This window comes from Barbus barbus (assembly GCF_936440315.1).
Source record: "Barbus barbus genome assembly, chromosome: 38".
Lineage (NCBI taxonomy): Eukaryota > Metazoa > Chordata > Actinopteri > Cypriniformes > Cyprinidae > Barbus > Barbus barbus.
This window is the reverse complement of record NC_136716.1, coordinates 27,462,201-27,584,700: the sequence shown is the minus strand read 5'-3', so window position 1 is coordinate 27,584,700 and position 122,500 is coordinate 27,462,201. Positions and strand designations below refer to the sequence as shown.

Sequence of the window (122,500 nt, the reverse complement as noted above, 5' to 3'; positions counted from 1 at the left end):
TCGCAGGAGGACAGATCACTCTGTTGTCTCGTTCAAGTAGAGCTTTTTGTAGAGTGTGAGGGATTTGGAAAGAGGGGAGCGTTTCACTTCTGCTTTCTAAATGAGCCGAGAGCATTCAGCCAAGACACGATCATTTCAAAAGGGAGGAGAGGCACATCGTTGCACACTCAAACAGAGAGCATTCAGAGAAGTGATCCGTCTGTCTGTCTGTGTGTGTGTGTGTGTGTGTCATTGCATAAAGTGCATTGTCAGTGCAGATATATGAGCGCTTAATGACACAATACAGAAAGCAGAACAAACAATTGGATGTATTTTAATCATCTGATAAATTTACTTTCTGCACTGATGCAACATGTGGGCAATTCAAAGAAATAAACCCGGAGTTCTCCATTCAAGAACAGCTTCATTCATGTCAATGGCAGCTGCTGGGCTGGAGCAGGAGCCGCCCCAGACAGCGAGCAGTGTTGGCTCAGATCCGGCCCACATCTGGCCCGCATGGATTTCACACGGGCCAGATGTGGGCCGGCTCTGGGCCAACACTGTGTTGCTGTCTGGGGCTGGAAACGCATTTTTGAGCCAATCACCTGAGGCGTAAATATCATGTGACCGCTTGCTCTACACTGTTTTAAAAGTTGTAAATAAAACTGATTTATTAGAGATTATTGGAGTAAAGAAAATACCATTTCATTTTTCAAGTTTAATTCGACGTTACTTGCAGTTTCTTTGTAATTATTTGTGGACATTTCTAAAAATATTTGAGTGAAAAATAGTTTTAATGTAAATCACTGTAAAAAAAAGATGGTAGCCTATAGAAACAATTCAATCAGAAATTGCTAGCAAATTTCACAAATAATATTTTGGCCTTTCTTTACAATTTCGTCTTTAATTCTATGTGTTACTTGCTATTTGTGATACAAATTTACACCATTTGACTTTTACACAAATTATTTTTCAGTAACAGCAAATTTCAGAAAATGAGGGTCCAGCTCATGAAATAGTATTTTACTATTTTACTTTATTTTTATATAAAATAGTTTGTCTTGCCTAAAGTCTTACAAAAATAAACAAATTTAAAAAAATGAAATTCCGACCTCTCCTCCTCGTCTTGGCCAGATTAAAACCTGCCTCATCCAAATATATGAATTTGTGATGGTCGTCATCAGCATCCAGCTCCATCACCCTCTAATAATACATTTTGGAAAGAGATTTAGAGATTACTGTACAATGTAGAATTTTCGGTTCTCATTGCGGAAAGTTCTGATTATTGAGGCCACGGTTGACCTTCTGAGGTTTGGTTGTGTAGCCGCCTCAGTCATTGTCATGCCATGATTTATGACATGGTCTACAACTATTGCCCGAATTTCATTGGACACTCTATGCTGTTGCTGCCGCTGTCTTGGTCCGTGGCCTTGTCCTCTACCACGTTCCCCCGCACCTCTCAAACGAGGCCCACGACCACCTCTCATTCCTTTGACCAACAGGTCTTCCTCGTCTTCCTCCCACCACTGCTTGCTTATTAGGCTACATCCATATAGTCTAATTGGTTCATGCTCCACGCTAATTGGTGACAATGAATCTCGTTACAGTATCTTGAAACTTTCATGATTTAAACATGGAAGATTGTCTGTTTCCATACAACTATGCATTAAGAGTATTGCAACAGTTACTTATCTTTTTGAGCAGTTGTATCAATTGATAGTTAGATCATTGTAAGGAAATGAATAGACACTCGTTTGAAATGTAATGTGTGAATTGCCTTTTGAAATAGTAGTACTTTGATGTTAAGTTGTGTCATATTGAACAGGGGATTTCTGTTGAATGAACAAATGATCTAAGTTTTATGTGTATTGTATCCAAGCAACTGAGAAAAAGGTTTTTTGAAAAATGTGCATTTTGATCATTGGTTGTGAGTTTTGTGTCTAGAGTTGTGAAAAATGACATCAAGGTTCTGAAAATAGTAGCAAAGTGATTGTAAAAAAACTGTAATTATCATGTTAATTACTGCGCCTTTACCCCCAACAGCAGGGGCGCTTTTTACCCCAAATACCACACTTTTACATATTCTTAACGTTATTTAAAAACTGTTGCTTTAATTATGTTAAACAAAACTGAAAATCATAAAGAAGACCTCTGTCTCAAAATACATGCATTAATTTTAGCGATTCTCATTTGCCACTTAAATCTAGAACATTTTAAAAACATCAAATATTAGACCAAGTAAACACAGGATCATCTTTGCGCTGCTGCGCGAGACTGAGTCAAAGATCAGACAAATATACACCTGCATCTTGAAAAGCGAGTGTTTTGGAAAGTGCTACGCCACGTTTTTATGCCATCTATAGTGCTGTAGATGAAAATAATATCAAAGGCACCTTTAGCCCTGTTATACCCTAAACATGTTCATCTATAATCTTTCTATGACAGAAATATCTGCAGGTGCTTATTTACATCCATGCATTCATTTCTATTTCATTTGATTTTTTTGTTTTGTTTGTTTGTTTGTTTTTTTGGTTGTGTTCAGTTCATGCATTGTCTGGGATTCAAACCCTTGCTGTTTCTAGCATGCATACTGTGTGTGTGCGCACTAGATGTGTGTTGTGATCCAGTTCAGAGTCAGACTCCAGGGAAGCATCTCAAGGTCGTCGCCAGATCTCCGCGGGTGAGCTCAAATTAGGGCACTAGGAGGTTTTTCTAACACGATAAGCTATTCTTTCACATGTATGCAGAGTTTCAAAGGTGAACTATTGATCGTGATGAGTAAACCAAGCCAACTTCATCACACCCACTAATCTAATCAGAGGATTGACAAAGAACACAGTTAACTCCAAAATAAACGCAGTGCAAACACAGCTTTCATACTTCAGCCGCTGATAGAGACACACAAGCGCCTGGAGACTCTTTAGTCTTTACATCAGCTCCGAATGAATCGATTCGAACATATTACAGCCTAGGCACCTTATCGGCCTCATGAATATTAATTAGGAGATTCGCGTTCTTATGAATATTAATGACATGAGCTGAAATATGTATAAATACCCTGAACCACAAAACTTGTCATAAGTGTCAATATTTTGAAATTGAGATGTATACACCATCTGAGAGCTGAATAAATAATATTTCCATTGATGTATGGTTTGTTATGAGAGGACAATATTTGTCTGAGATACAACTATTTGAAAATCTGGAATCTGAGGGAGCAAAAAAATCTAAATATTGAGAAAATCTCCTTTAAAGTTGTTCAAATGAAGTTCTTAGCAATGCATATTACTAATCAGAAATGAAGTTTTGATATATTTACGGTAGGAAATTGACAAAATATCTTCTTGGAACATGATCTTAATATCCTAATGATTTTTGTCATAAAAGAGAAATGTATAATTTTGATCCATACAATGTATTGTTGTCTATTGCTACAGATATACCTGTGTTACTCATGACTGCTTCTGTGCTGCAGGGACACATATCAACAGTCATAGAGCGACTGGTCAGTTGGTCACATGGAGACGGTGAGAGAGTTTAATGTTCAGACACAGGAAGCAGTAAAAGTCAGACAGGAAGTCAGACTGGAGAGAAGGACACATGGTGACCGTGACGGTCTGTGAGCACAACTCATGCACGTGTGTGTTTTTATTGGTTTTAAATCAACAAGTGCATACAGAACATACAATGTAGACCACAAAAAAATCCAGGAGGTAAACTCCATGTGTTCGTACATAGCCAAACATAACACAAGGCCAAACAAACAAGTAAATAAAAAAATAAAATAAAACACTTACATAATATACCCATCCTTTTAAAGAATGAATGAATGAATACATACTTACATTCATGCATATAATTATACATAAAACAAACAAAAGTAAATAGAGATGAAGAAATCAGATATAAAAATCATGTTGGTCTATATAAAATACCTGTTACACCTCTTAAAGTAGCCTATAAATATAAATAAATAACCACACAAACAAAAATAAAAAGACATGAAAAATGGTACCAAAAATCACTTTCCTAAAATACCCAACCTCTTAATAAATAAATAGAGATGAAGAAAATAGTTACAAATAAATCACTTAAAACACCCATCCTCTTAAAGTATAAATAAGTCAAATAAATAAATTATATATATATATAATACAAAAACACCAAAATTATAGCATTCAGCCTGAGATTCCTGCTACATAAAGATGATGAAATATTAATGTAGATCCTAAAATCTCTTTGACAGTGAGAAAAACAATACATTTATTACATTAATCTGGAAATCTTTTTATTTGAAATCTATGATAAACTGACAAATTTACCATAAAAATACCATAGAAGCAGCTTTATGAACGTGAGGCCACAGTGGTCTTCTTTGCAATATGTTGTGAATATCATTGTTGATTTATAATATAATTATTATCGTATAAATCAGAGTATCAGTAAACAACAACAAAAACCATATGTGTAATATTACCGTATTTTCTGAATGACCTTAGAGTAGCATGTCAACATCATGGTATGTAAATATGGACATGACCATTCAATTAAACCATCTGACGTGCCAGTTCTCTCTCTGTGTGTGTGTGTCTGAGTGTGTGTGTGTGTGTGTGAGTGTGTGTGTGTGTGTGTGTGTGTGTGTCTGAGTGTGTGTGTGTGTGTGTGTGTGTGTGAGATCATTGACCTCAGAGCCGAGAGTCAGCAGAAACACACAATACAGCTCGGCCTGCTGCTGTTCCTGCTCTTCACACACATATCCGTTACAGATGTGAGGCATCGTGACCCGCCGCCGTGAGGAAACACTATTGTTCACACAAGAGTCTGATGAACAGCATCAGATGAGCGGGAAATCACAGCAGCAGAAGCCCAGAACAATGTCTCTGCACTTACTGAGACGTTCATGACCAACACTCTATTGTTCTGACAGCTCGATTGTTTCTGTGGACGCACAACCTTTAAACTGCATTTACCAGGAATTAAATCATAGATCTGATAAACAGTTAGAGAGCTATACCTAGATGTTCTCTTACTGAAGTTCATACAGATACTAATGGGATTGTAGTGAAGGAGCGCTGATGGCTTTGGCGACACCGAATGATGAAAGCAACTTCCAAAATCAAGAGATTCTCTTTAGGTTCCACCAATAACTTTATATTTCTTTAGTTCTTTAGAAAATGTAAATAACCCAGAAATCAATGTCCAAAGATACATGATATACAGTGGCTAAATCTATTAAAATAACCAAAGACCACTAAAAAATTTTTTTTGTTTTTATGTGAATTTTGTTGGTTTTAATATTGCATTAACAGTGACAAAATCTAAAATAATTTGTCTGGGGTTTATTTTTAAAATTAAAAAAATTATATTAAAAAAATATATATATATATATCATCTCAAAATCCTGCAATTTTAACAGGAGTTTGTAGTTTTTATAGCCATTGTACAACACTAAAATTTGAAAATAGTTCTTGATAAGAAGGTATCACTTTGATGGTGTGAATAAAACTAAACAAATAAACATTTTTTATCACAAAACACACGTCCATGAAGAACAGACACTTCAAGACTTACACAACTGATCTTTTATAAAGCATCTTACAGTCAAAACACAGGAAAAGACCTGAGGACATCTGACATGAAACTGTGCAAATTGGTCTGATTTCAGCAAAACAGATGCAATACAAAATAGTTATTTGATAATAAAATCAGATATAAACACAGGCTGGGACACATCGTCACAAACAGGCATAAATACATACTCTCTCAAAATGCATTTCCTTAGTAATATCAATTAATAATATCAATTGAATGCAAATGTAATTCTGATTAATTCATTGTACAGCTAAACAGATAAATGCATATTTTCTTCATAGAGATTTGCAATATTTTTGAGCGTCTGTTGGTGCATAATATTCCCAGATCCTGAGATTCAAACGCAGCATAAGAAAACCCAGGATGTGAATGAGACAATCCTGCTGTCAGAGAAACACTCACTAACAATATGCATATTAAGCACTTTAGTCACATAAGACATTTGTTGTGTATAGTAACGTGTAACCAGCGGGTAAGGTTCAGCTGGTTAATTTCAGTAACTGGTAGATGTCAAAACAACACCATTCTGCGGCTAAAAAGCTTTTTTCTCCATTTACAGTTATTTTATAGTAGCTGTGTGTTCTGGAATCAATTGCAGGCAGCATATAAAATCACAAATAATTCATTATACTATAGTAGATCTTTTACCAGTACATGTTTTACTCTTAAATGGCCTACTTTTTGAATATTGTGTACATGCTTCTCATTAAGAAATGTGTCCCTGCAGCACAAAAGCAGTCATGAGTAACACAGGTATATTTGTAGCAATAGCCAACAATACATTGTATGGATCAAAATTATACATTTCTCTTTTATGACAAAAATCATTAGGATATTAAGATCATGTTCCATGAAGATATTTAGTAAATTTCTTACCATAAATATATCAAAACTTCATTTTTGATTAGTAATATGCATTGCTAAGAACTTCATTTGAACAACTTTAAAGGAGATTTTCTCAATATTTAGATTTTTTTGCTCCCTCAGATTCCAGATTTTCAAATAGTTGTATCTCAGACAAATATTGTCCTATCATAACAAACCATACATCAATGGAAAGATTATTTATTCAAATTGTCCCTTATCACTGGTCCAGGGTCACGAATACTACTTTTGACAGACTGTACAATAGGAAAGGAAGCATTGTTCGGAGTTACTGCAGCTGGTTTTACATCTGGTTCTTTAAAACATGTTATCTACTGGTTTTCATCTTAAAAATAAATCAAGCTGCAATGTAGTGCTTCAGTGTGATTGTGATGTTTTTCTGACAAACACTGAACAGGCGCAGGACAGCACCATCTGCTGATAGTGGCAGGAATGACTGCTGCTCTCTTCCTCTCTTCACTGTCCGCTTCTTCTCTTTGTCTCGTTTGTTTCTGGTTTTCTAGTTTCTAGCTGAAGCCGCAGCAGCTGGATGGCTCCGTCTCCGGCTGCATCACGTCATGAAGGTGAAATCTGGGCTCGACGGGCAGCTGGACCGAGCATCTCACCAGCTCCCTGTGCAGGACAGAGCATTACATCAGAAACTCAAACATCTTTTTCTTAAAATTTTAGATTCAGTTCTGCAAGCATGCTGGAAGAAACTCACTTTGCCACCGTCATAAAGGCCTCGTCGACGTTGAGTCCGGTTTTGGCACTGGTCTCGAGGAAAATGACTCCATATTCCTGCAAAAACCAAGTTCGAAGGGGTTCATGTGAATAAAGCTCTAACTATTTGGGTTCCCAAACCAATATTTGACCAATAAATGTGCATTTTTTAAAATTAGGTATTACTTGTCTTATAATTTGTGAACTGGTTCTGAAAGAATAATTAAAGCTTATACATACACATACAGTAATAATTCAATATATACACACAGTCGGTCAAAAGTTTGAAATATTTGTGATTTTGTGCTGTCTGTTCTGTTCAAAGCTGCATTTATTTGATCGAGAAACACAGTAAAAATTGTGAAATATTATTAGAATTTCAAACAGCTGTTTTCTATGTGAATGTGTGTTAAAATATAATTTATTTCTGTGATCAGATCTGTATTTTCAGCATCATTACTCCAGTCTTCAGTGTCATATGATCTTCAAAATCTCGAAAATATTGTGCAGCACAACTGTTTTCAACATTGATAATAATCAGAACTGTTCCTTGAGCAGTAAATCAGTATATTAGAATGATTTCTGAAGATCATACTACTACTTTCCATGCCAGGAAGCTCCCTGTTTTTTTCCATGACTGCAGCAACTAAACATACATGATCAGATCTGAAACACAGGAACAGAATAGATGAGCGATTGAGACTCACTCTGGCGAGTTTCTCTCCATCCTCTCGTCTGATCACTCTGGCGCTGGTCATGTCTGACTGTAGATATGACACATACAGTTACAGTTATAGCACAGTTATGACTTATATAACACCAGATCCAAGCTCAAAGTCTTCTTACCTTGTTGCCAAGCAACATGATGACCACATCATCCTGAGCATATTCATGGATCTCAGTAAGCCACGCCTACAACAAACATCCAGCCAATCAGAAGCCTCTAACATCCTCTGTCCAATAATGTTAAATATTTATTATGATAGATGTTAGATAAACAACATTCTAGCTGGCATCCACTCAAATAAAATAAAATAGTTTCAGTAACATTTTACTTGGTTAACTTGATGGACTAAAATAACTAAAACTAAAACTGAAATGAATTAAAATAAGTTATTAATAATGATTAAAACTATATATAGCTACTTATAAACATTAGTGCTGTCAAACGATGTGATTAATCGCAATTAATCGTTTGACAGCACTAATAAAAATAAAATTCATAAAAATTATATTTTATGAAATATAAAATAAAAACAAATTTCAAATATTAGCGAAAACTATAATATCTTAATGATAATAAAATAATGACACCGCTTGAAATTATGAAAACAGTTCTTTCAACAAACGCTCAGTGAAAAGACGTGTTTAACATCTTAATCAACCTCAGGACAAACTAGATATTGTTATATTTTTTTATATGTGTTCATGTGCATAAAATGAGTTGAAATGAAGTGTGCTGTCTGATAATCAGCGTTCGTACCCTTGTGTTGTCGAAGGAGGATTTGCTGGTGATATCATAGAGCAGAAGAAGAGCTGTGAGATCAACAATAAAGCGATCATCGATTAGAATAAAACACCGTGTCCCACACAACACTGACAGACAGTGAAGGGTTAATCATTTCTCACCCTGAGCATCTCTGTAATACGCATGTGTGACGCTCCGAAACCTCTCCTGTCCCGCCGTATCCCAGATCTGAGACAGGAGATCATTCACATTCATCTGGTATAATGATCTGCATCAGCTGATTCATGAACGCTTCACAATATCAGATTCACTCACCTGTAATCTCACCTTCAGCTCATCCACGGTGAGCACTTTATTCTGACAACAGAGAAGCAGTGAATGTGGCTCATACAGCAGATGCATCAGCTGAGCTGAAAAATCTCTTAATGCGTTTCTCTTTACACTGATATATAAGATACTCGACCGGTCAAAAGTTTTTGAACAGTAAGATTTCTCATCAAGCCTGCATTTATATGATAGCACGTACAGCAAAAACAGTACAATTCTGAAATATTTTTACTATTTAAAATAACTGTTTTCTATTTGAATATATTTTAAAATCTAATTTCTTTCTGTGATTTCAAAGCATCATTATTCCAGTCACACGATCCTTCAGAAATCATTCTCTTATTGTGATTTTCTGCTCAAAAAACATTTATTATTATTATTATTATTATTATTATGTTTAAAACAGCTGAGTAGATTTTTTTCAGGAATAGAAAGTTCAGAAGAACAGCATTTATCTGAAATAGACATCTTTTGTAACATTATAAAATGTCTTTATCAATTTAAAGCATCCTTGCTAAATAAAAGTATTAATTTCTATCATTTATTTTTATACTGACTCTAAGCTTTTGAATGGTATAGTGTGTATAATGTTACAAAAGCTTTTTATTTCAGATAAATGCTGATTTTTTAAAGAGACTTGTTTAAGAAACATAAAAAATCTTACTGTTCAAAAGCTTTTGACTGGTAGAGTAGATGTTATCGATTAACAGGCTGAATTACCGTGAATCCGATTCCCACCGTTGCAGAAAACGATCCAGGGATAAACTTCCCTTGGTCAAACTGAACCAGTAGAGACGTCTTTCCCACTCCGCTGTCTCCCACCAGGATGGTCTACAAGACGAGAGAAAGAGAGAGAAGATGACTCGGATCTGAATTATAAGAACATGTAGAATATATGAACAGAAATCACTGTTTTATCATCAGTACATCTCTATGTGAAGTCACAGCTAAGTGCTGGTGCTGATGGAGGTGTGTTGTTGCCATAACAACCGCTCACCCCCCCCCCCAACAGGAAGTAATTAGGCGGAAGAAACACAGATGCTGTGGATTTCATCTCTCATCAGGAACACGGGTGGATTCAGTTTTCATTCAGATATTTTAGCTGTACTATGAGTGTAAGGAAACAATCGATTCTTGGGATTTGAAATAAAGGATGAATGAAACACAAGAGTCCACCGTGACTCTGTTTCTTTATTTAGAGAGAAGACCTGCGTCAGTTTTATTCAGTTATGTAACGGCCACTTGAATACAGAGAATAACAAACCCATCCAGAGACCCAAGGCTAAAACACACTCAAATTAAACAGCCTCTAGTCTAATGTGTGTGTGTGTGTGTGTGTGTATTGTACAACCACTTCAGTGCTAAACACTCTATCTGAGAGCAACCTGACACTAATGAGAAAGAGAAATGCTGATCATCATCACATAACAACCTATAATCACCATCACATCATAACACACTATAATAGCTCCCATCAGATATCATAACACACCATAATAAAATCATTGCATCATGTCCCTGCAGCACAAAAGCAGTCATCAGTAACACAGGTATATTTGTAGCAATAGACAACAATACATTGTATGGATCAAAATTATACATTTCTCTTTTATGACAAAAATCATTAGGATATTCAGATCGTGTTTTATGAAGATATTTTGTTAATTTCCTACTGTAAATATATTAAAACTTCATTTTTGATTAGTAATATGCATTGCTAAGAACTTCATTTGAACAACTTTAAAGGAGATTTTCTCAATATTTAGATTTTTTTGCTCCCTCAGATTCCAGATTTTCAAATAGTTGTATCTCAGACAAATATTGTCCTATCCTAACAAACCATACATCAATGGAAAGATCATTTATTCAGCTTCAGATGATGCATACATCTCATTTTCGAAAAATTGACAATTATGACTGTTTTTGTGGTCCAGGGTTATATATAATCACCATCATTTCATACAATAATATACTGTATTATAATCATCACATAAAACAATATAATCAGATCGTAACACACTGTAATCACCATCAACACACACAATGACATGCTAAAATCACCATGATGACATACAATATAATCACATCACATCATAACACACTGTAACACACTATAATCATTAGACATCATAACACACCATAATCACCATCACCGAGTAACCTATAATCACCATCATCGCATGCTATAATAACACACTGTAATCACCATGATCAGATATCATAACACTGTAACCACCATCCGATACGACAACATTATATTATCTGACTCATTCAAGAGGGTCTTGGGAAATACTGTATCCATAATGTGTTGCATTAGGTCTACTCTGAAATTAATAATGCATGAACAAACACCAAGACGAATGAATCTCAGCATCAAATACATGAAAGAAAATACCACAAAAGCAAAGCACCTGAATGAATATCACATGATCAACCCATATGCGCATCAAACAGATGACAGAAATATCAGCATGTATTGGTTGATCAATGATTACCTTGTGTGTTAAATCCTGATTATAAGCGAGGCCCGCTGCGCTGATCTGATCCATCACTGAGCCAGAGACACCTGCGTCACTTACACGAGAAAACACCGACAGCACGGTTTAAAGCAATGCACAGACAAATACAGTATCTGCCAGCGTTATTATAAATCATATGACCGTTTGTACAAATATTCACGCTCTTTTGGCATTGCATAAAAACATTGTGAAAAAAGACAAAAATAGATCTCCTTCATATAAACACAAAGTGCACCAGAAATTATGAGTATTTATTATTATTATTATTATTATTATTACTACAAACAGTGACAAAACAAACACAATCACGAAATTATATAAAAACGTAAACAAATGAACAGATGAGTTTTAATAGTGACCACTAGATGGCAATACAGACTAAAAGACAACACCTGATTATAGAAAATCAGTATTCAAGTAATCATTCATCAAAATTGTATCATTTACTAATTTACTAACTCTGTCCTTCCAAATCCGTGTGAAAGAAAGAAAGAAAGAAAAGATGCAGAAAACACCAGTCACTCTTTCCATATAATGAAGATGAAAGGACATGCATGGTAACATGTGCAGAGATACCATCGAGCATCTTATAAATACATCCTATAAGAATATTTAGTGACACTTTACAGTACAGGTGCACAAATATGCATTAATTCAGTCTTAAGTAATGCACAGATAATCACATAAAACTCATCAAGAACTAAACCATTTATTAATGATTACTACATCAGCAACTAATGAACATTCTATGATTCATAGATTAAGAAATAAATTAATTGTTATTAGTTAAATGTGTCATAATGTATTAGTTCCCTAATAACATATTAGATTAACTAATGATGATCATATGTTAATTACCACAGTGGTCAAAGCTATGTACTTCTGCTTTAATTAATCACTAGCTAATGATTTGCAAAGATATCATTATATTATGACTTTACTTGTTGAGGCACATAACTATTAACAAATTAAGTAATATATCATTGTGATTATGTATTTTGAATTAGTTAGCTAGTCATGTGCCTCAACAAGTAAATTATATTTTGCAAATCGTTAGCTAACGATTAATTAAAGCAGACAACTGCATGGCTTCGACCCATTAATGCATGAATTTACACATTAGTTAATATAATATGTTATTAGGGAATTAATACATTGAGACATTCCACTAATAACAATATAGAATGTTCATTTGTTGCTGATGCAGTAATTATTAATAAATGCTTTAGTTCTTCATGCGTTATACATTAACTCATGAGTATCTGTGCATTAGTTAAGCATGAATTAATGCATATTAGTGCCACTGAATATTTCAGAACCATGTTTTACATGCATTTGACCAGCTCTTTTGGCAGTGCATTTCTACTTCACTATAGCTAGATTTGATGACTGCATGTTCTAGGACAGAAGCTGCAGTGTTTCAGAGGCCAGTAGGACACAATGTTCCACATCAGTTATGAGTGACAGCTTGCCTTCTGATGGCTTTCTCTAAACCCGGCCTGAACCCAGTTCTGTGTCACAGCAGGACCTTGGTGACCTGAAACAGAACCGGTGCTGTACTGGAGAGAGACATGATGTGCTTCACAAGCAGGTTAGGATCGGGCTCTGCTCTCTTTACTCTTCTGATTGAAGGTTGAATATATTGTCTTTAAGAGTAAAATACCATTATTTACACATAGAGTAGATTACTTACAAATTGCAATCTGTTACTGATTCCAAATTACATGACAAAAATTGTGGTTAGTAATGCAATCCATTACATATATAATCAAACTACTTTTAGATTACTTTTGGCCTATCTTGTTTTTAGCATTGATTTAAACAGGATAATCTTGTACCATATTGATATAAAAATACAAAAGTATTTTTTAAAAGAGTCAGAAAATAAATTCCATTTGTTGTTATCAACAACATTAAGTGCATTAAACATCACATCAAGGTTTCCCCAAAATGGGTTTGTGCAGGGTTTTGAGTTTAATGAAAAGCTAATAATTGATTAAATCATAAAAATGTTCAATTTAAACAAAATAAAACACTAATTGAAAAAATGAAATACAGTCAAACCAAAATGTATTCAGACTGTATTTTGTTTGTTTACCTGCATGTCATGTAACTGTAATGAATGTCAGTGAACGATGAACATGCAAATGAGATACTTCAGTATTAAAATGTTTATTTTAAAATCTCGGTATTTCAAATAAAAATATATTAGGTGAAAGAGAATCAGATGGCAAAAAAGATGATGAATTTGTGCATTTTAATGTGTTTGAAAGACAAACACCTTCCAAAGTAATGCATGGTAAAATAACCAATACTAACAAAAATGAATGTGTTCATCAGAAGTTGATGCAGTGTTGAAACACTTCTTAAACCTGAAATGATTTTTGTAAATCCAGTGGACAGATGCTGTGTAGCACCGGACTAATGGCTGATCTCTGTGTGAATGTCCACAAAACTGAAGACTTTCTGAGTGTATATAAGATGTAGGCTATTTTAGAAAGATGAAAAAGAGCAATTAGGGAGAATCAATAAATTATAAATAAATTGTGTAAATAATGTAATCCATAAAAAAGTAACTGTAGTCTGATTACAAGTATTTTAAAATGTAATTTAATCTAATCACAAGCACTTCATTTTTGGAATCTGATTAAGTAATAATCAGTTACGACCCAGCTCTGTTTATGCACACAATGACTTACCTGAGCACTATACCGCATGACCTAAAGTCACATCATCATCTCTCCCGGTCGGCCTCCTCAAGCAATCAAGACAGAACAGTGTATTTTCTACCATCTGACATTGTTCTCATAGTTTCCGAGCCGAGCAACAGTTCACGCAGACGTCTGTGGTCAGATCTGGAGGTAATTCTGAGCCTGAACTCACTGCAATCAGCTGAAACCTGATGTAGATGGAATGTGAAGACGGCAGACGTGGAAGCGGCACACAGATATATTAGATTTGCTTTGCTGTTTAAAAGCCCACGGGGTATTTACATGACACAAAACATTCATTTACGTATGTTAATATTTCTGGATTGCACACTGGAACATGTCCAAACAAATGAAAGAAACCTCTCTGAGCTCCTGTTTTGAATGTGATGATTGTTTCTCACTGAAATGCAAATCATCTCAGGTGAGTCTCATAAATCCACCACCGCAAATACTGACACGGGAAGAAAGATCAAGTCATTTGCTGAAGATAACCAGCACTGGTTTCTCTGTTTTAGCTGCAGGCTTGTGTTTCCCATCTACACAAACATCAAATGAGCTTTATTAGACCGTAACCGAGACTGACCTTAAATGAAGAAAGTGAATTAATGAGACATACGGGACAGGATTCACCTCAAACACGGCCGACTGTCTCCTGCTCACCGCTCTGTCATACACACACACATTTGGACTGTTTTTAGGTCAGATATTAACATTCATAGACTGGATTTCAAACAAGAGACAGCTTTTTCATTTGCAAATGTACTTTACACTGAAAAAAGTTTGAATATTAATGATTTAAAAACTACATTTATCCCTTAAAACCAAATAATAAGTTGAACACATTTTTTGGGCTTTTATTGTTTATTAGCTCTATGCATCTGCACTACTCTTTATCTACTTCAACGTGTTACTTGTCATTTCTTTGTAGTTATTTGTGACATTAACTAGCAAGTTCTGAGTAAAAATGGTTTCTACAACAATATTTCAGTGCATGATGATTTATTTATATTTTTTAATCCCTTTATTTTTATAACCAGCACACAAAGATGTATGTTTTGAGAATGTTTTTCTAACGTTCCCATTGAATTCCAAGTTACAAACATGTTTTTTGTTTGTTTGTTTGCTACAGGAATGTTGAGGGAACATTTTAACATTTTGCAAACATTATGGGAATATTACATTTGTATGTTCTGAAACAAGTAGTAACATTACTTACGAACATTCTAATAATTCTAATTTTGTTAAAGTTTAACACAACCGTAGTTGATCCAAAGTGCTTTACAAGAAAAATAAATCTAAATTTATTCAAGAGAAAAGGAAAAGAGAAAAAAAGGAACATAAAACAAGTATCAAAAACAATTAAAATGTAAATACATAAAACACAATTTAACACCAATTCAACTATTTAAAGTACATATACAGCATCACTCAAATGCTAGAAGTTAAAATAAGTCTGGATTTAAGTCTTTAAGCTCGATCACCTTTTGTTTTACAACGAGAACCGGGGACAGATAAAACTAACTGATCACATGATCTTAATTACCTAGAGACTGTATATGGCATATAAAATCACAAATATAATCCGGGGCAGAATTATGCAAATAGAAGGATCTTAAAGTAAAAAAAAAAAGATACGACCCCTTTTCTTAGGTCCTGTTAAGAGTCTGGCTGCTGCACTTTGAACCATCTGTAACCCAGACCGTGTAGATTGAGGTAAACCACTGTACAAAGAGTTACAGTAATCCAATCGAGAGGAAATCATGCATGAATTACAATTCCAAGGTCTTTACTAGAAAGAAAGTGCTTCACTTTTGCCAGTAATAGCATGGAACAAACATTGTAATAATGTTACTTAATACTAATAATGTTTGTTGATAACTTTCAGAGAACCTTGCCATGTTTAGAAGTTTCTCTGGGTACAAGCATGACAGATCACACACAACATGTTATATGTGTCCCTGCAGCACAAAAGCAGTCATCAGTAGCACAGGTATATTTGTAGCAATAGACAACAATACATTGTGAAAAAGTGTTGGCCCCCTTTCTGATTTATTTATTTTTTTGCATGTTTGTCACACTTTAATGTTTCAGATCATCAAACAAATTTAAATATTAATCAAAGATAACACAAGTAAACACAACATGCAGTTTTTAAATGAAGGTTTTTTTGTATGAAGGGAAAACAAAATCCAAACCCACATGGCCCTGTGTGAAAAAGTGTTAAAGTGGACTCCAGCGAACCACAGTGAGAGCCATTATCCACAAATGGAGAAAACATGGAACAGTGGTGAACCTTCCCAGGAGTGACCGGCCGACCCAAATTACCCCAAGAGCGCAGCGACGACTCGTCCAAGAGGTCACAAAAGACCCCACAACAACATCTAAAGAACTGCAGGCCTCACTTGCCTCAGTTAAGGTCAGTGTTCATGACTCCAGCATAAGAAAGAGACTGGGCTAAAATGGCCTGCATGGCAGAGTCCAAGACGAAAACCGCTGCTGAGCAAAAAGAACAAAGACTCGTCTCAGTTTAGCCAGAAAACATCTTGATGATCCCCAAGACTTTTGGGAAAATACTCTGTGGACTGACGAGACAAAAGTTGAACTTTTTGGAAGGTGTGTGTCCCATTACATCTGGCGTAAAAGTAACACAGCATTTCAGAAAAAGAACATCATAGCAACAGTAAAATATGGTGGTGGTAGTGTGATGGTCTGGGGCTGTTTTGCTGCTTCAGGAGCTGGAAGACTTGCTGTGATAAATGAACCCATGAATTCAGCTGTCTATCAAAACATCCTGAAGGACAATGTCCGGCCATCTGTTCGTGACCTCAAGCTGAAGAGAACTTGGGTTCTGCAGCAGGACAATGATCCAAAACACACCAGCAAATCCACCTCTGAATGGCTGAAGAAAAACAAAATGAAGACTTTGGAGTGGCCTAGTCAAAGTCCTGACCTGAATCCTATTGAGATGCTGTGGCATGACCTTAAAAAGGCAGTTCATGCTCAAACCCTCCAATGTGGCTGAATTACAACAATTCTGCCAAAACTCCTCCACAGCGCTGTAACAGACTCATTGCAAGTTATCTCAAACGCTTGATTGCAGATGTTGCAGCTAAGGGTGGCCCAACCAGTTATTAGGTTTAGGGGGCAAGCACTGTTTCACACAGGGCCATGTGGGTTTGGATTTAGTTTTCCCTTCATAATAAAAAACTTAATTCAAAAACTGCATGTTGTGTTTACTTGTGTTATCTTTGATTATCTGAAACATTAAAGTGTGACAAACATGCAAAAAAATAAAAAATCTGGAAGGGGGCCAACACTTTTTCACACCACTGTAGTTGTATATCGGCCAAATATTGTCCTATCCTAACAAACCATACATCAATGGAAAGCTTCTTTATTCAGCTTTCAGATTATGTAAAAATCTCAGTTTAAAAAAATTGACCCTTATGACTGGTTTTGTGCTCCAGGGTCACATATAGCCTATGTCCTAAATGGACAATACAGCTTACACTGTATTCACAGTCTGCTGATAGCTGATAAACACGAGCTGATGTCCGTAGGAACGGTGGGAGACTAATTGCGGAGGGAAGAACAATGAACAATAGCTCTGGTTTCCCACATCAGGACATTCCTGGACATTCCAGAGCATTCCATTGTCTGATCTCTCACAGTCTGTTAACCCGCACAAGACCGAAGCTCAAGACACAGCGGTGATGATGAAGAACCGGTCGTGCTTCTGTGTCTGCTCTGTTGCACGAGGGAATGTGGATCGTTTGTAAATGTGTGAGACCTTCCTGGCCCAGTTTCTCACAGAGATTTGCTCCAAGAACCAGAACATCCTGGAGGCTTCTAGAAGACTGCATGCTGCTCTAAAGAGGCCAGGCACGTCTGGAATCTGCCGGCTTGCTGCTCATCAGATTCTCATGAGCTCAAAGCTCTTGTTAAACCAGTTTTTCGAGTGTTTGAAGCATTTGAAGAGCTCCGGTCATGAATAACACAGACACTCATTTCCTGTGCGTGAAGGGATGGTCTGATATCAGATGTGAGAGAACAGGCTGAGGGAATGTTTAGGGTTTGACTGATGGGCTGGACGTGTCTCTTATATGATTCAGCAGTAATTAAATTAATCCGTGGCAGTTTCGCTCAGAAACCAAAGCACTTTCTGTACATCCTTCAGGATCAGAGCGTCTGCTAAATGGCTCAAATGTAAATTTTTTTTCCAGATAGCGTGGGAAACCTGGAAAAAAGATTTACATTTAGGTAAAAAAGGCCTGAGAAAGTCTTGGATTTCTATACGGAATATATAACGTCTGAATTCCATTGAACCTCATTCCAACCATTAAAATCCTTAAAAACAAAACAAAAAAATTAAAACAAATTAAATAAATAAATAACTTAGCGGTGCAGCCTTTATTTGGCTTTATCAAATCAAAGATTATATGCCAGTCAAAAGTTTTTGAACAGTAAGATTTTTATGAAATATCAAACTATCAGCAAATCAGACTTCAGTACTTTTAGTCACGTGTAACAACATATAGCAGTATGTCAGTGCTCAATGACTAAAAATTCCATATTCACACACTGAACAGAAGAAATTACGAATCCTAATATTGCGAAGGTACATCTTATGAATATTAATTACGTCGCGCTGACGTTTTCATAATGTCCTGAAGCGTCCAGTCACCAAACCTCATTAATATTCATTACGTCGACAGAGTCGGCTGCGTTCATTCGCGACCAGAGTAGCGCCCGCCCATCAGCGTCAGGCTTTTAGCCAATCGGTGAAGCGTGATTAATATTCATGAGTCTCGGACAGCAGAGGGGGAGGGGCATAAGAGGGAAGTTCAGTCAGAGCTGAAGCAGCGCAGAAAGTGCTCGATATTAAACCTGGACAGGAATAAACCCTACAGTATGGTGAGTACAGTAATCTGATACAGGGTGATGTACTTTATGAGCGTTTTATATCGAGTTATGAACTGTGACTGACAGACTCTCTTATTGACTCTGAAGCTGGTTTTTGTTTCGGGTTTGACTTTAAACTTCATCGGTTTACGAGAAAATATCCTTCATTCGGTTATTCCTCATCATTGGAATCGATTATCATGAGGTTTAAAGGTCTTATGATATTACTGACTGTTTACAATAAACAGCACAAACTTCCCTCTTCATTAGTTTAGCGCTTAACTAATCTTTAACTAGTCAGCGCTTAACTAATCTTTAACTAGTCAGCGCTTAACTAATCTTTAACTAGTCAGCGCTTAACTAATCATTAACTAGTCAGCGCTTAACTAATCTTTAACTAGTCTCTGTTGAAAAACAGTGGTTAACCCTAACTCTAACTGTTAGATTAACCCTTGCTGATCAACTAATCTAGAGATTAGAGACACAGATGAACTAGTATTTATTGGTTTAATGTATTTGTATATATTGGAGCCATGTCTGTAATTACTGTAAATATGTCTAATAATCTGATTAATGTTTAGGTTTAGTCTGGTGTTTATTAATGCCGTTTGCAAATTTGCATCTTAAATGATCATTTTTATCAGGCTGCTATGTTTAGGTTCAGTAATTTTACTCTGATGGCAATATAAAGGTCCTTTTCTATGCAATTAAAGTGAAATAACTAAATAAATATAGGGGCCTGATAAAAATGATCATTTCAGAAGAACATTTCAGACGCATTTAGAGGCGTTTGCATCTGATCTCTTCATATATATATATATTTATTAGATCAGGCTAAAGGTCCTTTATGTGCCTATAGTTGCACAAGTGCATTTTTCTTCCCCGTGTTGACATTTCCTATTGAAACAGGAAGTTTATGTTAACTGGTCAAGGTCTGGTTGGTTAGTTGGTTAGATGCTGTAAGTAATCCTAAATTAAATATGTTGTTATGTGTGAAATGGATATCTTCCTGGTCTGCTGCTCTTGTCATCATCATCATCATCATCAGTGATATTTAACAGGTGATTTGACTCAAATTGCTTTATCATCCCATGAGCACAGAAAGCAGATTTTAAACGGAGTATTTCCTGCACTATTTGAGCAGCTGCCATCAAGATGAGGAGAGAGAAACAGTCTGGTTCAGAAAGTTAACCATGGCTTTACTACACTAGTAACCATCGTTTAATCATGGTATTTGTAGTAAAACTGTGGTTATATGGTAGTCAATACACCAAAAAACCATGGTTACTACACTTTTACTACAGTAAAACCATGGTTATGTTTCATAAGGGATATTTCAACTTTATAACCATGTTTAACAGCGTAATTACTGGTGAAAAACGAGAGAAAATTCCCCATCAGTTTGAGAATGAAGTATCGAAGCTCGTTTACACTACAGCATAAAAAATTAAAAAGGTAATTGTGACTTTATGTGATCATTTGGACAGAACTGCAAGATATAAATGCACAATTGCAAGAAATAAAATTGCAATTCAGAGAGAAAATGTCAGAATCGTGAGAAATAAAGTTACATTTTTGAGATAAAATGTCACAATTATCTTCCTTTTTTTTACTATTATTAATTTATTCCATAGGAGAAGCTAAAGTGTGTCAAGCAGTCCTGAAAACAGGAACTAGGAAGATGTTCAGTATCGCTCAATATTCAAATAAAGGTGTGAGCGTTAGTTTATACGAGTTCAGAGCACAAGCGTGGGATTTCGTGAGGAATACTACATGCTGTTGAAGAGTAAAAACAGTAAATGAACCAGCACAGATTATTCCATGTGACTTGGATGGCATCCAGTTATTATTTTGGAAATAAACGATTGATTATAGCATTGATTTCAGTCGACATGCTGAAACACGCCAGGAGTTGAGTCAGACATTTACTGTGTCTGGATCCTTCCAGTGACCCAGTGACCTCCAATCAGCTGCGTTTCACTGGGACCAATCACTGAAGGAGCTTTGAGCCGTAATGAAGTCTGTTTGATTAGCCGTCTCATATTCACTGAAACATTGGGAGATAGTGCCGTTAGTGGATAAAGGTCTCTGTGTTAATTACTGGCTGTCATTAATTAAGAATAGATTGATGCATTTGCAACTCATTTGCATTTGTTTAGTTCCCAAACTGGGGTTTATGATTTTGAGTTATAAAAAAAATTTATACAAAAATAAATAAAGCTAAAATATTGTGGTTAAAGTCAATAAAACAAACAAATAAATAAATAAATAACTTTAAAAAATTAAAGAAAATCTATGAATAAATCAATAAGTTTTAAACAAGTTTAAATAAATTTAAACTAAAAACAATCAAAATAAAACACTTACTAAAAATAATGAAATATGTTATTTTTCCTGCGTGCCAAAAATTTGTGAATATGTTGCTAAATTATTGAAATATTAACTTATATCTCAAGGAGACGTCAAAAAATATTTTAGCTCAAAATATGACAAAAAATGTTGATTTTGTTTTTCAAACAAAACATTTTAACATTGCTCATCCTCCTTCAGTGTTTAAGGGAAGTCTATACAATAAATATATAAATTCGATAAAATAAATTAACTGCCATCTAAAAATCGTGAACATGTGAATGTGTTAAATTATTGAAATATTAAATTAAAATCTCAAGGTGAGTTCAAGAAAATATTTTAGCTCAAAGGGGTTCGAATGACAAAGAAAGTTTGGTAATCCTTGCTGTTTTTAGTAAATAACATTTTTTTTTCGATGAGGGTGAAGCTCATGATGGTCAAACCCACATCCGCTGTTCCTCCAGTCTATAAACAAACTCTCTCTCTCTCTCTCTCACACACACACACACACACTCATACACACACACACACACACACACACACACACACACACTCATACACACACACACACACACACACACACACACACACACACACACACACACATACACACACACACACACACACACACACACACACACACACACACACTCACACTCACACACACACACACACAACACACACACACACACACACGCTCAGATTGAAGTTTGATGACATCATTTCCTGTGCAGCCACTTGTTGTTGGTGTATTTGTCATTGCTCCTCTGGGAGCATCTCAAGGTTTCTCAGAGAAGAATCTGAGTGAGTGAGAGAGAGAGAAAAAAATAAATAAATAAATATTTTGCATGAGAAAATGTTTATATATTACAATTTTAGATACTGTTAGAGTTTTTATTAATATTTAAAATTTTGTTTTTATTTTTATGTTTTGTTTTCATTTTAGTTAAGCTTTAATTGGTTGTGTTTTGGCATTTTTAATTTTGTAAAAAATATGTCTATTTTATTAATTTTTATTTCAGATTTAGTTTTGATCAAATAACAGCTAAAAACCTTAATTTAGTAAACTAAATAAAAATGAAAAATGTTGCCTTGATATTCTTATATATATATATATATATATATATATATATATATATATATATATATATATATATATATATATATATATATATATATATATATTGTTTTTTTTTCTTCAGTTAACAACTTTTTTAAATTTAGTTTTATTTCACAACCCCGCTCTACAATATACTTAAGAGTTAACTAGTTTATTGCATATCATTACAGTAATTATTACATTATGGGAAAATGTTTAAATCTAAAACTAATATAAAGAAGAATGATTTCACAATGCAAAAGATCTTAATGGTCTTAAAGGCTTTATTTTCAGACGTGTTCTTGAAAGTCTTTGAGATTCACATCTACGCTGCTTTTATCGAGTTTGTTTTGTAATCTATTAATATAATTGCATTATATCTGAAATGCACATGAATCAGGTGTGGCTTCCTGTAACCCGTAGCTCTCTGAAAACACTATTAATATGCGCTCTATTTATAGAATAAGCCTTTTGTGTGTGTTAAAGGTCTCTGTTGTGATTGATTCTCATCAGATTTCAGCGGAGACAAAAGCAGAAGTCCAGCCGTTTATATAAACACTGAGAGAGATGCAGTAATTCAGCCGGACATGAAGATTGTGTCATGTCCGTGTGCTGTTGTTTTGTTAGTGGAACATTAAAGGAGTCTTCACATACACTGACCAAAGACTCACTCAGCCTCTAAACATGATGAAAAAGCACAATAAAAGTACCATCAAAGAGTCATGAAAGTGTCTCAGCAATGCTTAGAGTGAGGAACAGACTCGTGGAAAATTGTATTATTATTTTTCACATATACAAACACACTTGCACCTCAAGTATTGGGAGCCAAGCATATTGTGGAAACCAGAGTCCATATAACTAATCAAGAAAGGGGAAAAATGACCGAAAAACAAGTTTTAACTTTTAGATATTGTTTCCAAATACATTTTAATGTCATTTTTAATTTGTTCAGTCATAGCCATTTTACTTATGAATATAACAAACAAATGTAATAATTAAAAAAAGAAACTATATATTTAATATCCAATGAGAAACACTTTAGCATCAGCTTCTACAAAATATAATCTTAGCATCCTTTTGTTAATATTTTTTTAATTGTCTCCTCAAAATAAAGTGTGCTTTAGACACTAATAAATGGTTTCAGAGGGATTTTTAACATTAAATATCTCATGCACAGTCTTGTTATGATACTGTGATGCTACTTTTATGGTGCTTTTATCCATTTTTCTGTCCTTTTTGGAGTTTGACAGACATTACATTTCTTTAACTTTCTTTTTTTGTGTTCCACAGAATTAATAACATACAAAAGTTTGAACAACATAATCATGATCATAATAATAATTTCAGAGGAAAGTGACAGGAAAAGCATGCAGGAACGTCCTATTGTCTCAGTTCACGTCCCTCTGCTGCAGGATTCTCAGATTTTGTCGTGGGTTAATTGTCAGTGATTTCTGTTTTTTGGTCATCTGAAGTAGGTCTGTTGTAGGCAGTGTTCCCAGAGAACGCTTGGCAGCGCCGGGCACCGGGAGCGACCCGCAGCTGTCTGGATCTCTGTCCTCGTGTCCCAGCACAGGAACACAAGCACTCAAACTGGGCCGCGATGATCGCAGGCCAAACAGAAGAGCAGGAGAGTCAGAGCAGGGCTGTAATACCCATTCAGATAAATGATTCATTTACAATTTAGGCCTGTTAAGCAAAAAATAATAGACTCTTCAATGACTAAACTCAAACTCAACAACAGGACAAGTGCTGGGTTAGAATTGACCTACCCTGTAAGGTAAGCCCCTACCCTGCAGCTGTCATTGTAAGACAGTGAGCAACTCTGAGGGAGCAACAGTAACTAAGGGGGCGGGGCTTACCGATAGATCAATTGAAAGAAGTAATCAATAAAAATCTATTCACTCGATAAAGATTATTGGAGTATGTTTTACAAGAAAATACTATTTCTGTTGCCATTTTTCCTTAGAAATACATTTCATTAATACATTTTATCCAAAGCAGCATGCATTACATTCAAGACATTGGATCAGGTCATGCGTTCCCTGGAAATCGAACCCGTGATCATGCTGTTGCAAGCACCAATTCAATTGTTTGAGCAACAGAAACACCTGTATACACTGAAATACCTTTCATTACTGCCAAAGTGTCATCTACACTGAAAAAAATGGTTTAGGATTTACTTTGAAACTATTTTGACTCAAAAATTGTAAGTAAATTTTACAAATAATTATTAAGCAATAGACACTTTTCCTCCAAAGCAACTTTGCGTTCATGCATTACATTCATACTAAATGTTTTTTTCCAGTTCATGCAGTTGAACCCATGCATGGCTTTCATTTACAGTCCTGCGTTTGGCAGACGCTTTAATCCAAAGCCACTTGCATTGCATTGAAGCCATACATTGGACCAGTTCATGCTTTCCCTGGGAACCCAACCAGTGACATTGGCGCTGCAAGAACTATGTTCAATTCTAGAAATTGCAAGTAAATTTCACAAATAAATTACAACAAAACTGCAAGTAGCACATCAAATTAAACATGAAATTTAGAAGTAGAAATGCTGAAATAGTATTTTCTTGTAAAACACACTCCAATACCTACAAAAACACTAGCATTTTTTATGATTGATTTTTGATCAATTCTTAACACAAATACTCATCTGCTTGTCGAGTCTGAGTTTAGTCATAATGGAGTCTTTTTCTCAAGACATCAGCCCTTGACCCAGAATATCTTGTGCTTGTATCAGAATATATTTTTAATGGCCTCATTCTGTGAAATCTGATCATAAATATGTTGCTGATCAAACGTAGGAGCATCTTTTCATCTCCTCCCAGTATCACCCATCAGCGCTTATATAACAGCAGCTCCTGCAGGATTTAACGTCCTACTGGATCTGCTGACCCGAGGACTGATGGGATGATTTATGCAATTAATAACTGCTTAATAACATTGTATACTTCAGTTTAAATGAATAGTTCACCCCAAAAAACGAAAGCTCACCATGTTGTTCCATCCAAACCTGCATGGCTTTCCTCTGTCAAACACAAAAGATGATATTTTGAAAGTCAGTGGGGTCCAACCAGTGTATTTTGTGGATGACATGATTGTATATTTGCTGTAAGTCAAAGCTTGTTAATAAAACATCACATTATGTGCAGATGCATCATATGCATGAAGAGGAAAGATGTCCTTATAGAGAGAGTGTGTGTGTGTGTGTGTGTGTGTGGACGCATGTTGACTGAAGGTGTGTGTGTTTTGGAGCTGATCCTGATTATATTTGATCATCTCGTGTTGTTCTGTTCTCTTCGCTGGAACTTGGACCTCTTTGCTTTGTTCTGCCTGTAGAACCAATTTAACCAAGTCCAGTGTGACCCATTTACAGGACCTGAGAGAGACACGCACGGCACGCTGTAGCCTACTTACACTAGCCTATATATGCCAGCACAGCACACTCATTCAAAACTTTGCTCTGGAAGTGTGTGTGAAGAGAGATGATGATGTGTTTAATGTGTTTGCATTCATCTTGAGCCATTCTGAGTGTTTAGAATGAATATTTGCTCAAGCGTCACTGTTAGTATTTGAATGCAAATGATATGCACATATAGTCAACTAACTGTCTTAATTGGCTGGTTTGGGTTCGTCTGACCTGTTTCTTAGGGTACAATGTGTTCCTGCGTTCATATAGTAGATGTCTAGACCTCATGCTGTGATGAACTCAGATTTTCCACATCGAGCTATTTGTGATGCTTGTATGTCCCCGAGGCTCGATCGCACAGATCTGTGGCCCAGAATACTTTACGAGAAAGTAAAATTAGTAGTAGCTCGTCTAAAAACTGAATCAAATGAAGCCGATGAGACTCCTGTTTACACCTGCTTTATCATCCGTCTCAGCTGATCTGATCGCAAGTGAACAGCATTAGATACCCAGATAACAGGGAACGTTCTCAGAACGTTGTGGCAGGTTACGAACAAATGTTCTTCCCGCTACATTAATGGAAGATCTATTATTCATGGAATGTTTTTCCTGAAACGTTTCAGTTAAACATTCAACTAACATTTTTAAATGTTGCAACATTTGAAGCTTTTTGAGTTCCTAAGTTACACGTTTGAAACATTTAAAAGTAACAGTCTCATAATTGCAAAATGATACAATGGAATGTTCTAAAACAAAAAAACTGGCCTTTTCTTTTTGTACTTCAACTAATATTAACATAGCTTTGCATAATACAGATTATTTGAACAGCTTCACAGAAATAAACAGAAAAATATTCATCAGCAAATTAGACAATAGTGTCATTATTCAGGTCAATTCATTTCAAATTTCATTTTCATTCAACAGTGTCAGTGCAGTTACATTGATAATTTTACTGAATATTAATTGTATTTTTAATTTAAAAAAATATTTAATTGCATTTATTAATTGTAAAAACATTTAATAAAAATGTAATCATTTATTATAATAGTAACAGATATTTAAAAAAAAAAAAAAAAAGTATTTTACATACAATTTCCAATCAATAAAATATTGTATGCCTTGGCATTTCTAGAAATGTATATCTGTTATGAAAATGCTGTATTATATTAAATATAAAAATGATTTAAAAATATAAAAAAATTATTTTACTCACAATCTCCACACAATAATATATTTCTCATCTTGGCATATCTAGAAAAATGTGTATCCGTGTGTATCCGTTCAAAAAATGTCCATGGTGTTTTAACATTTGATTAATTTCCGTGAATTTTTCCAATTTACCGTGAGAATCTTGATTTTGAGCTACTTTAGAGCTTGGTTTTGTCTTGTTTTCATCATTTTTAGTCGTCTTGAGGCCCTCTAGTGGACGTCAGAGCCCTAGTTGAGAATCACTGAATCATTACAGTGTGTATGTGACCAAAAAGAGATGAAACTGCGTGAGTCGTGTTGTGTTTAATAGTTCTGTATGGTCTAGTGTTGTCAGTATTTGAGGAATATTCAGAGAAAAGGGAAGACACTGAAGGACAGGGAAGGAGGCACAGACAGAGGGATTCGAGAACAAGCGCTGATCTCTCCGGGATGGAGACTGAGCTACATTTTACATGCGAAGAGAAATGAGTTTCCCTCAGGGATGCGCACACACACACACACACACACACACACTCTCTCACACGCGTGCTGCGACAGAGCGAGACTGAAGCACTTCAGCTAGTGGAAGTGAAGCAACTGCCGGACACACATCTGCATCAGTGACACAGAACCCAACGACATGCAGGATTTAACATCAGGTATGTGACTAACAGAACCGTGTGTGTGTGTGTGTGTGTGTGTGTGTCACTGTTTGACAGGCATTAAGAGACCACGAGTACAATCTTAAAACCATTCTATGCCTAAAGAGACTTTCATTGCTCAGAGACTCAATGGAGTATCAACTTCTTCCTCAGTTTGTCCTAATATTCTCCAGGAGAACTAAAGCAGAGCTGAATGAGTCTATAGCTGTTGTACAGGAGCTGATCAGAAAAGTTTGACTTCGTCCTGGCTAACAGGGAACACTCTCACAATGTTTTTTAACAGTTATATAAATGTTAGGGCAAAATGTTTATGGAATGTTCTTCTAAATTTATTAATATATACATTCTCATCAAATTTCTTGGATGTTGGATGGCTCTTGATGTTATTAGCAATTTTGCACAAAAGAACAACATTCTCCAAATGTTCTTATGCTGTTATGTGTATTTGGACATTCTAAGAAATGTTTTTGTAACCTTTAAATAATAACAAGAAACCTGGACATTTTATCGTTCTTAGAATTAAAAAAATTAACATTCAGATAATATTATATGTTGGGTGAAAGTTAATAGAATGTTGTAAAAATGTTTTTGTAACCTTTAAATAATGTTCCAATCATGATGAGAAACATTTTAGAAACATTTCATAACCAGATTTGATTTCCTGAGATCTGGGACTTAATTGCAGACAAATCTTGGCAAACATGAGCACAGTGAGATTTAAACTCTAGAGAAGACAAATAAAATGACTATTTTCTTTATCAGGAGAAATATCTGAGAGACTTAAAGGGCAACATGAAACAACATTCACAACTCGTTTGACTTCCATAATGTGATGAACTTCCATGTAATTCTGGACAGAAACATCAACTGGAATTAAGGAAGTAAATGAGTTTGTTTTATGTCATGTGCCTTTAAGCAAAACCCTCACATTGTTCTTTGTTTAATCTCATTGTTGTCTTGGACAAAATGTCAGATTTGTCAGAGGGAAGTAGGAGGCAGTAAACGCTAAAAGGCTTTTTCACTGGAGTCACGCAGCTCTGAACACAGAGCTTTCAGTGTCTCTGAACAATGAAAACGACGCCGTCCTGCAGCATGATGTTTAGATGAAAACACTGAAGGAGATCACTGTAGTTATTCATCGTACACAATAACAAGAATAAACTAGATTAGGACACAAACTAGAGCAGAAGATTCATTTTTCACATTTAAATAGTTATTGTAGTAAATGTGTTTGTGGTTGTAGTTGGTTTGGTTCTCCTGTCTTCCGCTGTTGTTTTGAAGGTTATGATGGTCTTAGATGGTCATCTGGAGGTTGGAGTTCATTCTATCACAGAGGAACAGAGACGGTGAAGGGTCTGGAAAAGTACTTTATGCCTCATTGTGAATGAACACACACCTGTAAGAATGTTCTAGTTCTGAAAATCAAAGTCAGTCTTGAATTTGATGCTTGAAGTTTAGCTGTTGACATTTGAGTCATGTTCCTGGTTTTATTGTGAATGGTTCATTAGTCAGGGCTCAATATTAACGCTTGTCCGGGACAAGCAGCCTGATTAAAACATCAATAACAAAAATTTGCATAAATGTGACCCTGGAGCACAAAACCAGTCATAAGGGTAATTTTTTCAAAATTGAGATTTATACATAATCTGAAGGCTGAATAAATAAGCCTTCCACACCCCGAGCAGCCATTTATGCTGGGGCAGTTGGGGGTTCGGTGCCTTGCTCAAGGGCACCTCAGTCGTGGTATTGAGGGTGGAGAGAGCGCTGGACATTCACTCCCCCCACCTACAATCCCTGCCGGCCCGAGACTCGAACCCACAACCTTTGGATTACGAGTCCGACTCTCTAACCGTTCAGCCACGACTTCCCATATGATACCTCTTCATTCATTGCTACGAATTGATGGCGGTCAGATAAGTACGATTTGAGCCATGCTAATGCACTTCCACTAATGCCAACAAAGTGTTCTAGTCTATTTAAAAGAATGTTGTGGTCGATAGTGTCAAGCGCAGCGCTAAGATCCAGTAGCACTAATAAAGAGATACAACCACGATCAGATGATAAGAGCAGGTCGTTTGTAACTCTAATGAGAGCAGTCTCAGTATTATGATACGGTCTAAATCCTGACTGGAAATCCTCACAGATATAATTTTTCTCTAAGAAGGAATATAATTGTGAGGATACTACCTTTTCTAGTATCTTTGACAGAATTTGATATCGGTCTGAAATTAACTAGATCTTTGGGGTCAAGTTGTGTTTTTTTAATGAGATGCTTAATAACAGCCAATTTAAAGGTTTTGGAGACATATCCTAATGACAGTGAGGAGTTAATAATATTCAGAAGAGGATCTATTACTTCTGGAAGCAGCTCTTTTAGTAGTTTAGATGGAATAGGGTCTAACATACATGTTGTTGGTTTAGATGATTTAACAAGTTTATACAATTCTTCCTCTCCAATAGAAGAGAATGAGTGGAATTGTTCCTCAGGGGATCTATAGTATCTGATGCGAAACTGTAGCTGACGGCTGCATGGTTACAATTTGATCTCTAATAGTTTCGATCTTGGAAGTAAAGTAGTTCATAAAGTCATTACTGCTGTGCTGTTGAGAAATTGCAACACCTGTTGATGATTTATTTTTCATTAATTTAATGACTGTATTGAATAAATACCTGGGGTTATGTTTGTTTTCTTCTAAAAGAGACGTAAAGTAAGCAGATCTAGCAGTTTTTAATGCTTTTCTGTAGGATAGGGTACTTTCCCGCCAGGCAATACGAAATACCTCTAGTTTGTTTTTCTCCAGCTGTGCTCCATTTTCCGGGATGCTCTCTTTAGGGCCCGAGTGTGCTCATTATACCACGGAGTCGGACTGTTTTCTTTGATCTTCCTTAAGCGTAAAGGAGCAAGTGTATCTAAAGTGCTAGAAAAGAGAGAGTCCATAGTTTCTGTTACATCATCAAGTTGTTCTGAGCTATTGGATATGCTGAGGAATTGAGATAAATCAGGAAGATTATTTATAAAGTAGTCTTTTGTAGGGCTGTGTATTGGCAAGAATCAGGCGATACGATGCGTATCACGATACAGGGGTTGCGATACGATATATTGCGATACTGTAAGCAAGGTGATATATTGGGATATTTCTTATTTTAGGAATAGGATATATTTTTAGGAAAGCCGTCATTAAGAACACACCACTATATGCAAACCTTAGCAAAAAATAAATAAATAAAAATAGTTTAACCAGAACACACTGGGATCTGCATTTGCAATAATCAGTCCCTATAACATTCAACATTACTGAAGCACTATGTGCAGTACGAGTAAAGGGGGAAATATTCAAGTGCTTGCATGATTTTTTAGTTAAATGCATGTATAAAATGTATTTTATCAAAAGATAAAAATATATATTTATAGACTCTACTTTAAAGGTTCACAGTTTGTTTACAATTGTGACATGCAATGTCATAACATTTGATCTGAACAAAAAATGACATCTGCTTAATATCAATGAAAAATAAAGTGCTTGCAGGACTCCTAAAGAAAACTAAACACTTGTAAAACAATCAAATAAATACAGATGTTAAACATTCTCAGAACTTTTCAACTTGGATTTCACAGGTTTTTCAGTTTGTGTTTATGTTCCGCGTGGAATCGCCGCGACGCGAGCACCGCCCCAACTGCACAAAACACCCCCGAATTACGAGAGAAAGCTGCAGCTGCGCGGCGACTCTACCACCCGCCGCACAAGGACTCTTCAACACGGGACGCGGCAAGCGGCAGAACCGAGGTTGCGCTCGCGCCGTGGTCCCGAGGCGGACATTACCACAAAAGCCCAAATGGCGCCACACTTCAGCTTTGTACATCGAAACGAGAACTGGAACAATTCTTTCATCCTCCATTACTGGCAGCGAACTATATTAACGCTAACATTACTGGAGTGCCCTGATGCTAGTATTTCCTGTCACTGTTTAAGTTCAGAGATGAAGACTAGTGGTCGGGATATGAACTCAAAACAAAACAACTGCCATGAATGTTTTTTAAATATCGATATTCCGTTTTGGAGAATCGATACAGTATCGCCAAACAAAATATCGCGATACTCGCGTGTACTAATATTTTCTTACACCCCTAGTCTTTTGTGGTAGAGGTGATGGTTCTACCATATTTGTAAGAAGGAGTTGGCTTTGCAGTTTTAGCTATATGGAGTTTGCACAAGACTAGATAATGATCTGAGATATCATCGCTTTGCTGCAGAATTTCAACTCCAGTAACATCAATTCCATGTGACAGTATTAAATCTAGAGTATGATTTCCACAATGAGTAGGTCCTGAAACATGTCGTCTAACCCCAATAGAGAGTTCAGAATGTCTATGAATGCTGATCCTAATGCATCTTTTTCATTATCGACATGGATATTAAAATCGCCAACAATTAAGACTTTATCTGCAGCCAGCACTACCTCTGTATGGTGGCCTGTATACAGTAGCCAGTACAAACATCACAGGGGATTTATCACTAACACGTGTTTCTCTAGATAATGTTATATGCAGCACCATAACTTCAGACGAGTTATACTTAAAGCCTGCCCTCTGAGAAATACTGAGAATATTGCTATAAATTGTAGCAACACCTCCCCCTTTACCTTTTGGACGCGGCTCATTTTTATTGCAGTAATCTTGGGGGGTGGACTCATTTAAAGTAATGTATTCATCTGGTTTTAGCCATGTTTCTGTCAAACAGAGCACATCTAGTTTATGATCAGTGATCATATCATTTACAAAAAGCATTTTCGTAGAAAGGGACCTGATATTCAGTAAGCCAAGTTTTATCATTTGTTTCTCTGTTACATACATTTTTCATTTGTTGAAAATCAATTAAATTGTTACTCTTACTTTGGTTTGGATGTTTTCTGTATTTTCTAGTTCGGGGAACAGACACAGTCTCTATAGTGTGATATCTAGGTGAAAGAGTCTTTATGTGCTGAGAATTAACTGACTTCTGTGACGTGAGGTGGCTAGCAGACGGTCGGTTTAGCCAGTCTGTCTGCTTCCTGACCTGGGCCCCAGTTAGTCAAGTACAGACTCTAAGACTATGTGCCATATTTCTAGAGAGAAGAGCGGCACCACCCCAGGAGGGATGACGATCATCTCTTTTCAACAGGTCAGGTCTGCCCCAAAAATTCTTCCAATTGTCTATAAAACCTATGTTATTCTGCGGGCACCACTTAGACATCCAGCCATTGAGTGACGACAGTCTGCTATGAATCTCATCACCCCGGTAAGCAGGGAGCGGGCCAGAGCATATCACAGTGTCTGACATCATACTTGCAAGTTCATACACCTCTTTAACATTATTTTTAGTGATCTCTGACTGGCGAAGTCAAACATCATTAGTGCCGACGTGGATAACAATCCTACTGAATTTACGTTTAGCATTAGCCAGATCTTTTAAATTTGCCAAGATGTCAGGCGCTCTGGCTCCCGGTAAACATTGGACTATGGTGGCTGGTGTCTCTATTTTCACTTTCTGTACAATAGAATCGCCAAAAACTAGAGCACTTTCATCAGGTTTCTCAGTGGGTGCGTCACTGAGTGGGGAGAACCTGTTTGATGTTCTGATCGGAACGGAAGAGTGGTGTTTTGACCCGCGACTAGGCCGCCTCACAGTCACCCAGTTTACCGGAACAGAACAATGTACAGGACTCCCTGAGCTAGTTGCATCCAAAGCAGTATCTACAGCCCTCACATTCTTACTGTCCTCAACTAAAGTTTGAATGCATGTCTCTAGTTCTAAAATCTTCTCTGTCAGCCTAACTATTTCCCTGCATTTATCACATGTGAATCCCTCGTCGCCGACAGACAGAGATAAACTATACATGTGGCAAACAGTGCAAACAACAATAGCAGGAGAAGAAGCCATTACTCACCGTGATTGATGAATGATACTGACTTAACTTACCACTTACCACTGTTGTTTGATGAGAGAAATGAAACGGAGCGAGAAAAAATAAAACGGTAATACACGCGAGTAGAAACACTTATGACAAGCTAACCGGCTAACCGGTTTTAGATTAAAAGCGAACGATCAAATTAGTCAGGTTTGTTTGATAGATAATATCAGAAATATAGTTTTATATTATATAAGTTATATATTATGACTTTAAACTACAGAGAGTGAAAGTATAATAGAGATTCAACAGAAAAGCGAAGCTACACGGAGCTACAATCACAAACCTCTCAGCAGCACGACAGACAGAAGCACATTTTTTTAATCAAAAAGTGTGATTAAGGTGTTTGCATATCTATACTGCACTTCAATAATGAGACTAAAATAGGAATACTCCACACGTCATAATTCGATTTGTGTTTACTTCGACTATGACTTTAGCCAGATTAAGGTAATCAAATCTCTGTTTACGTGGTAGATTCTTAATTAGATTATTGTCTTAATCGTTTTAAAATCGGAATACTGTTGTCCATGTAAACATACTGATTGATTCAGTGAGCCATTCATAAAGAATATTTATGGAAGAGCTGATAGAATGGGAATATTGCTTAAGAATAAATTACATTTACACCACAACACTTTTTACTTGGAGAAGTGAATGAACTATTTAGCACATGTGAAGGCTTAATGTTGAGCCCTGCATTAGTGCACATGCTTGACATTAACTTGCTCCACCTCTGAAATGACTTTCTAGGCCGGGCAGGCTGTTGCTTAAATGGAAAATCTCTAATTTCTGCTTCACTAAAGAAATCATAATCAGTATGAACAGCCCAACTGGCTCAGACTAAAATGGACTAATGACTAAACGAATGAGGCCGGATCTGCCCGTCTGTCTTTGTAAAAGCATTTGAAACTTGTTTAACCTGTTTGAAAACAGTCATTTCTGTCATGGCAACTCTCAGAGAGTTTAGCATGGTAATATACTTGATAATGATAATGAGTTTGGTCTTAGCAGAATAGATCTGCTACGCAAGTACTGAGATTTACTAAGACTTGCCAATACATCCACAGACATGGAAGTACTGCTGCTGCGCATATAACATGAAATAACTCCACTATATGTGAAATAACCTGAAGCAGATATATACAGGTGGAGCTGGGGAGGTGGAGGGTTTCTCAAGCCTGTTAAGCAGCAAGCTCATTGGCTGCTGATGTGAAAAGAAACCAATCAGCTGTGCCATGTGAATAATTGAGTTGGAACCTATCAGCCTGTGCCATCTAGGGTTTCATGCCAGAGCTGTGTTTTAATTGTGCAGCTCTGAAATGGGCTGTGATTGCGGTTTCTTCCACATAAAGCAAACGAAATACACAGATGTTACGAACGGTTATTTAATCAGCTTTAGTGATTGTATTGTTTGAAACGGTCAAGGCAGATCAAACTGGGATTAATTTCTCTAATCTAGATTAGTCCCGTATGCTGCATGAATCCTGATGAGAAGACCAGCAGGACTGTTGCTTTGAATGACAGTCTACACCAGGGTTCCTCAATAGGTGACCCTTGATTATTATAATTACTCATTACCTGAGTAATGATGCATTGAGTAATCATCACTGTTTGCATGTTGTTCCAGCCGCGACGTCACAGAAAACAGAAACCCATCGCTTGCAGCTGTCGTGGGTGGATCGGACAAAACCAGTGTTGGGGAAAATTACTTTTAAAAGTAATTTATTACAATATTGCATTACTCCCTAAAAAGTAACTTATTACAACATTACTTTGTTACTTTTTATGTTAAGTAATGCGTTACGTTACTTTTGTGTTACTTTTCAAATCTGGGCTGGGCTGCCTTGTTTGTTTTTAATATATATAGTTCTATTTTTGGTAAATGAAAAGCCCTTTCACAGCAAAAAGTGAAATGAATAAACCTCAGGCTGAACGAAAAGTAAATTCCCGTTTGTACAGCAGAATGCAGGAGAATTAAGTTCAACACTCTTCAGCAATAAAAAAAAGAACCACAATTGTTAGTTTATCTAAAGTAATACATAAAGGATATTTGTCTTATTAACCATTTAAGTATTGCAGATTTGCGTCATATTCTGAGTTTGCATTTTACTGTTCTTTATTCATTTGGAGGAATACTGAATCTGTTTTTGTGCAAGTGAGAGTAAATACATGCTCGCATAAAACTAACCATACACAGAGCACACAATCCTGCCTCTGCACTTACTCACAATTTTTCTCAACATGGGTAACAGGAGAGTGAATAAATGGGGAACAAAGTAACTGGTGTTACTTATTTGAAAAAGTAACTAACTGTAAATTAAAAAGTAATGCGTTACTTTTCTAGTTACTTGAAAAAAGTAATCTGATTATGTAACTTGCGTTATAATGTGTTACCCCCAACACTGACAAAACTACATGGAAAAAGATACATTTTGTCGCGTCTGGTTGGGACACGGTGCTACAGTTTGATCCCCAAAAAATCTAAGTATAAAAATATTAATGCTGACAGATCTAATAATTGAATTTGTAATTAGGGAAAGTGGAGAGAAGAGATCCAGATGAGCAGGAACAGTTGACCTGGACGGCAGACATCAAGTTACAGTTTGTTCATTTGTTTTTAATATTCAACAGGCAAAGTTCTTTAGTTTTCTGTATTTGAATACAAAAATGTTCCTAATTGTTTGAATAAAACAGACTACTGGGGGGGAATCAGAATATTTATCTTTTGATAACAGTAACAAAAACAGCAGTAACAACAACAAGCAAACATTTTGGTCCTAACATGGTCGGTGGCCCTTGGCTCGGTATTGTTGGCAGAATTTGGCCCTCGGTGAAAACTAATTGAGGAACCCTGAGGCCTGTAGCACGAAGCCGGTTTTAGTTTTTACCCATGCAGGTAAATTCACGTTTGGTTTAAGCAAACTGAGTTTTTGGGCTCAAGAATGTGGGTTGGTTTTGAGCGGGTTTCATCGCCATGGTAACTTACGCTACACGGCTACCCTGCTGCAGAGCAGGTTTTATTCTGGGTTAGAGATCGCGAACCTCAACTGGACCAATCAGCTGTGAGCAAAGAGACATATATCTGATGCTATTAAGTCACGCCCCTGTATCAAATTAAAGCAGAGTATAAGAATTTCAGAGACAAAATTGCCTTTTGCTGCCATTTATTTCTTATATTAATATCATATGAATTAGTATTATTCATTATATAATTATAAAATATTAAAAAAATTATTATATGAGCTGGCAATTAATATTAGATTTGCATTTACATACATTGCCTATAAATAAGTTTCAATATATAAAGTTTTTAAAATGACTAAACAATATGCATTTTCTTTTGAGCTCTTTGTGAAAGTATAAAATTCAGCTGATTCTTTTGCATAGTCAGATATTTTCTTTCTGCTGCGTTTATTCCTGCCTTGTAAACATTTATATCGAGCTCTGTGAGCATGCTGGCCCTGTTTCATAAAACAAGTTTACCAAATAACCCAGTCTTATTTCAGTTAGTCTGACTTATTTTGTACCAAATCAACTGACAATAAGTCAGGCTAACTGAAATAAACCTGACTTATTTGGTAAACTTGTTTTATGAAACAGGCCCCAGAACCTGATCTAAATCATGTTGGATTTGTTTGGTTTTGTCAGCTTTAAACCTACTCTGAAACTCAGTTTGTTCATCTCACTTTGTGCTACAGGCCACTGGTCTCCACCAGCTTCATGATGTTCATGGTTTCTCTTCTTCTCCGTGCAGGTTTTCTGAGTTGGCGTGTCATCGGTCATGGCGCTGGTCCAGTCTCTCCCTGTGTCCATTGACCATCCAGGACCAGGCCTGGACCCGCGTCTCCATCCCGCCTCGCCTCCTCTGATGGGAGCGATGGGTGCCGTCAGCAGCATGATGCAGAGTCACGTCACTTATCCTGACCGCGCAAACATAGAGGTCAGCACCAACTTCCGCAAGGGCACGCCGGGCTCCGGACGCCTGCTGTCCGAAACCTCACAGGGAAGCCGGACTCCGTCCAGCAAGAGGAGGGCCGTCGCCGGCAGAGCCAAGGGCTTCGGTTCTCGCTCATATTCACATGAGGACTTGATAAGAGACTGGAACGATAATCATTTGGATGTGGGTTCGACTGGTGTGGACGGACCTCCGAAACTGGTTCCAGTGTCTGGACAATTAGAAAGAGTGAGTACAGGATTAGAGATTAATAAAATAATAATTTTCCCCTCTTATATCTCCTAACAATTCCTGTCTTATCATAATAAAGGGCAATTACTTAAAAAAAAGAATACTGAAATGATACATATGTATATAAAAATTGAATTTAATTAAATGTAATAAAATGTAAAATATTTTACAAATATATATATATATACACACATACAAATAAAATGTTGATAGAATAGAAAAAGATATAGAAAGCTAGTGTTAGAGGTCTTTTTTTTGGAAAAACAAGCAGTTAGAAAATGAATAGAGTGCAAGTGATAGAGGGTCAAGTGTTTTTATTTTTTTTATAAAAAACTAAATATTGTGTGCACATCCCCTTTCTTTTGTAAATACTTTTTATATAAATGAAAGATAATTAAAAGAGATATATTGATCTGTTATTGTAATGAAGAACGTTTTGATCAGTTTTATAAGGGAATATATGTTGGAAATGCTGTAAAAGTGACAAATGTCATAAACAGATGTTGTGTATTTTATCTCTTTGCAATAAAAACAAAAAAAAAGAAAACAAAGAAAGAAAACAAATAGACAAAACAGAATTAGAATAGAGGGTGCTAGAGCTAGAGGGTCAAATAAAGACGGAAGAGATGCATTTTTAGCCGTTTCTTGAAGATGGCTAAGGGCTTTATCACTGTCTGCTGGTAATGCTTCATGATTTCTGATGTTTGTTTCTCTCAGAGCGTTCAGCAGGCCATAATCAGACCCACTGCCTTCAAACCCGTGGTCCCTCGGAGCCGTAACGGCGTGCAGTATCTGTCCCCGCGGCTCGGTGCCGGTCTGTCGGGAAGCCAAGGAAACCTCAGCATGCTTTCTCCAGAAGACGAAGACGACTCGCCCGTGACGACGGAGCGGCACAGCTCTTACAGCGGCGCTCGCAACGCTTTGTTCAGCCAGTCCTTTACCATGACGGACACGGCACGCAACTCCTTAACCAACCTGCCGGCGTATAACGGGCCGAGCCAGAGCCAGAGCCAGAGCCAGAGCGAGGCCGGCAAACATCACGGACACTCCAACTCCGACAGCGGCCGCTCCTCGTCCAGCAAGAGCACGGGCTCCCTGAGCGGCCGCGGCCTGCTGCTGACCGACCCGCTGACCCCGCCACCCATCCAGGCCTACGAGACCATCGTCAGAGACCTGGAGGACAAACTGAGGGAGAGAGACCTGGAGCTTCAGCGGCTCCGAGAAAACCTGGACGAGAACGAAGCAGCCATCTGTCAGGTGTGCGAGAGATGCTTTTCATCGACTTGAAGGAGTAGTTCACCCAAAAATGAAAATTTACTCATTAATTACTCACCCTCATGTTGTTCCCACCCAGGTTAAAAAAAAGTGCACTTCCATAATGTACTTAAAGTGCTCTATTTTCACGCAATAATTTTGTACTTAACCCGTTTAATCCCAATTTTTTCCCAGACAGGAAAATATTAGTGCTGTCAAATATTGTTTACATAATATGTGTGTTGTGTATATTTATTATGTATATATAAAAACACACATACAGCATATATTTAGAAAATATTTAAATGTTTATATTTATATCATATATAAATATTTAATACGTATATAAACGTAACATTTTTCTAAAAAATATACATGCATGTGTGTATATTTATATATATATATATATATATATATATATACACACACACATACATATAAATATACACAACACACACATATTATGTAAACAAAAACTTTTATTTTGGATGCGATTAATCGTTTGACAGCACTAGGAAATATCCAAATGATGTGTCATTAGTTATCCTTTGAAATATTTAATAATTGGAAAGATTATTTATTCAGCTTTCAGATGATGTAAAAATCTAAATTTCACAAAATTGACCCTCATGACTGGTTTTGTGCTCCAGGGTCACATTTATGTTTAACAGGAATTAAATTAATAATTGCACGCTAATTTGTGGCAGATGCTAAACTCTGTGTGTTGCAGGTGTACGAGGAGCGTCAGAAGCGCACGGAGCTGGAGATGGAGGAGTTCAGACAGACGTGTGCGGCTAAGATGCAGAAGGCGTCTCATAAGGCGCAGCGCGAGCAGCAGCTCCTGCAGCTCCAGGTGTTTCAGCTGCAGCAGGAGAAGAAGAAGCAGCAGGAGGACATGACGCAGCTCCTGCAGGAGCGCCAGAGGCTCGAGGAGCGCTGCGCCTCCTTCGAACGAGAACACACACAGCTGGGGCCCAGACTGGAGGAGACCAAGTGGGAGGTGAGGAGCAGTGACACTAGGGGTGCGTTCCACTCGACCGCAAGCCTGGGCTCCAGACTCATTCTTCCCATTGGTCGCCCTTTTTACGACTAACTTTTTCAGTTAATGACTATATGAGTTAATGGCTATAATGACAAACTAGCTTACATAATGTTTATTAACAAAAACATAAGAGAAGGCATGGCATAGACCACATACTGTATTATATACAGACTAATAAATTACAGAACGTTTAGCAAAGACAAGTTTTCAAAATGAAAACAAAAGAAAAGTAAAAGTTGTTGGTGACAGTGCTTGCGTGTTTTTTTCCACAAGAATAGCAACATGCTTACCTTCTCTGGTTTAAAAAGCGGTCTTTTACTTTAGCTTGAAAACCATCCATCGTTTCCTCATTTTAGCTGCGCGCTCCTGCTGACGTGACGAGTATAAACCAGGCTCTACTCGAAGCTCTGCGCGGTTTAACCCTCTGGTTGTGTTCGGGTCAAATTGACCCGGAGAAGAGTTTCTTTTCCCCAAAAATACTAGTTAACGTTATCGCATCGGACTCAAACTTACTGACTTAGTTCACATAGGGTATAAGTACTTCTCAGATTTTTTTTAATTTTTATTTTAGTCATTTTTTTGTTGGTTTTATTTCACCTAGTCACACTTGTGGTGTTCCCGGTCAAAAATGGCCGGCCATTATTATATCTGACCCTGCAGCACAGAAGCAGTCATGAGTAACACAGGTATATTTGTAGCAATAGACAACAATACATTGTATGGATCAAAATTATACATTTCTCTTTTATGCCAAAAATCATTAGGATATTAAGATCATGTTCCATGAAGATATTTTGTAAATTTCCTACCGTAAATATATCAAAACTTCATTTCTGATTAGTAATATGCATTGCTAAGAACTTCATTTGAACAACTTTAAAGGAGATTTTCTCAATATTTAGATTTTTTTGCTCCCTCAGATTCCAGATTTTCAAATAGTTGCATCTCAGACAAATATTGTCCGATCCTAACAAATTATTCTGCTTTCATTTGATGTATAATTTTCAATTTACAAAATTTTTAACCCTTATGTCTGGTATTGTGGTCCAAGGTCACATATATAATTTTATATAATTTTAATAAGAACTCAGATAAACCATATATTGTCGTAGTCCTGTGTTTATTAGTCACGTTGAATCAATGAAAGCAGTTAACTCCTCTGTTTATTCAGCTAGCGCTAAAGAGATTTCCTGGATTTCTTCTGGAGATTTACTACTGATCACAGAACCGTGCTTCACTGACGAGATTTATTTTTATTTATTATATAATATTTTTTTTTTTTTTAAACACTGCTACGCGTACTGCATTAGGCTAACTGAGACGTGTTATAGCACTTGCATATCATTGCTCTTTTCTTGATTGCTTCCATTGTACGCACTTGTAAGTCACTTTGGATAAAGGCGTCTGCTAAACGACTAAATATGAATATGAGATGCACATAACAACCTGCAGCTTGTTGCATTTCTCTCAGGTGTGCCAGAAGTCTGGAGAGATTTCCCTGCTGAAGCAGCAGCTGAAGGACCTCCAGGCCGATCTGGCGCAGCGCGTCGGTGAGCTGGTGACGTTACGAGGACAGCTGCGAGAGGTTCGAGCCGAGCTGCAGACGAATCAGATTCAGCTACAGGAGGCACACACGGCCTCGCGCACACGGATGCTGGAGCTCGAGGTCTGCGAGAACGAACTGCAGCGCCGCAAGAGCGAGAACGAGCTGCTCCGGGAGAAAATGAGCCGTCTGGAAGACGAGTCGTCTCACCTGCGTCTGAGCGCCAACGACAGCGAGGAACTGAATGCCTCAAAGCAGCAGGTCGAGCGATTAAAGGCGGAGCTCGCTTACAAACACCAGCGCTCGTCCGATCACACGTCTGCGTTCGAGAGCGAGAGAAAGGGCTGGGAGGAGGAGAAGGACAAAGTGATTAGATATCAGAAACAGCTGCAGCAGAACTACGTGCAGATGTACAAAAGGAACCGAGATCTGGAGCGATCGCTCCGTCAGCTCAGCCTCGAGCTGGAGTCCCGAGAACAGGACGATGACAGCAGCGGAAATGAAGTCACGTTCGACGACATCGCTGCTACCGAGATCTGAAACAAGTAACTCATCTCAGATTGTGCTGAGTTCTGATCTCTACTAAGTTCTGTTCTCAAATAGTGCTGTCAAATGATTAAATCACATCCAAAATAAGTTTATGTAATATATGTGCGTGTACAGTGTATATGTATATATAAATACACACACACATACAGTATATATTTATCTTCATATAATTTCTGTTATATATAAATATATTTAATATATAAACATAACATTTTTCTTAAATATGACCAACAAAACCAGTCATAAGGGTCAATTTTTTTAAATTAAGATGTATGCATCATCTGAAAGCTGAATAAATAATCTTTCCATTGATGCATGGTTTGTAAGGATAGGACAATATTTGGCTCTAAATATTGAGAAAATCTCCTTTAAAGTTGTTCAAATGAAGTTCTTAGCAATGCATATTACTAATCAGAAATGAAGTTTTGATATATTTATGGTAGGAAATTTACTAAATATCTTCATGGAACATGATCTTAATATCCTAATGATTTTTGTCATAAAAGAGAAATGTATAATTTTGATCCATACAATGTATTGTTGGCTATTGCTACAAATATACCTGTGTTACTGATGACTGCTTCTGTGCTGCAGGGACACATATAAATACACACACATATATATTTATACATAAATATACACAGAACACACATATATTATGCAAACAAAAACTTTTATTTTGGATGTGATTAATTGCGATGAATCGTTTGCCAGCATTATTAGGGGCCGTTCACACAGAATGTGTTTTTAACACATGGGCAGTAGAATGGGGAAAAAAACTTGTTTTTAAAAGTTGGAACAACTTAAGTTGAGTGCTGCATTTTTAGAACACCATTTTATGCATGGAACGCTGCAAACGCATCTGTCTTGCATAGAAAACAATGTGATATTACAGTGGAATGGGAAAACGCGTTCTGTGTGAACGGCCCTTAATCTGCTGCAGACGGCACAGAGTTCAGTGCTGTTGTTAAAGGGGTGGTTTACTGCCTTTTTTCTTTGCTTGATTGTGTTTATGGGGTGCAATATAACATGTCTTCGTGTTTCGTTTGTTAAAAAACGCCTTATTTTTCATAAATTTCACCTTTATTGTAAGCCGCTTTCTCCTCTGTCATTTGAACGACTGGTTGACTTCCTGATTCTATGAAACCACTCCCTCAGAAACAGGCAATGGGCTCTGATTGGTCAGTTGGGCCGGTGTGTTGTGATTGGCTAAACTGCGTACTGCACATTGTCACGCCCATTGCCTTTACGGGCGACAGCTGCATGTGCTCCAGTCAAATGTAAATAATGGTGCCAATATTGCCGTATCAGTTTGAGCCAGAATCAGACCCAGAAAGCGGTAATGAAGAGAGTCAAGCAGAACCTCCGCAAACACGGCTCTTACAAAACGTTTCTGAATGGTACATTATTATTCTCTCAAAGAATTTCGATACGCTGTTACTTGAAAATGCTACTGCTGTTCGTTAGCTTTTGAGATACGGTTTTCTCCTGATTAAACATTTAATATAACTGAATACATGACACATGAAAAATTACCTCATAAAGTATACATGGAAAATACATTTACAAAGTTAGTACATAATTACAAATTCGGGTCCAAAATGTTCGTACGCGTTTGTCATAGACTTTGGCCCATATTACGGTGTTTTGGTGCCATGTAAAAAAATAAAAATTAATTAACAATTGTGGGAATAAAGTCATAGCATTGTAAGATTTAAGTCATAATATTTTGAGAATAAAGTCAAAATGACCAGAACGAAGTCATAGCAATACAAGAATAAAGTCGCAGAAGTAGGAGATTAAAGAATTTAGACTAAAGTTTATATATTTTGAGAATAGTCACAATTATGAGAAAAATTTAGAAAAACAAGAATAAAAAGGCATAAAAATAAGAGGTTAAAGTCGTAATATTTTGAGAATAAAGAAGTATAGTCATAGTACTATCAGATTTGATTTTTAAAGATTTAGAAAATAGTCAAATTACAAGAATAAAATTGTAGCATTGTGAGGTTATTTTTGAAATATGACTTTAAAAAGTCATAATTACCCGAACAAAGTCATAGCAATATGCGAATAATGCCATAGAAATAAAAGATTGTTATAATATTTTGAAAATAAAGTTAAAATTTGTAGAGAAAAAAATTGTGTGAAACACTATTTGGCAGCTTCTATGCAAGAAATCTGCTTATTTTATTTTTAATGTGGCACTAAAACGCCGTTGTAGATTCAGGCATTTCAGTCCAGTTGTCCACCCAATCTTTGACAAATTCATCAGGTGTTGCACATTCAGGAATTTATTTTGTAAATGTGTTTCAATCGTAGTTTAAGCACACGTTTCCATGCAAAATAAAAAAGTAGTATCCGTCTCAATCGAGCGCATGTTTTCATGCACATCTTGGGGTTTCCATCCAGCCATTTTTTTTATGCGATATGCCCAAATTCGCTGCTCATCAGCATTGATTCTCACATAAAGATAACTCTGCTCAGAGTCTGGACTCCAGAAGCACAGTTATACGGCGATCGTGTCGTGTCAGAATTACTGTAATTGAGTTACCGCTCATGACTTGAACTCAATTACAAAGTTAGGAACACCAGCTGCTCTTATGTAAAACATAAAATGATTCTGTTCTTCAATAGTTTAATGTATAAAGTATTTTGCTCTTAATAAACAACAAAGCTGCACATGCATCCATATTAATGTTAAATAATAATCTATAACTCATATAATTCCAGACTGAGGACATGAGCAGCAAGTAGAATCTCTTGCTGTAATTCTGACAGAAGCTGAACACGGCGCTATTAAAAACACTTATGAGGAATATTAACTCTTCTTTCAGAAAAGCTATTGACTGTTATATTTGTACCAAAATAAACCCATTACTGTACGCATACGGTCCCATAATACTGAATAATATATATAGACGCGTCCATATAGAAGCCACTGTGAATAGACCAAAGCGTGGCTTGTATCTTGTGGGTGATTGTGGCGGTGTTGTCATTTTTTTAATTAACAGTATTTGTATGAAGCCAATACATTGTATATTTTTCGTGCTGTATATTTAATGTTCCTATGAGCTGTTTGTAATTAAACACCTGCAATGACTCACGTTCACTGGTATTTTATTCAGTATTTATGTTCTTAAACAGATTTTTATGACTACTGATCTTTGTAATAAATCAACAGTGTCACCAGAGCAATTAAACCAGGACTTGTTCTAATTTACAAACAGGTTCAAGTTGATAAAAGCATGTGATTTCTGAGGAAGGGAGCCGGTAGGAACGTTCTCATGACTCTTAACGTTTTTTTTTTTAAGTTATAGAAATTCAAGGACAAAGCATTCTTAAAATAATGTTCATGGAACACTTATAATTTTATTAATGTTACATATACATTCTCAATGTTGAGAAAATGTTCCGAGATCATTCTCAAAATGTTGAACGTTCTAAGAAACATTTCTGTAAGCTTTAAATAATATAGCTCTTAGAATATTAAAAATAAACGTTCAAATAATGTTATATTTTGTGTAAAAATAAAATTAGTAGAATGGTTTAAGAAATAATTTTGTAACCTTTTTAGATAATGTTTAACAAATTTGAATGTTTAATGTAAAGATATAAAGTTAGTAGAATGTTGTAAGGAATGTTTCTGTAATCTTCTATATTCTAGAATATTTTAACCACAGCAAGAAAACTGGTTTTAACGATCTTAAAACATTACAAATAAACATTCAAATAACATTTTGGGTGAAAAAGTTAGAATGCTGTAAGAAACATTTTTGCAACCTTTAAATAACGTTATAATAATGACAAGAAAACTGGACACTTTAGAATAACTTTCAAATGTTATATTAAAGAGATTTATATCTTTATATAGATATTTTGGGTAAACGTATTGAATGTTGTAAGAATCGCTTTTGTAAACTTTAAATAATGTTCTTATTAACATCAAGAAAACTGAACATTTCAATGTTTTAGACACATTTCAAAACAATCTTCCACAATATTCTTATAACCTAAATCTGTTCCTTGGTGATAATGTTGGTTTATTTTCCTGACATGATTAGAGAACACTGCTGGATTTGTGGCCATTCATTCAGTGTTTTAAGCACATATTCCTGGTTTAAGCTCAAGCTAATGTCAAATTTTATTTATCCTGAGTGTATCTTTAAGAGTTTGCAGCTTCTGACTAGGGCTGTCAAATGACTGAAAAACTAAATTCGAATTATGTACTTATCAATATTCAAATTATTAAGGCATAATTTCAGGGGGGAAAAAGCTTTTGGCTTCTCTCCTGAGACCACAAGAGGGCACATCGAGCAAAATATTATTAATGCACGATTCTTCAAAGCAATAAAATAATACGACTACCTCTGAAAAAAAAACAGAAAGAGATGGTCTCTTAATCCGCTGCCCTTAGTCACAGCCAATACTAGATTTTTACATTTCTAAATGTAGGCTACAAAAGAAAAAATCTATTAATGCTTTAAAGACACTAAAGTATTTTTTTTAAGATATTTAAAAATGCTGCAAATTGTAAAAAAAAAAAAAACAAAAAAAAAAACGCTACTTGTATAAAATTGCGGTTTGAGGGAAAAAACACAAAGGCTAAGCCGCGTCACATTTTATTAGGCTATTATTCATAAATGTAGGCTAAAATGCCGGTAAATCAAAAATGTTTACAAACATTATAAACACAGTTATTAGTTTCTCTCCACAACAAATCCTCTAAACTTAAGGCTGCTATATAAAAGGCTATAAAAACAAATTAAGGATGCACTTAAACTTCTGCCATCAAAAAACAACAACATGGATACTCCGTGTTGGGAAGGTTACTTTGGAAATGTAATAGGCTATAGATTACAAGTTACCCTATTTAAAATGTAATATGTATTAGATCTGATTACTTTTCTAAATTTCTAATGAATGTTTTCAACTGTTAATCATTTTGAATTAAACCAGACAGGGTTACTGTCAAAATCCTTCATTACTTGAATTAATTATAATAATTATTTTAAAGCACAGCCACCACAAGACTTTAGCACCACCTTTTACTTTGAGATCATTCTGCGGTTAAATACAGATTCAATATCATAAAAAGAAGTAGTTTAATAGCTATGATACTGTTTTTGAAATAAAATCTTCCCATAGCTATGACAGAAATCACTGGCATCTAAAAATGCCTTAGAAAAGCCAGTTAATCTTTAAAAATAAAGCATAAACAAATATAAGTTATTGAATAAGTATGTGTTCTATTCTGTGTCCTAAATCACTGCAATTTATAAAAGAAATCAATTAAATCCGTATGTGTGTGTGAAAATATCCCTTTGTAATCTGTAATTTGAGCCATTTTGTTCTTTCAACTTTAAAACACAGCTGAAGCTCTGAAACCTCTGCAAATCATTTGTTTTGAATCAGTGCTTCTTCTGAGTGCACATTAAAGTGATGTCACATGATTTCAGTAAACGAGGCTTTGTTGTACTGAACCTTGGTTTGATGAATTTAGAGGGTTTGCTGCGAGATGACAGTGATCTGGTGAACCATGAACCGGTGTTTAATGTGGTTTTAAGTGATCATGGGTCAGTTTCATTAAGCAGATTCAGTTTTAATAACAAACATGCACATTAGCCAAGGCAAATTAAGAAAAGAACATAAGTTATACAGACATAATTAATGATAATTAATTTACCTTTCAAGAAAACATTTGCAATTGGTTCATAAAAGGTCTTTATGCATGTTTGGACTGAGTTTTCATTGCATTTACACTGTTTTGACCAGCAGATGTCATCAAAGTTTCATATTTAAAGCACTTCAAAACAGCTAATCATTTTGCAAAGCAACTGGTTGAACTGATTTGGAGTTTCAACAAGCGGTTTCTCCAGTCACTAGTGGACTGCACTAATTTAATATAAATGCATTAATCCATATTCAGAGCGAAGTGAGTGTGTTTAATCTGTTTCAGAACACATTTCATCTACTGCAGTGCTCCAAACATGAACCAGCACCATTTACACACATTCATCTGATTTGTTCATAACCATTGTCAGTATTCTGTCTCCTAGAATAAAGAAAACGCTTCAGAGTTTGTTTTTTAAACAGGAATGCTTAAAATGCTTCAGACAATGATGAGCCTTTCAGGCACTAAAACACATATGAATAAATCTCTCTGAAAATATGATAAACGTCCAGTGCAATCCACACTCATTCCTTTAACACTTAAGCGCATGACATTATTTCACATTGAACTGGCCCGCAGCAATCTAAGGGTTTTTTAAAGGATCTCATTAACCCTGAACACCTGCCTTCACTAATCAGCCCATCCAGTATCAATTAGCCAGTTAACGGTCGTATGTCCCAAACAAGAGAGATTTAAAAGATTTACGAGATTTTCAGAACCGAAAATGCAACCTTGCCAATCAAAAATACAGTCAATGAACATTTTTGAGTGATAAACACTTTAACTCTTGTATTATGTAAAAAATCTGTGTTTGATCTTCATGGTGCGGGTCAAACTGACCCTAATTGGATTCAATATAATTCACCAAAAATCAGGTTAAAACTAGGGATGTGCGCTACGACTAATTTGACTGTCGTTTAAACAGAAGTTTTGTATCCGACTAGTCGAAGTGTAAGAAACCCCCAAAAGATGGTAAAAAAAAAAACTATGCACGTGTGTGTGTATAATAGCCTGCATTTGAAATACTTAATCTATGAATTACACTTAAATCCCTCAATGAATTCCGCTAAACCAGGTCACGATTATGCCTTACCTCGCGTTATCATCATCATATAAAAAAAGCATACACATAACGTCAGCTTCTTTATTGAAATCAGCAAACAGAACAATGAAAAATCAATCATCAGCCTGACAAAATTCTTCCTCTTCATATAACGTTAGCCAACATATTAAAACACAAGTCAAAATCAATAGGAAAGTTTATCAAGGAAAAGCATAAAACGGCTTTTAAAAATATACTTAATGTAGGTTGTATTGTCTAAAAACAAAACAATGCAACAATGACTATTTTACTTAATCAGACCATGCGTTTTTGTTCAGTGAAATTAACATGTCAACGTGGTCTGGTGAAAGACGGGACCTGAAGCGATTAACAATTATTCCTGCACTCGAAAAAACGTGCTCGGCCGGAACTGAAGTCGCAGGCACGCAGAGATAACGGCAGGCAAGCCGATAGAGTTTGGAAAGCGTCTGTACATCCCGCACCACCACCGAAGTGGGTCTTCGTTTAGAGGAATCGACGGCTCCTTCCAGTAGAGCTCCAGCTCGTCTTCATTTATGGACTCTCCGTAGTCATTCCCAAAGAAAGCACTGACACATTTTCTTCTGTTTTGGAGTGCTGGTGCAGTCTTCATCAACAGTAACGTGTTTTCATCATCATTTGATGGGAGGCTTTGGTACAGTGATGCGATATTGTCTCTCACAGCCTGTCGCATGCCCACTTGTAGAAAGCTAAGATGCTTGTGTCGCGGGTCAAGTGCAGAGGCAAGCAGTGCTGCACTTCCGGCCTTTTCTGTATCTACGGTACCTATCCTCCTCTCCAATGATGCTGCAACCGTTCCTTTGAACTCGGCAACTTTGTTTGAATCGCCTGCTGCTGGGCAGAGATGCCTAGGAGGATTTATTGATAAAACAATTTAATTGGCAGATTAAGATTAAATATCCTATTATTATTATTATTAACAATACAAACACTATATTAACTATAATGTAGTCTGTATTTGGCTATATTGATTTACCTGTTCAGTAAGCTTATTGTCACGGGAAACACCATGGAAGCCGACACGTATGTCTGGCTGCATAAAGCAGTGGCAGCACTTTTGAGAGACTCCAGTACGGGTAGCATGGTTTCGATGGTCATCCAGTTCTCATCAGACAACACCAAAGTCCTAGCGTCTGAAAGTTTGGTGACGGATCTGTCAGATAATACAGCAGTAATGGCCCATCTCTGTTCGTTTAGGCGTGCAAACATATCGCTGACTGAATTCCAGCGAGTTTTGCAGGACTGTGTTAATGTGTGTTGAGGCAAAGCTTGCTGTTCCTGCTTTTTTTTGAGTGCAACAGTGCTATGGTGAAAATGGCTCACTAGTCTTGTGCATGCACCAGTTAACCGTGTCATGGTGTTAGCTTTAAATCCAATTACCGCTAACTGGAGCGTGTGGGCAAAGTATGCAACTGACTCCCACTCGAGGTGTTGGTTGGCCAGCACGATGTTGCTTGCGTTGTCGTGGACACAGGCAGTGACCTTGCCGTTCAGACCCCAATTTGTAATTGCTGTTTGGAGGTGCTCTGCTAAATTTTCCGCGGTGTGGCGCTCATCGAGTGCGCGAGTCTGTAGTACGCTACTTTTGAGTTCACCTTCGATGATAAAGTGGCAAGTTATGGTCATGTAAGCCTCTGTTTTTAATGATGTCCAGCAATCTGTAGTTATTGCTGCATAATCTGTCTTCTCCGTGGTCTTTTTCATATTCAGGAGCATGTTCTGATGCGCCAGCTCCAAACGTGATCATTTTCTCCCTGGTACTCTGTATTCAGGCTCAACAAAGTCCATGAGTTTGCAGAAGCCTTCTCCTTCGACAAAACTGAGTGGCAACAGGTCTCTTGATATCATCTCAGAGGTCAGCTCAGTTATTTTTTCAGTGCGGACGACATCGCAGCGGCGGCGGGTTGTAGTGAATGACGTTATTGGCATTTGCTGGCTTTGGCTAGCCTCTAAGCTAACTGCTACGTGCCTGTACTGAATATGATTACGCATCGCTCCGGTGGAGTTATTGTAAGCCAATTTGCCATTACACAATTTACACACAACGACTATTGTTTTCAGTGTCGACTAGTAGGAGCTGTACCGTTTAGTCGACTAGACCCGCACATCCCTAGTTAAAACAGTACATTTTTAACATTAATAGTTCTTAAACATGGAAACATGATTTTTAATAACTGTATTTAACTATTTCGCTTATTTTTTCACAAACTGTAAATTTTATTAACAGTATTGTAACTATTTTTAACATAAAAAAAAATCATTTTAACAATTTAAACAGAAAAAGTGTGGAAAATCACTTCTATTCTGTGTACTTTCCCGAGGCTCAAACAATACATGCATGGCATTCGCAACACCAAAATCAGTTTCAATTTCTTCAGATAAAAGCATAAATGTAAACACCCTTTGAGGGTAATGGAGCATCTGACATTACAAAATACAAAAAATAATGTTTTCTTTGTATCTGCGCAACTGCTTGAAAATGAGGATCAAACTGGCTCACAAATATAATAAAATATAAAATACGTGCATTTCCACAATACACCAGAGTGCCAAAATTATGTATGTATGTTCATGTAATTAAAAAAGGCACAAAATATCAAGACAAAAATCTTAGATTAACCAGTATTTACGATAACTTAAAAATCGAAATGGGTCAAATTGACCCACAACATGATACTGATAATTTTAGGGTGCATTTTTGAAAATGTTCCCGTACAAATGATGATCAAAACATGTCAAAATGATCCCCGTTCACGCAGATCCACAAACACGACTAAAAACTCTGTATTATGCACACCAAGCCAGTAGTTTATGGTCACTACGATATGAGATGATAACCGTATTGTTTTAAACTTTGAAACACGTTTTCAAAAGCTTGTATTTTCATGCCATTGTTGTGTAAACGAACAGCCAAAACGCCTAAAATGTTTTCCATGTTTAGTTGAAAATAGTGTTGTGACATGCTAGAAATACACAGCATCAGTTGTCCTCTCTTATTCGGCTGCTAAGAGGCTTTTGTTTGTTTATACGTCGTGGTTTCCTCTCTCACCTGATCTCTCGGAGCAGCAGGAGCTTCTCTGGTGTGTTCAGGACGGCCAGCAGCGGATGCACGAGCGTCGTCAGCCCTCGCTCTGATAAATACTGTAAGAACAGCACGAGTTTTGTCTCTGGACAAAGAAAACCTTTAATTATGTGAGATGATCAGATTGAATCTCTCTTACCCGCTCACAGATTTCCATGAGCATGACCACATCTCCATCCTCCAGCAATCTGACGGCCATTTCTCGCACCTGAGTTAGAGCGTCCCGCTCAGATAAACCAGCATCATTCCTGCCTGTAGACACATTCAGAACGGTCAGGTTTCCATCGGATTTGTCTTGTTTTAAAGCTTATACTTAGGTGAGGAGTTTAGTAGTTGCATGTTGGTAAGCTAATGATGTGATACTCTTAAAAGCATAAAAATACATGCCAAAAATACTTTGTAGAACAATCATTTATATATAATTGCTGTCAAACGATTAATCGCATCCAAAATAAAAGTTTGTTTACTTTATATAAGTGTGTACTGTGTAAATTTATTATGTATATATAAATACACATACAGTATATATTTTGAAAATATTTACATTTATTTATATTCATATAATGTATATATAAATATATTTAAAATATAAACAACATATTTTTATTAATTATGCATGTGTGTGTATTTATATAAACATAATAAATATACACAGAACACACACATATATTATGTAAACAAAAACTTTTATTTTGAATGCGATTGTGATTAATCGGTCGACAGCACTAATATATACATATATGTATATATCAATATTTATAATATTGAATTAAAATTAAATATATTTATAATGAACATTTATCTTTTTTTACTATGTTTTAAGTGGCACTCATGAGTTTGCAGGTTGCTGTATAAAAAATTGGAAACAGCATTTCCTCACAAATCTATTTACTGAATTATTTAACATAAGTTTAATTAAATTTGTCACAAAATGTTTTTATTATAGACACAGCTTAAGTTTACTGAAATGGGAATTAAAGTTAAATTAAAATTAAGTTTAAATAAAAAAATTACATTTACCCAAATACCAAAAATAAGGTTTATTTAATAACCAACTGATTAATCAAATGTATTTAATCACAAACACAAATTAGTTGGATATAAACAATTTAAATGGACATAAGGAAACTTTTTATTATTAATGATATAATTATATTTACCTTAAAACATATAAACTGTGTCTGTAATAAAAACATTTTGGGACATATTGAAACATATGTTAAATAAAGACAATAAATTTAGTAATTTATGAATCGTTTATTTATTAATGTTATGGTGATGTAAATATGTGATTTATGAATCGTTTATTTATTAATGTTATGGTGATGTAAATATGTGATTTATGAATCGTTTATTTATTAATGTTATGGTGATGTAAATATGTGATTTATGAATCGTTTATTTATTAATGTTATGGTGATGTAAATATGTGATTTATAAATCGTTTATTTATTAATGTTATGGTGATGTTTGGTTGATTCATGAACGCGCATGAACGCCATAATCCCGCGCGCGCGTTCACGAGCCTCAGGTTTCATTTAGCACCTCAGACAGTCAAACTAACAGAAACAACCACTAACTTACATGTCAAAATATCTGTCGATATACAAAGAGTGTGTAAGTTAATATGTTCAAACTCATACTAGCGATTAGCAGCAGATCCGTTTATATTAAGTTACTGAATAACGGGAGTCCGTCCGTCCGTCAATATTGCTTCAGTCACTAATATCACACCTGAGAGACGCTACAGGTAAATAAATACCCTTATAAAACAACAAGAACTCTCAAATCGACACTTTAACCGACAGATTAAACTTTACCTGTGTAAGTTATAGCTGTTTCCACGCTGAGGTGAGCGTCGAAATTTCTGACGCCCGCGTCTGTAAACCGTCCTCTGCCGTGACCCGCTCTCTGATTGGCTGCATCGAGAAGGTTGCGAGATTCCTATTGGACTGTACAGCTGTCAATCTTCACTCTGAGGCGGATCATTATATTTATTGTGTGTTCGTCAGTTTATGAGCTCATATCATCTGCGAGACCACATTAAAATAGTTCTACTTTTTTACTTTTATTTGTTTCTTATTTTTACGTTTAAATATTTAAAAAAAAATTAAATGTAATAATATTTCATATACATTTCATATTAAACATTTAATTTAATATTTGTAAGCTTATTTGTCACACCACAGTGATTTATTCAGTTCATTTCATAGCATGCACATGAAGACATTTCAGTATATAAAACATTACATATGTTTGTATCATCAATAATTTGATTATTTTAAAATTAAAGAGTTTTGTGTAGTAGAAACAAAAATAAAAATTCTGTATGTGTGTGTGTGTGTGTGTGGTGATCTGAAGTGTCAATCATCAAGGCCGCCCTCTCATTAGAGTTTAGGATCAGTCTGTCACACAGACACTCTCAGACGACACACACACACACACACACACACACACACACACACACAATAATGCATTCCATGAATAGTTTGGCACAAGTTTTCAGGAAACTCAGTTGATTTGATTTCAAGGCAAAATCAAGTTATTTTGTTAATTTTCAAAGATGCTGTGGTTTGGTTTGATATGAATCTAATTGTGTTGGGTCTCTTCTGTTTTCTGAATCTGGTTGACAGCCGTCCGGACCGCAGCGAGATCGGCTTTATCTCCAAACTCTTTCTCATGGTGCTCCAGCAGAATCCCCTACAACACAAACACATGAGATCACAATACAGCCCTAACATCATTCTGACCAGATGTAACGAGCCATAAAAGCCAAAAGATATGTATTATCTTGTCTTTACAGATCCATATGTTTTATATGTTTGGACATTTTAAAATCATGTATCGTATGTTTGTTGTACATTACCTGATTCTCTGGTCCAATCACATAAAGGCCTCCTAAAACAAATCCCTCCCCCTTCCTGTTGCCACGGTAACCTCTCCTCCACACCTGCAGCAGGTTCCTCCAAACCCCAAATCGAGCGAGTCCCAAACTCCTCATCGTCCTCCGCTTCACACCATAGAAACACATCTGAAACAGCCAACACATCTGGATTTATTTATTTTGTTATATTTTACAATAATATAATCATTTCTTGAAACACTGCTCAACCAGTCAAATTAAACCAGAATTAAATAGTGTTTTTATGTACTCATTTATTTGTTTTAAAGACACTTTACAATAACATAACAATGGTACTGGTGATTCATGACAGCATATACAGCCAGTCATAATTAAATTTGATAATTAAATAAATAAATAAAAAAATTATTTTAATAATTTAACATCATGTCGGCAACCACAGTAATTTTCATAGTGAGAAATATGTTAAAATATGACAAAATAAGAAGAGAAAATTATAAATAAAAAAAGTATGAATAACTAAAATAAAATAAAACAAAATGATGCAAAAGGTAACTTAGGTTTGTAATACATTAGCATTATATAAAATAAATATACAAAATATAATACAAAATAATAAAATTTAATACAAAATATTACATAAAATTCTAATTAATCTATATAATATAATATAAATATATTATATAAATATGATAAATATTGTATAAATATATAATACAAATGGAGGAGTGATGACCAAATATTGTAAGCAAATAAATTCTTGATGACTTTCTAATAAATCTGAGCATTTCTTACTATGTTTAATTAATTCTGACAACAAACTCCTAAATTAAACAAGACCACAATTATGCCTGAAGAAGCTTAAGGAGCTCATGAACTGGTGTCGTCTCATGAGTTTGTGTTGAAAGAGCTCCAGTAATGACCTGCTGATCGAGGAAGATCTCTCCGTTAAAGTAGGCTCTGAAGTCCTGTATCTCTGAGGCCATGTTCTCCTTGACCACAGCGAACAGAGAGACTCCACGCTCCTCCAACTGAGGCTTCAGAGAGGAGAGATCAGACGCCTCCTGACACAACACACACACACACAGCACTGTGAGGATGTGTGTGTGTGATTATACATATGATAACATGAGACACACACACACCTCTCTGCACAGAGATCATCCTGGCCGTCTGACCACCATAATAACGGCTCCTGTTCGCTCCCACAAAGAGACGGCTTTAACATTCACCTCATCTGAGGAGAAACAACACATGCATTGATAAATGTCAAATTTAGCCTCATTTCATGTCTTGGTTCAGTTGAACTGCTCTAAACGGCAAATGCATCAACAACTAAAAACATACATTTTCACCACATTTACTACAGTAAAGCAGCTGTTAAGATTGAAGTATAAGAACATTTACAAGCTGACAGAAATGTCTGCATCAATAAAAATTAAAAATATGCAAATAAAAAAAAATTAGAACTTATATTTTGCAGTGGTGCATTACAGTGTTTTTCAGCTGCTTACATACTAAATCTTTCCTTGTCACACAGTTTCTGAAAGCTGACACTCAAACAGCAGAAGCACACACCAGATCTACAAAACCAGACACTAATTCTCTTTTTGCACACTTTTTGCAAAACACAATTCTATATGTAACACACACAAATCTAACAGGAATTAATATTATGGCAAAGGTGTTTGCAAATGTTTGCTTTTGAGATGTGTTTGTGATATTTTGAATGCATTGCTTCATTTTGCAAGAGATGTGAGGTGTTTTGCATTTTGTGTGCAATTCTTGGATTTGTGTGTAAAGTTTTGAAAAAAAAAGAGGCAAAGTTTTGAAAATGTAAGCAGTTCAAAAAACTGTAAGATTTGTGAACAGCCGGCTGTATTGTGAATGAGATGTGGTGACCTCTGACCTCCAGCAGTGGATCTGAGCTCGGCGCTGGCCAGTCTGTCCAGAGACGTCCGGTCCGGTTTGGTCAGAAACAGATCTGTGTTTGCCAGCAGAACGTAAACTACAACAACACACACTCCCATGGACCACAAACCCACACACACACCCTCCAGACCCTGCAGGAACACTGCACACACACACACACACACACACACACAGTTATTTTGCACTATTTTATCTGTATGCAGCAGTGCTAAAAATGCTTTGGCAATGTGAAAGTAAAAATATTTGTCATGCCAATAAAGCACCTTAAAACTGATGTTAAAGTGATTCACTGAAATTATTAATTTAATTAAACTTTTGCTCAAACATTAGTACAATACAAACACAGTTTAGGCCAGTCACTGTGTTAAAATATGTGTCCCTGCAGCACAAAAGCAGTCATCAGTAACACAGGTATATTTGTAGCAATAGCCAACAATACACTGTATGGATCAAAATTATACATTTCTCTTTTATGACAAAAATCATTAGGATATTAAGATCATGTTCCATGAAGATATTTAGTAAATTTCCTACTGTAAATATATCAAAACTTCATTTTTGATTAGTAATATGCATTGCTAAGAACTTCATTTGAACAACTTTAAAGGAGATTTTCTCAATATTTAGATTTTTTTGCTCCCTCAGATTCCAGATTTTCAAATAGTTGTATCTCAGACAAATATTGTCTTATCATAACAAACGGATAAATTGAGATGGATAAATCTCAATTTTAAAAAATTGAACCTTATGACTGGTGTTGTGCTCCAGGGTCACATATTGGCTGTTTTAAAATATCAGTTATCAGCCTCATATTAATCTGAGATGCTCACAGTCTGCTCTCTACAATAAAACAAAGCATTTTGATAAATTAAATGAATTAAATTTGATTAACTCCTGTGTTGTCTGGAGTAATCAAGGAATAAAAGCATTAGCACAAACGGTGCACAACAGATTCACAAACTGTTTTTTTTCATCTGAACACCTTCGAGCTAAAATAATCACTTGAAGTTAATATTTCAATAAACCAATGATTAGAATGAGAATTATGCAAAAAAAGCAGAATGAATACTTACTGTCTGCTGCATATGATGGTTTGTGATGATGTTTTGTCCTGTATCTCACACTGAAGTTACAGCCTCAAACACACACATATCTAACAGAACAATTAGCATAAAACAAAGATGAACCAATCAGGAGAGAGAACAGAGCGACACTCTGACCTGTCAAACCTCCTCTGAGATTGAGAAATATGCCAGAGATATTCTCACAGTCTGTTCTCTGCAATAAAACATCAGCATGTGTTTGATAAGAAATCACATTGTTTTGTATGCCTGGACAAATCTGAGAGCGTAGAAGCAAAAGATTCCCAGATTTTTTTTTTTTAAGCCGAAACACTTTGAGGCACAATATTTTCTTGAAGTCCCCCTGAGATTTGAAATGAATATTTTAGTCATTTTAATAACACATTCATGTATTTGGTGATCTCTGATGGTCACATGACACGCAGGTAAACAAATAAAATACTTCATCTTTATTTGGGAAGTGTTTCATTTGATTTATTTTATAAATATTTATTTAAATTTAGCATTTATTTATTTTATTTGATTAATTATTAGCTTTTTCTCAGTTTGGGGAAACCCTAAAATTAGGAAACAAACTCAATACACAGTAATGCATTCAGAAGTAACACTATAGTGTGTTTTATTGGTGTATTGTACAGGTTTCTGTGTGTGTATGTAGAGCGAGAAACATCGAGACTGATCCTTCATCTGAGTTTAGAGTCAGTCTGTCATCAACTACACACACACACACACACACACACACACACATGCATATATATACTGTATATCATTATTGTTTACATATGGAAGGCTTTGCGATCTCTATTCCACTATTGTCAAGATTCATATGTAGTTTAGAATAACATACATTCAAGCTGAAGCAGTTTTCATTAAGCGAGTGAATATTGAGCTCATGTCTATTTTAATTTCAGCTGAGTATTTATCTGTTCAAGAGCCTGAATAACGTCGGACTTCTCGACTTTGTCTCCAAACTCCATCTCTCTGTGTTCCAGCAGGATCCCCTGTGCAAAAAAAACAAAACATACAGGAAGGTGTTTTTAATCAAGATTTGAATTCATGAATCATATTTACGTGTCTTGAACACTGGCGGGAGGGAGCGATTTATTTTGGCAGGGGGTTGAAATGGTATTTAGGATTTAAATGGATTTGTGAAAATAAAGAATGAGAATAAAGTAAAAGTATTCATTTGTACTGTTTGCAAATATTTTGATTTTAAAACTCGCACACATTTACTCTTGATCCTATGCCTAATGTGTTGAAAATGTTGCTAAATGTTTCTTGTCTCGTCACATTCAGCCCACATTTTCAATTCAAAACACTGAAATTTGACAAAGATTGAGTAGCCTAAACCGCACTTTTAAAACGTATTGTCATTAACAATATTACAGTGTTTTTCAGCTGCTTCCACACTAAATCTCTCCTTGTGTTTCTGAAAGCTGTCACTCAAACAGCAGAAGCACACACCAAATCTACAAAACCAGACACTAATTCTCAGACTTTTCAATTTCATAAAACACTTTTTGCAAAACACAACACACAGTTCTCTATGCAACACACACAAATCTAACAGGAATTAATATTACGGCAAAGGTGTTTGCAGATGATTGCTTTTGAGATGTGTTTGTGATATTTTTGTGGAGGGACTCCGTATCTGTGATAGTTACTTCCATCCAGATCATCTTACAGTGTTGACTGGGGGTCAAACGCATGACTTTAGAGCCGTGCGTGATGGTTCCCGTGTTCACACACCTGTTGACCCGGTCCGATGACGTAAACTGCCCCCAGGACGAAGCCTTCTCCTCGAACGTTTCCCCAGTATCCGTTCTGATACGCCCTCCATCCGTTCATCCAGACGCCGGCCCGCAGGATCCCCGAGACGCCCATCCAGCGCTCCTGCGGCCCGTAGAACCCTCTCTGATCGCCACACAACAGATTCAATACATTACAGAGCATTTAGCCATTTAGCAGACGCTTTTATCCAAAGGTGCTTTCATACAAACGAGGACAATGGAAGCAATCAGAATCAACAAAAGAGCAATGATATGGGCTGTAACGAGTCTCAGTTAGATTAACACGGTACACATAGCAAGGTTTTTTTATTTTGATGATATAATAGATGAAAAGAAAACAGATAGATAGAATAGAAAAAGTATAGAGAAAGCATGCGTGTGCTGATGTGTGTTTATATGTGACAGACCTGCTGATCGAGGAAGATCTCTCCGTTAAAGTAGGCTCTGAAGTCCTGTATCTCTGAGGCCATGTTCTCCTTGACCACAGCGAACAGAGAGACTCCACGCTCCTCCAACTGAGGCTTCAGAGAGGAGAGATCAGACGCCTCCTGACACAACACACACACACAGCACTGTGAGGATGTGAGTGTGTGTGCGTGTGTGAGTGAGTGTGTGTGTGTGTGTATCTGTACCTCTCTGCACAGGAATCATCCCGGTCTCCTCACAGCTATGATAACGGCTCCTGAACTCTCCCACAGTTCTCTGGCCTTAAACACCCGATCATCTGCAGATCATGGGACGAAATCCACATTTCACATTCAAGACTGTAGCAAGAGGCTGCGTTTCAGCCGGACATTGGGGAGAAATCAACGTGTTTTGTAATCACGAGTCATGAGATGGTTACGACAGCAGCCGTGGAGAGAGAAATATGTGAGGCTTTGTGAAATAATCCTATTTTTAAACAAAACCTTTGTCTTGTTTGCCAGTAAAACATCCAAATAAGATACATTAACCTGAAATGCAAAACTGAACATAAAATTATGACTTGCTTTTAGAGAATCTAAATATAGTGAGGTTTATACTGTAAAACTAGTGAAAAAATTAATAAAACAATTACACAGATATTCAGTTTGTCACATTTTCTTCAGCTCTGAATATTCACTACTGTATATTGCTCCCTTTTTTATTTCTTCTGTATTTCTTTATTTTCTTTTTTCTCACATACACAAATACAGTCCCATATGGCCAAAATATATTTTAAATATATGCTAAATGTTGCAAACAAACAGTGAAGCTCAATGAAATATATTTCTGAAATAGAAAATATATTTAGTTTCAACCTTCATATACCAAAATATATATTCTAAGCGCATTTCAGGGACAAGAAAATATATTTCTAGTCTTACTGTAGTCTACATTTAGGCTAAATACAAATGTGGATGGCCTACTAGAGATCAAAAAGTAGATTTATAACGATTTAATAATGTTTAATATTTTTATAAATTGCAATATTGTATTTTTTGGAGCATGTAAAACTGTATTCCTTGCTGAAATTTATTCAAATGTTTTATCTGTTTGCACATGTTATAGACAACAAATGAAGTTTTTCTTCAGATGTGACACGTGAATGCATTTTCTTGGACTGAAATATATAGAGAGGGCAAAATATATTTCAAATGCTTTTAAAAATGTATTTTTACATTTAAAATATATTTTCAAAAATATAAAAAAAATGTATGGAGGGCCACATCACTCAAAATTAAATAAATGTTTAAATAAATCATTAAATACATAATTAAATGCATAAATAAAATATTTTATTTATTTAATTATTTATTCAATCATTCATTTACGTATTTATTTATTTCCTCCACATTTCATTTGCAGGGTTACAGTTGTTGGGACGTACCGACAATCTTAACCCTAAAACTGAAATACGTAAATAAATAAATGAATATTTATTTATTTATGCATTTATCTATGTATATAATTAGTTAATAATGCATTTAACAATTTATAAATATATTTCAACATTTATTTAATGATTTAATTTTTAGAAATTTGGCCCTCTGTAAAAAATGGCCGAAAATATATTGGTAGAAAATATATATTTACGTAAATATATTTTGAAACATGTTTTAGCAAATATATTTTTTGCATATTTTGAAATGTATTTGAAAGTATATATTTTTGCTGTATGGGGTGACCATAGCAGAACTGACTTCACCCATAAATCACTAAAAATCTCCAAAACAGCAGCTGATTCAGACACAATGGTGTTTTTGGCGTCACTGACCTGCGTCCAGCGTTCTGAGGTCGGTCTCCCCCAGATGAGCGAGCGTGTGGCTCAGAGGCTGTGTGAGAAACAGCTCTGTGAAAGAGCGTAACGCCTCGATGGCGGTCAGAGCGAGAGAGCCGACGGCGCGGGTCACCGGCTCCATCACTCACAGCACAGATGAAGGAGCTCCTGTGGTTTATGATCAGTGTTCAGCAGCTCACCAGCTCTTTCTGGAGCTCAGCGGCGGGGAATGCTGATCTGGATCCAGTCCTTATTGTGCAAGCTGGGAGGAGACTGACCTCTGTTCCCACAAACATTCGCTCTTTCTGCACTGATTTCTCACGCCGATTACAGCTGATCATGCTGCTAATGAAGCAGAACGACATTCTGGATGGGTTTTAAAAGGTCATTCCAGCTTCTTAGGCTATTTGCATGGAGAAAACTATACTTAAAATAGAAACTAAACTAAATATTCACGACCAATTTTTCCTAAAAATCTCACATTTAGTTTGCATTAACTTGATCAAAAACTCAAGAAGTTTTGATTAGATGTTTCATCACATCACTATCAGTGACTGATTCAATGAACACACTAATTATGGAATATATAACACAACACAAACGTTCAGTTACCATAACTATAATTTAATATCAGTATGCATGAGATTTAATTGAGCAGTAGCAGAGCTGAACGTGAAGCACACATGATGTTGTGGTTTAGGCTCCATCCTCTTCTTCCTGCACGTGAACACACACACACACACACACACACACACACACACACACACACACACACACATCTTCAGTCTGTGTCAGTATAGGATCATTAAACTCTGATAAAACAGCTACAGGAATCACTGAGCGAGTGAATGATTGCACTGGAACATTTTATTTTCTTCTCTTTTCTTCTTATTTGTTTTAATACATTTTAACTTGTATTTTTATTTATTGTATTTTTTAATATTTTTTAATAAGTATTTTGTACAATAGTTTATGGTTTATTAATATTTTATATTTTTATATAAATATTTGATATATTTATTTTTAAAATCCATTTTAAGTAAAACACTTTGAATTACCATGAAATGTGCTATATAAATAAACTTGAATCTCACCAAAACATGTCTCTATCATATTTCACCAAAAGAAAGAAATAAACTGTATTATGCTTAAAGAAAAACTGCAAATATGTTGTTTCAACCCAGCAGTTTCAGAGCACAGAGTAGTAGTTTATAGCCACTTATTGGCCTGATACAAATTAATTAAAGAACGCATGTTATACAGACACTTCATATTTAATAGTATTTGACGATTTGTAGACTGCACTTACAGTTTTTTCAGCTGCTTTCACACATTTTCAAAACTTTGCCTCTTTTTTTCAAAACTTTACACACAAATCCAAGAATTGCACACAAAATGCAAAACACTTCACATCTCTAGCAAAATGAAGCATTCAGAATATCACAAACATCTCAAAAGCAAACATTTGCAAACACCTTTGCCAGAATATTAATTCCTGTTAGATTTGTGTGTGTTACATAGAGAACTGTGTGTTGTGTTTTCCAAAAAGTGTTTAATGAAACTGAAAACGGAGTCAAAGTCTGAGAATCAGTGTCTGGTTTTGTAGATTTGGTGTGTGCTTCTGCTGTTTGAGTGACAGCTTTCAGAAACTGTGTGACGAGTGGAGATTTAGTGTGAAAAAAAACTAATATTATGGCATAGCCTGTGTTTGCATTTTGTGTGCAATTCTTGGATTTGAGTGTAAAGTTTTGAAAATGTGTGCAAGCAGCTGAAAACAACTGTGCTAGATTGAACTTTTTGCTCTGACGCTTCTTGCATTGACACAATTTTGACCAGCAGGAGTCTCTAGTGCGCAGCGTTTTAAATGTTTTAAAACAAGTTTTTACAAGCTCAGATTCTCCCATCACTATTTTTAGAACCATTCATATTTTTTAGCTGTTGTTTTTATGTATTTACTGCATGCAGAACATTTGCAGGATATTAAACACTACTGAAATAGTATGATAGAGTTGTATGATATTCTAAATGCTCTTTTTTGCTGAGCTAGTCTAAACTAGTATTCTCACTTTGTCCTCAGTTTCCATCTGTCTCTCATCAGGATCTTCTTCTGTCTTCTTCTCTGGTTCAGGCTCGTTCTCTTCAGACGGGACGTCGTCTGCTTCCTTCTGAAGGTGAACACAGTTTCGTTTGATGACTGGATTGTAATGGAAAGGGGTCGTTTATTGTCCAGTTTATCTCACCTGTGTGTCGCTGTGATCCTCCTGAGACTGAGATCGCTCTGCGTTCAGGATCTCAGAGGTTTGTTCCTCATCTGCAGCAGCTTCGCCGGATTCCTCCTGATTCGCCTCCTCATGGGGAAAAAAACACAAAGAGCAGCTGAGCAGTGGTTTTTATTTTGTAAACCTCTGTGATTGAGAGGATAGTCGTGATTGATCACCTGATCTTCTGCTGGTGGATCTGTGAGCTCTTTCGCCGTCTCTGACTCCATCTGATCCGCAGCATCTATCTGCTGAGAGAGACAACCTGAAGATGCATTCAGTGGAGTTTAAACTACCAATATGACAGTCGTCTTCAGCTTATAAAGATATGAAGCAAATGTTTTCAGCCCCCAATCCTATGGAAGCATGTTTCTGCCACGGAATAAAAAAGATATAAACTCACAATTCTGACGAAAAATGTCTGAATTGCGAAATATAAACTCAGAATTTGCACTTTTTTTCTCACAATTTCAAGTTTTCATCTTGCAATTCTGTTTACTATTTTTCTCTATTTTTCTTTACTATTTTTCTAGTTTATATCTTGTAATTCTGACTTTTTTCTCAGAATTGTGAGACAAAACGTCATAATTACTATATATATATATATATATGTTTGTTGATCAGTGTTATTGTAAACTAAAACTAAAACTATTACAAAGTGTTCAGTAATTCAGTAATTAAAATAAAGCTGAAATAAAAGAAAATATAAATACAGTATTAGATGAAACACTTAAAAAAGGTAAATGAAAATTACAAATGTAGCCTTGGCAACATAAACATAGCATAAATATGATTAAGTTGAAGTTAAAAAATAACTAAATCTAAACCTGAAAAAAAATAAAAATAAAGCTACACTACTAAAAAAATGACAAAAGCACATCAAAAAATACTAAAACTTAAAATTAAATTCAGAAAACTAGAAAATAAAAATATAAAAGCTAATTCAGAATATGAATAAATACAATAATAGTAAAATACCACTTCTATTGATTGTAGTGATATAATATTTGAGTCAGTAATGTTCAGGGGAATTGTGTTGTATTTGACTGGTCATAAGTGCATGAACGACACAATCATTTTAGACTGGCACTTCATTCATTTACTAACTGCTTGTTTTCTTACAAAAAAATCTAATACTAATCTATTTGTTTTCTTTTTATTTATTATACAATTAACAAAAGCAAACAAGGCCTAAAACACTAGCTTGCTCTATTCTGTTTTCTTTTTATTAATTATATAATTAAAAACAAAACATCTTTGCTATATGTACTGCGTTAAACTAACTGAGACTTGTCATAGCGCTTGCATATCATTGCTCTTTTGTTGATTCTGATTGCTTCTATTGTCCTCATTTGTAAGTCGGTTTGGATAAAAGCATCTGCTAAAAGACTAAATGTAAATATGAAGTTCACCTGCTTGGAAACGTAGAGTTAGTCATGTGTATGTATGTGTATTCACACGTGAAGTGTGTGTAATTGCTAGACAGGGATGAGAGACGGCAGTGTAAAGATGAGCAGAAACACAGACCTGGTCTTCACCCTGATCTGGAGGACTGGGTTTACTCTCGTCTGCTGATTCTGGCTCACGCTGTCAAACACAACATTCAGAGTCATTATGAAGAACATATGTGCCCCTGGAGCACAAAAGCAGTCATAAGTAGCCAACAATACATTGTATGGGTCAAAATTATCCATTTTTCTTTTATGCCAAAAATCATTAGGATATTAAGTAGCGGTCTCCCTGAGCCCTTGCCTAGAGTGTGCTCTCTCCCCTGCTAGGGTTGTAAGTAGATAGCCCACTCTTGTGGCAGCCTCATAGGAGAGCGTGATTGGATATCATTCCCCAAAGTGTCCACCAGGACGCAGCGTTGAGTTCCCTAGAAGGGGAACATCTCAGGTTACTCATGTAACCATGCGTCCCCGCGCCATGCTTTCAGCCTGCCTGTTTACATCTCCTCAGACAACTGAGTTGGTGACGTATTCAGCAGGTGCCCTTTTATACTTTCGGGGACCCGCCTATGGCATCACGGTCCACGTGGACCAATAGGATTGGAGCTGTTTTATGCATGCTTCATATGGTCCACGGTCCACATATTTATTTTTATTTTTTTAAATGTGTGTGCGATGATGCAAATAAAGCTAAGCTTTAAACATACCACTGAATGTGTTCAATTTGCTCAAGTGTCCAAGAGAAATCGCTGCAAATGGACACATAAATATATGAACACAAACATTTGTTTCACTACATTACATACACTACATTCCGACAACTTTTTGGCTGTTCCTTCATCGATTGCTTCAGTCTGTCTCTGTCTGTTGTGCTGCTGAGAGGTTTTTTTATTGAATCTTTACCTTACTTTCACTCTCTGTTGTTTAAAGTGATAATATATAACTTATATTTATGGTATTATCTATCAAACTAATCTAACTAATCTGATCGTTCGCTTTTTAAAACCACGAGTGCAGCGCGTTATCATTCGTTAGCCGGTTAGCTTGTTCCATTCCTGTTTCTATCGCCTATTATTTTCTTTTTTCTCGCTCCGTTTTTCACGAGTTCATCAAGCAACAGTGGTATGCAAATCATTCATCAATCACGGTGAGTAATGGCTTCTTCTCCTGCTATTGTTGTTTGCACTGTTTGCCACATGTACAGTTTATCACTCTCTGTCGGCGACGAGGGATTCACATGTGATAAATGCAGGGATATAGTTAGGCTGACAGAGAAGATTTTAGAACTAGAGACATGCATTCAAACTTTAGTTGAGGACAGTAAGAATGTGAGGTCTGTAGATACTGCTTTGGATGCGACTGCTTTGTGTGAATGAGAACTTAGTTTAGGACTCGCATGCTGTGACAGCTGCTTTCTGTGCGTGTGCTTCGGATGTGTGCGCTCAGAAAACCGTATATCAGAAGTTTAAACTAATATGGTTTAAAACGCATGATTTCAGCACGATAAACATGATAATCAGAACCAAAACAGATGTTTTTTAGCAGGTACGAGCTGTAATGGCACAGCTCTATTCTGGAAAAGGGGGAGGAGAGCAGCAGCTCATTTGCATTTAAAGAGACAGGCATAAAAACAGTGTTTCCAAGCACTGTGACATCACGTATGTGTTTACCGTGCATGTCCAATGTGACGTATGGCATGTCTATAACACGCATGTGTGCCGCACTGACTGGCATTAATGCACATGTACAGGTTCATTGACTTCCGGTGTTCGAAAGGTATGGTGGATTCGAGATTCAGTGGCAGTAAGTCAAAGAACATTATGTTCCCTATCTGTCGGTCACTACGAGTTATGTCGTGACGACAGGGGATTTACTTGGGAGACCCAATCACCTCTGATATTAAGAGAAAACGCCAATGAATATTGGCTAGTGGATTTTGCATACCTGAGACACTCCCCATGCATACGGGTATAAATAGGTGACAGGTGCATCCACTCATCAGATTTTTGCTTTGGAGCCGAGTGGATGAACATGTTGATCTCTACAAAGCCATTCATCATCTGTCTGGAAGCTGTTCTGGTTGGTGTCACGGTGCGAACAGAGGTGTCCCTGTCTACAGCGATTCCCCTGGGCACTTCAACTAAAAGAGCAGATTTCCTAAAAGAGCAAATCTCTGCCACGAAAAGCTAAAAAAAGCTTTTTCTAAGCTAAAACATGGCCCATCCACTGATCTATAATAGAGAACAGTGGGCCTATCTATATATCAACGACTGATTCGTCATTATTGTTCAGTAACACAAGGTCCATTAGTTAACATGAAAAAAACAATGAATGCATTTATTAATAATGCTATCTTAATTTCAACTTTTAATAATACATTATAAAATCAAAAGTTGTCTTAATATAATTCAATGGAGTACATTAACTAACATAGTTGTATTTTTTATTAATCAACATTAACAAAGAATATTAACTACTGCAACAATTAGCTATTGCACATTTTTAGTTAATGTTAACCTGCTTTAACTAATGTTAACAAATAGGACCTTACTTATATTGTTCTTTCGTTCATTTGAACAATCTTTTGCACTCTAATCTTGAAACACTTGTTTACTTTATATTTTTATGTATTTTTTATAAAAGTCTTTTAGTAAATTATCTTTAATAAAGGTATTTAACCTGTTAGGAGGACAACACTTTTTTTCACTTAGAAATTATATATTGTGATTTAAAAAAAGTTAAAACGATCCGCTTGAAAATTGGGACAAAATGTTCCAAGAACAAAAAAATAATAAAACTGTGATTATCTGTACTCAAAGCTGCTCAAGAGACTTCACGATGGCTGTTTTTAAGTTTCTGAAGAAACATCACTCAAGAAGCCCACATAAGTTGCATTGTGAAATATGACAAAACTACCCCCCCCCCCATCTATATCTATATCTATACATTGTTTTCTTAAGAGTTGTATTTTCTGGAGAACATACTGTACAGTGTCACACTTGATGGATCTGAAGGAATTTCACTGAAGCAGCCACATAAATTGTGAAATACATGTGAAAATGAAAACCTGTGGATGAACTTCATTAGTATCTATACATTTTGTAGATTCATAAAGTTTACGTTTCTTCACTGTAAAAAAATGAAATGTTTATGTTTCAATGTTGTCAATAGATCTATAGGATTCAGAATTCAGTCCAAACGGTTAAAAAATGTATGTTTTCTTGATGTGAACTGAACATATACTTGGTTTATATATACTTTAGTATTCCAGTATTTTCCTGTTTAGGTATTAAACTTTATGCTTGAAATAGCTTTACTTGAAGTAGATTTAGAGTAAATTCCTTTGTATCCACAAATATTCATAAACTCAGAATTAGGATCATATCTGTTTTCTTTATAAATCAATATTTCAAACAATGAAAATAATGAAATAATGGTGTTTGGTTTAGTGTTATGTTAGAATCATTATAATCTCGAACCTTTTGTTCTTTATATTTTTTAATTGTTTTTAATTTGTCTTTATTTTTTGTTTTTCATTTAAATGTTAAGTTTTGAAATTTTGTTGTATGCATTTGTCATTTTTATTTAATTTCTTTATTTTTTTAAATGTGTATATGTAGCATTCATAAAGTTTTATCTTTTAGTTTTGGATCTGTTTTTAGTTGTTTTAATACTACAATTGATTGCTTCTGTTGTCCTCATTTGTAAGTCGCTTTGGATAAAAGCGTCTGCTAAATGACTAAATATAATATAATATATAAATATACAATGTACGTTTACAAGACAGTATCTACAACTATGTGAAAAAAAATATTTCATTGGTCACTCAATCAAAAGAGTAAACACAACTACAAGCCAAGTATGCTTAGAATACTTATACATTTATGTCCATATACAGTATATTTGGACACAGGCCCAATTTTTGTTTATTGTTTTAGCTGCTGACCAAAACACAATCAAGTTACAGTTATATACTCTAAGATCAACCTGTACCAGAATGACGGGAAGAAAGAAGTCTGGAGAAGGCTTGGAGCAGCTGATGATCGAAGCACACAGCATCATCTGTGAAACACGGAGCAGTGTGATCATGAGCTGCATGGCTTCAGTGGCAGAGCTCTGGGTTAATGCTGTTTAGTGATGATAAGACAGAAGACAGAAGCAGCCGGATCAGTTCTGAAGTATATAGAGATATACTCTCCGCCCAGATTCAGTCAAATAGAGCAAAGCTGATTCAGCGGTGCTTCAGAGTACAAATGAACGATGACCCAAAACATACAGAAAAAGCAACCCAGGAGTTTCTGAAGGTTAAAAAAAGTGGAATATTCTGCAATGGCCAAGTCAATCTCCTGATCTCAACCTGATTGAGCAGCATTTCACTCACTGAAGACAAAACTAAAGACAGAAAGAGCCACAAACAAACAACAACTGAAGCCAGCTGCAGTAAAGACCTGGCAAACATCACAGAGAAGAAACCCAGTCTCTGCTGATGTCCATGAGCTACAGACTTAAGGCAGTCATTGCCGGCTAGGGCTGTGCGATTTGGGGAAAATATCTAATTGCGACATTTTTGACAAATATTGCGATTGCGATTTGATTTGCAATTTTAAATTTTAAAAGTCAAGCTTCAGCTCAATATTGTCAATAATGTGCAGCACAGTATGAGTATCGTTACCCTGCTGAAAAAACAAAACAAAAAAAACAATAGAAACCATCACAGAAATTCTTACAGTTTCCATAAAAGCCATTACAAAATTCCTTTTTGTTTTGGGCATTATTCCAATAGGAATTACTGTTGTTCTATTGGTTGCCATCTGCTAGATTACATCCCACCAATAGAATACATCAAATACCAGTAGTTTACATTAAAACCAGTACAATTCCCATCATAACCCTAAAATCCATTACAGTTTCTATTGTGTTTTGGGAGGGACTCTATCGTTTTTTTTTGTTGTTGTTTTTTCTGCAGGGAAGATTATAATGATTATAATGGTATTACTACTTTTACAAAATTACTGAATTTCACAGGAAAGATTTGTTTATTTTTTATAAATAAAGAACTGTGTTGCTTTAGTCAATTATTAAAGTATTACATGTTACACGGGCTGATTTATTCATTTTTAAGTATTTGGTATTTTAAGAACAAGTGGGAAATGTGCTGAATGTTTCATTTCATCCAAGTGAAATTGGCAAGCAGTTAGACATAATTTACGCAGTACAGGACCCTGTACTGCCATGCCCGCACCTCGAATGCGAACCATAGGAACGGTCTGTGTCGAGGAACGATTGAGACATGAAAGTAAGCGTCCTTCAGGTCGATCGCTGCAAACCAATCCCGGGACTGGATGCACTTGATAATGCGCTTCTGCGTCAACATCTTCAATGGGAGCTTGTGCAGGGCCCGATTCAAGACTCGCAGATCTAGGATTGCTCGAAGGCCACCGCCTTTCTTAGGCACGATGAAGTAAGGGCTGTAAAACCCCTGCCTCATCTCGGCTGGAGGGACCGGCTTGATTGCATCCTTTGCCAGGAGGACAGCAATCTCCTCGCGCAAGACAGGTGCGTCTTGGACTGCCACCGAAGTCTCGAGAATGCCACTGAACTTGGGAGGTCGCCTGGTGAACTGAATCGCATAGCCGAGTCGGATTGTGCGAATGAGCCACCGAGACGGGATGGGCAGCGCAAGCCACGCCCCCAGATACCATGCAAGTGGCACGAAAGGAACAACCGACATACCCGCAGTGGTGCAGCGAAGGAGAGTAAGGCTGGATGGAACAGAAGGTGGTGCTTTCTGACTCATCCCCGCCGAACTCCCTGAGTCCCTGGGGGGACTGGCTAGAGGTGCGCGGGGAGAGTGAGGAGGCAGCGCGTCGCACACTGTCAGCCCGCGAACCTGAGAACCCAGAGGAAAGGGAAATTGCTCTTTTATTGAAAATGTGGGTACCGCTGGCCCTTGAGCTAGCGGCGGAACAGAAACAAAAAGATTCTCCGTCCGGCACTCCTCCGGGGGAAGGAGCGACGCTGTCCTCGTCGTCTCTTGGGAAAGAGCTAAATTCCCCATCTCCGGGTTGCCCGCGTCAGTGCCGCTTCATCGGCTTCCTAGAGGACTTGGGGGCCGGCTGGGACGCGGGGGGCGCCGCACTCCTGCGAGAGGCTCGACGCGCAGGCCTAGGTGTTGATTCAGCACAGGGCGGAGCAGCTCTGGAGGACGCAGGAGGGTGCCCACGGCGACGAACAGACTGAGGCCTGGCCCTCGGGCCAACGGTGGCAGCTGGAGCATCCCGCCGGGGCAGGATGTGCTGGATCGCCTCGGTCTGCTTTTGCACTGCCGAGAACTGCAGGGCAAAGCCCTCGACAGTGTTGCCGAACAGCCCAGCCTGGGAGATGGGAGCGTTGAGAAAGCATACTTTGTCGCCGCCCTTCATCTCTGCCAGGTTGAGCCAGAGATGGTGCTCTTGGACCACCATTGTGGACATCACCTTCCAGAGGGGCCGCACCATGACTTTCAGTCAGTCGCTGTGCGCAGCTCCTGCATCAACCCCGGGTCGGGACTACCCTCGTGCATTTGTTTTAGAGCTTTGGCTTGGTGAACCTGCAGGATAGCCATGGCATGCAAGGCCGAGGCGGCCTGGCCCGCAGCACTGTAAGCTTTGGCTGCGAGAGCGGAGGAGGCAGACGAGCGGCTTCTGGCCGTGAAAGGGGCCGTCCACGACTTCGTCAGCTCCTCATGCACCTCCGGGAAGAAAGGCACCGGGCAGAGCGCGGTTGTGAGCTGGTTTTGGTTGATTGGTTTTTATGTTTTATAGGGACTCTCCATAGGCATAATGGATTTTATACTGCACAAACTGTATATTCGACATGAACCCTTCCCCTAAACCGACCCACATAGGAAGGGGATGTTCTCTGGACCTTCTAGGTGACAAAAATCCCAAACAAATTAATTTCCAGGGAATATTCCAGATGTTTTTTTAGCTTGTTAACTAGTTCAAGGAATATTTTTATATCGTGTATTAGCAAGAAGCCACCCGCTCTAAAAGGCCGGCATAAAATTGTTTTATTTCCTACACATTTCTTTCCTACATATTTTCTGTTGGTTCAGATGTATTTTTCATTAATTAATTAATTCATTCATTTATCGATTTAAGTTGAATTTTCCTACTTGGTATTGTAATTATTAATTTCCCCCATATGACTATGTGTCATATTTGTTGTGTTAAAGTTAATAAAAAATATTATTTAAAAAAGATAATATTTTGAGCATTGCATTGTATATGTAATCTATAATGTATTTATCGATTAATAGATTCATACATTTTTGAAAAAAACAAAACAAAAAAAAGTTAAAAGGATCCGCTTGAAAATTGGGACAAAATGTTCCAAGAACAAAAATAAACTGTGATTATCTGTACTCAAAGCTGCTCAAGAGACTTCACGATGGCTGTTTTTAAGTTTCTGAAGAAACATCACTCAAGAAGCCCACATAAGTTGCATTGTGAAATATGACAAAACTACCCCCCCCCCCCATCTATATCTATATCTATACATTGTTTTCTTAAGAGTTGTATTTTCTGGAGAACATACTGTACAGTGTCACACTTGATGGATCTGAAGGAATTTCACTGAAGCAGCCACATAAATTGTGAAATACATGTGAAAATGAAAACCTGTGGATGAACTTCATTAGTATCTATACATTTTGTAGATTCATAAAGTTTACGTTTCTTCACTGTAAAAAAATGAAATGTTTATGTTTCAATGTTGTCAATAGATCTATAGGATTCAGAATTCAGTCCAAACGGTTAAAAAATGTATGTTTTCTTGATGTGAACTTAACATATACTTGGTTTATATATACTTTAGTATTCTAGTATTTTCCTGTTTAGGTATTAAACTTTATGCTTGAAATAGCTTTACTTGAAGTAGATTTAGAGTAAATTCCTTTGTATCCACAAATATTCATAAACTCAGAATTAGGATCATATCTGTTTTCTTTATAAATCAATATTTCAAACAATGAAAATAATGAAATAATGGTGTTTGGTTTAGTGTTATGTTAGAATCATTATTATCTCGAACCTTTTGTTCTTTATATTTTTTAATTGTTTTTAGCTTTATTTTTTGTTTTTCATTTAAATGTTAAGTTTTGAAATTTTGTTGTATGCATTTGTCATTTTTATTTAATTTCTTTATTTTTTAAAATGTGTATATGTAGCATTCATAAAGTTTTAGCTTTTAGTTTTGGATCTGTTTTTAGTTGTTTTAATACTACAATTAATTGCTTCTGTTATCCTCATTTGTAAGTCGCTTTGGATAAAAGCGTCTGCTAAATGACTAAATATAATATATAAATATACAATGTACGTTTACAAGACAGTATCTACAACTATGTGAAAAAAATATTTAATTGGTCACTCAATCAAAAGAGTAAACACAACTACAAGCCAAGTATGCTTAGAATACTTATGTTTTTATGTTTTATAGGGACTCTCCATAGGCGTAATGGATTTTATACTGCACAAACTGTATATTCGACATGAACCCTTCCCCTAAACCGACCCACATAGGAAGGGGATGTTCTCTGGACCTTCTGCAATATTCCCTAAAAGTTTTCTAAAGGTGACAAAAATCCCAAACAAATTAATTTCCAGGGAATATTCCAGATGTTTTTTAGCTTGTTAACTATTTTGAAAAATAATTTGATGTCTTGTATTAGTGATAAGTCTGCCTTTCTAAACAACTGGCATTACACTATATGTTTTATTTCCTACACATTTTTTCTACATATTTTGTGTTGATTCAGCTGTATTTTTCCATTTATGTATTTATATATCTTAAATTGTGTTTTCATTCTTGATATTGTTATTATTTATGTTCCCTCTTTACTTCTGTATGTGTTATGTTTGTTGTGTTGTAATGTGTTAAAGTTAATAAAAGTATCACTTAAAAAAAAGAGAACAGTATTTACAAAAGAACAGGGGAACAACACAATAACAAAACAAAAGATGGGAAGAGGAGCACGAGAGGTGCCAGAAAAGAAATATTGTAAATAAAACAACTAATATTGTAATCAAAACTACCTACCAAAAGAAAAATGCAAAAAGAAAAAGACGGTTGGCATTACAACACATACAGGGGGTGGCACTCTCTCCTATCCTAGTGTGTCTGATTCAGTGGGAATTTCCTACGTGCTGCACAATGTATGTCACACAACACATTTACCTGATCATGCCTTACCAACCACACACACACACAACGTGATGAATGGCGAAAACAGAACGGCAAATGCACACTGTACAACCACTGCACTAACAAAGGATGTTTCAACAAGTATTCAACACTTCTTCTATAACCCCCCACCAAGAAAAATAAAAAATAAAATCCAAACACAGATACTAACCTCAAATTTAAACACAGTTTAAAACCCAATCAACTAAAATCTAATTCCAAACTGTTTGAAATGGTTCACAAAGTTTTTGAAATCTTCTCAGAATGCTCTTTTTGCACACAATCCATCAAACAATAAGCTCTTAACAAAATACATGTGAAAAATGTAAAACACTGCTATTGAGTCTTTAGCATGTTCAATGCACAGCGGTTTGTCATTCATGCACACATACATCTGCACAAATACTGTACACTTTATATGCTTATTATATTTCCAGAAAATACAAGGGGAAAACGGCTTTTTCTGATTTCTAAATGAAGCTGTTTTCATGCACTAATAGTTAATGTATGTGACATTTTAAATGGCAGTGTTTTCTAAACGAACCACAACTTTCATGAGATTGGGTTTAATCTGATGTAAAGAAGAGATCTGACAGCAAAGCTGTAACGTGAACTCAGAAGTGAATGTGCAGAACTATTACACAATATATATGTCCATTGTGCAACAGACAAAAAACGGTCACAAATTATTCAGAATTGCTTTCAGGCTGATGCTAGATGACACATGTGCAAATAATGGGGAGCAGCAAATTCTTCCACTTTAACTGCCGTCAATTAAAGTAAATATGGAAAATATTGCATAATAATAAATAGACCCTCCCCCCAGCATGGACTCTCCACCCATGAATCTCAAATGAAAGAAAGAAAATGCCTATATAAAGACACTGATCTTCTGACTAAAAACACCAGAAAACGACTTGACAGACACAGAAGAACACCTGACACTCATTGCTGGTATGATGACTTATGATCCAACTGCCTACATTGATCATCTCAATCACTAAACTCTTTAGCGTTTGTATTTAATTATGTAGATTATGATGAGTTACTGACGTTTTAGCGCTTCAGAAAACAACTGTTAAGTAGAGCTTAATACTTGAGATATGTCACTAATTTTTCTGATCTTTTTTGGCATTACAAATATATGAACCATCATAAATATATGTCAGCTGATGAAAAGCATTTTAACATCAATTTAATTTTAAAATGTTATTATTGTTGTTGTTGTTATTACTACTACTGCTATTATTATTATTTTCAATTCTGACAGACTTTGCTTTGAAACGGCTCAAAAAAATGTCTGGAAAAAAATGGGTTCTCCTTGTTGCTGGCTCAAAGGACTGGGAAAATTACCAACATCAGGTTTGTCCTTTTTTTGTTATATTCTTTATTTTCAAGATATGTTGCTCATAAATTCCTCAAGGTGTGCTGTACCACAGTTTGTATTTGATGACAGTAACTAGAGAACATGTAAATTATCTCTTTTTTATTTGTATTTTAGGCCAATGTGTGCTGCTTATATCAGATAATTAAGCAACATGGAATTCCTGATGAGCAGATTGTGGTGATGATGTCTGATGACATCGCTCAGAATAAACAGTGAGCAATTTGATCTTAATCTTCGGTGCTAAACGTACTGTTATTTAGTAGTGCTAGAACAACAGCGTAATGGACCCTCGTCATATTTCCAGGCTTCTCAAAAGCAAACGAGGGCTGTCATAGAGGGGTGAAAGAAAGACTATACAGTAAACATGATTCTTGCATTCCAGTTTGCCACAAGGAAAAAAGACCAAAAAAATACTCGATAAACAACGACATTCCCACGCCTTCTTAAAAGAGAGAGATTGATTATAGAAGTCAGAAGAGAGAAAGATTTTCCGTCACTCCCTCAGCCATGTATTAGAAACATGCTTTTGGTGATTTAATATCAAGGTCATATAACACAAGCTATAGTACTAAAACATTGGATATAATCAGAACAGTATAAGTGTACTGCACAGACAAATAGTATGGTGTATATATATATATATATATATTTTTTTTTTTTAAGTGAAATAAAATTCTTTCCTAGATTCAATAATTCTGTAAACTCGTCATCACAGTAAAGCAGCACTAGATTGTTGGAGCTGATTGCGTTTAACATGTTCCTTTCCTTCCCTGTCTGCAGAAACCCAACTAATGGGGTCATTTTCAGTGCGGTACCTGAATTAGGAAATGTGTACAGAGGAGTTCCAAAGGACTACACTGGAAAGGTAACATCTGTCATCTTAAATATTGTTTTGATGTTTTTTATTCCATTTCTGAGCAAAATTATATCTTATGACAATAATGATCAATTATGGCAATGATGATCTTAAAGGATGTGACCCCAGGCAACTTCCTTGCTGCTCTTCAAGGGGATGACAGTGGAAAAAATGAAGGGAAAAAAGTCATAAAAAGGTTTGTTTGTTTGTTTGTTAAGATATCTTCAAATATTATCAATATGTCTGTCTGTCTGTCTGCCTATCTATCTATCTATCTATCTATCTATCTATCTATCTATCTATCTATCTATCTATCTATCTATCTATCTATCTATCTATCTATCTATCTATCTAAAGTACGGTTTAACTTATGTTTTTTCAAAATGCATAGCAATTTCTATGAATTAGATCATGGCATCACCACCTACTGGTCAAAAAGCAATTTTATTATATTATAAATAATTTTACATGAGAATTTTGGAAACTGCTTTGTCTACAATTATCACCAGGGATGCTACTAAATATCCCTGAAAACAAGTCGTAAATATACTACTAAATACAACTAAATCACTGTAACGCATCTGCTGCTTTCAGCTAATATGACTTTGTAGCTAAAATTAAGAACCATTGTTATTTTCATTTAATGCAGTGGAGGATGTGACAAGATATACATCTACATGACCGGTCTGGGAAATGAAGGGACGTTTGAATTTCCTGAGAGTTCAGTAAGTATAAAAAGCGAAGACTGAAGAGACATGTGCTGGGTAAAGTTCAGACCACTCATTTAAGTACCGACATGGTTGACCGCTGTTAATGCACCGTTTTAGATTGACTAATTGTAATAGTGTATTTGATTTCCATTCAAACTGAATGCATAAATCTAGAGCAAAAGGCAAAATTGTGATATTTCATTCATTCGCTGACGCACTTCACTCGCCGGCTCTGAAATCAGCTGCACATATACTTAATTGCTGATTTTAAAATGTTGAAATTTCATATAAAAAGAAAAAAGAAAAAAATGAAAATGTAAATAATAGGATTGTTTTTTTTAAGTGTACTATAAAATAATTGTATTTTTATTTAATACTCTTTTTTTGTTTTAAAATATAATAGTATTATTACACTTTATTTATTAATATTTATTGTTTTATTTAAAAACTAAACTAACTAAATAAAGTGCATTAATACTATTGTGACTATTATTAATTATTTTATTAACATGTATTTATAGTTATATTTAATGTGTCACACTATGTTTTATTACAGCTTAGTTCTACTGATTTCACTGACGCAATCAAAAACATGAGAGAAAAAGAAAAATTCTCAAAGGTATGTTTTCAATTAATGTTTACAAAACTTTTTAATGTATATTCTATATACATTAAGAGAGAGAGACAGACGGATTTTGTTCAATAATATAATGAATTTAAAGATCATTTGCTGCTAAATGTCCAAATGTGACAATCTTACCCTCTTCCACCTTAACAAATCTTTCAAAAGAAGGGAAAATTCAAACCTTGTGATTCTTCTTGCTTCTCTTTTTTCCTAACAGTTATAACAGTACTGCTTTCACAACTGATACTGCAAAGCTTTCAAAAGAAGCAAAAACTATCTGTAAAACGTCTTAAAGTGGAAATGAAGCAGCGGCACCCTTGCTCTAAAAGCTATAACATCCTTTTTTCTTTAAAATGGTTAAGACATTAATCGTGTTTGTTATATTTTTCAATTAATGTGGACATCACTTTACTAAAGGTCATTGCACACTGAGTCCGAAATATTTGTCTGACATTTTCACACATTAAAAAATAAATATGACCTCATGTTGTGTCAATCAGGTTTAAACACTGAAACTTTCATCAGTCAAAAATAATTCAGATCAGGTTCGATTTTCTGCGTTTTCGTATCCGTAGCATGTATTTTGATAGGAAAGGATGAGGAATACGGAAAAACACAGGAGAAAATTTCAGACTCAGCGTGCAATGACCTTAAACTGACCGCTTCACTTCCACTGTTAGTAAATAGAATGAGTTGGTGGTAATTATAATAATCTCTAATCATTTCCTCCACACGTATTTGTGCTGCAGATGGTGATATTCATGACCAGCAGTTACTCTGCATCGATGTTTGAAGGCCTTACCGATGATGTTAATGGTGAGGGGAAAAAACAAATGACGGCCCTGCCTTATGTTGGGCTCACACTAGTTTTTATTTGAAAGCCTTGTGTCCATAATTACAACGGTGTTTTAGTGCCACGTAAAAAAAAAACATTTCGACTATATTCTCATAGTATTTTGACTTTATTCTCAAAATCTTTATTCTCTTTAATCACGTAATCTTAGAATTTTTATTTTATTTAACGTCGCACTAAAACAGCGTCGTACACAATCTTCTGATCAAAAGTTCTGATCTGTTCTGAATCTGTCACCCAGCCTATGCATTGGCTGCATGTGACAAAAATGTCCAGAGCACTTCCAGTGATTTCGACGATGACATGAAAATCTACCTCTCTGATAAATTCTCATCTGCATGGTTGAACTTCACCTTTACGGTATGTGTTTTGTGTCAATGACCTTTAAGCTGTATATGGCATTAATAGGTTAATATTCTGACTTAATTAGTCACAAAGTAGACATGACAAACGTGTGTATTTTTCTTTATATTCACAGGCTGACTTTAATACAGCAACATTCCAAAAGATGGTCTATGATAAACAAGCTCATTATCTTGAAAAAATTAAAGGTCCCTGCCCCTGCCAGTTTGGGGACATGGTATTAAAACTTTACTTTACACAATGAGAGCATTAAGTCATTTTTCATTATTTTAGTATAACAGGATATGAACACACATATAACTCTATTCACAAGGTCCATGAATGTTGTACTTTTTCTAAATTATTTTGTTCATTTGTTTTCTTTAGGCTATCAGTGACTGTCACCTCAGTGAGTTTCTGCAAAACTGAACACCCTACAAGCTGATCGAACAGTTCAAGAAAACGCAGGAAATAGAGTAATCTAATGTCCTTTTGTGCTAGTTTCTTGTTTCAGAATTTTAGATTTACATTGATTGCAAGATAACAATATAATTTAGTAGTTTTTTGGTTTGGGGTCAATTTTTTATAATTTTGAAACAAGTTTTTTATGTTGATCAAGACTGCAGTTTGATTCAAAGTAAAGCCTTAAATAGTAATATTATGAAGTATTCTGAAAACAATAAAACTTGGAATATGTCCAATGATTGTATGTGTTATTTATTATGCATGGATTTGACAGCTTCTTTAATTCTGCGGCAGTGTTTTACGGTGCATTTAGGCTCTCCCTTCTAACAGTTTGTTTGTTGACTGGGAACTGAAACCAAGACCTTGCCACTGCTACCATGATCGTGATCTTTTAATTAAACACAGTAAAGTGAACGTGGTCTGTGTGCAGAGTGACATACATTTAAAGCAGTGGTTTTCAACCTTCTTTTGTGGTCCAACACCACATCTATTCATTATCCAGGTCCCTTACCTCCGGTTAGTCCCAGATTAAAATGCATGTTTGAGCGGTCTCAACTAAACATATCTTGCTCTCACATATCTTAAACTATGACAGTGCCACTGATCTGTCTCAAGATGCACACCTGTAACCTTTTCTTCTAAGGCATTTTTATAAAAGCAGCTTAAATATCTTAATTTATCTAAGGCCTAGTCCTGGCTTAAACTAAACCCTGCCTGTAAAACTGGGCCTTAGTGTCCTTTAAGTAAAGCTCATGTTCCATGAAGACATTTTGTAAATTTCCTACCATAAATATATGAAAACTTAATTTTTGATTAGTAATATGCATTGCTAAGAACTTCATTTGAACAACTTTAAAGGATATTTTCTCAATATTTAGATTTTTTTGCTCCCTCAGATTCCAGATTTTCAGATAGTTGTATCTCAGACAAATATTGTCCGATCATAACAAACCATACATCAATGGAAAGATGATTTATTCGTCTGGATTCACCTGGAGCTGCTCCTGTGCGTCTCTGATCCGCGTCTCCTCGTCCTCCAGGAGCTTCTGATGGACCGTTTCATCATGAAGCCGCCGCTGCTCCTCCTGCAACTGTCTCTGAGAAGCAGATTTCTAACAAAATACAAAGATGAAATCATGGGTTATCATTATGATTCCACAACATCCTCCCTCCAACTGACAGGCTCCCTATGCAGTGTTCACTGCTCCCTACTCCCTAAGCAGTGGACTTCACTGACAATAATCACTCATTTGGATCGCCCTGGAACGCCATCAAAGAAAGGCAACTACAGGGTCATGCAGATTATGATATGACATCAATAAATATTGTAATTTATTTTACTTTAAAATTTAAATACCTATAAAATACAGTTATGTATCTAATAAATATAGTCAAAATTTGTTAGTTTATTTTTAAAATTGCTTTGACAGTAAAAGTGATACTTGAGGCCCATTCACTCATAAACCTACTCTTTAGACCAAGTCTGCAAAACTCTAAACACATTACATGCTTCAAAGTTAAACTCAGTTTGATATTGTAAAACAAAGTTTTTGGAAAACTCTAAACACAGTTCTCTACGTTACACACATCACTCGAAACTAACAGCTCTTTTGTTTGATTTGGGAAACACAGTTATTGTAACGCTACACTCATTTACTGATGACCTACACACAGAGATCATGTGAGAAAACACTTACACACCATGCTCACTTACGGTACCATTTTTTTTGGAAAGAAATTATTTTTACCCCCTTGCATTTCTATTTACAATGTATCTAAATTGTACAAAGCGCTTTATAAATAAAGCTGACTTTCTGACATAGTTGTGTGTGTGTGTGTGTGTGTGATGTGTGTCTGTGTGTGTGTGTGTGTGTGATGTGTGTGTATGTGTGTGTGTGTGTGTGTGTGAGTGAGGGAGTGTGTGTGTATGTGTGTGTGTGTGTGAGTGAGTGAGTGAGGGAGTGTGTGTGTGTGTGTGTAAATGTGTGTGTGTGTGTGTGTGTGTGTGTGTGTGTGAGTGAGTGAGGGAGGGAGTGTGTGTGTGTGTGTGTGTGTGAGTGAGTGAGTGAGTGAGGGAGGGAGTGTGTGTGTGTGTGTGTGTTTGATGTGTGTGTGTGTGTGTGTGTGTGTGTGTGTGTGATGTGTGAGTGAGTGAGTGAGTGAGTGAGTGAGTGTGTGTGTGTGTGTGTGTGTGTGTGTGATTGTGTGAGTGAGTGAGTGAGTGTGTGTGTGTGTGTGTGTGTGTGTGTGTGTGTGAGTGAGGGAGGGAGGGAATGTGTGTGTGTGTGTGTGTTTGATGTGTGTGTGTGTGTGTGAGTGAGTGAGTGAGTGAGTGAGTGAGTGAGTGTGTGTGTGTGTATGTGTACGGGTTTAGCTATACTTGTGAGAACCAGATGTCCCCACAAGGATAGTAAAGCCTGAGATTTTTGACTTTGTGAGGACATTTGGCCGGTCCTCACAAGGGAAATAAATTATTAAAAATACTAAATGAAGTTTATCTTAAAATGTAAAAATGCAAAAAGTCTCCTGTGAGGGCTAAGTTTAGGTGTAGGGTAGGTGTAGGGAAATAGCATATACAGTTTGTTCAGTATAAAAACCATTACGCCTATGAGAGTCCTCTCAAGTATAGCAAAACCAACATATGTGTGTGTGTGTGTGTGTGTGTGTGTGTGTGTGTGTGTGTGTGTGTGTGTGTGTGTGTGTGTGTGTGTGTGTGTGTGTGTGTGTGTGTTACCTGCTGCTGGAGCTCCTGGTTCTGCTTGTATTTGAGGATCCTGAGCGCCAGGAACTCGATGGGATCCGGCGGCCTCTGCTCGATCAGCTCCGCGAGACTCTGAGAGAGACACACCGCCAGACTGCGGCTCACATACTGAGAGTCCATCTCAGCGAAACAATACACCTGTACAGCAGCTCGAATTATTTATCCAAACATTTAAAAACGCCGTCAAATGGCGTGTTATCGCTAATGTTAACGCGTTGGTTTGTTTGGTTTACAATCTCCATGGTAACAACAGCGCGGCATTGAAACACTTCCGGTGTGAAACTAACAGAAAAGGCGGCAATCCCAGCGAACTGAAGGTTAATTACATTAATATTTTCTGAAACGCTTGTCGTGATTATAATGTTATTTAACAGTCACAAACACGTTTTTACAACATTCTACTCTCTTTATTTTCACCAAAAATAAAAGCATGTCTTTATATTATAAACAGTGTTTTATTGATTATAATCGTAATTAAAGGTAAAGAACAGTTTCTCACACAGCGATATAGGATTCTAACTTTTTAATTTTTATTCGAAATTAAACGTTGTTTCACCATTTATTTGTAATATTTCTAAGTTTTCTTTTGTAAAAGTTACGAAACAGTTTCTTAAAAAGTTTATAAAGTAGAAATAAATAATATTATAAGAACAAGAATGTTGATCTCAACATGTTTTTATGAGAATGTATATCAAACATTAAGTTATAATAACGTTCCATAAAAATGAGTTTAAAACATTTTTTCTAACATTTCTTAAGTTTTTAAGTTTAAGCGTTAATGAAAGTAATCTGGGATCCTGCTATAATCATGTTTAATCATTCTTTAAAAGTACTTTATTACTGAATTGTCTTCTTTCTAATACTAAAACAGATATTTGAATAAAGGCCTACACAGTAAAGAAACAGCAGGTCATAAATCTGATATATGTTCTGTGTTCATGAAGATACAGGTATACTGACAGCAGAGAGCTGTGATATAAAGCTCACACATGGCTTTCTTGAACTCCAGTTCATCATAAATCCAGACAGAATTATGCAAATCTTGCCAATACAGCTGCAGTATATAAATGACCACACTAAAGTGCACATTCCCTTTGAGAAATCACATTATTCACAAAACAGCCCTTCACTAATTATGCAATTATTTATTTTTTACTCCAGTCATAAACATGTCATTACATAAGGGCTGTTAATCTTAACAAGGATTTCTTCTACGTTCTTAAATGCAGATTGTCTGTAATGTAACTAAAGGTTTTCCAGCAGGTTGCACATTAATCCTCATGTTCTCTTTAGGCTGAGGTTCACACTACAGACGTTTGTCTAGACTTTCTCTAGTTTCCGTCCCTCCTCTCGTCTCGTCATCAGAGTAGCGAGTGTTTCTGGAGAGATGGAGCTGAACTCGAGCGAGAAGGAGCTGTAAAACAGCAGCACGATGATGGCAAACATCCACTCCAATATAGCAGCCGCATGCTGGAGAACAAAACTCTCCTGAATGAAAAACACACCGCCTGCAGGACACAACGTTAAGGAACAACTGCACAGCATTTATGGCCATATAGAGTGGCTTTAGGACTTTGTGAGCACTGTATGTAGTGGATATTGAGTATGAGGGTGGTGAAGGCCAGTGCAGTGAGCGTCAGCCGCAGATGAGCCGTCTGGAAGTCTCTCGGCGTCTCGGCTGCACGGTACGAAAGCAGCGTCTGCACGCACACAAACAGCAGACTGCCAGGGAAGGCCAGACCCGCACCCACATAATGAAGAACTTTAGCATGGTCCACCTGCAGAAAACAGCACAGAGTCATTTGTTTGAAATTGAAATTACATCATCTGAAAGCTGAATAAATAATCTTTCCATTGATGTATGGTTTGTTATGATAGGACAATATTTGGCTGAGATACAACTATTAGAAAATCTGGAATCTGAGGGTGCAACAAAATCTAAATATTGAGAAAAATGACCTTTAAAGTTGTTCAAATGAAGTTCTTAGCAATGCATATTACTAATCAAAAATGAAGTTTTGATATATTTACGGTAGGAAATTTACAAAATATCTTCATGGAACATGATCTTTATTTAATATGATTTTTTGGCATAAAAGAGAAATGTATAATTTTGAGCCATACAATGTATTGTTGGCTATTGCTACAAATATACCTGTGCTACTCATGACATGCTACTCATACCACACAGTGATGCAGGTGGTCAGCACACTCTCAATGGTGCCCCTGTAAAAAGTGGTGAGGATGGGTGGTGGGAGACTTGCCCTTTTCAGCCGGCAGAGAAAGTGGAGGCGTTGTTGTCCCTTCTTGTTGAGTGACGTGACGTTGGTGGTCCAGGTGAGATCCCCAGGAATTTACATTTACATTTATTCATTTAGCTGACGCTTTTATTGCTATATATATGTCAGAGGTCGCACGCCTCTGGAGCAACTAGGGGTTAAGTGTCTTGCTCAGGAACACATTGGTGTCTCACAGTGGATTCGAACCCGGGTCTCTCACACCAAAGGCATGTGTCTTATCCACTGCGCCATCACCACCCCGGCTGCCGACTCTCTCCACGGTTGAGCCGTCGATGGTCAGTGGGGGGTGGTCAACGGAGTTTCTCTTGAAGTCCATCACAACCTCTTTTGTCTTACATTGAGGGACAGGTTGTTAGCACCACACCATTTCGCCAGCTGTGCCACTTCCTCTCTGTAGAGCATTTCATCATTGTTGCTGATGAGGCCTACCACAGTTGTGTCATCAGCAAACTTGATGATGTGGTTGGAGCTGGACTTGGCAGTGCAGTCGTGGGTCAGCAGTGTGAAGAGCAGCGGGCTAAGCACACAGCCTTGTGGGGCACCTGTGCTCAGTGTGGTAGTGCTGGAGGAGTTGCGGCCGACACAGCCTGACTGAGGTCTTGCAGTTAAAAAGTCCAGGATCCAATTACAGAGGGGGGTGTTAAGGCCCAGCAAGTTTAGTTTGTGGATGAGCTGTTGTGGGATTATAGTGTTGAATGCTGAGCTGAAGTCGATGAACAGCATTCTTACATAAGAGTCTTTCTGTTCCAGGTGAGTAAGAGCTAGGTGGAGAGTGGTGGATATTGCATCGTCCGTGGAACGGTTTTGACGGTATGCAAACTGGAATGGGTACAGTGTGTTTGGGAGACTGGATTTGATGTGATGCATAACTAACCTCTCAAAGCATTTCATCATGATTGGGGTCAGTGCTATTGGACGATAGTCATTCAGACAGGACACGGGTGACTTCTTTGGTACTGGAATTATGGAGGTGGTTTTGAGACACGTGGGGACGACTGCCTGGCTCAGCGAGGTGTTGAAGATGTCTGTTAGGACATCCGTCAGTTGTGCAGCACAGTCTCTCAGTACACGTCCAGGTATGTTGTCAGGGCTCGCAGCCTTTCATGGGTTAATCCGGGACAGGGTCTTCCTTACGTCGACTGGAGAGAGACAGAGTACCTGGTTGTTTGGAGATGTGAGTAGTTTCTGTGCAGGTGTGTCGTTCTGTATCTCAAATCGTGAGTAGAAGTGGTTGAGTGCATCTGGTAAGGAGGTGTCATCATCACTGGCCTGTGGTGGGGGCTTGTAGTCAGTGATGGTCTGAATTTCTTGCCACAGGGTCCGAGTGTCTTTACTGTCTGTGAAGTTGTTGTTGATTTTTTTAGCATATTGTTGTTTTGCCTTCTTGATGCCATGAGACAGATTGGCTCTTGCTGTTTTGAGGGCTGCTTTGTCTCCTGATCTGAATGCTTCATCTCTGGTCTTTAGCAGCCCACGAACCTCTGCTGTCATCCATGGCTTCTGGTTGGCACGTGTGGTAATGGTCTTGGTGACTGTCACATCATCAATGCACTTTTTGATGTAAGCAGTCACAGTTTCAGTGTACTCCTGCAGGTCTGTGTGGTTATTGTAGGTGGCTGCCTCTTTAAACATGTTCCAGTCTGTGTCCTGGAAGCAGTCCTGCAGTGCTGAGGTGGCATTGTCTGGCCATACTGTTATCTGCTTTTGAACTGGTTTGGCGAGTTTGAGAAGCGGTCTATATGCTGGGATTAGCATAACAGAGATGTGGTCCGAGTACCCGAGGTGGGGGTGGGGTTCAGCTTTGTATGCGTTTTTCTCTGTTGTATATACAAAGTCCAGTGTGTTGTTTCCCCTTGTTGCAAAGTTCACATGTTGGTAGAACTTTGGCAAAACTGTCTTTAGGTTTGCATGGTTGAAGTCACCGGCTATGATGAAAAAGCCGTCAGGGTTATTTGTTTGTTGTTCACTGATGGCGCTATACAGTTCACGAAGCGCGTCCTTAGCGTTTGCACACGGGGGGATGTAAACCGCGATGATAACAATGACTGTGAACTCCCGCGGCAGATAGAACGGTCAACACTTCACAAACATAAACTCCAGCAGCGATGAACAGTGTTTTGATAATACCACAGCATTGTTACACCAGTCTTTGTTGATATACACACACAAGCCACCTCTGCGGGTCTTACCAGATAGTGATGAATCTCTATCCGCTCGGTAGCTGGTTAGCCCGTGCTGCTGAATGGCGGAGTCCGGGATGTTGTCGTTTAGCCATGTTTCGGTGAAAATAAACACACAACAATCCCTTGCCTCATGCTGTGTAGACCGACTGAGTTAAATTAAGTCCAGTTGGTTTTCCAGAGAGTGAACGTTTGAGAGCATGAGTGTTGGAAGAGCCGGTCTTGTGGGGTTAGCTCTTAGCCTAGCTCGTATTCCTCCGCGCTTACTGCGCTTCCGTCCTCTCTCACACCACCTGCGACGCTGCCTTGTGCGGGTAGCATCAGTAGGCGAGGACGCGGTCTCGAGGTCCGGCTCCAGCAGTAAACAAAGGCCTCGTAGCTTCTCAGTAGCCGCCGGCGAGAGTTGTTGTTTGTATGCGTTGCCGATATCCAAAAGACTTTGGCGATCATAGATGAGTTTTGGAGTGATTTCCTTATGAGTTAGCGGTAAACTGACACTATTCGGAGACGAACAGACGACATTAAAAGACATGGGCAGTCGTGGCCTAATGGATAGTGAGTTGGACTTGTAACCCGAAGATCATGGGTTCGAGTCTCGGGTCCGGCAGGGATTGTAGGTGGGGGAGTGAATAACTAACACTCTCTCCACCCTCAATACCATGACCTAGGTGAGACCCTTGAGCAAGGCACCGAACCCCCAACTGCTCCCTGGGCGCCGCAGCATTGGCTACCCACTGCTCCAGGTGTATTTTCACTACTTTGTGTACACTTGGATGGGTTAAATGCAGAGCACAAATTCCAAGTATGGGTCGCCACACACCCCTTCCCTAAAAGCACTGTCTTTGGGTACCCCGAGTAGCCGCTGTGTCTGACCGCGCCGCCATCTTGGATTTAAATGCATACTATTGTTTATTTAGTACTGACCTGAATAAGATATTTCACATACAAGATGTTTACAAATAGTCCACAAGAGAAAATAATAGTTGAATTTACAAAAATGACCCCGTTCAACCAAATTAAAAGAGAGTCCTAAAGGAGTTAAAAACATCATAATCTAGTAAAATAAGTTCCCTTTCAGTCGGACACTCCGAGCCACATTGGATGACCAATCCACTTTGAGTGTAATTAAACGAGCCAATGGACATTGGCATGCGATAATTCGCATCTAGCTGCCGATGATCACAGCGTGAGTATAAGAGGCAGCAGGTGCATCGCATTAATTCATCCTTTCGCTGAGGAGCCGAGCGGTGGTGCATCACTACTGCTCTCTACTTCGGTGTTGCAGAGAGAATGAGAGTACGGGCGTTACGGCGACAGCAGCAGTGGTCACGATCTCGCGGCTTCAACAGAGCTTGTGCAGACAGCCACACCAGGAGTGTGCGGTGGCCAGCTCCCCTGTGTGCTTCAGCACTAAAAGAGCAATTTCTCTAAAAGAGCAACACGGGTGATCGCGTCTTTTTAAAGATGTCTTATCACCCATGCGTTTCTGGGAGTGGCTGTTTTCTGGAGCCTCAGGACAGTCACGATCGCTGCCTCACGTGTCTAGCATTCAGCACGCTGAGGAAACTTTTGTGGATGGTTCATGTTCTTCTTGTGGGGAAAAGACCATGTCGGAGTTGTGTAATAGACTCCGCTATGTCAAACATGGTGGAGTCCCACTGCCGTGATCCAGCGTTCGTCCTGGCACCCAGGGCGGCGCTCTGTCCGGTGGAGTCAGAGGGGATTTGAGGATCACAGTGAGGGCTTCCCCAAGAGGAGTTCCTCACCCCTCAAGCTCTCCGCAGCCGGTGGGGTTGCCGTTGGAGCGGGCTGGGACCTCTGCAGAGTGGGGTATCTTGTGGCTCCTCCCCCCTCACCACCCTCAATGGTGGAGCTGCTTTGGGGTACACTGGCATCCCCTCAGTCGAGCGGTCTGTGGCCATGCAACTGTGTCCAACAGCCGCTACCACTCTGCGGGGTGAGCCATGTCTCCCCTCATGGGCCTGTAAGTATTTGTCAGGCCTAACTGGCAGTGCTTATAGAGCTTGTGGGGAGGCAGCTTCTGCCCTCCACGCCATGGCGTTACTGCAGGCCCATCAGGCCAAAGCCCTGAGAGACTTGCACGAGGGTGGTCATGACCTGGCGGTTCTACATGAGCTGCGTGCTGTGAAGGACCTCGCGCTTCATCTCTGGGTCGTGCGATGTCCACACTTGTGGTCCAGGAGCGCCATATCTGGCTGTGTCTGGCCGACATGAGGGAGCAGGAGAAGGTACAGTTCCTGAATGCTCCCGTGTCACAGATGGGCCTCTTCGGCGACGCTGTCGAGAACTTTGCCCAGCAATTTTCGGCAGCACAGAAGCAGACTGAGGCGATTAAACACATCATGCGCCGGAGGAAATGCTTCCACTCCAGATGCAGCCCCTCAGCCTGCTCGTCGACGTGGGCGCCCCACGTCAGGACGCCTAGTCCGTCCAGGTCCCCGCCAAACCTGGTGGCAAGTGCAAGAGGCCCTGAGACGGGCGACCCAGAGATGGAGGAGACTACTCATCAGGAGATGGTGACTGCACCACTCCCTCCCCCGTAGGAGGGCTGGGTGGAGAATCTTTTGTTTCGTTTTGTTTTTGTTCCGCCGTTGGCCCAGCAGCCAGCGGTACCCAAAACATCAATAAAAGAGCGATTTCCTCTATCTCTGGGTCTCAAGAGGAGGAGAGTGGTGAACCGTGCATCACGGGATCACTTCCCTGCTCCTCTCTCGCCAGCAAGCAGCGAGTGGTTGCCCAAGAGCACCCCTCCTGCCCATTCGTGGAACCAGGCAAGGGCGGTAGCACTCGAGTCCCTGCTTCAAGATGTAGTGCTCCCCGGTCCGTCTCGGTGGCTCCTGTGGACCATCAGACTTGGCTACGCGATTCAGTTCGCCCGGCATCCCCCCAAGTTCAGGGGCATCCGGTTCACTTCAGTCAAGGCCATCGATGCCCCTGTTTTGCGTACAGAAATCAGTCCTGCTGGTGAAGTATGCGATAGAACCAGTCCCTTCACCCGATATGAGGTCGGGGTTTTACAGCCCTTACTTAATTGTGCCCAAGAAAAGCGGTGGGTACGACCGATCTTGGATCTGCGAGTTTTGAACCGTGCACTTCACAAGATGCCGTTCAAGATGTTAACGCAGAAACGCATTTTTGGGTGCGTCCATCCCCTAGATTGGTTTGCAGCGATCACTTTCACATGTCTAAATGTCACTTAATCCCTTCAGGGAGGAGGTGACTCCGCAGTGTGCCTCTTCCAAGCGGATGGCCACGCTTCCCAGTGTTATCCAAGTCCTACTGTTTGGGTTGCTCAAGGAACCTTCTCTGTGTAGAGCTCGGTCCTATCGTCTGCCTTATTGGAAGGATTAGGAGGCCTACACAGGGCACTGGAAGGGGCAGCTCCTGTGGCGCTTTGGTAGGGATCCCAATTTCATCGGTTATCCGACATGACTCCGAGTGATCAACTGAATGGGAACGTCTCGGTTACGTATGTAACCCTCGTTCCCTGAAGGAGGGAACAGAGACGTCACGTCCCATCGCCACAGTCGCTTTACCACCGCTGAGCTGCCAGGTCACCGGCTCGGCTCCTCAGCGAAAGCATGAATTAATGCGGTGCACCTGCTGCCTCTTATACTCACGCTGTGATCAGCGGCAGCTAGATGCGAATTACCGCATGCCAATGTCCATTGGCTCGTTTAATTACACTCAAAGTGGATTGGTCTATCTGCCGAGATCCCAATTTCATCGTTCATCCGACGCGACGTCTCCATTCCCTCCTTCAGGGAACGAGGGTTACATACGTAACCGAGACGTTTCAAAATATTGAACCCTGGTGAATGTAGCATATTAAATGACAAATAACCAAATGGTGTCTATGGAGAAATTCTCATTAGAAAGGTGGAAGAATTTCTGCTTTGTGTTTGTTTTCTTACTTGAAAATTTCCCACAATCATGAGTCCTGCAGCACAGAGCAATCCAGCAAACAGACCCTCGATGTTCAACACGCTGTTGCTGTGCTTATGGATGAGCTGAGCATAACGCAGCAGACCAATCACAATCACTGTAACATAAACAGAGCAATCACAGTCACTGTAACATGAACAGAACAATCACAATCACTGTAACATAAACATAACAATCACAATCACTGTAACAGTCTAAACAGAACAATCACAGCCACTGTAACACTCTAAACAGAACAATCACAATCACTGTAACACACTAAACAGAGCAATCACAATCACTGTAACACACTAAACAGAACAATCACAATCACTGTAACACGAAACAGAACAATCATAATCACTGTAACATAAACATAACAATCACAGCCACTGTAACACAAACAGAACAATCACAGCCACTGTAACACTCTAAACAGAACAATCACAATCACTGTAACACGAAACAGAACAATCATAATCACTGTAACATAAACATAACAATCACAGCCACTGTAACACAAACAGAGCAATCACAATCACTGTAACACACTAAACAGAACAATCACAATCACTGTAACACGAAACAGAACAATCATAATCACTGTAACATAAACATAACAATCACAGCCACTGTAACACAAACAGAACAATCACAGCCACTGTAACACTCTAAACAGAACAATCACAATCACTGTAACACGAAACAGAACAATCATAATCACTGTAACATAAACAGAACAATCATAATCACTGTAACATAAACAGAACAATCACAATCACTGTAACACGAAACAGAACAATCATAATCACTGTAACATAAACAGAACAATCACAATCACTGTAACATAAACAGAACAATCACAATCACTGTAACATAAACAGAGCAATCTCAGTCACTGTAACATGAACAGAACAATCACAATCACTGTAACATAAACATAACAATCACAATCACTGTAACACTCTAAACAGAACAATCACAATCACTGTAACACGAAACAGAACAATCATAATCACTGCAACACACTAAACAGAACAATCACTGTAACACACTAAACAGAACAATCACAATCACTGTAACACACTAAACAGAACAATCACAGTCACTGTAACACACTAAACAGAACAATCGCAATCACTGTAACACACTAAACAGAACAATCACAATCACTGTAACACAAACAGAACAATCACAGTCACTGTAACACTCTAAACAGAACAATCACAATCACTGTACCACAAACAGAACAATCACGGTCACTGTAACACACTAAACAGAACAATCACAATCACTGTAACACAAACAGAACAATCGCAATCGCTGTAACACACTAAACAGAACCATCCCAATCACTGTAACACACTAAACAGAACCATCCCAATCACTGTAACACAACCAGAACAATCACAATCGCTGTAACACACTAAACAGAACCATCCCAATCACTGTAACACACTAAACAGAACCATCCCAATCACTGTAACACAACCAGAACAATCGCAATCACTGTAACACACTAAACAGAACCATCCCAATCACTGTAACACAACCAGAACAATCACAATCACTGTAACACACTAAACAGAACAATCACAATCACTGTAACACAAACAGAACAATCGCAATCGCTGTAACACACTAAACAGAACCATCCCAATCACTGTAACACACTAAACAGAACCATCCCAATCACTGTAACACAAACAGAACAATCACAATCACTGTAACACAAACAGAACAATCGCAATCGCTGTAACACACTAAACAGAACCATCCCAATCACTGTAACACACTAAACAGAACCATCCCAATCACTGTAACACAACCAGAACAATCACAATCGCTGTAACACACTAAACAGAACCATCCCAATCACTGTAACACACTAAACAGAACCATCCCAATCACTGTAACACAACCAGAACAATCGCAATCACTGTAACACACTAAACAGAACCATCCCAATCACTGTAACACAACCAGAACAATCACAATCACTGTAACACACTAAACAGAACAATCACATCAAAAACAGATTAAATATGCTGAAAGAGCGGTTAGTCAGATGAGTGTTTCTATAGTTCAGAACTGAATCACTGAATCAGTGAATCACTCACCCACGAATGAAGCAGTGCTGCACAGCAGACTGAACCAGCAGCTCTCTGGAGGAACACCGCCACATTTACTGCACACACATTAGGAGGATCATAAACATGTCTGACAATATATCATTTTAGCTCATCTTCTACTAAAATGTAATGTTTTGTTACCTGATGAGTGGGATGTTGTCCAGCGTGCAGCACAGATCAGATCCGCTCTGAAGAACCAAAGACGTCTCACAGGTTGAATTATATACCCTACAAACACACACATACTGGGACAATATTTGCTGACTGCATGCATAAAACAAGATAAAACAAAGATTTTACAAGGGTTTTTATTTTTAACATTGCAAAATCCTTCCTTCTAATTAGCGAATGTGATATAACTAAACTCTTGAGATAGTAAACTGTATAGTTCAGCATTTAACAAACTGATCAATGTGATCAAAGACAGAGACGTGACAGCCAAACAGCCTCTTTAACCTTAAAATCAATGTGATCTAATCAAACACTTCAGCAAAATCTTATTCATTTATTGTTGAGGAGATTCTATTGATATCTGAATAAATCAATCACAGCAATCTCTGTTTTCCACCAAGAGAAGGTTCAATATTCACCAGTTATTCACAGGACAAATGTGCTGATTGTAAAGGGCCATCGCATATCTGTGAGAGAAAGAGAGAGACAGACAGTTTAAAAGAGTACAGACTTTCAGAAATCCAACATGTCTTTACAAAAGTTTTCAGATCAATTTGGCAAAATTGATTCTTAATTACTACTAAATGAGTTTTGCAAAAAAGATTTGCATAGAAACATTGTTTTTTACAAAGTGATACATTTTTGAAAGGCATTTAACTCCACTCAAGCTAAAATTAAATTAAAACACATGGCAAACATTTAAGCATTTAATGAGTAAATATAAACACATTATGATTAAATGGATTAACTCCAATTCTCTAAAACAAATTTACAATATATTCAGTAATATATACAATACAATTTTAAAACCAAAAATATACTTTTTTACTCAATATATCAGCCATTATTGTTAACTGCTGTAGAACTAAAATTCATTACTTATATAAAACTAATCAACTAATAAAAAACTAATATAACTAAATAAACTAATATAAAAAAACATAAAAATTGCACAACAAAATATGATGGCGCAGTGGATAAGACACATGCCTTTGGTGTGAGAGACCCGGGTTCGAATCCACTGTGAGACACCAATGTGTCCCTGAGCAAGACACTTAACCCCTAGTTGCTCCAGAGGCGTGCGACCTCTGACATATATAGCAATTGTAAGTCGCTTTGGATAAAAGCGTCAGCTAAATGAATAATGTAATGTAATCTAATTTAAAATATAAATAAAACTAGAATATCAATAATACTAAAATAACACTGCAATAGAAATAGGTCTCGTATTAAAATAATCACATCTTCTGTAAATTAATTCGCCCGATTAACATAAACTGTTGTTTGAGGGTATTAATAAATACTCACATGATCCAGATTCCAGGCAGTGTGAACACAGGCAAACTGATAGGAACCAGAAACCACAGAGACATTTTCCCTCCTCCTGAAGAGTTTCTCTGAATCATTGCATCAAATGAAACTCCACTCATCTTCATTCAGTGTCAAACCTCCCAGAACAACACATGACAGCAGGAGCAGAGTCTGAAGTGTTTTTCTGTCCGTGTCTGGTGTTGTTTCTGCAGATACTGTGAGAGAGGAACACATGAGGTCTGATCTGATGCTCCTCCTCTCCTCTCATGTCCAGCAGTTCATCATCACACTGAGCTCAGAGGAGAAACACCAGCAGCGAGTGTCCATCAGTCCAGCAGAGGACAGCATTTGTCCTTAAAATAACGCCATATGGCTTTAGTAAAAATTCTCTGTGTGTGTGTGTGTGTGTATATAGGGACATATATATATTCATGCATCCTTGATTAATAAAAGTAAGAAATATTAAAATAATATTTAAAATGGATTTGTACTGTGGCAATGTCTCCAAGACGCTTCAAGAAACCTCCTGCAAAGCTACAGTGCTGTTAAAAGTTTTAGGCATAAAAATGCTGTAAAAATAATGTCATAAATAGATTTTATTTATCAATTAATTTATATTAACTAAATTAAATCAACATTTGGTGTGAGCATCCTTTGTGTTTGGAAATGTAAACTGATATTTCCTGACACGCCACAGAAAAAGATAGAAAAAAATGACTTAAAACCTTTTTTTTTTAAGTTGCTGAAAATACTAGTGTTCTAATAATTTTGGCCACCACTATATATATATATTTATACTACGGGGCCGTTGAATGCTTGAATCTGATTGGCTGACGAACGTTCTGAGGTGTGCAATTATTTTCAGGGAAACGCACGGCGAACGTAGTTCCAGGCAGCTTTCTTGACCGCATTACAGTTCCATATCACTTCGCATCGTTGTCAGCGCTGCCCTGACGATTTTATCAGTTAGCCTAGTGTAGCAACTTAAAGGCTACACATGACATTTCTCACTAGCGAGGTAATAACAGCGCTGCATCTTAAAGCAGACTTAGGCCGTGTTCACACTTGGCGTCTTTTTCGAAGCTGCCGGCGTCTGTTTTACATTATAATCCTATGGAGTAAACCGTGTTTTCAAAAAAGTCCTGAGCGCTTTTTAAAACGCCACCGCCGGCGTCTTTTTCTGCAGCTCAGAGCGTTTTTTCGAGTTGAAAAAATTTCAACTTTTCTGAAAAAAACGCCCTACGTCAAGCGCCTTTTTGACAGCTGACCAATGACAAGCGAGTAGCGAGATCTGTCGTTTCCATAACAACAAGAAGAAAAATAGAGAAGGTGCCGGTAGATAGACTGCTCGTACTAGTTTCGGAGCACAAGGAGCTGTATGATATGAGCACAAAACTCTATCATAATATTGATTCCTTCCACGTATAATGTCGTGCACCCACAAACGTCGTTGTGAATCGACATTTTCTTTCCCGTTAACTTCAAAACCCAACACGAGCCAACTTTTTACTCTTTCTTGACATTTCTGCAGTACACAGCGCTAGGCTACTGTTACAGCTGTTGCTATGACAACAAAAGACGCTCTCAGCTGCTATTTGTAACAGACGCTGCCAGCTTTGTTTTTCATTAAAAAAACGCTCTTGTCAACTTTTTCTAGTCAAAAAAGACGCCAAGTGTGAACACGGCCTTACAGTTTAGAGACGGTGCTTCAGAACACTGTTGAGGGACACACAGAGGTAGCCTAATTCATACAAACTCTCTCTCTCTCTCTCTCTCTCTGTTTCTCTTTCTCTGTGTCTCTGTCTCTCTCGCTCTCTTTCTAATAACTTCATTATTAACTGCATTAGTCTGCTATCAACGGCTCAAGCCTCCATTGCCAGCTTTAAAATGACGTTTTGGAACTAGCAAAAGAGTCGTTGGATGAGATGCGGAAGAAATAATCCTACTCACAATAGCGATTTAAGTAGAAAAACCGGACGAATCCCTTGAAATATATAATCTGATCGATGTCTTGAGGTGTGGCAACCGTAGTATAAGCGGAATAATTGACTCCGGACCGTTGAATTATTAGAAAAATAATGCACACCCGAGGTGTAACGGCCACTTCGCTTCGCGTCGTGGCCGCATCACCACCTCGGGTGTGCATTATTTTTCTAATAATTCAACGGCCCGTCGTCAATTATTCCTTACATATATACAGGGCTGGACTGGGGTTCAAATTCGGCCCTGGACAAACCTGACCCATCCGGCCCACGAGTTCCTCGTCAATGTTTTACTGGGTTATAGGGCCTTAAATTGGAGTAAATAAATGAATAAATAAAACAGGACAGAAACAAATAATGATAGATATTACTGAATTCTTAATAATGAACTTAATGCATTTTGTCACATATAAAGGAACTTGACAGTAAAGCAATTATTTTGAGCTAAAATGCAGAAAATGTCCTGCTATTAAATTCTGTCATCATTTCCTCTCTCATGCCGTTCCAAACCTGCATGACTTACTTTCTTCTGTGGAACACAAAAAAAGATCATTTGTAGAATATTATCAAACCACTTTGTTTACCCTTGATTTCTACTGTGTTCTACTCTTTGTATACTGTACAGAAATTTCTTGAAATTTTGAAAGACATGATGGTGAGTAAATGATGAACATTTTATTTTTTGGGTGAACTATCTCTTTAAGAACTTTAACATTAAGGGTCTGAGAGTAACACAATTTCAGTTCTCTGTATGTGCTGTACATGTGGAAGAATTGACAATAAAGCTGACTTGACTTGACTTGACTAACATTAGTAAATAGTTAACACCTAATTTATATAAGACACTAATTAAACATTTAAAGAGAAAGAAGATATTAAAGCTATTCTGTTAAATGATCCTTTGCCCTAATGAAATATAATATAATTAATAAAATCCAGAATTGAACTGACTCTATTAGTAAGATGCTGGTCACAACAAGTAAAGCCATGGTCCTCATTACCATATGGTTTTTAAAATAAATAATAATAACAAACTATGGAATTTGTAAATAAAAAAATAAATAAAACATGTAGAAACTACAAAAACAACTCAAATTCCCCAATATTTAATATATTAACAGTAGGCTAACATTAAGTAATAAATCCATTCAGCCAAAACATATTTGTACAATGTTGACCCTCTATGGTACCGTGGTGCCTCCAGGCAACATACTGTCTTTCAGGGTTTTTTAATAAAACGAGACAAGAAGGACAAAAATGAGATAATGGATAAATGCTATCTCAGGGTAGTAGAACTCAAACACTAATCAATGAAAAAGTGGTCACATGACCCACAGGGGTCCATTTTGCTTCCAATTTAAGAACATGTGCACGTCACATGACTACCTATTTTCTCCAATGAAAAGTGCATTTATCATCAATTGTCATCCATATTTTCATTAGTAAGTAAATAAGTATTTTCACAAACTTTACATTATATATCATCAAATGTATTTTAGGAAATTACAACTTAATGTTGCCTCAAGGCAACATTGTACCGTAATGGAATCACATGAGGCCAAGAGTTAGAATTATCTAAACGTATTTTTAGTTTTGCTAAATTTTGTAATGCATTTATAAAAATAGTAATTCAGATACTATATCTGCACATATTATGATTTTTCTGTTGAGAGGAATTGCTTTCTCATCTTTCAGAAGCAGTGAGGTGTCATTAGTGAGGAAGGAGATTTTACATGCATGTGCTTGTGTGTGTGTATGTGTGTGTGTGTGTGTGTGTGTGTGTGTGTGTGTGTGTTTGTGAGTGTGTGTGTGTGTGTGTGTGTGTGTGTGTGTTTGTGAGTGTGTGTGTGTGTGTGTGTGTGTGTGTGTGTTTGTGAGTGTGCGTGTGTGAGTGTGTGTGTGTGTGTGTGTGTGTGTGTGAGTGTGTGTGTGTGTGTGTGTTTGTGAGTGTGTGTGTGTGTGTGTGTTTGTGAGTGTGTGTGTGTGTGTGTGTGTGTGTGGTGTGTGTGTGTGAGTGTGTGTGTGTGTGTGTGTGTGTGTTTGTGAGTGTGTGTGAGTGTGTGTGCGTGTGTGTGTGTGTGTGTGTGTTTGTGAGTGTGTGTGCATGTGTGTGTGTGTGTGTGTGCTTGTGTGTGTGTGTGTGTATGCTTGTGTGTGTGTGCTTGTAAGGATAAGGTGCATATTAGGTTAAGGTTATGCTGATATTTAATTTTTTTAACTTGAAACAGCTCTGATTGTAATGTTTTGATATCATAACTGTTATGATGGTTTGGTTATACTTGTGATCCACAATGGTACAATGTTGCCTGAGAGCAACCGCTGGATATGAAATTGCTTTTTGTTAAATATGAAGTATGCAATACATTAAAAACTAGATAAAACTAACTGTTCAAGTATTTGGTTAAAGAAAATGTTAGATCTGTAAGAAGATGTTAACAATAAATATATTAATTTTTTATGCATGAAAATGCCAAACATTTAAATTTGTCCGTTGTGGTACAATGTTGCCTTGAGACAACAAACTTTAAAGTTAATATGGTGCTGAATTCACAAGTAATTATGAATAGGAGTTTTTTGTCTGTTTATATAGTCATGGCTGTCAGGCAGCATCACTACAGAATCTTTAATGTTCTCATATCACACGACTGTATAACAATTTTGTGTCACATCTGAATGCGACTTGCGCCGTTTATCATTTTGCATTCGGCCTGTTCTTCAGTGCTGTGTGACTGATCCTCTGCTGCTGGAGGCATTGTGTACTGCGCTTCACACTTTTGGACTATTTGCTTTTTGCAGTTTCGCATGAGCTGTAATTTGAAAACAGCGCCTAATTTGACTGCAGTCCTAATATGGGGAGGTGCCTTGCTTCCCGGTACTCCCGATGGCCAGTATATCCCTGTATATATATTTATTTATGTACAGTGCCCTCCAAAAGTATTGTAACAGTAAAGACAAAATTTATCTGTTGGCTGTGGTCAAGACATTTACAAATATGATTAAAAGATGAATATGAGACAAAACTCATAAATTGTTTGACCAAATAAATGCAGCCTTGCTGAGCAGAAGAGGCTCTTTCAATAACATTAAAAAAAGTCTGCCTGACCCCAAACATTTGAACTCTTACTTAAGAGATAAAAGACCTTGCTGAGAAATGACAGGACTAAAAATATGTTTATTAGGTGTTTATTATTAATAAACCCATGCTTCAGAACATTCAGAACAGGACTTTGCAAACAAACTCATATTTTTTTTAAACGAATAAAAAATTTGGTTAATTGTTCATAATAATAAAAGGTGAGAAAAATACATTCAAATGATGTTTGGTATTTCTAATATTTGAGAAGATCTAGAAGAACAGATAAACTAGCATCCATCGAACAGAATGAATGAACGAAGATAATGAATCTCTGAGACAACGCCTGTAAACACATTCATTCACCTGAGAAAAAGCCTCTAGAAAAGCAGACGCTGATAAACCTGCCGTGACAATCAACCAGATCAGCTCAAATGCTGCATGTTGACTAACCAGAAAGACAGGCCTCGACAACCACAAACACAATAGGAACTTGTTTTAGAGAACTAGTTTAGAGTTACACATAGATCTTTGTTACAGACTGAAGTGAGCTTCACAGTAAGCTTATAGGACTCAGAAGTAGAGAAATCTGTCACATGCAGCATGTTTTACAGTAATATATACTGAAAAAAATGCTCTTTTTTACTGACGCTTTTAAACATTTAACTCTATAAACAGCAAACCCTTTTAAATTCTTTCTTACATGTCTGAATTTACAATGAGATTTTATGCTAATTAAATTTGGACATTTCATGGCAAATGTAGCTGTGTGTGAATATACTGTAATATTCAGCAGCTTCAGCTCAACTTTTGGGGATTGTTTTGCTGTTTTGAAGGGTTTTCATCGCTCACGTTTGTAACAAGTCGACATTATATGATCAATAGTTTCATTGTTTCAGTCATCAGAGGAGAATGTGTGGCTTTGTTTCACTGTGATAAAATCAATGCTTTAACACACAAGACCTGTGAACATTAACACAATTAACTCATGAAAAAGGACTTGTGTTAGCGGGCGGATCTCATAAAACATTTGATCAAAGACACATTTCACCCTAAACCATTAGAAAAGCATATCAAATCACATTTTGCATGAATAAAACAAGTCTTTTTTTTTTTTTTTTGCATTGTGACATTATTTTCATTACAATTAATTCAGTTATGCACACCTTATAAAATACTGTCATACAATAATTAAAAAAAAATTAAATCAACAACTTACATACTACAAAAAATATTGTCCAGTAAGTGCTTTACAACTGAAATAATATATAATTGTTTTATTATTGCATTACAATAATGAGAATGTGGAGGTCTCATGTTCTTAATTGTAATTAAAAAAAAGTCACAATGCAAAAAAAAAAAAAATTACATTTATAAAAGTTATTTAATACAATTTTTAAATATATATTTCTTATTTCATTCTTATTCTTTAAACATATTGCATTATTTGTTCTTTGAACTCGAATCACTAAAAACAACATTTAACCCTTAAAGGGATTGTTCTATATTTTCCTAATGCTATATGATATTGGGTGTTGTTGACTGGTTTTGTGACATTCACTTCATGAACATTTATGATGCAGTCATATACAGTATTTTAATCTTTGAGCATGTAAACTAGTGGTTTCAATTCCGGGATGGTTTTGCATTATTTTAAAGGAACAGGACGGATGTGGATGGCAGTGATGAGTTCTTCTCACTCTCGTTTCACCCTCTTCTCGTCTTCCGAGCGTTTAAAGTAGGACTGATAGAAGAAAACGGAGAAGAGCAGCAGGTAGCTGAAGTACATCACAGAGGCGTAGACAATGTTGTGCATGGTGGAGAAGCAGTGGATGTCATGCTTCCAGTAATAGAGGAGCCCCACAATGCTCAGCCCCACGATCATCTGCGTGATCTGCATGAGCGTGATCAGCATGGCGAGGGGTCGCGGCACACGAGCGCCGGCCGCTCTAGCCGTGTAGTAGCTGTACATGAATGCATGGACTGTGTAGTTCATGGCCATGAACCAGCCACCGCCGGCCACACGGTCTTTATATGTGTACCAGCTGTAGAGCAGGACGGTGATGTGATGATACCAGTGCAGGAAGATCAGACGCTGCTTACGCAGGACGATGAACACCGTGTCCCCTGAACAACATTACAAACACAACACAAGCAGCTCTATGTAAAGCATCTGTGACATGCATTTCACAAAAAATCATTTCAGCTGGCCTTCAGAGACACTAATGCACTTATAATGGAAGTTTAGAGTTATTATGCATGTATAAATTAAAGCAGTGTAATAAAATAATTTGCTAAGCATATCTGTGCAAAGTTATTTTACATTTACATGCATGCATTTGACAGATGTTTAAGAGTACATTGCATTCAAGGTGTACATTTGATCAGTTTTTGCTTTCACCCAGAAGTGATCTTTTATGCAAACTTTTAACTCCCATCATAAGATTTTGATTTTTGATCATAAGAATGCAAAGTCAGTAACATATGCATGAGGACACTAGAAAGAGTTGAGATGTAACTATACGTTATTTGACTATAAGTCACATTTCACCCCAAAATTATTAGAAAAACATATGAAATTAATTTTTGCATTAATAAAATGAAGTCTATTTTAAGAACATTAAGATTTTTTTGTATTGTGACATTTTCATAATTATTACCTTGTATTATAATGTAAAAAATACTCTAATTCAATGATTTTTTAAAGTTAAAATCTGTACACTGGAAAAAAAAAGTTTTGAAGTTGGAAACAAACAAAAAAAACTGATTATATAAGAAAATGATTAATTACAAGAAAATGCTTTTCAATTTTTTGGCATTAAAATTGAAAGTTTAATTCAATATGTTATTTGCAATTTCTATAATTATATTATAATTTGTAATTATGAATTTTGAGTCAAAATTGTTTATACACCACTTTTTTTCAGCGTACAACTGTCGTGTAAATGCTTTACAAATTAAATAATATAATAAATGCCACAATGCAATTAAATAAATGGCTTAATTTTGCTGATGCTAAATATAATTTCTTGTATTCTGGGGTGAAATATTCATGAAGATGTTTACATGAGCAAACTAGCAACCATAACACATAACTTACTTGGTTAATTACGTAACCTCGGTTCCCTGAGATACGGGAACAAGTACAGCGTCGCTAGACGCTATGGGAAAAACTCCTTTTTCTCCGAGGACTGAAGACTTTTTCAATCACGCAGTGTGACTGCACGGCCATTGGTTCGTGCAGTAAATAAAATGAACCAATGGCTTGTCAGCGGCGCTGCACGAGCCTATGGCGGCAAAGCCCGCCAGAAAGGGCGGGGCCATCTGGCTATATAAGCAGGTGCATCGCCATAGGAAATCAGGCCAATTCAACTGAAGCGACGACCTGAGTCGTGCAGCGGAATGGCATGGCACGGTATGCAGTACTCGTTCCCGTATCTCAGGGAACCGAGATTACATAAGTAACCGAGTACGTTCCCTTTCAATACTTCACTCGTACTGCATCGCTAGACGCTATGGGGAACAAATACAATCTCGCCATGCCATGAAGAGGAACGACTGATACAACTGGCCTTGAGCAATAAAGACTCAAAAGGGACCAATTATGAGCAGGAAGAATCCTGCAGGAGGCATGAGAACTGAACTCGTAGAGGTCAGCCCGGGGCTGGATAATCGTTCCAACTGTCATAAGTACAGCCTTTGCACTAGCAATAGGGCCAAGAGCGTTCTGAGGAATCAGGCTATGCCTGAGAATAGACCACTTAGATAGACGTGTGCCACATTAAGCAGATAAACCCGAGCCTGCAAGGCCGGAACATCCAAGTTATAGGACCTGGTAAATGTGGATGGCGAGGCCCAGCCGGCTGCCGCACAAATGTCTGCCATGGACACACCACTAGATCACACCCAGGAAGAGGCCACGCCTCTCGTGGAATGGGCTCTCACTCCAATGGGGCTCTGGAGGCACAGGGAGGAGTATGCTAGTGTGATAGCATCAACTAACCATCGAGAAATCCTCTGCTTTGTGACCGGAGATCCCTTGGTGCGACCGCCAAAGCAGACAAAGAGTTGTTCCGTTACCTAAAGGGTGCGGAACGCTTGATGTAAGTTCTCAATGCCCTGACCAGGCAGAGAAGGTTAAACTCCTGGTCCTCCTCAGAAGGAGGAAGCGCAGAGAGAGTAATAACCTGGGCCCTAAACAGAGTGTAGAGCACCTTAGGGACATAACCGTGTCTTGGCTTTAGGATGACCTTAGAGTCATTAGGCCCAAACTCAAGACAGGCAGGGCTTATCGAGAGAGCCTGCAAGTCACCTACTCGCTTCACCAATGCTAGTGCCAGCAGCAGAGCGGTCTTGAGCGACAGTGTTTTTAAGCTTGCAGATTGTAGTGGCTCAAAGGGGAAGCCTTTGACGGCTCTCAGGACCGTGGGCAGGTCCCATGTAGGGACTGTGGATGGAGCCTCCTAGAACCCTTCAGGAAACGGACAACCAAGTTGTTCTGGCCCACCGACTGCCCGGCTATAGGAGCGTGATAAGCTGCTATAGCTGCCACATAGACTTTGAGCATGAAAGGGGAGTGACCCTTATCCAGCAGCTCTTGTAAGTAGGACAATATCACTGATATGTCACATGCTGTTGTTTCCTCGCCGTGTGCCTCACACCAGGCGGAGAAAACCGACCACTTAAGGGCGTAGAGGCATCTCGTAGACGGGGCTCTAGCCTTGCGAAATGGTATTTAGGACATTCTCGGGGAGATCTATTGATTCCCTTCAAGAGCTCAGAGATGCAGGGCCCACAGCTCGGGCTGGGGGTGCCAGATCGTTCTGTTCACCTGAGAGAGGGAAGTCCTGCCTCAGGGGAATGGGCCACGGAGTTGCTGTTAGCAGCTAAGAGAGAGCTCTGAGATCCAGTGATGGTCCTTCCACAGCGGTGCCACCAGAAGCACTGCGTGCTTGTGTTCCCTGATTCACCCGATTACTTGAGAAATCAGAGCGATTGGGGGAAAAGCATACAGTAGGAGGTTGGGCCATTCATGGGCAAACGCGTCCTTGCTCTTCGAAATGTAAGTTTGGCAGTGAGAGTTGTCTTTTGAGGCGAAGAGGTCGGCCTCTGCCCTGCCAAAGATCTGCCAGGTTTTCTGAACCATCTGTGGGTGGAGCATCCACTCCGCTGAGGGGACGTTGTTCTGAGAGAGCATATCTGCTCCTTGGTTCAGTACGCCGGGCACATGAACTGCTCTCAATGAACGCAGGTTGAGATGTGCCCACTCCAAGAGGCATTCTACCATCTTGAAAAGGCGTTTCAAGGTGAGCCTGCCCTGGCAATTTATGTACGACACCACCGTTATGCTGCCTGAACGGACTAGCACGTGGTGTCCCTTCAGGACTGGCAGGAAGTATCAAATGGCTTGACACAATGCCAACATTTCTTGGCAGTTGATGTGCAGCCGGCCTTCCGCATTCGTCCAGGAGCCGAAGGTCGGTTTGCCTTCGCACAGAGCTCCCCAACCTGAGTTGGAAGCGTCTGTCATGACAACCTTTCTTCTGTGAACTAAACCCATTCACACGCCCCGCTCAAACTACCGTAGGTCCTTCCAGGTTGCCAGGGCTGTCACGCAGGCCTGGTCCACTCGGATGCGGATGCGTCCATGACGCTACGCATGGGGTGGAATTTAGAGGTTTCAACCAGTACTGAAGGGGTCTCATTCTGAGAAGGCCCAACTGAAGCACTGGTGATGCAGAGGCCATGAGGCCCAGCATCCTTTGAAATGCTTTGAGAGGGTAGGAGGCTCCAATTCTGAAGGAAGCCTCGAGCTGCTGTATAGCCAGAGCACAATCTGGCGTGACTATTACCCTCATGCGGGCTGAGTCGAAAACTGTCCCCAGGAACGCAGTTCGTTGGCTGGGGGACAGAGAGCTCTTGGCAAAATTGATCCTGAGTCCCAGGCACTCTAAAGTGACTGAGGAGGAGGGACCTGTGGGCTATTAACTCGGCCGTCGACTGCGCTAGAATAAGCCAATCGTCGAGGTAATTTAGGACACGAACTCCCATCTGTCTTTGTAAAAGTGCGAGGAGCCAGAGCCAGCCCAAAGGGCAGGACCGTGTATTGATAAGCCACTCCCTCGAAGGAGTCTGAAGCTGACAGAGATAATCATAATGACAGGCTTTTCTTTCGATCTGCCTAAAAAGATCAAACCACTCATTAGAAGAGGGGTACTGATTATCTTTGTGTGCGAACACCCTGGCAGATCAAAAACTGATGCGCGCATCCCATCAGATCCGTTCGTAGCAGACGAGGGGAGGCAGGGCAAGACACAGACTGTCACGCTGTCAGATCAAAGCTGTATGGAGAGTGAAACATGGGGCTTTGGCCAGCGTAAATTCACTCAAGCTTGAACGCTCAAACCCGTGATTTGATAATTCTTCTCCGAGGTAACTGGGAGAGGAGAAAGACGAGCTGAAGTTGAAGTAGGATAACCACGAGCGCAGCAAGGACAGCTTAATAGTGAAAGTATCGCTAGCAGATCAAAGAGCTGTGAGAGGCACTAATCCTTAGTGTAAACACACCGGCAGATCAAAGTGCTGTGTGCAGAGTGAAACACCCTGGGCTATGCCTGCGCGCAAAAATCACTCGAGCCTGACCACTCAGCCCCGCGATCTCTCAGTCTCCAGAGAGTGAAGCGGGGAAGGTGGGGCCAACCAGGGCAGTATAGAAGGATTGTGTCACTCAATGCGATGAGGGGCGCTGATCCTCACGTGTTAACACACTCTAGCAGATTAAAGTGAGCACACGAGATAAACCGGCGTGCAATCACTTAAGCCTGATCCCGCCGCTCCGCGAGTTAAGTGTTCCTTCCTCCGAGGTGCCTGGGAGAAGAGGAACATGAAAGCGGGGAAGGCGGGGGGCGCCTTATAGCGAGCGAATGAGGGGCGGCTTTCAACGAAAAAAGTTGAAAGCTGTTTGTGAGGGAGCAGCTTCAGCGACTCACACGCAAAGCTGTCAAAAATAGCTTTCTACTCCAGTCCACCCAAGAGGATATAGCCGCTCATTTAACGAGGAGCGGTGATTCTCACGTGTAAAAACACCGGCGGATCAGAGCGATGCGGTAAGAGTGAGCACGCGGGCTCTTGAGCCGGCGTGGGATCATTCAATTGTTTCATTCTCCGAGCTTGCTGAGAGAGGAGAAATGGAAGAGCGGCGCTGCCTTCATAGAAGGCCAGCAAGTGGAGAAGAGCGAGACTCATACTCGAGTGAGCATTCAGTCTCAGTAAACGCGCAGTCTGTGTGGGCAAGAATTCCCTGCGCGAGCCACACTCGCAGTGCGACATTTGCAACAACGTCGCTTGAAATTTGCTCTTTCAGAGAAATTTGACTTTAGACTCACCGGCTGGCCGCAGGGAACGAGGCTGGCATCTGCACAGGTCGCTGGAGCAGCTCGAAGAGCAGGCAGAACAGCGAGAGGGCACAGAGGAAAAGGCAGCTTCTATCCGCAGCGAGGCGTTTCTATGGCGAGCGTCTTCAGTCCCGAGTGTCAGCGAAGGGATGATCGTCGTCGATGAAGGAGAATTGGCCTGATTTCCTATGGCGAAGCGCCTGCTTATATAGCCAGATGGCCCCGCCCTTTCTGGCGGGCTTTGTCGCCATAGGCTCGTGCAGCACTGCTGACGAGCCATTGGTTTGTTTTTATTTACTGCACAAACCAATGGCTGTGCAGTCACACTGCGTGACTGAAAAAGTCTTCAGTCCTCGGGAGAAAAAGGAATTTTTCCCATAGCGTCTCGCGACGCAGTACGAGTGAAGTATCAAAAGGGAACCACAAGTTAATCTGGTTAGATGAGTATTCTTACCACTACAAGTCAAAATGCACACTTCACATCTCAAATAACACATTTGTAAGTGTATAATAACACCAAAATATGATACTGTAAATGCAATTTTTGTTTGTTCTTGGAAAGTCATAATTATTTATGAGTGTGTCACAAATCGTTTTGAACCCGGATCATTAATTTTAGGTGTTAAATGTTGGGGTTTAGAGTTTAAAGTTTAAATAAACTAAAGGTCTGAATGACTTTCTGTACTTTACAGGCATTAAAAAATTAAAATCTAAAACTTTGACACTTCCCAGACTTTCTAAACACCTTTACATAATATGCATGACTTTGCACTATGAAAAAATATTTTTCAAAGATTAATAAAGTATGTTTTACATGAAAATACTAATTCCGTTTTTCAACATCAAAATTTCAAGTTTAATTCAGTGTGTCACTTGCCATTTTTTGTAACTATTTGTGACCCTGGAGCAAAAAAACAGTCTTGAGGGTCAATTTTGTGAAATTGAGATTTATACATAATTTGAATAAATAATCTTTCCATTGATGTATGGTTTGTTAGGATAGGACAATATTAGGCTGAGATACATCTATCTGAAAATCTGGAATCTGAGGGTGCAAAAAATCTAAATATTGAGAAAATCTCCTTTAAAGTTGTTCAAATGAAGTTCTTAGCAATGCATATTACTAATCAAAAATTAAGTTTTGATATATTTATGGTAGGAAATTTACAAAATATCTTCATGGAACATGATCTTAATATCCTAATGATTTTTGTCATAAAAGAGAAATGTATAATTTTGATCCATACAATGTATTGTTGTCTATTGCTACAAATATACCTGTGTTACTCATGACTGCTTTTGTGCTCCAGGGACACACTTGTGAAATTTACTAGCAGTTTCTGAGGGAATATAGTTTCAAAGTAATTCCTACTCCAGTTCCAATTTTTTTCACTGAAGAACAAAGGAATAACGGATGAATGATTAGTTAATGTGAAAGTCTTACCGAGCTCAGGTGCTTTACTCAGAGTGAAGGCAAACGCCCAGAACTTGCTGATGGGGGCGCTGTAGAACTCAGAGTCACACACAGACTCCTGGAGCCCATGTGACCGCACCATATTGAACATGTACCAGCTCGTCCGCGTCGCTCCCATTATACTGACACGGACACACAGACAACAGCAATGAGGAAACAGCCGTGAGGAAACACACCATATCTGTTCCATTCCTCAAAGACTATCAGAGCAACGAGAGAACTCACAGAGGAGAGATACCGTCAAACTGAGATCGTATCTGACCCAAAAGACCTGACTTCTCATCAAAACAGAGAATGTCTGAGTAAAACTCACCGCCACAATATACAGTGCCCTCCAAAAGTATAGGAACAGTAAAGACAAAATTGCTCTGTTGGCTGTGGAGTCAAGACATTTACAAATATGACTAAAAGATGAATATGAGACAAAACTACAGAATGTCACATTTTATTATTAGCCGTTTCAACACATATATGTTTTACCAAATAAAAAGAACAGCACTTTTAGAGTTCATCCCTCTATCTGATGTGAGCATAAGTATTGGAGCAGTTGCCTCACAGCTCTTTCTAAGTGATCAGCTGTGTCCTGTTGCATTAATTCTTCAGATATTAAAAGCAGGGAATGTGTCGTATCAGTTATATCCATTACTTCTGTATTCTGAATCCTGCATTCGATGATGACACACACAAACCAGGATGAAGACGAGGGAGCTGACTTTGAGAGAAAAGCAAGCAATTTGGATGCTAAAAGAAAAGAGGAAGTCCGTTAGAGCTCTAGCAAAAACAAAGGGCATGGAGAAATCAAGAGTTTGGAAACCACCAGCAACCAACAACGACCTGATCGGCTGAGAAAACAACAGTAGTTGATGACAGACAAATCATAAAAGCTGTGAAAATGAATCCTAAAAGACGTGTCTGTAAAATCAGCAACAACTTCCAGAAAGCTGGGGTGATGCTCTGACAATCTACTGTCCTCAGGAGACTTTGACACAGAATTACAGATGCTACACAGCAAGATGCAAACCTCTGACCAGCACCAAACATAGAAAGACAAGAGTAGAGTTTGCAAAAAAGCACAAAGGTGAGCCAGAAGAGTTTTGGATCTGTGTTTATGGACCGATGAGACAAAGATGAACCTTTATCTAAGTGATGGGAAAGCAAAAATGTGGAGAAAAAAGGAACTGCAATGATCCCAAACATACAGCCTCATCTGTAAAGCATGGTGGAGGTGGTGTCATGGCATGGGCATGCATGGCTGTCTCTGGAACAGGCCCTCTCCACTTTACTGATGACTTAATGTATGATGACAGTAGCAGAATGAATTAGGAAGGGTACAAAACCATCTTGCCTACCAATATTCAAGAAAATGCCACCAGATTCATTGGGAAGTGCTTCATATTGCATCAGGACAATGACCCAAAACACCCTGCCAGTTCAGTCAAGCAATTTATAAGAGCAAAGAACTGGAAAGTGTTAGATTGCCCAAGTCAATCTCCAGATTTAAATCTGATTGAACATGAATTTCAGCAGCTGGAGAGGAGAGTAAAGGCAGAAACTCCCCAAAACAAGCAACAATTGGGATAGGCTGCATTAAAGGCTGGGAAAAGCATTTCAAAGGATGAGAGCAAGAGTCTGGTGATGTCTATGGGTCACAGACTCACTGCTGTGATTGTGTGCAAGGGATCTGCAACTAAATAATAGCTTTTAATCTTTTATATCTGCCTTATGTTCAACTGTCCCAATACTTCTGCTCACATCAATGAGTGGGATGAACTCTAAAAGTGCTGTTCTTTTTATTTGGTAAAACATGTATGTGTTGAAACAGCTAATAATAAAATGTGACATTCTGTAGTTTTGTCTCATATTCATCTTTTAATCATATTTGTAAATGTCTTGACTCCACAGCCAACAGAGCAATTTTGTCTTTACTGTCCAATACTTATGGAGGGACTGTAGGCTTAGTTCTGGTCCATGGAGGCCCATTCAAAAAATAAAAAAGGTAAATGCAACTCACAATGACTTTGTCACATTTCTGAGAGAAAAAAGACAGAATTGTGATATCTAACCACGGAATTACAAGATATAAACAGAATTCGTAGTATTTTTCTCACAGAGCTTACAGTTTTTTATCATAATTCTGGGTTTACATCTCAATGATGTATGATTTTCTTAGAATTATGATTTTCTTAGAATTCTGATTTTAAAAGTCCCAATTCAGACTTTTCTAAAAAACTGTGATAAAACTCAAAATTCATAGTATCAATTTATATCTCACAATTCAGGGTTTTTTCCACCACAGAATATGACATTTAAAAAAGTAATAGCAACTTTTTATCTCACAACTCTTACTTTTTTCTCAGAATTGTAATTGTTGTATGTTTTTAATCAGACGGCCGGCGTCTCACCTGAATATGGCCAGACATAATGACCAGAGCACGAGAGGCTTCCGCAGGTCCAACTTCTGCCTGTCCTTCATAAAGATGCGTCCGAAAAATATAACCACCACATACACACCCGACAGAACAAACGCTGTTCCCCTGAAACACATTAGGATTCACTTACAGACCTGATGAGAAGACATAAATATAGATATTACATATACAGTGTGATCCTGGAGCACAAAACCAGTTTGAAGTCGCTGGGGTATATTTGTAGCAACAGCCAAAAATAGGGGTCAAAATTATCCATATTATTAGTAATATGCATTGCTAAGAACTTCATTTGAACAACTTTAAAGGAGATTTTCTCAATATTTAGATTTTTTTGCTCCCTCAGATTCCAGATTTTCTAATAGTTGTATCTCAGCCAAATATTGTCCGATCATAACAAACCATACATCAATGGAAAGATTATTTATTCAGCCTTCAGATTATGTATAAATCTCAATTTCACTAAATTGACCCTCATGACTGGTTTTGTGCTCCAGGGTCACATACAGTATGTGTGGATATTAAAGATATAAAAGTGAAAGCAAGGCAAGGTTTATATATTTATATATATAGCATACATTCACTCTGGTAATTCAAAGTGCTTTACATAAAAAAAAATCTTAAAATATAAAATAAAAAAAATAAAAAATACAATAAAAGATGTAAAAATTAAAGAATAAATGAAGCTTATATAAGCTCTCATTGAAGAGAGCTCAATGGTTTTATATATAACGTCTCTGTCCTGATCTGAACCTGCAAATAACAGGTTTTTAGGACATGGGCTAGATATTGATGTCGCAATCAGTTGAAAGGTCAAAGGTGATGGAATCTCTGCCGTCCTCCACGTGAACCTTTCTTATCATGAACATCAATCAATTGAGTCATAAATCTCCTGTAAACCTGTCTGAACAGTGCATATAGTTCACAATCACACACATTAATGCACAGAATCATCAGTTCTTGTCTGTTAATATGATTGTGATATAAGATGAAAGGTCAAAGGTGATTCTCTCAGACTTTATTGCTTATTTTAATGAGCAGGGAGTGTTTAAACATACTACCTACAGCCTTTATGAAAGATTAAAGCAGGAGACATGATAGAAATGTGACACAGATTACACATTTTAAGCGTCTTTGGACTGTCTGGTACTGTTTTTATTATATAATAAGTATTATAATGTATTATGTATTGCATTTCAGATTTTATGTGTATATATAGCAGCCCAGTATGTTCTATTTTACTCTGCTTTTGTATATGCATTATAATATTCTTAATTTATAGGCGCAGGTTAGCACAGCAGAAGTAATAGAAATGAAATGAATCAGTGATTCGCTTCTGATTCGACTCACCAGTTCAGCTTGAACCATTCCAGCGCGGCGCGATCATTAAACTGACGCTCGAAGTCAAACGCGTGAAGCGACTGGTTCATCTTCATCATCAGAGTCCAGATCTTCAGCAGGTGAGAGCGAACCTGAAGTGATGAAGCTGTTTCCGAGAGGAAGCACTCGTGCTCAACTTCCTAATTACATGCGGGAGGGGGAGGAGTCACAGCTGCAGTCTCATCCAATCAGCATCAGAATACAACAGACGGGTGCATTTTTCATAAGACGAGCAATAAAAGTCTCTTCTGCTCAACAAGGCAATATCTATTTGATCAAAAATTCAGAAAAAAATGTAATTTTGTGAAATATAATTGCAATTTAAAATTACAGTTTTCTTTTTTAATATACTTTAAAATATAATTTATTTATGTGATGCAGCGCTGTATTTTCAGCATCATTACTCCAGTCTTCAGAAATCATTCTAATATACTGATTTATAATCAATGTTGGAAACCGTTGTGCTGCACAGTATTATTTTGGGACCTTTTTTAGGATTCTCTGATTAATAAAAAGTTTAAAAGAACAGCATTTATTTTAAAAAAGAAATGTTGTTATAATATACAATGATATTCAAAAGTTTGAGATCAGTCATTTATTTTTTTTATTAATACTTACTCAGGAGGGATGTGTTAAATGAATAAATGTCATAGTAAAGACTTATATTGTAAGAAAAGATTTCTATTTTGAACAGAAGTTGCTCTTTTTAACTTTGTATTCATCAAAGAATCAAAGAAAAAAGTATGACATGTTCCAAAAAACCCAATATGAAGCAGCACAACAGTCTGAACACTCAATAAATCAGTATATTAGAATGATTTCTGAAGACTGGAGTAATGATGCTGAAAATACAGCGCTGTGTCACAGAAATAAATTATATTTTAAAATATATTAAAATAGGAAAACAATATTAGAAATTGCAAAAAGATTTGACAATATTACAGTTTTTTCTGTATTTTTGATCGAATAAATACAGCCTTGATGAGCAGAAGAAACTCCCTTAAAAAACATTACAAATCTTACTGATCCCAAACTTTTGAGAAGCAGTGTGTATATATAGCCTATATATATATATAGTTAGTAATGTAATCTAGGTTACTCATTTTAGTTAATGTATTCTGACTACTTTTTAGATTACTTTAGATCTAAGTCGTTTAATATTTACCATTATACGTATATTGCTATTTCTGGAATCTTTTTATGTAATCCAGATTACATGTCATCAGTTACTATCCAGCTGTGTAGCAGGTAATTCACACCCGATAAACACCATCAATTAGCCAACTAAGTAATTACTTACTGTAATTTAATTACTTTTGCCTTGAAAATGTAATTCAATTACAGTTACTTCTTATGTCCTTGAACTAGACTGTAGAGCATTTATAAACTATACAATAGTGGATTTAACATCAAAATGTAAAATCTAATGCACTCTTTTGATGCACCCATCTCACTTTAAATACTTTGGTGAGTTAATAAAAATATTAGTAACTCAGCAGGTAACTATTTGGTTATTAGCATGAATATTACTGGCATATTGGCTGTTTATTATTACTTAAAAAAGCACATATTAATGTCTTATTCTGTGAGACCTTATTCTAAATCCTTAATCCTACCCAATTCTTAAACGTATTATTAATAATTTAGTATTAATAAGCAGTATACTGAGGCAAAAGTCATAGTTAATAGTTAAAACTGGACCCTAATCTAAAGTGTGAGCAGAATAATTGATACTTGAAAGAATTAAAAGAAGCGTTTCTTGCATAGTAATTAGTAATAACTAATTAAATACTGTTTGGAGAGAGTAATTTCTGCTGTAATCTAATTACACTGTTGAAGATGTAATTAGTAATTAATTACTTTTTAAGAGTAATTTACACTGATTGGGACACGCATTCAAGTCGAAAAATAATGTATTAGTATTATTGTACATTAAAATTGATTAAAACATAAAAAGCATGCTTTACAGCACAAACAATGTGTGAATGAATAAATAAATGCATACCTTGAAAAGAGGATGATTAACTTTACATGTATAATGTGTGGTCTGTTAGGTAAATAACGGAGTTTATATCACACAATTCTGACTTTATATCATGCATTTTTCCTGGAAATGGTGAGAAAGGTCTGAATTGTGAGATTTGTACTTCCCCTCCAGCACCAGTAATAAACATTAGCCTTTATGGACTTTTATTTTGAAAAGTGGCACAGTTCAGTTTGTAAATGCGTCCTGCTTCACTGCTGTAGTTTATATAATATCATTCACAATCATGCGGAAAGCTGCACAAACTCACTCACTGCAAGTATGTCATGATGTATGTTTCCAACTATTATTAAACTAAATCCTTCATGCATTATTACTCTTATCAGCTGCATGTCTCGTGTTATAGTTCATAATTCAATGCATTAAAACAGAAGATCCTCAGTGCCTGTGTTTGCTGTTGTGTTGTTGTTGTTGTTATCAGTGTGTGACAGATGGGCGTTGTTGTATCAAATGCTGAGATAAGTTCATTCAGCAGAAACTCCTTCAGAAAGTATTAAAGCATTGCACACATTGTCTTTCAGTGCTTTTAGATGCCTGCAAACATGAAAGTGCTTCTTCTGAAAGAGCCTCGAGAGAGTGAGAATGAAGCAGACCCTTATATCCAGGTAATATCTCATGATGTCTGATGATATTCATAATAATGCAGTGTTTTGAGAGTGTGATGTGGGTGTTTATTTCAGGAACTGGCCTCATGTGGACACACGGCTTCTTTGATTCCGGTTCTGTCCTTCAGATTTGTGTCTTTAGATGATCTTTCTGAGCAGGTGAGTTTGGAAACTGCTTCTGGAGCCAGCTGTTGAAAAGTAATCCGATCGGATTTGGGGCAAACATTGAAAATGTGTTGTTCAAAGGATTCTGAATAGGATTAGATCACAAAATACAGTCTTGGTTTAGACGCCTCAGTTTGTGCTGTTTTACACTTTAGTAAGATTGGGATAAAAAACTGATTATTCTGATCAGCAGAAGGGTGGATTTCAGGAACAAAAATGGAATAAAACTTTAAAACTGGTCCAAAAAATACAACATTTGTAATTAGTGCTGTCAAATGATTAATTGCATTCAAAATAAGTTTTTATTTGCATAATATATTTATTACGAAGGTATTACACACACATACAGTATATGTTTTAAAATATTTACATGTATATATTTATATTCATATAATTTATATTATATATAAATTAGTGCTGTCAAATGATTAATCGCGATTAATTGCATCCAAAATAAAAGTTTTTGTTTATATAATATGTGTACTGTGTATATTTATTATGTATATATAAATACAAACACATGCATGTATATATTTAAGAAAAAATATGTTATGTTTATATATTAAATATATATACATAAATGTATACACATGTAAATATTTTCAAAATATATACTGTATGTGTGTATTTATATATAAATATATATATATATATATATATATATATATATATATATATATATATATACACACATTACATTTTAAATTTAAATAATAATTTATTAAAATAATAAATATACACAGAACACATACATATATTATGTAAACAAAAACTTTTATTTTGGATGTGATTAATCGTTTGACAGCACTATTTGTAACATCTAATGTAACAGCTGTCAATATCAAACAAAAATATATTTAATTCAAAGTTTTCTCTCTTTTTAATCACTGATTGTAAACTACACTGGCACAATCATCAGAGGTAGTTATTTGTGTAAATGCAATGAAAAACATTGGCACTTTTTTCCCCATCTCGTTTTTTCCCATCATCATGTCCCTTTAGGGTCTCCGTAGAGAACTAGTAATCCAGATTTGGTAATCTGGAAAAGTGTGTATCTGGATCAGGGTGATGCAATCCAGTTTTGCTTTGAAAAACCAGCACAAAGTAAGAAGGGTTTCCTGAACCTGGGATTTCCAAACACAGATCATTCTGATCCAGATTCAGTATTTTGAACAGCTGGCCCCTGAAGTTGAATAATGTTGTTGTGGTTTATTAGAAATGAACTCTTTGTGCTTGTGCTCTAACACCAGCTCTTTGAGCCCGAGAGGTTTGGAGGTCTGATCTTCACCAGCCCCAGAGCCGTGGAGGCCGTCAGGACCTGTTTAGACTCTCAGAAGCACAGACAGAGTGAGTCTGGATCATCTGCGCTTCATGAGAACCTTTGGAGAGGTTTTTGCTTCTTATTAATATATGATTAATATATATATAAAATTACATTTTAACAAAAGAGCAACTCTTCCATATAGAATTTACAACTGCAGTGTTATTTTAGTATTATTGAGATATTATTATAGTTTGTATTAATGCTATCAAATGATTAATCACATCCAAAATAAATGTTTTTGTTTACATACACTGTAAAAAATGATAAGTTGACTTAACTTAAAAAGATTTGAGGAAACCAGTTGCCTTAACATTATTAAGTAAATAGTAATTAAATTTGACAATTCACTTAACTTATTTTTTTATTATTATTTACTTAATAATTTTAAGGCAACGGGTTTCCTAAGTCAACTTATCACTTTTTACTGTGTAATATATGTGTGTGTGTATTGTGTATATTTATTATGTATATATAAATACACACACATACAGTATATATTTAGAAAATATATTAATATAATTTATATAATATATAAATATATTTAATATATAAATGTTACATATTTTTCTTAAATATATACATGCATGTGTTTGTATTTATAATAAATATACACAGTATACACATATTATGTAAACAACTTATTTTGGATGCAATTAATTGTGTGACAGCACTTATATATGTATTAATATTTTGAATCAGTTTTTAGTTTTCTATTTTAATTTTAGTTAATGTTTTAGTAGTTTTGCTCTTGTCATTTTTAGCTGTTTTATATATATATATATATATATATATATTTTATTCATTTTTCATTATATTCATATATATAGTTTTTATTCATTTTTATCAAATTAAGCCAAATTAAAACGAGAAATGTTGGCGTGGCAACAAGCTGAAATAAAAATAAAATATTAAATTAATAAAATAAAAATGAAAAATTCTATATTTTATTTACACATAACATTTATTTTATTTCAAGTAACGAAAATGTTTTTAATGGTTTTAATAATAGTTTCAGCTATAATTACATATAAATAACCTTGAGCTACAATACAAGTTATAAACTGTATTAGTTGCGATGTGTAAGTGTGTGGAAGGAAATAATCTTTCAGATGTAGAAACTCGAGGGGCAGTGTATTATAATTATATTAATTCTCAAACATTAAAGCAGTGTTTCTGACATCTTACACGGTGCAAGCAACCACAAGGTCATGGGTTTGATTTCCAGGGAATGCATGAATTAAAGAAAAAGTTTAGCTTGAATGCAATGATAAAAGCATCTGTCAAATGCATGCATGTAAATGACTGATCTCAGTAAATACACTGATCTCAGCCACTAGAGGCCACAGTTTCACCACTTTTCATCACTTTTCATAATAAATGATTGGATGCATGACAAAGATTATAAAGACAGTTCAAGAAAATGCCTGATTTTGGACCATTGTGACGGTTTAGCATAGTATTTGTAGTATTGCAGTTAATTTGCGTTGTTTTTATTCTACAGAATGGGACGCAGTGAAAGACAAATGGAATGAAAAGTCAGTTTATGTGGTTGGAAAAGCGACAGCATCTTTAGGTATGAAATCATTTCATACACAAACACACTTCTGATGGAACCGAGCGAGTTATTATCTATCAGGAGATTATGAAAGAGTATTTTCCTGTCTGTGCTTTGACGAACACAATGGCAGCACATCAGAAGGTTTCTCACACACCGCTGGCGCTCACACGTCCCTGACGAGTGTTTTAAGTGCCCTGTTGTTAATGAAGGAAGTGTGTTTGTGGATCACCAGTGTCCTGTCACCTGAGTAAATCTGCTCACACCTGCATGATGTACTGAACACACCTGTGCTCCGTCACCACCAGATGATAATCACCTTCCTCTCTCATCCTCATCGTCTGCTCTGTGTTTCTCTGCTACTCTTTTCTCTGTATTTGAATGTTTAAAATCTACACATTTTTTTAGAACATGCCAATGTCATATTTTGCCCCAAAACCAGAATAAATTATATAAATTATAGATATATATATATATACACTAGTGCTGTCAAACAATTAATCGCATCCAAAATCCAAAATAAAAGTTTTTGTTTATATAATATATGTGTATGTTTATTATGTATATATAAATAAAAATGCATGCATGTATATATTTAACAAACATATGTTGTTTATATATAAAATATTGATATATAATATAAAATATAAGGATATGAATATATAAATGTATAAACATCTTCCAGTAATGAAACCATTTCATGTAATGAAGCTTGTATAATTGTAATAAAGCTTTAAATAGCTATTTTCTGCTGAAATGTTTAGTTGTAGATTTGGGTCTGAATCCTCTGGGTGAAGATACTGGAACCGCAGACGCTCTCGCTCTGCTCATCCTACAGAGTATGACCCCTCTCTGATGACATCAAAATATTTCAGAATTACATGAGTCTTTGTTAATGTTGTGTTTTGTTAAACGCAGGAGAAAATCAAGAGATTCTGCCGCTTTTCTTTCCCTGCGGCTCCATCAGACGTGAAGTTCTGCCCACCGCGCTCAGAAAGAACCGTGAGAACGTTTATTACTCATTTACCAACACTTTCAGAGGATTTACAGATATTAAAGATGCGACCTTACAAAGTGCAACATTTTTTATAAAAACTCATTTATTAATGTTTTTAATGCAGTGAACATTTCATTGTTGTTGTCTTTTTAGGGTTTAATTTCACCCCAAAATAAAAAATTATATTATCAAAAATATATATTATATTATATATGTGACCTTGGACCACATAAGCAACAATTTTTTTAAATTGAGATGTATGCATCATCTGAAATCATTTGAATAAATAATCTTTCCATTGATGTATGGTTTGTTATGATAGGACAATATTTGGCTGAGATACAACTATTAGAAAATCTGGAGTCTGAGGGAGCAAAAAAATCTAAATATTGAGAAAATCTCCTTTAAAGTTGTTCAAATTAAGTTCTTAGCAATGCATATTACTAATCAATAATGAAGTTTTGGTATATTTATGGTAGGAAATTTACAAAATATCTTGATGGAACATGATCTTAATATCCTAATGATTTTTGTCATAAAAGAGAAATGTATAATTTTGATCCATACAATGTATTGTTGTCTATTGCTACAGATATACCTGTGTTACTCATGACTGCTTTTGTGCTCCAGGGTCACATTATTTAAACTGTATTGAATTTAAATATTATATTTAAATTATATTGAAACTCCAGAATGAAGCTTTCCGTTTGCAATATGAAGTCTAATTTTTTTGTTATGATTATGGAGTAGAATATGACTTTGACATGCACATTTGATGGGTTCTGTTGCCCAAAACTAATCCTAGAAATGATTTTCTTCTTGCATTTGAATCAGTATTTCTTTATTGTTGTTGTTTCTGTGTCAGATATTCCTCTGGAGACCCTGACCGTCTATCAGACATCTGAACATCCTGATCTGCAGAAGAACATCACGGACTATTTCACTCAGCAGGTGTGTGTCAGAGACCTTACATCTGTCTGTTCATGATAGCGCTGTCACTCACCTGTGTGTCTGTGTTTGTGTGTGTGTGTGTGTGTGTGTGTGTGCGTGTGTGTGTGTGTGTGTGTGTGTATGTGTTCAGGGCGTCCCGGCGAGCTTGGCGTTCTTCAGTCCGTCCGGAGTGACGTTCTGTTTGGATTTGGTGAAGAGACTCTCAGGATCTCAGCTGGAGCAGATAAAGGTACGACACACAGCATCAGAGAATAAATGTGTCATGTATTAACCCTATAAAGCCTGCTGTATCATATTTCACATATATGTGTCCCTGGAGCACAGAAGCAGTCATGAGTAACACAGGTATATCTGTAGCAATAGCCAACAATACATTGTATGGATCAAAATTATACATTTCTCTTTTATGACAAAAATCATTAGGATATTAAGATCATGTTCCATGAAGATATTTAGTAAATTTCCTACAGTAAATATATCAAACCTTAATTTTTGATTAGTAATATGCATTGCTAAGAACTTCATTTGAACAACTTTAAAGGTGATTTTCTCAATATTTAGATTTTTTGGCTCCCTCAGATTCCAGATTTTCAAATAGTTGTATCTCAGACAAATATTGTCCTATCCTAACAAACCATACATCAATGGAAAGATGATTTATTCAGCTTTCAGATGATGTATAAATCTCAATTTCAAAAAATGGACCCTTATGACTGGTTTTGTGCTCGAGGGTCACATATTATATATAATAAATGATCATTGTGTTCTTCAGTTTGCATCGATTGGCTCGACCACGGCAGAGGCGCTGCAGTCGTACGGACTGACGGTTAGCTGCTGCGCTGAGAAACCCACAGCCAAACACCTGGCCGCCGCCATCACACGCGCCCTACACACCTGACCTTTGACCGCCACCGTCGTGCTTTTGCAGTAGACCTTAGATATAAATAATGAACTTTTAAATATGCGATTGCATTAATATCTCTCTTATCTGTATCTGTTTTGTGGCTGTATATTATTATATATTATAATCAGCTTCTTTTATTTAGTGACTTACACTCAGTTTTGTCTGTGTTTGATGTTGAATGTGAGTAACTCTGAGTCTGAGATTATCCATGTGAAATGCTGGCTTGGACATCTTTTCTGTTGTTATAACTGAAGGATTTTTATTTGCATTATTTGGATGAAAAATAAAATGGAAAAAAAATGAAATTGTGTATATTGACCTCATTTAATGTTGATGGGCATAACTTTAAATTGCATTTCGTTTTTTAATTACATTTATAATGATTTAAATTGTATTTAAATTCAATTATATATTCTGCTCAATGTTAACAGGCAGAAATTTAAATAAATTTAAACTATTATATTTGTAATTACATCTAACTTAAATTTAATGTCAATAATATAAATATTTTAATTTTATTTAAATAATGATTATTTTCAAATGTATATCATAATATTATATTAATATATAATTATTTATAAATAAAGGTTAAATAAAATAAATATTCTATTCCATGTTGACCAGAAAATTAAATAATCTTAAAATGTTTCATTTTTAATTACATTTGGAATTATTTTAGTATTTTTTTAAATATGTTTTTAAAGTGTATATTTACTTCATGTGGATGAGCAGAAATTTATTTATGTTTTTAATTACATATATAATTTATACTTATTTACATTTATACTTTCAAGTATATATTTCAAGTTTCAAAAACCCTTAAAATTGTGCATTTTTAATACATTTATAATTTAAGTTTATTAAAATAATACAGTTGTATTGAAATGTGTTTGTTTATTGATGTTTAAACTTTTAAAGTTCAAGTTCAACTTTTAAAAACCCCGTCTGGAGTCCTCTCTGAATCCTCTGCAGGTGGTCATCTGGGCTGCTCTCAGAGTTCGCTCACGCCTGGTTCCTCGGAGACATTCATTGATGATGATGAGCACTTCACCGTCCCAAACACCGGCAGCGGGATCAGTCTTCTCAAGGTAACGCGAGAGCATGCACAAACCTATTCTACACACCTGACTAGGCTCACTTTGTTGAGCAAAAGAGATTGAATTAAAATTTTGAAAA

General features: G+C 37.1%; 8 protein-coding genes, 1 long non-coding RNA gene and 2 pseudogenes across 19 annotated transcripts in view; 3 read left to right on the top strand and 8 right to left on the bottom strand.

The window, feature by feature from the left end:
- The window catches only part of LOC306857461, a 3,149-nt gene extending 2,099 nt beyond the window's left edge, over positions 1-1,050 (bottom strand). Inside the window, exon 1 of the long non-coding RNA XR_013783107.1 lies at positions 1-1,050. This exon is cut by the window's left edge and continues 380 nt beyond it. This is a non-coding gene — a long non-coding RNA (uncharacterized lncRNA).
- A 4,457-nt stretch (positions 1,051-5,507) lies between these two features.
- Positions 5,508-11,517, bottom strand: LOC306857460 (ras-related protein Rab-37-like). The gene is made up of 9 exons (XM_079397417.1): positions 11,449-11,517; positions 9,674-9,784; positions 8,942-8,983; positions 8,788-8,854; positions 8,642-8,694; positions 8,005-8,070; positions 7,866-7,922; positions 7,160-7,236; positions 5,508-7,068 (listed from the first exon to the last, which is right to left on the bottom strand). The coding sequence occupies exons 1-9, from the start codon at positions 11,500-11,502 to the stop codon at positions 6,963-6,965; spliced, it is 633 nt and encodes a 210-aa protein (XP_079253543.1). The 5' UTR covers positions 11,503-11,517; the 3' UTR covers positions 5,508-6,962.
- A 7,522-nt stretch (positions 11,518-19,039) lies between these two features.
- LOC306857414 (leucine zipper putative tumor suppressor 2 homolog) lies at positions 19,040-42,542 on the top strand. 2 transcript variants are annotated; one of them, XM_079397348.1, is made up of 5 exons: positions 19,040-19,097; positions 37,501-37,929; positions 38,650-39,189; positions 39,917-40,186; positions 41,700-42,542. In XM_079397348.1, the coding sequence occupies exons 2-5, from the start codon at positions 37,528-37,530 to the stop codon at positions 42,309-42,311; spliced, it is 1,824 nt and encodes a 607-aa protein (XP_079253474.1). In that variant the 5' UTR covers positions 19,040-19,097; positions 37,501-37,527; the 3' UTR covers positions 42,312-42,542. The 2 variants fall into 2 exon arrangements, with proteins under 2 accessions (XP_079253474.1, XP_079253473.1); XM_079397347.1 differs by lacking the exon at positions 19,040-19,097 and adding an exon at positions 36,290-36,347.
- A 6,583-nt stretch (positions 42,543-49,125) lies between these two features.
- LOC306857415 (E3 SUMO-protein ligase ZBED1-like) lies at positions 49,126-54,071 on the bottom strand. The gene is made up of 5 exons (XM_079397349.1): positions 53,999-54,071; positions 52,318-52,430; positions 52,146-52,237; positions 50,073-50,249; positions 49,126-49,944 (listed from the first exon to the last, which is right to left on the bottom strand). Exons 2-5 carry the CDS (start codon positions 52,375-52,377, stop codon positions 49,431-49,433), a joined length of 843 nt encoding a protein of 280 aa, XP_079253475.1. The 5' UTR covers positions 52,378-52,430; positions 53,999-54,071; the 3' UTR covers positions 49,126-49,430.
- A 627-nt stretch (positions 54,072-54,698) lies between these two features.
- LOC306857496 (peroxiredoxin-like 2A) lies at positions 54,699-57,080 on the bottom strand (annotated as a pseudogene). The gene is made up of 5 exons (XR_013785960.1): positions 56,951-57,080; positions 56,187-56,278; positions 55,965-56,105; positions 55,045-55,188; positions 54,699-54,878 (listed from the first exon to the last, which is right to left on the bottom strand). The product of XR_013785960.1 is annotated as a peroxiredoxin-like 2A (transcript).
- A 1,430-nt stretch (positions 57,081-58,510) lies between these two features.
- Positions 58,511-62,764, bottom strand: LOC306857900 (peroxiredoxin-like 2A; annotated as a pseudogene). Its single transcript, XR_013785949.1, has 6 exons — positions 62,697-62,764; positions 62,082-62,429; positions 60,478-60,569; positions 60,253-60,393; positions 59,805-59,969; positions 58,511-59,056 (listed from the first exon to the last, which is right to left on the bottom strand). The product of XR_013785949.1 is annotated as a peroxiredoxin-like 2A (transcript).
- LOC306857901 (uncharacterized protein) lies at positions 62,690-83,270 on the bottom strand. Of its 2 annotated transcripts, none has more exons than XM_079398169.1 (7): positions 82,985-83,270; positions 81,243-81,362; positions 65,870-65,929; positions 64,522-64,590; positions 64,325-64,432; positions 64,151-64,249; positions 62,690-62,801 (listed from the first exon to the last, which is right to left on the bottom strand). In XM_079398169.1, the coding sequence occupies exons 1-7, from the start codon at positions 83,129-83,131 to the stop codon at positions 62,781-62,783; spliced, it is 624 nt and encodes a 207-aa protein (XP_079254295.1). In that variant the 5' UTR covers positions 83,132-83,270; the 3' UTR covers positions 62,690-62,780. The 2 variants fall into 2 exon arrangements, with proteins under 2 accessions (XP_079254295.1, XP_079254296.1); XM_079398170.1 differs by having other exon boundaries at positions 64,151-64,246.
- On the top strand, positions 75,875-80,484 carry LOC306857899 (legumain-like). The gene is made up of 11 exons (XM_079398168.1): positions 75,875-75,966; positions 76,283-76,374; positions 76,514-76,611; positions 77,180-77,264; positions 77,372-77,451; positions 77,905-77,980; positions 78,522-78,584; positions 79,340-79,406; positions 79,685-79,803; positions 79,922-80,023; positions 80,173-80,484. The coding sequence occupies exons 2-11, from the start codon at positions 76,309-76,311 to the stop codon at positions 80,212-80,214; spliced, it is 798 nt and encodes a 265-aa protein (XP_079254294.1). The 5' UTR covers positions 75,875-75,966; positions 76,283-76,308; the 3' UTR covers positions 80,215-80,484.
- Positions 83,271-84,331: 1,061 nt separating the features above from the next.
- On the bottom strand, positions 84,332-95,186 carry LOC306857637 (transmembrane protein 150A-like; the record flags this gene model as incomplete). The annotated part of the gene is made up of 7 exons (XM_079397663.1): positions 95,048-95,186; positions 94,159-94,206; positions 93,710-93,796; positions 93,557-93,624; positions 91,427-91,554; positions 84,612-84,789; positions 84,332-84,519 (listed from the first exon to the last, which is right to left on the bottom strand). Exons 1-7 carry the CDS (start codon positions 95,173-95,175, stop codon positions 84,332-84,334), a joined length of 825 nt encoding a protein of 274 aa, XP_079253789.1. The 5' UTR covers positions 95,176-95,186.
- A 5,023-nt stretch (positions 95,187-100,209) lies between these two features.
- On the bottom strand, positions 100,210-112,919 carry LOC306857374 (very long chain fatty acid elongase 6-like). The gene is made up of 4 exons (XM_079397291.1): positions 112,750-112,919; positions 111,376-111,507; positions 108,944-109,095; positions 100,210-102,232 (listed from the first exon to the last, which is right to left on the bottom strand). Exons 1-4 carry the CDS (start codon positions 112,836-112,838, stop codon positions 101,802-101,804), a joined length of 804 nt encoding a protein of 267 aa, XP_079253417.1. The 5' UTR covers positions 112,839-112,919; the 3' UTR covers positions 100,210-101,801.
- Positions 112,920-114,971: 2,052 nt separating this feature from the next.
- LOC306857307 (uroporphyrinogen-III synthase-like) lies at positions 114,972-121,616 on the top strand. 7 transcript variants are annotated; one of them, XM_079397189.1, is made up of 10 exons: positions 114,972-115,082; positions 115,345-115,428; positions 115,504-115,587; positions 116,844-116,982; positions 118,419-118,490; positions 119,237-119,311; positions 119,391-119,474; positions 120,335-120,420; positions 120,551-120,649; positions 121,193-121,603. In XM_079397189.1, exons 2-10 carry the CDS (start codon positions 115,354-115,356, stop codon positions 121,316-121,318), a joined length of 840 nt encoding a protein of 279 aa, XP_079253315.1. In that variant the 5' UTR covers positions 114,972-115,082; positions 115,345-115,353; the 3' UTR covers positions 121,319-121,603. The 7 variants fall into 7 exon arrangements, with proteins under 7 accessions (XP_079253315.1, XP_079253316.1, XP_079253317.1 ...); XM_079397190.1 differs by having other exon boundaries at positions 114,989-115,094; XM_079397191.1 differs by having other exon boundaries at positions 115,009-115,082; positions 116,844-116,940; positions 121,193-121,615.
- The last annotated feature ends 884 nt before the right edge of the window (positions 121,617-122,500 follow it).

Bases quoted from the DNA above. Each gene is read 5' to 3' on its own strand.
- LOC306857460 (XM_079397417.1), bottom strand. From the start codon at position 11,502: ATGGATCAGATCAGCGCAGCGGGCCTCGCTTATAATCAGGATTTAACA. The intron at 9,785-11,448 runs GTAATCATTGAT...CTCGTCTTGTAG, and splicing joins ATCAGGATTTAACACACAAG to ACCATCCTGGTGGGAGACAG. The intron at 8,071-8,641 runs GTACGAACGCTG...TGTTTGTTGTAG, and splicing joins CCTCCTTCGACAACACAAGG to GCGTGGCTTACTGAGATCCA.
- LOC306857374 (XM_079397291.1), bottom strand. From the start codon at position 112,838: ATGATGAAGATGAACCAGTCGCTTCACGCGTTTGACTTCGAGCGTCAG. The intron at 111,508-112,749 runs GTGAGTCGAATC...AATGTGTTTCAG, and splicing joins GAATGGTTCAAGCTGAACTG to GGGAACAGCGTTTGTTCTGT. The intron at 109,096-111,375 runs GTGAGACGCCGG...TGTCCGTGTCAG, and splicing joins TTATGTCTGGCCATATTCAG to TATAATGGGAGCGACGCGGA.
- LOC306857899 (XM_079398168.1), top strand. From the start codon at position 76,309: ATGTCTGGAAAAAAATGGGTTCTCCTTGTTGCTGGCTCAAAGGACTGG. The intron at 76,375-76,513 runs GTTTGTCCTTTT...TTTGTATTTTAG, and splicing joins GGGAAAATTACCAACATCAG to GCCAATGTGTGCTGCTTATA. The intron at 77,452-77,904 runs GTTTGTTTGTTT...CATTTAATGCAG, and splicing joins GGGAAAAAAGTCATAAAAAG to TGGAGGATGTGACAAGATAT.
- LOC306857415 (XM_079397349.1), bottom strand. From the start codon at position 52,377: ATGGCCGTCAGATTGCTGGAGGATGGAGATGTGGTCATGCTCATGGAA. The intron at 52,238-52,317 runs GTAAGAGAGATT...CTGTTCTTACAG, and splicing joins TCATGGAAATCTGTGAGCGG to TATTTATCAGAGCGAGGGCT. The intron at 50,250-52,145 runs GTGAGAGAGGAA...ATTATCTGACAG, and splicing joins CTGCTGCTCCGAGAGATCAG to ATCCGTCACCAAACTTTCAG.
- LOC306857414 (XM_079397348.1), top strand. From the start codon at position 37,528: ATGGCGCTGGTCCAGTCTCTCCCTGTGTCCATTGACCATCCAGGACCA. The intron at 37,930-38,649 runs GTGAGTACAGGA...TGTTTCTCTCAG, and splicing joins TGTCTGGACAATTAGAAAGA to AGCGTTCAGCAGGCCATAAT. The intron at 39,190-39,916 runs GTGTGCGAGAGA...TGTGTGTTGCAG, and splicing joins ACGAAGCAGCCATCTGTCAG to GTGTACGAGGAGCGTCAGAA.
- LOC306857901 (XM_079398169.1), bottom strand. From the start codon at position 83,131: ATGGACTCTCAGTATGTGAGCCGCAGTCTGGCGGTGTGTCTCTCTCAG. The intron at 65,930-81,242 runs GTGAATCCAGAC...TGTGTTTGACAG, and splicing joins ACGCACAGGAGCAGCTCCAG to CGTGAGCCAGAATCAGCAGA. The intron at 64,250-64,324 runs GTGAGATAAACT...GTTCACCTTCAG, and splicing joins AGGATCACAGCGACACACAG to AAGGAAGCAGACGACGTCCC.
- LOC306857307 (XM_079397189.1), top strand. From the start codon at position 115,354: ATGCCTGCAAACATGAAAGTGCTTCTTCTGAAAGAGCCTCGAGAGAGT. The intron at 115,588-116,843 runs GTGAGTTTGGAA...CTCTAACACCAG, and splicing joins TAGATGATCTTTCTGAGCAG to CTCTTTGAGCCCGAGAGGTT. The intron at 116,983-118,418 runs GTTTTTGCTTCT...TTTATTCTACAG, and splicing joins TCATGAGAACCTTTGGAGAG to AATGGGACGCAGTGAAAGAC.